The sequence below is a fragment of the Arvicola amphibius genome, chromosome 10 (assembly GCF_903992535.2).
Source record: "Arvicola amphibius chromosome 10, mArvAmp1.2, whole genome shotgun sequence".
NCBI lineage: Eukaryota > Metazoa > Chordata > Mammalia > Rodentia > Cricetidae > Arvicola > Arvicola amphibius.
The window spans coordinates 76,523,183-76,644,014 of NC_052056.1; the positions used below are offsets into that span (position 1 = coordinate 76,523,183).

The window sequence follows — 120,832 nt, forward strand, 5'->3', positions numbered from 1 at the left end:
TCCGTTGGCAGGTGTATTCACAAGGTTCTCAGTGGACTGGCAGACAGATGTGGACAGGCCAAAGGGCTGGCACGAAATAATACTCCAGGGGTTCCTCTGCCCCTCACTGAGAGTTGGGTTCCAGGACGTCCAAGCCTGTTAACCTGTGGCATGGCCAACCCAGCCTCTGAATCTGAACTGATTTTTCAGGGAAAGGATACTAAGAAATGCTTGGGATTGAGGCATGGAGACACTGACCCTGTGTCCCTCAAAATTATAAGCAGGGGTGATAAGGGAGAGCTTCTCGCAGGGTAAGAGGTAGCTAGCTGTTTAAGCAGAAACGGGGGTGAGGTGAGGTCACAACATCTTGGTGCCTCAATCCCTGCCCCTGAACATCAAGCAGGTATTCCCTATCTGGAGGCGTCATACCTCACAGCCCAGGCACAGATGAAAGCCAGTTAGAGGCTAGAGGCTATATAGCTGAGCCTAAGGTCACTGTGGCCCTGCCCATTTCTGCCAGAACCATGGACCAAGAGGAGGAACTCAATGGACAGAACACTGCCAATGAGTATTCCCAGCTATGCTAGGACAGAGGCAGCTTCCTGCCGGAAGCGGGGTAGAAGCTAGAGGTTACAAGCCTTTGTCTAGCCCTGGTAAAAACCTATTTTGACAGAAGGAGCTTCCCTGTAGGCCTGGGCCTTTGGAGAAGACTGGCAGATTCTGCAGAAGCAGCCATGAAGCCTAGGCAGAACGTGTGGTAGGGAAAATCAGAGCAGATGAGGACCACATGTTAGGTAGGTATGATGTGCAAGCCTTGATAGACTGTGATCTCAGTGGTCAGGTATCTGGATCCTCTTCGACAGAGAAAGCCCCCACCCACAAAGTGTACTCCCTCGACCTCCACCAGGGGCTGCCCCTGCCCCTCTAACACCAGAGATAGGCCCCAAGACCCAGGTTGCTCACTTGAGAACTCTACCTTGGCTGTGGTAGTACAGAGGCACTGGCTTCCTGGGGGTCCACTCCCTTCTTGGATCATGTTCTTCCCTTGCCCACTTTCTGTACAACCTTGGGCAAATCACCTAACCACAAGTCCCTAATCTAAGAAAATGGGGTTAAGAGAGCGCGCACCATTGGGCTGTGTGGCTGAAGTATGATCTCTGTAGGGAGGGAACTTGGACCTGACAACCTCACCAGAGGCTTACAATCTCCCTGGGTCCATGGTGCGTCTGAGACAAGTAAAGCCCGGCTGCTGCCCAAGAGGAGTACCTTTGCCCACTACTGTCATGGTGGCGCCATCACAGTGCTTAGAAGCCCATGCCCATGCCCTTCAAAGGAAAGGCCATGGCTATACTGGGCTTCAAGCAGGTTATATGATGACCCTTGACTGTTCCAGGATCCCTGTGCCTCAGCCCAGTCAGAAATGGTGACCAGACTACATCTAATTTCTCCAAGAATTGAATACAGGTGCCCTGGTGGACTCACCATAAGCTCCATTGTACAGGAAATCTTGTTATAGTGGTTGAGTCTAGTCGGGAGGGAGTGTCTGAAGGAACCCATTCAAAACCTCTGAGAAGTTGGGAAGGTAACTGTTTGGGAGAAAAAGGTAGGGGTCTTTAAGAGTCAAGTGCATTCAACCAGGAAGGCTGCAGAGACTGAAGACGGATGATACAGATTAGGCCTCTAGGCTAGAACAGTCTATCCGTTAGCAGTGGAGGCAGAGAAATATGTAGTCTCTGATCAAGATGTTCTGCAGAACAAACCCTACCTCTCCTTGAAACCCCAGAGACAGCTGGGAAGTGGTAGCGCATACCTTTAATCCCAGCAGTTGGGAGTCATAGACAGGCAGATCTTTGTAAGTTTGAGGCCACCTGGTCTACAGAGTGAGTTCCAGGACGGGCTCCAAAGCTACAGAGAAACCCTGTCTCAGGGGGAGCGGGGAGGAACAGACATAGCCTATGTTGGAAAGACTCTCAGGAGGTGATGAAGTTTGCACAGCAGAGGCACACAATCCTCAGAATTACGCCAGGAAGAACAATAGTCTGAGTGATGGCAGGTCTTAGCCAATTCTGAACTCTGTGAAGCTCCTCTTACATTTGGAATTTTCTACATCCCTGTGCGGGTGACGAATGGTACTCAGTTTAGTATCCAAAAAAGCCACACGGGGCGGCGGGGGGGGGGTGTCCTGCTTCTTTTTCTAATCTAAAGATAGAACCCAGAGACCCAAAGAGGCTAAGCCTGCACACAGTCTACTGGAGTCATGCCCCCAGCCCAGGGACTGTCTCATTTTAATCAAATAAAAATTCCAGCTTCAGAAATCAGTGTCAGTTTAAGGTTTCAATATTAGTTTTCTTGCTGGCTTTTAATTTCATGTTTCACAGATTTCTGGACTTATAAATTTATAGGTATACGGCCCAGAGTTAGGGTCTGAGGAACTCCTAGCTTCCTCAAGATCTGAGACCTCGAAGTCCTGACACACATAGGACTAAGGGATGGAGATGAAGACCGAGAGGAGGGTTAGCCTAAAAGGATAATGGAGAGCGTGGCCCTGAAAACTTTCCTTCTCACACTCTCTCCTGGCGAATACCCAAGAGCATTCTCACCTGGCAAACCCTGAGCTCCCAGTGTGGCCTTTAACACAGCTGTCATCTGTCTTCTCAGTGGAGGGCAGTCACAGCAATCCATCACACTTTATCCTCCACTGGCAATGCTTAACTTGGAAGCTCCGACCTAAATACCCTATACTCCAAAGGCATTGCCTTAGTGAGCCCAGAAGACAAGCCACCTCATTCCTTTGGTCCCCAGCTCTGCTGAAATGCCTACCTCATTAGCCTCACTACCAGAGAAGCGCAGCGTTGAGCGCTCCCAGGCCCCGGGGCGGTTTTCAGGCACTGACTTAGAAGAGAGTACCCCAGGCTCTCTGACTAGTCTGCGCAGCGGTCCACACAGACCTACACAGGCTGGCCTTGCGCCAGGCCCTCTTGACCACGGCAGCACCTCAGGTCACCCGCTAGCCCGGGGCTCTAATAGAAAAACTATATAATGCCTGCGACCATGATCCAAAAGCTGATCCGGACAAACAGAGCAGAACACGAGAGCGCCTCTACATGCGGCCATAGAGCCTGTATGAAGAGACTGCTCGGGCGAAGCTTTGCGGAGTTCACTTCTGGAAAAAGAGCTAGCTCTCCAAGATCTCGGAGTCAGACATCCTTTATCCAGAGCCGCAGCAAGCCAGCGCGTACGTCGCGCGGCGCTTACTGATGGCGTCACGAGGCCACACCCGTAGTCAGGGGCGGTGCGCGCACTCTGCAGGCAACCGTAGGAATTGCGTGTGTGTATTTGACTCGTTCTCCTGCTGCTTCGGTGTCGGCTGCCTGTCTAATCCGGAGGAGCCCTCGCAGGCACTCCTTTTTCTACGCTAGCTTGCCAGCACCACTCCTCTCGCTTGCTCAACCACCACAGTTCACTCTGCGGAGTGTAATGGCACCCCCTGGCAACTCCTAACCCCTTAATTTGAAGAGACCCTTCCTTCCCCAAGTCCCAGAGTTCCACCCCTTGTGATTCATTCTGTCTGGACCGCGCTTCCTGGCTCTCCATCTTTGCCCTGTGATTCTAACTGCCCATGAGGTCCTGTGTAACCCATGAGCAGGCCAGGAGCCTAATCCTTTATTCACCACTACCCTCTCACCTCCCTGTGAGCTCGTATCCAAACTCAGAGATGACAATGTGGTTTTTCCTTCTGCGGAGCCTAGGCCGGGAAGTCTTTAGTCATTACTAAATGAAGGAAGGAAAGACATCATATCGTTGCCTTCCCTGGATCTTAGTGGTTCGGTGCCGGTTGGGGCACAGGTTGGGGACCAAAGAGGGTCCACTAATTTCTTGTGCTGGCCTCCACATCCTTGGTACCCGGCTAGCTCCAGTTCAGCCACCTGTTGCAATTGTGGGTTTGTCAAAGACATAATGTTTGCATTTCCATGGAGGAAGAGACCAGGTGCAGGTGCATCTCTGAGTCCCCAGCTCTGGGCTCTCTCAGTAGCTGCAGGAGGGATCCGTGTTTCTACAGACGGTAGCAATGAGCACATCCTGCACTGCTGGACCGGCTACATGCTTATCCTGGCCTGGCCCTGCCTCCTGTGGGCCAGCCTCATTGATCAGATGAGAACACCCAAATGGAGATCCAAGACTGAGATCAGGAGTCTATAGCCAGCAAAGCCTCACCCTACTCCACTGAAGGGACTGGAGAAAAAGGGGTGGTGTCACTCAGCCTTGTCAGAGAGTCAGTCAACAAATATGTTTCATTGGTTCTTCCTTGGAAAGTAATCACAAGGGGGAAATAGGGGCGGGAGGGGGCTGCAAATGACGGCTTCTTGCTTGTCTCAGCATCTGGATCATCTGGAAAACTTGCAGCCTGCCTCCTGGCCCTACACTATGGGAAGTATGTTCACCCTCCTGAGAAACCCAAATTGGGAAAACTGGAACCTCACTATGGCGTGGGTCCATAAAGGGGCAAGGGGTGTCCTTTCTTTTGCCTGGGAAAGGACGGAGGCTCTATGCTGTATCCCCTGGTGGTCCACAGAGTAGAGTAATAGTGTACCAAAGACCAGTCAGGCTTCACACTTGGCAGCTGCCCAGATTCACCCATCCGGCACTTTGGACTCTTCTAAGGGCCTCTCTACCTTTGCCTCTGAACACACTACTGCTGGGGAAACTGAGACCTCAGGTCTCTCCAACTCAGGAATGTTCCCTGCTTGTGACAATTGAGCGGCCAAAGCAGATTAACCTGGGTGTTAATCCCCTCTAATGGTTTCAGAATCCTCGGTGCGAGGCGCTAAGCCGGCCTTTCTCCGCGGCCTGTTGAAGCCCTTCCCGAAGCTTCGCCTGCAGCGGCGCCGATGCTATCTCGGCCCCGCCTGGCAGCGAACCTACGCTAATCCCCGGTGCTCGCTTTCTTCCACTGCCTGCCTGAGATGAGGCCGATTGGCGTTTGATTACCGCGCTATCGAGGACCCTTTGTGCAATCGGCCTCAAATCCTCTAATTCCGTGATAAAGGAGGCATTAGCAGGCGTTTGCTGTAGAAAAGGCACTGGCATGAAAGAATGCAATCAGGGGAATCCTGATGGCCTGGCCCAAGCCTGCTAGCAAGTGAGGACAGCAAGGAGAGGGGGAGGCCTCTGTCCTCCCGGACAGGGGCGGGGCGGCCCAGCAGAGGGCAGCGTGGGCCCCGGCTTCTTCTGACTCTCCAATCCATCTTCCCCAGCTCTAAACACTTGGGCTGCAAGACCGTCCGCCCTCCCTCTAGCCTCACCGTCGCACTTTCAAGACCTTTGGCTTTGGCTCTATCTGCCCTGCCTGCTCAACCTCAGACTCCTGGTTCTGTCGGTGCTCGGATCCTCTCATCTGCCCTTCTCGTTGGGCAGGGACACCGCTGGAAACAGTATGCTGTCTTCAGACTGGGGAAAGGAAAGGTGACAGACAGGCGCTGTTAGAATCGCCCCCACTAGAGGAGTACTGGGTAGAGGGGTGGCATACTGATATTTGAAGACAGAGGCCTCTGTCAAGGCCACCAGAGCCCCAAGATTTGGCTTCACGGAGCCAGGCTAGGCATGAGGCCAGCACGCTGGAGGGCAGCTGGGAGCGGAGAAGAAGCAGCTGATGGAGAGGAGTAGAGTGCTGGCACTGGTGTGGGGGTTCGGAGCAAGGGAGCCTCGGGATGTGACTTGTGGGGTAGATTCATGGAGTCTACCGTGCAGAGTAGGGTTAGGACAGAGACGTGGCTGGAAGTGAGTTATGAAGCCTGGGCTGGCATATTGGTCCATGCCTCTATTTCAATACTTGAGAGGTGGAGGCAGGAGAATCCAGAAGGTATCAAACTACATAGTGAGTTCAAGATGAACCCGGACTATAGAAGACTCTGTATCAATAACAAAATAAAGCTAAACAAACAAGCAAACAAAAAAGTCATTCTTCAAAGCCAAGAGTAGATGGCAGAGACTCCTCAAATAGTACTGACAGGTCAGCACCCGGGAGGACTGGACAGGATGGGAAGTGGGTAGGGAATGAGTGTTGAGCATGAGATGGGCTGGAGGGCTCTTCACCAGGACTTGGCATGTTATTTACTGAGATGTGTAAAAGAAAAAGCAGGTCATGCCAAGGACACGTGACTGATGTGTACTGTGGCTCTGTCCAGAGCAGCCTTATCCGTCCTCTAGCTGCTGGGGGCAGCTGCTAAGCTTGGCTATTATCTGGGTAGCAGATAATAGCCAAACCCTGAACAGAACTCTGCTATGACTCTAGACCCCAAAGGCTGGCCCTGACTTCAAGGTGGATCAAAGACCTCTATCTGGAAACTGGTTCTGAGCCTGCCTTCTGCTTAGTCTTCTCCCTCCTCTCTCCTCAGCTAGCCCTGCCCTGCTTCCAGGGTGACCAACCAACTCAGTGTTCTTAGATCAAGGAAACTTCCTGAGAGAACAGGACATTGAGCACCAAAAGTGGCAGAATCTAGGGGAGCCAAGGGTGCTTGCTTGTCCCTCAAAGAGGTGTATCAAAGTACTACCCAAGACGAATGAGATTGCAAACATGGCCTTTGTAGCTGCAATTAAGATTGATTAAGGGCTGGGCGATGGTAGTGCAAGTCTTTAATCCCAGCTCTCAGGAGAGTTGAAGACCAGTCTGCTCTACAGAGTGAATTCCTGGACAGTTAGTTATATAGAGAAATCTTGTCTCGGGGAGAAAAAAAAGATTAATTAGATGAGGTCCTGCTGGGCACGCTAAGTGCTCTACCCATTGGTGTTCTCTTTCCATTTTCTATTCTTTCTCTCCACCCTAAACCCCCCATCCTTTACTTTTTTGTTTGCTTCTTTGAAACAGAGTGGCCTACTGTAATCCAGGCTTGCCTCAAGCTCCCAGTGATCAATCATCCTGCCTCAGTCTCCTGAGTTCTGAAATTACAAGTTTGAGTCACCATGCCAGGCACCTAGTTTTCTTTGACACGTTTAGTTTGTTTTTGAGACAGGGTCTGATGTAGTCCAAACTAACCTCAAACTGGCTATGAAAATAAGAATAACCTTGAACTCCTGATCCTTACAGCCTCTATTTCCCACAGTAAGAGTGCAAGTGTTTGCTACCATGTCTAGCGCACAACTGATTGGTGTGTGTGTGTGTGTGTGTGTGTGTGTGTGTTTAGTTTTTTATTCCCTTTTTTGAGGCATGTTCTCATATAGCTGACACTGGCCTTGAATTCCAGATCCTCCTGGTTCTCCCTTCCAAGTACTGAGGTAACAGACATGTACCACAATACCCAGCTTGCCCATCTTGCATGACATATTTTGTGTCAGGATAATCATGCAATAAAATATTACAACTCTTCCTTTACATTGCTTTTCATGTTTACCCATCTGTTTAGCATCTCCTTCACCAGAGAAGAACCGAGTTTGACCAATATTATTTATTTTCATTACAAGGACCATCTTTTGGTGTTTCTTGGAGCACAGGGCTGAAGATATCAGGTCATCTTAGTTTTGTTTATCTAGAGGACTTTCATTCCACTTTTGCTGTTAAAGGGCCCCTGGGTGTGTGCAGTTTCCCCATGCTGAGCACATTAAAGCTGTTAGTCTACTGGGGATGGCTTCCACCGTTCCTATTTTTTGTTTTGAGACAGGATCTCATGTATCTCAAGCTGGCCACGGAGATTCTGGGGTAGGATGACCTTGAGTCCTCCCTGGTCCTCTTCCCCACATCTCCCATGTGCTGGGGTCACAGGCCTTTACTGCCATCTTCAGTGCCTCGTCATGCTCGGCACCGGCCCTCCATCATCTTTGGTGAAAAGTTAGCTAATATTTATATCTTTTTGCAGTATGCAGCAATCCATTCTTCTTTGACTTCCTTTATTTCCTGGAGTGTTTTTTTTTTTATTTTGTTTTTACCTTGATAGGGGTATGGTGATACTGGCAAATCTGCAAGCCTATCCGAGACACAGCAAATGTGAGTTTAAACCATTATATCTAATGTATTGTTTCTACCTTATAATGGGTGAAATAATATCCCTCGAGGATGTCTCTATCCAAATGGCCAGAATTTGTGAGTATGTTGTCCTGCTTGACTCCCAGGACTCAGAGAGAGGGCATGTTCCTGAGGTGTTCCACTGGGTCCGCCATAGTCACAATGACTCTAACAAGAGGAGGAGTGAGAAGTCAAAGCGAGGCAGCCGTGAGAAAGACTCATCCCAGTCCTGCACTTGCTGAGACAGGAGGAGTACACAAGCCGTAGGCCATGGGTAATTTCTAGAATCTTGAAAAGTTCAAGACAGCCAGGCGTGATGGCACACATCTGTAATCCCAGCTCTTGGACTGAGGCAGGAAGACAGGTTTGAGCTCGAGGTCAACCCAAAGGTAGCAAGGTCAAAAACAAAAAATAAAAGAGCAAAAACTGTGTTGTTTTAAAGAAACTTTAGAACAAAATACAGCTATAGGACACCTTGATTTCAATTTAAAAAGACCTGCAAAGTTATAACTGCATGTCTATGGTGATCCGATACAAACAACAGCCATGGACACCAACATATGTCTCAACACTCCCTCTCTGTTTCTTTGGGATTCCAGTGATTTAAAAAAAAATAAATTACATCATTTTCCCTTTTCTTTTTCTCCCTCCAACCCTTCCCATGTATCCCCCTTGCCCTCTCTCAAATTTGTGGTTACATACACACTCACACATACACACACATTCCTAAATACATAAATACAACCGGCTAAGTCTGTATAACGTTACTTCTATGTGTATGATCTCAGAACTAAGAGTAAGTCTCAGGACACTTAGTAACCAATTTGGGGCATCTTACCTGAGGAAAACTGTTTCTTGTCCAGGTTTTTTTCTTTTGGGCCACCAACTAGCTCACAAATCATGACACAGTCTTCTTATTAATTATGAATGCTTGGCTTAGCTTAGGCACATTTCTGGCTATCTCTTTTAACTTAACCTATTTCTCATCTCTGCCTTTTGCCTTGGGGCTTTTTACTTTTCTCTCTTCCTGTATATCTTACTTTTACTGCTTCTCGTGTCTGGCTGGCTGATGACTGCCTGGATTCTGCCCCAGTGTGTCCCTCACTCTCTCTTCCTCCTTCTTCTCTAGTTCCTCTTTTGTTTCTCTCTCCCCCCAACCCAAGCCAAGATTTCTCCTGCTATTTATTCTCTCTGCCTGCCAGCCCGCCTATCCTTTCTCTGCCTAGCAATTGGACATTCAGCTCTTTATTAGACCAAGCAAGGTGAAACAAATGCAATACATCTTTATATAATTAAAAGCATAGTCTTGCCTCATTATATAAATGTAGCATAAACAAACGTAACACATCTTTGCCCAGTCATTACCTATAGTGGTTTTTTTTTTTAAAGCTGGACTTGAGGCCCCATGACGCTTCCCCTTCTGTATTACCTTGTCTATCTATTGATACCATCCTTGTTACAGGTCTTGTTCAGGCAGCCATGTTGATGAGATTTTGTAGGTATAGCTTCTCAGCCATTTCTAAGAGACAAAATCTCAGAGTAAACTTGCTGTTCCTATGGCCCTTTCAATCTTTCCACCCCCTCTTCTGCTATGATTCTGAGCCTTAGGCGTGAGAGTCGTGTATTACTTGTTCTTCACATTTTTGATTGGTTGTGGTTTTCTGTAATGTTTCTGTATTTTGCAAGGAAAAGTTTCTTTGATGGGGGATAAGACTTCTACTTACCTGTGAGTATAAGGATAAATATTTAGGATGTAGTTAGGAGTTATGTTGGTTTAGAAAATGATGGTGGTAGATTCTCCTCCAAGATCCAGGCCTTCATGAGCCCTTTATAGTTGGCTAGGTTTCCAGTATCTACCAAACATGGTATCCCTCTTTTTGAGTGAGTCCAAGTGAAGGGCTGTTGGTTACTTCCAAGGCATGCGTGCCACTGTTGCACCCTTAGGGATATCAAGCCATGCTGGCTGTTGATTCTGTTGATAGACGTCATAGCGGGGTGAGACTATTGGTCACTGTCCTCCCTTGGAAGTTTGCACGACACCTTCTGCTGTCATGAAAGCCAGTCTCGGGGAGGAGACTTTCAGATCAGTACCAGATTGGACCCTCTGGGTCCTGTGTCCAAAAAACATGGTTTCTTCAGCAATAGGGACTCACCTTTAACTTCTGGAACAACCTCCCTAGACAACAATGAACAATCCTCAAAAGAGTATTTTTTTAAGATTTTATTTATTATGTATACAACATTCTGCCTCAACATATGCCCGCACACCAGAGGAGGGCACCAGATCTCAGTACAGATGGTTGTGAGCCACCATGTGGTTGCTGGGAATTGAACTCAGGACCTCTGGAAGAGCAGCCAGTGCTCTTAACCTCTGAGCCATCTCTCCGGCCCCCAAAAGAGTATTTTTTATGCTTTGGAGTTTTATTAGACTGTCTATGGCTCTGGGGTGTGGGGAGCAAGCATTGTCAGTCCAGATGGGAAATTTTTTATTTAAAATTTATAGGGATACACAGATTTATATGTATTATATGTACTGTTAGGTAGATAGGTAACATGTTTCCATATGACTTTTTCAAACATCCTTACATTATTCTATTCTCCTCCCTCATTCTTCTGAACTAACCTCTCTCTCCTTCTCTAACTAAAGTACCCCTGCTGTTTGTCCCACTTCTCACTCCAAATCACTTGTACCCTGGTGACCCCTCTCTACCGCACCCCTGCCATGGTCTCTTTTTCATTTCCTGGCTTCTGCAGTTGCCCCAGGTTATATATTCACATCTGAAGATTTGGAGCTAGAAACATCAGGTGCAATGTTTGGATTACCTCACTCAATACAATTTTTTCTAGCTCCTTCCTGTAAATTTCATAGTTTCAGTTTTCTTTATAGCTAAATAGCATTCCATGGTGTATATGTACCACATTCTCATTATCCATTTGTCCATTGAAAGATGTTTAGGTTGTTTCCATTTCCTAGCTATTGTGAATAGAGCAGCAATGAACATGACTAAGCAAGTGTCTCTGGAGTAGGATGCTAAGTCCTTTGGGCATACACCCAAAGTGGTATGGCTGGGTCACATGCAGATTTATTTGTAGTGGTAGAGAAGAGTATGTAACCCAAACCCTTCCACCCAAGCAGGAAATCACCCTCACTATGGCTCTACAGCAGTCTCTGCTTTTATGGGACGCCATTAAAGGAAGCTCCAAACATACCTGTGCCTTGAGCACAGTCTCACTCATGTGGCCTGCCGCTGTTTACAGAACATCTGATCTGTACTGCTGCTTTGCTTTTCAATCATCTGTGTGCATCTTTATTTCAGTTATTTTAATTAGACGCCCAGAACCTGGAAATGCCTGGCCCAGACATTGACCACAAAAACAAAAAGAGGGCTGAGAATACAGTTCAGTGACGGAGTACCTGCCTAGCGTACTTAAGACTCTAGGTTCATCTCCAGTGCTGAAGACAACAGAGAGCATAATACTAGCATGAGAGCAAGCATCTAGGCTTGAGAGATGGACCAGCTGTTAAGAGTACTTACCGCTCTTTTAAAGGACCCAGGTTCTATTCCCAGCACCCACATGGCACCTCATGAGTGTCTGTATATCCAGTTCCAGGAGGTCCAATGTTCTCTTCTGACCTCAAACACACACACATGTGCTACATGGGCATAGATACAATGCAGGCAAACACCCACACACATAAAATAAAAATAAACCATAGCGTCTTTGCTTTAAAAAGTAGACCAATAGATCAACAAAATAGAATTCAGAATCAAAAATAAATCTTCAGTGGCTAGGGCTGTATGTTTGTAGAGGCAGATGTTTGACCAGCAAGTGTGAGGCCATTGGTTCAATTCCCTGTATGACAATAAATAAATGAATAAATCTTCACATTTGTGATCGATTAATATTTTCAGAAATTCAAAACTTAATTCGGTAAAGAAAGAATAATCTTGTTAACATATGGTGGTGAGGTGAGATGTGGGGAACACATGTGTAATCACGGTGCTCCAGAGATGGAGGAAGAAAGATTAAGAGTTCAAGACCATCCTCAGATATACAGTCAGTTTGAGACCAAGTTTGGGTACATGAGTCCCTGACCTCAAAATAACAACAAAGATCCCAAAATACAAATTATGTCCTCATACAGAAGAACAACAGTTGAATCCTGGACTGGGAGTCTGGGGTAGGTATAGGCTCAATGGGAGAGCACTTACCTAGCATGGTCAAGGCCATGAGTTCTATCCACAGTACCCACACCCAGAGATGGAGGTGGTATTGAGTCCTATCATATATCATATACAAAATTTAACTTAAATAGATCAGTAGAGCTAAAACACATGCAACTTGTAAAACTATAGGCTATATTAGGTCCCCCATCTCCCGCGCTGTGGATAGAACCTAGGGCTTTGTGTATGCTAAACAAGCACTCTCCATCTGAACTACATCCCAGCTCCTAGTAGTAAGTCTTGGATTTGACAGTGGCTTCTTAGATATGACACCGACAACATAAGCAACCAAAGACAAAATAAATTGGGTTTATTCAAATTTTAGTATATTTGTGTAGCTGCGTGGTGGTTCTGCACACCTTTAATCCCAGCACTTGGGAGGCAGAGGAAGACAGATCTCTATGAGTTCAAGGCTAGTCTGGTCAACAGAATGAGTTCCAGGACAACAAGGTCTGCTACACAGAGAAACCCTGTCTCAAAAATAAACAAAAAAGTGGGTTTTTTAATTTTCTTTTTTATTGTACAGCAGTTTCCTCCAAAGTCCTGTTGGGACCCAAGAAGTTTCAAAGGAGGAAATTCTAAAGGGACGCTTGTTAAGACTCAGAAAGGAAACAACTCAAGAGTCCCAGGAAATCCCTGAAACTAAACAGTTGCACAAGGTCTCTCCCTACCCATGGAAATAGAAGATGTAAGAACTGCTGAGAAGACACAAGATGAGCTGCCTGCAGCTTTGAAGAGCCATCATCCATGCAGGAGATGACTTTTGGTCTCTGCAGTAGTCACTTGTTATTGTAGGAGCCCTCTTGTTGGTTCCCGGCTGCTCAGCCCCAAAATAACCACACAGAAACTGCATTAATTAAGTCACTGCTTGGCCCATTAGCTCTAGCTTCTTATTGGCTAGATTTTACATCTTAATTTAACTCATTTCTATTAATCTGTGTATCACCAGGTGGTAGTGGCTTATCGGTTGTTTTTGGCTGCAGCACCATAGCTTCTCCTTCTCTCCACCTTATTCCTCCCAGCATTCAGTTTGGTGTTCCCTGCCTAGCTAAGTTCTACCCTATGAGGCCAAGCCAGTTTCTTTATTAACCAATGGTATTTACAGCATACAGAGGGGAATCCCACATCAACTTGTCCATTACTATGATAAAACATTATGATCAAAGTAACTCATATAAGAAGGGGTTTGTGTGCTTACATTTCTAGAGGGATAAGAGTTCATCCCTGGCACAGTGGGGAAGCTTGGCAGAGAGCAGGCATGATGACTGGAGCAACAAGCTGAGAACTCACATTGCAAACCACAAGCATGAAGCAGAAAGAGTGAACTGAGAACAGCATGGCTTTTTTTTACAATTAATTTAACTTTATTTTATGTGCATTGGTGTGCAGATGTCAGGTCTCAAGGAGTTATAGACAGTTATAGGAGTTATAGACAGTTGCAGGCTGCCATGTGGGTGCTGGGAATTGAACCCAGGTCCTCTGGAAGAGCAGCCAGCACTCTCAACTGCTGAGCCATCTCTACAGCATGGCTTTTAAACCCAAAAGCCCAACCCCAGTGACATACTTCCTCCAGTAGGCCTTACCTCCTAAACCCACCCAAACAGCACCACCACCTGAGGGGGGGGGGATCAAGTATTAAAACGCCTGAGCCTATGGGGCCATTCTCATTCAAACCACCACAGTGATGCAGCTGTCTTTGAGTCACTTCTGTTCCTGTAAGTAACCTCACCAAGCTAGACTCCAGCAGTATTCTTACTTTGGCTACCATTGGTTCTCTGCTTGGGGTGGGTAGGCATTTGTTCACTCTATCTCAGGAATAGTGTCACTTGACACTATGATGTGATAAAAAGTGTCATTGCCCCAATCAGCTCCAAGCAAGATCAGACGACACAAATGAGCCACACACCCGAGTGACTGCCACCTGCACGAGGCTCACTGACACCTTAAGGTGGGTCCTGAATGGCAGCACTGAGGTGGGAGAAGTCCCCAAGGACATGGCTTCCACAGAGTGCTTCTTCTTCTACATGAGGAGAAATACAAAGGAAGGGAGGCAAGGCCACAGGCAGTGAAGGAGGGAGATGCATCAGACATCACAGAGGGCTTCTTGCCCCTGGCCTCGCTGTCCCATTCTGAGCAGAACTCCAGTTTGAGTGGGAGTAGTGGCCACCTCGTGCCCCTGGGCATTGTAGTGGGTGTAGGCACAGGTGTTCTAGTTCTAGATGGTTCTACATGAAGTTCTGCTAGACAAGGTTTCTACATCCAAAGGAACACATGGGAGATTTGGAGCTGTGACAGCCATTCTATAACCATGAGGCCGACTGAAAGGTCACACACAGAGTGAGTGGTACTATCCCTGAGCCTCTCAGATGAACACACTCTGAGATTCTTGTGGCAGAAATGAGCCAGCAAGGTCCATTGCTTCAAGTCCATAGCATCCTCACTGGTACTAGAGCAGTCGGCAGAGGAACCTAAAGGAGGGCTTGGAAAGGTGAGGAAGGGTGAATGGGTAAGCTGGCTACAATGACAGCTAATGTTCCTGGGGCCTCACCCCTCTGTCCAGGGGAGTTCTGACACCTCACATCTAGCAACTGCCTAAACCCTAGAACAATACCTTTTTTTGGAAACAGTGTCTCACCATGTACCTCAAAGATCTGTCTGCCTCTGCCTCTCAAATGCTGGAGTTACAAGTACCATCATACTAGGCCTTTGGCTTTTTGAGGGAGGTTTTTTTTTAAAGACAGATCTCAGGGGCTGGAGAGATGGTTCAGTGCTTAAGAGCACTGGCTGCTCTTCCAGAGGTCCTGCGTTCATTTCCCAGCAACCATATGATGGCTCACAACCATCTGTAATGAGATCTGGTACCCTCTTCTGGCCTGCAAGCATACATACAGAACACTGTATATGTAATAAATAAATAAATAAATAAATAAATAAATAAATAAATAAATAAATCTTTTTAAAAAAGGAAGGGGGGCTGGAGAGATGGCTCAGTGGTTAAGAGCACTGGCTGCTCTTCCAGAGGTCCTGAGTTCAATTCCCAGCAACCACATGGTGGCTCACAGCCATCTATAATGAGATCTGGTGCTGTCTTCTGACCTGCAGGCACATCTGGAAGGAACACTGTATACATAGTAAATAAATAAATCTTGAAAGAAAAAAAAACACCAATGTGCATAAAATAAAAATAATTTTTAAAAAAGGCAGGTCTCACCAGACTGGTCTTCTGTTCTTGCCTCAGCCCCTGGAGCCCTGAGATCCTGCAGATGACAGAACTGCCTCACAAGTCCCAACATTTGTCCCCTTAAGAACGACTCTTGACAGTTGTTGGTCAGTATTATGACACTGGACAACCCAAGGAAGGAGCCTTTGGAATGTCACACAGCCAGGAAGAGAGTAGTAACAGTGAAGTGGTCTATTGCTCTGTCCTGTAAGATCAAAAGCAAAGTGTCTTAAGCAAAGGCCTGGAGGTCCAAAGCTTCATAATTAACAGTGGTATAAACTGGGCCAGGCACTGGTCTCTGGAGGGAAGAATGGTAGGCAGAGGTTATATTGTAAGGCAGGGCAGACCTGGCCTCGGCAAAGAGTAGAGGAGGAGCATGTGAAACAGCTCTCAGGCAGTGTGGCGTGAGGGGGGATACTGATGTTTGAGGGGATCGCGGCAAGGGTGTCAGGGGTCTTCTAACACGGGAGGTAACAAGAAGACGGGCTTTAGACAGGATTAGAAAATCCTTCTAGATCCTAGAAAGAACGCACAGAATTGGTGACTCTCCCAGCATTCGGGAGACAAGGAGTAGATGAATCTCTGTGAGTTCAAGGCCAGCCTCGACTTCCCACCCTGGAGACTACGGTATTTTGCTCCAGGAAAATCAGACCTGGCCTCCAAAGTGAGCAATAGCTGTGATGTGGGATGACCTGACTGCCAAGGGCGCTGGGCTCACCTGAAGTAGGGGAGGAAATTTGGATTCCAGGAATCTGCTCCACTTTCATGGGTGACGACAGAACCAGGCGGGGACCCTGTGAGCTCAGAGGTCTCCAGGGTCCTGGCATCCTTCCCAGCAGGCGACTGAGCCGTAGGAGACAATGTAGGCTCCTGACCACTTCCTTTCCCTCCAGCTCTGGACTGGAAAAGCACAGGGCTCCCTTTTGGCGTCGTAGCTCCCTGCACCCAGACGGAGTGGCTCTCCCTCCTCCGTGCCCGGGGATTAGCTCTCTGAGAACTAGCGACGGGATTAGCACGCGCGAAAGCGGCGCCCGGCCCGGGGATTACCGCACCTCCCACCCCCGACGTATATATTCGTTCGCTCGCGCCAGCGGCCCGCGGGCATGGCGACTGCAGGCAGCGCGACGAGCCGCAGGGACCCTGGACGACCCTGCCCTTTCTCCATCGAGCACATCCTCTCCAGCCTGCCGGAACGCAGGCCCGCGGCACGGCCACAGCAACCCGTCGGTGACTGGAACCCCGCTGAGCCCGACGAGCCCGAGGCTCCTGTGGCCGCAGCGCCCTGCACCTGCTGCTGTTGCTGCGGCCCGCGAGCAGCACCCCGCGGAGTCCCGGAGGCGGCGTCCACACCCGGTGAGTGCGAGAGCCGGGGGATCTCGCAGGGCGGCCGGTGGGGCGAGCTCGGCTCCCATCCTAACCCTAACCCTATGTTTGACCGTGCCCTCGCCCCGCCCCGCCCCGCAGGAGTGCGGCTAGCGTGGCCGCTGAGACTGGCACCAGCGGCGCCCTCGCCCCTGACAGCGCCGAGCACAGGCTCGCCGGCTCTGACCGGCACGAGCGGCCAAGGCCCGCAGCGGCGCACAAGGCGCCACCGAACCATTTTCAGCGAGGAGCAGCTGCAGGCGCTCGAGGCGCTCTTTGTACAGAATCAGTATCCCGACGTGGGCACACGCGAGCGCTTGGCTGTCCGCATCCGCCTGCGGGAGGAGCGCGTGGAGGTGGGTGTCTGCCCCGCAGCCCGGAGGCTAACTCTGGCACCACACTTCTCTTTCAAAGACCGACCAGCTGGGGGTCATCTCATAGCTCTCCACGCTGGAGGGGAAACCCCCAGGATCAGTGGATGGGAGCACAGGACCAGTTCCTGTATCAGGTTTTTGGGGTGTCGCCGAAACTGGAAGGCGTTAAGAGTCTTTTTCTCTGACTTCGTCTGTCTTCCCCGTTTTCCCTGTTGAAGAGAGACGCGTTCATTCATACCCCGATGTGGGAAAGTTAAGAAATGTGCAAAACTAGCCAGGCATGGTGGCACACGTCTGTAATCTCAACATTCGGGGAGGTGGAGACAGGAGAATCACGCGTTCATCAGAGTCATCCTTGACACATAGCAAGTTAGAAGCCAGCCTAGATTACTTAGGACTTTGAGAGAGGGAGATAGGGAGATCCTGGTTGCTACTGGGCCAAGGCTGGGGAGACTAGGAAAACTCCGTGTAGGAGGTCTTGGTTCTTTTCTTTATGTGGCTAAGGGAAGTGACGCAGGTCCATTCACCTGCACCTCTGTGGTGTCGCCTATCAGCCCTTCCGAAGTTCTTTGGGTGTGGGTCCATGGAGCCTGAGCTGTCCTGGTCCCCTTCCTCCTCAGGTCTGGTTCAAGAACCGCCGGGCCAAGTGGCGACACCAAAAGCGTGCTTCATCATCAAGGCTCCTGCCTGGAACCAAGAAACCTCCCAAGGAGAGCTGTTGATGGTGTCTGGAGTTTCTCCTGGATTTGGCAGTGACTTGGAGCGCGACAAAGTAGGAGGGAGACAGAGCTACTTGCACAGAAACTAAGAGAGGACAGCAGCCTCTTCCATGGTTTTCTTTCAGTGTCTGCCTGGCCAGTGCTGGGAGAGAGGGGGTCCAAGACCTCTTCAACTCTGACGGGAAGGGCACATGGGGCAGGAACCAGAGAGCTCCTGCAGGTAAAGTGCAGACAGAGCAGGTCACCTTCCTCGGGCATCATTACCACCTAGAGAGGCCCTAACTCCATCCAGGACCCCAAATCCCCTCCAGGAGAGCCTCCCTCGCTGTCTCCAGGACTGGCCCAGTGTCTAGGGGAGCCTCCCTCGCTGTCCCCAGGACTGGCCCAGTGTCTAGGGGAGCCTCCCTCGCTGTCCCCAGGACTGGCCCAGTGTCTAGGGGAGCCTCCCTCGCTGTCCCCAGGACTGGCCCAGTGTCTAGTCTTCTGCTTTCTGAGCAGGGCAGTGGTGTCTGCACAATCCTGGGCTTATTCTGTCCTCCAAGGTCCTACACTGGACCTGTGTCAGGCCCTGTGGAATGAGGAGGCTGCGGTTGGTATGTTCCGGATCCCCGCACCCACTCCTTCATCTCAGCCTTGTGCTGTTACCAAGAAATAAACAAGATCTACAAATATCACCAAACAGTCCAGGACCCCAAGTCCTCGTTTCAGGCTTCATTTCCACACCTATTGAGGAGCTGGCTTCCCTCCCCATTTCCAGGGAACTAGGGGATCAGCATGTCTTGGAGAGCACAGCTCGACAAGTCCTCAGTTCTAGTACCATGTTTCCCCTACCAGAATTGAAGCCAGTGGATGGTAGCAAGGCCTTCTGGGATTTGCTATGCCCTCTGGGCACTACCAACCTGCTTCCCAGATGGGAGATCTTTAGCCACTTGCCCCCAGGAGGTTTCCATACAGTGGCATCTGCCTATTGGGTGGGCAAGAGGAGATTAAATTCAGGGAACATCCCATCCCTACTACCTTGGGGAATGTTTGTCCTTCTATAATCCTGGTCACACAGAAGTGTGCAGGATACTACAGCATAAAAATGCAGCTTCCACCGCCTGCTGACCTGGGTGGGCTGGAAGCAGTTAACACCCCCTACACCTGTCCTGATCTCCTTGCTCTGTCCCCTTACAGGTTCTGAAGGGTGTGGTGGTGTCTGTGAGAGATGTGGTCCATCCATGGAAGCTAAACTGTAGAGCCAATGGTAGAAAATCTTGACGCTGTGTAAAGATGGTTGGTTTAGCCGGGCAGTGGTAGCACACACCTTTAATCTCAGCACTGGGGAGGCAGAGGCAGGAGAATCTCTGTGAGTTCAAGGCCATCCTGGTCTACAGAACAAGTTCTAGGCTCTAAAGCTACAGAGAAACCCTGTCTCGAAAAACAAAACAAACAAAAAAAAAGATGGTTGGTTTGGAGAACACTGAGCAGACACGTATCCCCAGCCAGAGCTGTCCCTAATACTGCTAGAGACCTCCAGGATGGGGACTTCCTTCCCTAGTCCCTCGGATGCACACTTGAGGCTGCCACCAGACTCTTCTTCCTGAATTTTGGCCTTGCTGTGGAAGATGGCACTGTCTAGCTTCAGACACAGTAGTCCAGGAGGTCAACTCGCCTGCAGGCTTGGGCATTCACATTGTGCTGGGTTCCAGGCCCCTGTCCTTCTTGGTTGTCCAGAACCAGAGTTTGCCTGAGTTTCTGCCCTCCTCTCACTGTTACCATCCCCTGCAGAGGCTCCTCCCACCCCTCACCTGATGCCTGGCCTTAGCAAGTGTCCAGAGACTCCATCTCAAGGCCTCTCGCATCTCCATTCTCTTCTTTAAAAAACAATCGTGTGCATGTGTGTTGCCTGAATGTATGCATGTGCGTGATATGTTTGCCTGTGCTGGCAGAGATCAGAAGAGGGCATTGGAAGCCCTAGAAGTGCAGTTGTGAGCTACCGGGTAGGTACTAGGAACTGAACCCCAATGTTCAGTTGCTGGAAGAGCAACAAGTGATTTTAAAGGATGAGCTATCTCCACACCCCTCTCCATTTTCTTCTTACAGTATCTCTGACCCTCACTTAGTCACACCAAGCCCATCCAATGTCGCCTCTAAATATGTCAATAAAACATAGGAACTAGCGTCTCTGTAGCTTCAGCTGCGCAAACCTGATGAAAACTGCTGTCACCTTGCACCACGACCATTGCAACGTTTTCTAGTTATGTTCACCTGAACCCACTCTGGTCTCCCTTTCAAAATGAACATAATGTTTCTTGCCAAGACCCCAAAGATACTGTGCAGCTCGGCTCTGCCCCTCTGCTGTCAAATCCTTCGCTGCGCTGTGTGAAAAACGCCCTACTTTGGGATTTGCCTTGCTCCATCCTAGCCTGGGCCTCTGCACACGCCTCTCCAGTGCCACTTGAATGAAGCCTGTCCATTCGTCTTGGACTATGACCACAATCTATGACCACATTCTGCCTGGGGAAAATGTCGTTTGATATGCCCTGTGTAGAAATCAAGATTCTCTGAGTACAGACTTCTTGCAAGTCACAGACATGATTTTACACATTTGCAGGATGACTTAATGTGTGTTTCTCTATTATTGTGGTCAACTCTATAGGGGCAGGGATATAGCCATAAAGTCCCCAGTGACTCCCAATGAAGGAAGAGATCATTGGAAAAGCAAAATTGTACCAAATCATTCTGGGCTAGAACTTGTTTAGCATAATTCACGATGTCCCTTGGGATGGAAGTCCCGTGAATCCTGCCTCTTTTGGGAAGCCCACCCGGCAGGCAGGGAACTAATAAATCTAACCAGAGATTTAAGTGCCCTCTCGTTCTTTCCTTTCAATTACCTTTTGTTAGATAATCTGGGAAGAATTGTCTTAGTATTCTTTTTCTGAATTTTGAAGTTATATATTATTTTTGAAGTATTTAAAAAACTCCTTTGAAACATATACAGTGGTTGTTTTTGTTTGTTGTTGTTTTTTGAGAAAAAATGGAACTTCTAACAGAAGGAAGGTGTCGTCAAATAGTCACCCCACAGCGCCCCCTAGTGACCATAGTCTAGACAGGCACGAGCAACGCGGACGGGAATCAAAGACTACAAGTCCCTTGTGATCCGGCGCTCCCAGTGACATCATTGGAGCGCCGGCTTTGTTATAAAAATACTGCTTCTGCATTGGCTGGCTGTTGGTGTTGCCTACGCCGCCCGAGCGGTTCTGGGATAGCGATGGGGACGCCCGGGGCTTCGGCGGGCTCTCTGTTTCTGCCCTCCGCGTCCGCGCCCCCGAGGAAGCGCGCGGCCGGGGAGGCCGGGGCTGCGAGAAGCAAGCAGCGGGTCCTGGATGAAGAAGAGTACATCGAGGTACCAGCTCAGTGCGAGCGCTGGAACTTTCGGGCCCCTCCCCCGATTCGCGTTCCTCCCCAGTCCTTTTTCTGGTCCTGGAACTCTCAGCCGCCTGGGGAAGCAGAACAACTGCCCTTGGGTTTGGAAAGTCTTGAGACTCAAGGAAACAGTGCAGGAGCGGGTGTCCAGTTTTCAACGAAAAGTTGGAGTTGTCTGTTGAGGGTCAAGGAAATTAAGTTTCCTGTTAAAGTATGGGTAGGATTTTGACACGTTTTTAGGGTGATGGCAAAAAGGACTTTCTGGAAGGCAGCGACATTAAGAGTAAAGGCTGGGGGGTCCTGGAAATAGACCGCGGTACTGGCCGTGTTATTGAGTGAGGGTCTCGGTTTCTCGTCGAGTTAGGGGTCCCACTGCAAACATGCTGGAAGGCAAGCTGACATAGGTCTAGTTTTAGACTGGTTAAATTTAGAACGCTTCTGGGATATGCCAGCATGTGTCGTCGCCACGCAGCTGGGTATACAGATTTGCAGCTCCACAGCAAGGTCTGGCTGGAGGCGATACCTTGTGAATTTTATCCGGTGGTGGCGGTAGTGGTAATTGGCTTTCAAGAGAAAGGTTTGGATTGAAATAAAAATTCATGGGTGGAATGAGGATGGCAACATCCACATTAGTCTGGACGGCGTTGTAGATGGAGCCAGCAAAGGAGAAGGAGAAAGACCAGTTAGTGAAGGATTTTTATGGGCATCAAGAAGTTGTTCAGTAATGTTAGGTAATCAGAGCCATATGAGATGGACCACCTTGCTAGAAAATGCTTCTAAACCATCTTGCAAACCGCAGTTATCCAGATAGGCAGAAGTGAAAAGCCCTAGGGCCTAACGTGGATACTGGTGTCAAGGCTCCAAGATGCCAGCTCTGGCCTTTGTTCTGATTGCTTATGATAGGGACTCCAGACAGTCATCCAGAGAGATTTCTTCCCTGATGTGGAGAAGCTGCAGGCACAGAAGGAATACTTGGAGGCTGAGGAAAATGGAGATTTGGAGCGTATGCGCCAGATTGCCATCAAGTTTGGCTCTGCTCTGGGCAAGATATCTCGAGAACCTCCACCACCCTGTAAGAGGATGCCACTATACAAGGGCACAGAGGGAAGTCTGTTGTCACTTTAGACTTGCTCTAATTTCTAACTTACTTCCCTCAGATGTTACTCCAGCCACCTTTGAAACTCCTGAGGTACACGCAAGCTCTGGTGTGGTGGGCAGCAAGCCCCGGTCGCAGGGCCGGGACCTAGATGATGGTGAGTGAGCACACTCTCTTGGTCTCGTGGTCGAGAGTGCTTGGGAGCCATATTGAGTTTTCTCAGGACCACATTTCATCCTTGAGGGGTCTCCTCACCTAAGTATCAACTTTTGGGATCAAAGCCTGGTGTGGGAAGCAGAAGTTCTGGCCAGCTCCCAAGTGTGGAGGAGCAGCGTTCTGTGCCTGTCTCTGGAACGAGAGCCCGTCACTGTCACCAGCCTGTTGAGTGTGCCAGCCTTTGCCTTGTTGGGTCTGTGGGCTGGGAAAACTCTTTCATTACTGACTCCTGAAGATGCCTTAGGCCCCTTCTTCCTTCTGTGTCAGTTGCTGCTTCTGTCTCTTCCTTCGGGTCCATATTCAGGTGTTACCTGTTTGGGCTTAGAGGTAGAAACTCGTGGACGTTGAGGGTCCTGACCTTTGTGTAAAGTTGGAACACCCTGGGGCTCTGTACCTCACAGCTTGCCTTGGCTTCTCTGATTTGTTGTGTTGAGACCGGAGTCTCACTGTTTGCCACACTGCTGGCTCTGTGTTTCACTGCAGGTCGTAACATTACAGAAAGTGTTTCTTGTTTGCTTCTCACCCTAACTACTAATTCAAATGCCCTCCCAGAGAGCAGGGTCGTGGTCTTGCTCCCATCAGAGGGCCCCTCATTTGGATTAGCACATGGTGTGCTGCACATCCACAGACATGTAGAACAGGTGAATGTGCTGTCTTCAACACGTTTCCTGAGCATCGAATATACATGTGGGGTATATCTTAAAGTCAGGAGGAACCCTTTATAGATCTCTTGACCATGTGCATGTTCCACATCCTAAGGGACTTGTCTGGGTTGGTTGATCTTTTATCAGTAATAGATTTATCACTAGAGGTGGGCAAGATGCTTCTGTACCAGGCTGTAGTCTGCAGCATACTGTACCAGGGCAGATGTACAACACGCTCACTCAAGCATAGCTTCTCCACAGCCCAGCTTTTTCTGCCATGAACACAGTAGTCGTTATCCTTGGAGCTTGATCCTTGATGGAAATACAGTAGTCACAGGGCAATCTGAAGATACTTTTCTTTTTACACATTTATTTTACCAGTAAAAGTTGGAGTTCTGTAATTACAATTACAGGTAAGGAAACAGGCTTCAAAAGGCCGTAACTTCTGTAGGTATCAGGAATAGTCAACAGTTGAATGCTTTTGAACTTGTAGCCACTGTGTTTGGCACTGGCTGGCACACAGATAGTGGTTCAGACTGTCAGAATGGATGAGAAACCTCGGCCCCCTTGAGATTTTCAGTGCTACCTCTACAGGATAATCACTTGCCTTGGTGGCAGGGATCAAGGTGGTATGGTTGGCTTGTGTGGCGCTCCCCGGATCACTGGGCCATATGGCTCCTGTCTTAGGAATGAACTTGATATCCTGATGCATAGTGACCATACTCACCTGTAACACCAGCCAGGAAGGGAAAAGTAGTTAGGACAAGGCAGTCCCAGGAAGGAAAGAAGAACCTTGGGGCTTTGGAGGTCAGTCCTCCGGGGTTAGTACAGCTTGGGCAGAGGAAGAGGCTGCTAAGCTGTCATCATGAGCTCTTGCTTCAGTGTTCGTCCCTGCCCCTTCACCAGCCACCCAGATCACAGACTTCTTTTGGCATCCAGCAGATGAATGGAGCTGGCCAGCAGCTATGGGTGCCACTTGGGGCTGCGTGAACACTTGGGGTTTGCTGTGTCACCTAGCAGGAGTCAGGGTCCCAGCTCTTGCAGAGTGGCGTGGTCCCCAGACTGGCTCTGTACAGTGGTGGTGATGTGAGTGATGCTGTGCTCTCTACCTGTGACCCTTGTCTGAGCAGGAGAGGCTGCAGATGAGGAGGAGAAGGAACCGCTGCCCAGCCTGGATGTCTTCTTGAGCCGCTACACAAGTGAGGACAATGCCTCCTTCCAGGAGATCATGGAGGTGGCCAAGGAAAAAAGCCATGCCCGTCATGCGTGGCTCTACCAAGCTGAGGAGGAATTTGAGAAGGTAGCCCCAGAGTTTGAAAACATGGGCACCTTCTTTGGGGATGGAGTCCCAGGGCCACAAGGTCTGAATGCCTCCCTGACCCTGTTTTTCCCCCATATCACTATAGCGACAGAAAGATAATCTTGAACTCCCATCGGCAGAGCACCAAGCCATTGAGAGCAGTCAGGCTGGAGTAGAGACCTGGAAGTATAAGGCGAAGAATTCTCTTATGTACTATCCTGAGGGTGAGTGAGTAGGACCGAGGGCCAGGACAGGAAGGCGGGCTACAGTGGTCTGTCTCGTTACCTTTGAGCCAACTTTTAAAGTCTGTGTGTGTGTGTGTGTGTGTGTGTGTGTGTGTGTTCACTTGCAGCATGGACCAGAGAGAGGTCCTGGGCCATCTTGGGGTTGGGGAATATGTAACATCTGTGGAGCATTGCCTTCCACGCCACTTTGTTAGTTTCTGTAGGTGTGGTGTTGGTTGGGGGTGACTTTCCTAAGTATGCTTCCACCCCTCAGGTTGCATGACCTCTAGAGCTGGGGTGGGGCATGGAGCATCCCACCCCTGTGATGCCTTCTACAGTACTCTTCCTTTCATAGGTGTCCCTGATGAAGAGCAGTTGTTCAAGAAACCACGTCAGGTAGTACATAAGAACACACGCTTCCTCCGGGACCCCTTCAGTCAGGCCCTGAGCAGGTCCCAGCTACAGCAGGCAGCTGCCCTGAATGCCCAGGTGAGTCAGCAGAGCCACCAGGCAGCTGGACAAATGTGATGGGCTAACTGTGGATAGGTGTGGCGTCTTTCATCTTAGTTGTCCCCTTTAAGTTAGGATTGTCCTGAGGCCAGACAAGAGCTTAATTGGCAGCAGGGAAAAATGTATAGCTCAATAAATCAATTTTAAAAAGGTTAAAAAAAAAGCTTAATTGGCAAAACTACCACAGCCCCTTTGTGGTACAACCCATGTCTCCTTTGGCCCCCTTCCAATGGGTCCAGCCCTGTACCAGCCGCTATGATATTGGTCTGAGGGAAGAGAAGCTTCTGGAAGGTAATCCAGACCCATACCTATCTACCAGGCAGGGAGGGGAATAGAGCAGTGTGTTCTGGGAAGTGCCAGGGGGAGCCTGATCAAGAGTGTGAGGACCCTCAGGGTAGCTCTGGTCATCATGGGGTTGTGGGAGGAGAGGCAGGAAATTGGGGAGATTCAGTTGCCTCTAAAGAAAAAGACAGCACCGACCCTCTGTAGTATTGCATCCCAAGAGATTCATCCTTGGGTGGAGGAAAAGGGGCACCCCTTGCTTGATGCTCGCTACTACAGTCCCTCAAAGCCCTTGTGAAGAGATGAAAATGGGGGTCTTCTGCTCTTTCCCGAAGAGCCCCAGCTCTACCCCAGAAGTGTTTCCTACATGCACCCCTGCACCTGCTGTCAGTCAGCTGTGGGGACCCCCTGACACTGGGCTCTCTCTCTTCTAGCACAAACAGGGCAAGGTTGGCCCTGATGGCAAAGAGCTTATTCCCCAGGAGTCCCCCCGAGTGGGCGGCTTTGGATTTGTTGCCACTCCTTCTCCTGCTCCTGGTAAGAAATGGGCTGTAAGCCCAGACTGGACCGGGTGATGCACAGGCTAGGCTTCTGGAATGTGCCTAAGTTTCCCCAGTGTGCCATGTCTTGTTCTGGTCTTCCCTGTGATGTGAATAGGCAGGTGTGTGTGCGTGCCTGGTGCTTACAGATCTAAATTTGGAGAGCTTTGTAGGTGGAGAGGTTCTGGACACCAGGCCTACCGTCTCTTTGCAGGGAGGCAGCTGAGATTGGGTTTGGGTGTGTCCTTGATACACAGGCTGCTCCTCTGCCTCACTGCACGCTGGCCCCCACACCCAGTGCCATCGGAGGCTGCTCCGGCAGAAATTAGCTGGGGGTTCCCTGGGAGGGGGCACTGAGGCCAAGAAAAAGTTAGATTAAGAGAACCGAAGACAGAAACATAGGCTAGACCGGGAGGACCGATGGTAAATACCAAACAACCCTGAGTTTATTTCTCAGCCAACGTATATACTAATTACAGTCAGAAGGCAGAACAAAGGGCAGTCTGGTTAGCTAACCACCTCCCTACACTGTCCTTGGGAGGAAGCTCAAACAGGTGCATTATCTTATACAGTGAAGAGGCTTCTAATCTCTAACAAGGAGTGCTTCTGGCTGGCATACACCAACCCAAATCTTAATAGAAAGATGTGCTCTTTCTACTGGGCAAAAATACTCTTTTCTATGAGTTAACACAGACATTATTCATAGCCCTCAAGGTTACTGGAAAAGGCAGAGCAGGCAAGCAAGCAAGCTTAAACTTAAATGACTTAAGTCAGAAATGACTCCAGATGGAAACTGAGTCACACATGGGCTCAAGAGGATATGAAGACACCATAGGTTTGCACTAGGATTTAGGAAGCCTTGGAAACACAAAGTGTTTTCTTCCGTTGACGCCCCCGGCCCTATGCTAGGATGGGGTCCAATAGACCCACCTTCCCCAACCTAAGTACAGCTCTCATGCCTTGAGGCTCTGATGTCTTTGAAGTTCCCCTTCAGATGGTGGGGTGCTAGCTCTGGTGTCTTTGAAGTTCCCCTTCAGATGGTGGGGTGCTGGGCTCTGGTGTCTTTGAAGTTCCCCTTCAGATGGTGGGGTGCTAGGCTCTAGTGTCTTTGAAGTTCCCCTTCAGATGGTGGGGTGCTAGGCTCTGGAGTCTCAGGGAAGAAGAGTTTGCCTGTTGGCCTTAATGTCAGCTGGGATACATGATTAAGACAGCACCCCACTAGGTCCTCTGCTCTCTGTCTGCAGGTGTGAATGAGTCCCCACTGATGACTTGGGGAGAAGTTGAGAACACCCCCCTGAGAGTGGAAGGGTCAGAGAGCCCCTATGTGGACAGGACACCAGGCCCGACTTTCAAGGTGGGTTGTGGTGAGAGGACGTGAGACTGGGACTCAGTGTGGATGACTTCATGCTGCTGCTCAAGGCCAAGCACAGGACTTCTGTGGAAGAGGGGATTGTGGTAGGACTAGCAAACCTTTGGAAGGGTGGAATCCAAGGCAAGGTAACAAAGCAAGCCTGGAGGCTAGACTGTCACAGAGTTAGCGCAGAAACTCCAGCTGCCCTGTAGGCCTGCAGACATAGTGTGTGTTTCCAGATGGACCATGTGCTTGCCTCTGATTACATAACATAGTAGGGACATAGTGTGAGCCCAGCATTGTAGGACTGGGTCAGTGGAGGTCAAGACCTAGAGCAAATCAGAAAGACTGAGTCAGATAAGGCCTGGTATACATCTTGTGGCCTCTCTCTGGTGGAACAGGAAGCTAGAGGTAGACAACATGTACAAATCAGGTGACCCCTGATGGAGTGAGTGGGTGGATGGGTGGGAAGCAGGTATGCCTGAGTGGGTGGGTGGGAGGCAGGTATGCCCGAGAACTATGGGGAAAGAAAATACAATGTCCCTGGCTTCAGGGAGTTTGTGGACAAAACAGAGAGCATCAGTGTGGTTTGGAATGTTAAGGAGGAAAGGTCCCTGATGCTTGAGAGTATACATGCTCACTGTGAGGGTGCTAGCCCACTGACTCAGGGTATTGAGTGGGCAGACCAAGAATGTGAATCTTCTTTGGAAACCCGACAAGATTAGATGTGGTGTTGATAAATATGTAGGTATGCTTTGGTGGCTGGGCCCCAGGTCATCACAAGGCTCCAGATACTAGCTGTAATCAATTTGGGCTGTGGCAGAGAGATCACGTTAGTCAGCAGTAGAGTCTGAATCCCCAGGAAGAGCATAGCTTTCATAAGGCAAACGTCAGACTTGCACTGCAGTCCTGACACTGCTCCCCTGGTCCGAGCCAGGAGGACCTCCCCGACAGGGCGCTGTGGATCCTCCAGAGCAGTCGGTAGAGTTCATGTACCACACACCTAGACAGATCATGGGTGGAGGTTTTGGAGGTCTTGACTGTAGACTGTATCTGGGATGTGAGATAACCAAGCCAAACAGGAGAACAAACAAGGTGCTACTGAACATGGAAGTGTGGATCACGGCTCTAACTGCATGGGAAGTGGCACTAGCCCTGCAGTGGCCTCTTCCAGGAAAGAGTTCTGCAGGGGGCAGGGCAGCCCGCTGTGCCTTGTGTGCCCAAGTGTCAAGCAGGGTGGAAAGCTGGGGGCAGACAGAAAATGGAGGGTTTGGGAAAGGTGGTGTTTCCGATGGTGCGAGATTGCAGGGCCTTTGAGGATAAGGTAAACTAGGTTCTGAATATTGGTACCAGCAAAGTAAGTTCCAGAAAAGTGAAAAACTTAAATATAAAACAATAATTTAAAAAACAACTAGAAGGTAATGGTATAGTTTAAACTGTTTTTGTTGGTGGTGGTGGTTGTTTTCACTTGGGTTTTTTTGGGGGGAGGGGGGTTGCTGGGGATTTAATCCAGGACCTGCTTCCTGTACATACCCTCCACCCCTTTTAGTATCTGAAGTGCTGGGACCAGCTTTTTTGTGTGTTTTGAGAGCGAGTCTCACTATGTAGCTCAGATTTGCCTGGACCTCACTGTGTTGATCCAGCTGTCCTTGAACTCAGCGAGATCTGCCTCTCAAGTGTTGAGACTGAAGGCATGTGCCACCACTCTCAGCTCCCACCCACTTATTATTTATTTGTTTGAGTATATGTATAAGCATTTATGTGCATGGCATGTGATACAGCACATGTATGGAGGTCAGAGGACAACCTGTTAGAGTGTTTCTCTCCTTCCACCCTGTGGGGTCTCGGAGGATTCAAACCAGGTCATCGGGCTTTTAAGAAACACCTTTACTCACTGAGCCGTCTTGCTTTTCTTTGTTTTAAGACCGTGTCTGGTTGTATAGGCCAGGGCGGCCTCACATTATGTAGTCTCCTGTCAATTGCTGGGCTTTCAGGAATGTAGCATGATCAGTAAAAACCCAGAGACAGATACAGCTGCAGGACCAGGCGGGACAGAAACTTCGGTCTACAACTACATCCAGCTGGGCAGGGCTTTGGACAGGCTATTGAGACAGATGAGTTGCTGGATTATAACAGTCATGGAGGAGAGGCTGGTGCCCATGCAGCTGCCCTGCTGGATAACAGACTACCTAGCTGGGTAGCAGGGCCATCACAAGTCACTCACATGCCCACTACCTTGTAGATCTTGGAACCAGGCCGCAGGGAGCGTCTGGGTCTGAAGATGGCCAATGAAGCAGCTGCCAAAAACCGGGCCAAGAAGCAGGAAGCATTGCGGAGAGTCACAGAGAACTTGGCCAGGTGAGAGGCAGCTGGACCCTTGGGTACGATGGGGTAGAGATGAGTTTGTGCCTTTCTCACTCAGCCTCCAAGACCATGTGGGTACATGACTTGCAGGACAGAGCCCAGGCTATATCCACAGGGTTCTTCTGTAAGGGCTGTGGCTGTGTATGGAGCAGACTGTGAGGTACTCTCTGTCTCTCCTCAGTATCTTCCTTGGCCTTCTCTAAGAGGTACCTTAGGCTCCTTGCCTGGCTGTGAGCTTCTGTTAGTTCTGTGGAGTCAGTGTCATTCACATTGGAGAGAGTTGGAGACTCCAGCTCCCAAAGTCCACGCTCTCTCCAGTCCCACAGGCAGAGGTAGCTGTTCCACAGTGCCTCAGGTCTGACCTGACTGCTGTGTGCCCAGTGTTGTCCTCCTCAGCTCAGAGTGACCATATCTCTTGACAGGGCTCCTCCTGAGGAACTGAGGGAGGCCTTGCCTTGAGCAGCACCTGGCCTCTAACAAGGTTGCTTTTTTTTTTTTTTTTTTGTCCCTTCTCCACAGTCTTACTCCCAAAGGCCTGAGCCCAGCCATGTCCCCAGCCCTCCAGCGCCTCGTAAGCAGGACAGCCAGCAAGTATACAGATCGTGCCCTGCGGGCAAGTTATACACCATCCCCAGCACGTTCTACCCACCTCAAGACCCCAGCTGGTGGGCCACAGACCCCCACAAGCACACCAGCCCCTGGGTCTGCCACCCGCACACCCCTCACACAGGACCCAGCCTCCATCACAGACAACCTGCTGCAGCTTCCTGCCCGGCGCAAAGCTTCAGACTTCTTTTAGAACCAGGCCTGGCCGGACCTGTGGATGCTTTGTGGGACACTTTGTAGAGCGTATACGACAGCTGTTTACTCTTCAGAGGACTCCAGGCCTTGGAGACCCAGACCACAAGCAGTTGGTTATCCCAGGAACCACAAGTATGTAGTGCTGTGCCATGGCCAGGTTGGCACGTCATGCTGACCACTCCCCTTGGGAGTTAGCTTTGGTGCTGTCCCCCAAGGCCCTGCTGAAACTGAATCCTCATTAAAGAACACCTGGCACCATCTGGCCGGGCTGCCGATCCATATCCTGGGGCCCACCTGGGTGTCTCAGGACCTCAGGACTAAGAAGCAAGGGACTCTGGGGGAGGAGATGTGTAGCTGACAGAGCTGCCTTCTATGCTGAGTTCACACCTGAGCCTTCCACTGTGAAGGGTAGCTCAGACCCCAGAAGTCATGCCATTGCACTCATTGGTTCTGGGTCCAGCTCGGCAGCTCCCAGCTAGGCCTGACTATTTGGATTGTTGGTTACAGGCCCAGGGAGGTCCTGTTTATCAGGCTAACACCAGGACAAGTCACTTTCCTGTGACTTCAGCTCTTACCTCCTAGCACCTAACTTCTAGCTCAGGTAGGCCTACAATACCTCCCCGCCCTAATCTCTGCTTATCCCAGTGTTCTTGACACTTCCTCCTGGGCTCTGCCAAGACACCGGCCTTACCTCAGTCTGCGCTGTAATATGAAAAGATGAATTTGGGTTCGCTATAAACCTGTGAATGCCATGTGCTCCAGCAGCCTGCTCTTTGCCTGTGGACTAAGGGTAACTAGCCCTCAGGTGACTAGTGGCTTACTGGGCCCATGAGCCTATGCCTTACAGAGGTGAAGAGTCCCTACTGTCTGGGCCTAACAGAGTCTGAAACTATGATCTAATTCCCCAGCCAATGGTCTGGAAGCTGCTGGTGGTGTCACAGGGCTTGCCCTCTGAGAAGCCCAGGGCTTGAGCTATTCAGGTGGCCTAAAGCACACCTGATTCTTCTCAGCCCCAGACCCAGCTTTGATTCCATGAGAGCCACCTTTCGAGTCTGCTGGCATTGGTCCACTCAGGCCTCTGCACTGGTGTTCTCTGGAAACCACCTGGGTTGGGTACTCCCTGCCTTGGCTCTTGTACTGCCTAGTGTTTGTCTGTTTGACACAGCTGGAGTTACCCTAAGAAGAAGGAACCTCAATTGAAGAATTACCTCTCATCAGATTGACCTGAGGGCATGTCTGGGGGCATTTTCCTGGTTGCTAATTGATGTAGGAGGGCAGGGCCCTGCAGCGGCATACCTGGGTGGTGGCCCTGGGTTGTGTAAGAGCCCCGGAGTATGCTAGAGAGAAGCCAAGAAGCAGCATTCCTCCATGGTCTCTGCTTTGGGTCCTACTTGGGCTCCTGCTCTGGCTTCCCTCAGTGGTGGACTGTGACCTGAAAGTGTGCACTGAAATGAAATAAACCATTTCCTCCCCTAAGTTGTTTTTGGTGAAAGTTTTTATCGTGGCAACAGAGACAAACTAGGTCAGGTCTCTGCTAACCAGATGTTCCCCCATGAGTTCCTGTGCCCTGGGAGCCTCAGTGCTGGAACTGGGATCCCAGACTAGGGATTTTGTACTTTTGTTTCTCAAGGAATTTGAGCTTTAATCCAAGGGGTTCCCCGAGTGAGTGGGAAGCAGAGACGGGAGATGGGGGCATGGGTGCTGCCTGGGTGCTAACCCCAAGCATTTGACAAGTGCGAGGGACTCTTCAGGGAGGGATGTAACCAGGAATGCTGGGGGTTGGGCCATTGCAGGTCACAGGATAGGGAAGATAGCCATAAGCTGTCAGCTGGGCCACCCCATTCCTGGGGATGGGAGGATGAGGCTTGAGCAGCAAAGCTCTCTAGTTTTGATTGCCTCTGAGGTTAATGGATACTGACCACTGGGGAGGAATAAGGCAAGGTCAGAGTAGCTTATATTGCATTAGATAAGGAAGAAGCATGGAGCTGTCCAGGCCTGGAAGCCTTGGGGGTGGGAGAAGGCCAGAGGTTGACAAGTGTGAGCCTGGCAAAGGACTATGGGAGAGGTCCCCTCTGCCACAGGCCTCACTGAGTTGGCCTGGGCCTGAGTATGCTGGACTCCTATGCTGGACATCCCCGCGCTGGATGAGTCCTAGAGAAAAAGACTCCTCACTGGGCACTCTGAATGCTTGTATACACTTTGTGATTTATTTGGTGGTCAGTAATTAATGTCTTTGCTACTAAGTGGAAAAAAGCTAATAGAACGTAATCAAAATAGTGGTTTAATTGACGGATTTTACTTGTTCCTTGCGCCTGTGCCTTCTTCAGCTCCTACCTGCCTATTTAGCTTATGTGAGTGCAAACTGCACACCATGATCCCCCAGGGCCCTCTCCACCACTAAGTACTTGCTTTCCCCACCTCAGCTCCAGAGATGTGATGGTCTTTAGCTCTGGAAGTCTCAGCCAGCCTCTCCTCCATCCTGTCTTCATTCTCGGATGACACCAGCATCCGGTGCTGGGGTTTGGTTGCCAGTTTGTGGTCAGGCCGGTGTTCGGGTCTTGAGCCCGGTCGAGTATCCAACTTGCAATCAGCTCGATACTTGCCCTCCCCCTCCCTCTTGAGGGAAGCAGAAGACATGGCTTTGGGCTTGGGAGGCTGTAGCCATGAGTGGCTGAGGATCTCATCAATGTGTAGCCTCCGGTTGACATCTGGCTGCAGGATGCGGTAGATGAGGTCCTTGCACTCACCAGTCAGGTTCTTGGAGCGTGGGAAGTCCACTCGGTGCTCCTTCTGGATGCGCAGCATCTTTTTGATGTCAGAGTCATCGTAGGGCATGGAGCCACAGACCATGATGTAGAGGATCACACCTAGGCTCCAGATGTCATATACCTTGGGCTGGTAGGGGATGCCCTGCAGCACCTCGGGGGCCGCATAAGCTGCTGACCCACAGAAGGTTTTGCTGAGGACGATGCGCCCGCTCCCGTCCCGCAGGCAGCGCTTGGAGAAACCGAAGTCAGACAGCTTGATGTTGAAGTCCTTGTCAAGCAGAAGGTTCTCGCACTTGAGGTCTCGGTGAACAACATCCAGATCGTGGCAGTACTTGACAGCTGAGGAGAGCTGGCGGAACATCTTGCGTGCCACATCCTCATGTAGGGCTCCTCTGCACTTGATGAACTCGAGGAGGTCACCCTGGACACCCAGCTCCATGACGATGTAGATACGCCCATCAGAGGTCTCAAAGATCTCATACGTCTTAATGATGGAACGGTGGTTGACGGTCGCCAGGATGTCCATCTCCCTAGGAAGGAATCTCTCCACAAAATCAGTGGGTGTTTTCTTACGGTCTATGATCTTGACTGCCACGTTGAACTTGAGGCGCTCAGAGTAGGCAGATTTGACTTTTGCATAGGAGCCCTTGCCTAGATTGATTCCCACGATGTAACCCTTCTTCCTTAAGACCGCGGCATCGTCCATGGTGTCAGGAGCGGCCGGTGCCGCCTCCCTCTACATCCCCTCCCCACACGGGCCAGCAGGCATGGTCCTCATTCCCACTGTGGGGAGGTGTCTGGTTGGGCTGGGCCTGGACTTGGAGGAGTGGAACGCTCAGCATTGTCACCAAGTGACCAGCGAATGAAGTCATAAAGCCAGGCTGCTGGGAGTAGGGACTAGGCTGTGGGGAATGGGGCCCCTGGAAGGCAGGAAGGCCTAGAAGGAGCACCCCCTCCCCACCCACTGGAATGAAGCTGGCATTCAGGCCTGTGGTAACCCTCCCTGGCCCTCTTTCTTGCTGTGGCTTTGTTGTCACCAGTGAGGCCCTAAGGGAGGTGATCCAGGTCTAGCCCCAAGCCTGCTTCCTTATCAGGCCTTGGGAACTGGCCCTGTGTTTGTCATTTCACTGGAGCCAATCCCCTGCCGCTTCTGTGGGGTTTGAAGAAACATTCCTGTAAGCTTGTGTCCCTGGAATCAATGGAAGCTTCCCAGGTTCAGTCAGTCCAGTGGTGGTTCAGTCTGCTGGATGAAAGCAGTTCCATGTTTGGGGTCAGGAGTTGGCAAGGGTCTTTGGGCAGAGTGGGCAGATGAGTCACAGACCTGGTGAACAGGAGTGGGTGGGTGGGTGGGAGGGTAGGTAGTGCTAGGGTTGTTCTGAGGAGCCAGGATAGACAGATGCATGTTCAGTGAGGTAGGGCAGGTGTGGAGGATGGGGCGGGCTTCAGCCAGGTACAAAAGCTGCTAAGATACCCAAGCAAGCAAGTGCTGAGAATGGCTAAGGTATAAGTCAGGAAAGAAGAGAATGTCATGAGCTTTTCTCTAAAGGATGGCCAAGCCATATACAACCCGAGTCCCTTTTAAGATGGTTGTTAGAGAATCCAGCTAGCTTTGGGATGTATGTGGAGGCCCAGGACCGTGGACCAGAGCAGGCCTCTGAGGGTCAAGAGTGGGGGAGTTGGGAATAGCCAGCCTGAGCCTTTTTCTAGAAGGGGACTGTGTTGGGCTTGGTGTTGGATGACCAAGGGGTTGATGGCCTTTAGCATTGTCCACAAAGAGCAAGCTTCTGAGTGGGGGGTTTGTGAGCAGTGAGCACAGATTACATGAACTGCTGTGGCATGGCTGCCCATTTGCATGTTGGACTGTCTTGTATTTTGCAAAGTGGCATCCTGCATAATCTTGGCTACTTTAGAAGTCCTGTGTTCATTTTCACATCTCACAGGAGTCTTACGCTTACAGTGAGCTACCAAGACGTGATCCAAGGATGCTGTGTTCAGAGGGAAAGCAAGAAGGCCTGTTTCTAGTAGGGGAGGCGGGCCAGAAGGCTTCAAAGAGGAAGTGACATAACCCAGGTACCGAGGAGCCACCAGGTAATCAAGAGGGAAAAGATGATACGAGGAACAAGAATGCACCGTAGAAGCCACCCTGAAGTCCTGTCCTGGTCCTAAAACTCCCGAGTACCAATACAGATGGCTAAGTCAGATTCAGCAGCTCACATGAATGGTTCTGCAGGATAAGGCCGCTTGTAGAGGACTGGGCTCAGTACTTGTGCATGGTACTCTGGGAGCTGTGCTTTCTGGTAGGAACCCACCTTCTACGAGCTATTTCTATACCTGTAATGCACATAGCAGGAGCTCTTGCATCTCCTTGCTACCCCAACTGTCTCCTACTTGAATTTCAAGCAGCCTCAGGTCCTGTTGGTGTCTTCTGTCCCCAAAATCATGGGAAGACTATAAGAGATAAGAGGGGAGAAGCCTACACACCTCTCAGGGCACCTCGCCACTACCCAGTCCCATATGTCCTACAGCCTTCTGCCCCATCCAAGTTCCTTCATAGGGCTTCTCCAGGCTCACTCTCACCAGTGTTGCTCAGGGTCAGCACCATGCCTCAACCATGGATACTTGGTCCTCACAGGCAAAATTCACAGAAGCAGGATAAGAGCGTCGCTTGGCCCTAGAAGGCTTTGAGGAGGACAGTGTCCCTTCAGAGCTGAACTGGCAAGTATGCTTAGGGCACATGTGTTGGGGTGCAGGGATAAGGGGCTGTTGATGGGCAGATTAGAAGCCAGCACTGAAATCCTTTCTGAGGGTGGTCGGGGGTAACTTAGGTGATTATAACGCTGGGAGATTATAGGTAGAACAGCAGACAGTGGGGTGAAGGTGGGCTGGATTAGGTGGGGGACATAGGAAGAACATTCAGGAACTCGCAGGATCCCACTTCTCTAGAGTAAATTGACATGGGTGTCTTCTCAAGGTAGAGACATCGGTGGGGGCAGGGTTGAGATGAGTCTAAATGTTGTTATTTTGTGTATTAAACCCTTAGATCTCCATGAGGTTGCCCAGAGTGAGGTGAAGAGAAAGGGGCCACGACAGCAAGGTGAGGACTGCTTGGGACATGGTGTAAGCAAGACAGGCAGCACGTGGTGCCAGATGCAGGCCACGCCCATGTGGAACACCAGAAGCTGCCATGTGAAATGGCAGTAGCTACCTTTCTTGCCCATAGGGTTCAGACATGCTGCCAATTTTGCTTTGTCCAGGTCAGCTTCCAGCTCTGACTGGGGGCATCTCCTCTGGAACGGATTAAGATTGGAAGAGACTGGGATGCAGTCAAAGCTAACCATGGCTGTAGGACATGCTTGGGTTAACCAGCAGAGCCCCCTACTTCTGGGCTGAAAAATGATGGTGTGGAGCAACCAAGGGCACAGTTGAGAACTGGTTGTCAGCTGGACAAGGAGGAACATGCCCCATGATGAGCAGAGCTGAAAACCAGCTGCCAAGAAAGTTGGGAACCAACCAAGGTACTTTGGGGGGTCCACCACCGTCTGTAGTCTTTCCCCAGACCCTCACAGGTGTGTGCAGCCGAGAGCCCCAGGGTAGTGATGAAACACCTGCCTGGCCCCTGAGCTCCTGATGCAGCCAGTGCAAGCCCTCCAGTGCAAGAGAGGGCTCTGCAGGCTGCCAGTGTTAAACCTTCTTGGACTGTCTTCTCCTTGCCTTTTCTCCACCCTTCTCTGCACTTTTCGGCTTCCCTCTAGAAGTTGTATCCTCCTCAGTTAGCCATCATTCCTGGCTTCTGCCCCTCCAAATGCCCCCCAACCAGCCTTTGACTGGTGCTGCTAACTCAATCATGACCTGAGGATACAGTTTAGGCTAGTGGGTGGGGAATGGATTTCCTTATGAATGAGGATTTGCAATCTGATAGAAGCCACAGGGAGCCCAGGACTAGGGTCTGCACCAATATAGTGATTTATTGCTTCTTTAGCCATGTGAGTTACCAAGTTCAAAGGGGGGAGAAGAAAGTGACGAAAATAGCAGCTCCTCCGGGACTGTCTTCCTTCTCTCTCTCTCATCCCTTGACTTCTAGGCTCAGGCTTCAAGCCAGAGCTGTGCCTCATTCCCTGCTGGCCCCCTGGGCTGCAAGGGGCTCACTAGGTATGTGTCTCTGAAGACTGTTGGGGATGCCCTTCCTCTGTCTCCCTGTTCAGTTCACTGCTGAGGCCCACAGTCTCTGACTGCCTGGCCACTTGCACAGTGTCTTCCTGGGGTTTTGTCTCAGGTTGGGTGTCGGGTCGTGCCTCTTCCCTAGGCTCCACCTTGGTGGCAGACTTCTTATCAGCACCAGTGGGTTCAGGGGTCCATAAGGGCTCAGTTGCCCGGGAGCTTTCCCCCTCTTTGTTGACGGCTCCAGAGGACAGACCTCGTGCCTTAGGCTGCACCCAGCAGTGGCTGAGGATCTCATCAATGTGCAGCCGCCGGTTAACATCTGGCTGTAACATTCGGTAGATGAGGTCCTTGCACTCACCAGTCAGGTGTTTAGAGCGTGGAAAGTTGACTCGGTGCTCCTTCTGGATGCGCAGCATCTTTTTGATGTTGGAGTCGTCATAGGGCATGGAGCCACAGACCATGATGTAGAGGATCACACCTAGGCTCCAGATGTCATATACCTTGGGCTGGTAGGGGATGCCCTGCAGCACCTCAGGGGCCGCATAAGCTGCTGACCCACAGAAGGTCTTGCTTAATGTCAGTCGGCCACTATCGTCCCGCAAGCAGCGCTTGGAGAAACCGAAGTCAGACAGCTTGATGTTGAAGTCCTTGTCAAGCAGAAGGTTCTCGCACTTGAGGTCTCGGTGAACAACATCCAGATCGTGGCAATACTTGATGGCCGAGGAGAGCTGATGGAACTTCTTTCGAGCATCATCCTCTTGCAGGGCTCCTCTGGTTTTGATGAATTCAAGGAGGTCACCCTGGACTCCAAGCTCCATGACAATGTAGACCTTGCCATCTGATGTCTCAAAGATCTCATAGGTCTTGACAATAGAGCGGTGGTTCAGCATGGCCAGAATCTCAATCTCCCGGGGAAGGAATTTCTCCAGGAAGTCCGTGGGGGCTTTCTTGCGATCGATGATCTTGACCGCCACGTTGAACTTGAGGCGCTCAGAGTAAGCGGATTTGACTTTGGCATATGAGCCCTCTCCCAAATTTATCCCCATGATGTAGCCTCGTCGTTTGAGGACGGCAGCGTCATCCATGGTTCCGGGAGTGCCCAGTGCCTCTGAGGCTGCCCTCTACATCCCTGCCAGACATGGGCCAGCAGCGTTCTCATTTACACTGTGGACAGAGAGTCCTCTGAGCTGGCCAGGCCTGCTGTCCCTGCCTCCTAAGAGGCCAAGACTCTAGCATGGAACATTCAGCACTGTCTCCGGGGTGACTTCAGTGGGTGAAGTCACAAAGGAGTACTGCCCTGGGGGAAATGAGGCTATTACCTGAGCCACTTGAACGTGGAACCTGAAAGGTCTGCCAGTGTATGGGAGCAGACTAAAAGTGAACAAAACGGCTTCATGCTTGGCCCCAGCCGGAGGTAAGAGAGGATTATGGGACACAAAGTTCTGCCCATGTTTCTAAACCTAAAGACTGAACTATGTAGAGGCATGGCTCATTATTGCAAACCAGGCCAATCCAGGGGATCTAGGGTGGGTGGTCCTGTCTCTCAAGGACCCCAACAGGAAACAGAAGATAGTCTCAATTAAGGATAATCAGAAGAAGTCTAGGTAAGGGGGTGCTTCACAAAGGTGGGAGCAAAATGTAGGGAACTCTGTAGGTAATGCAGTTTCCTAGGGTCGGGGAAGGAAATGGAGAGCACTACTCTTCCGCAGGCCAGTGATAAGGAAACCATTTGTGACCTGCACCCCTTCAGCTCTTGATGCTGTCTGCATAGGCAATCCTCAAAGGCACAAGGCAGGGCCGAGAAGGATGAGGGTTCTTCTAAAACACCTTTCATCAGATCCTTGACCTCCTCTGGCCCAGTGTTTGTCACCATTTGGGGGTAACACAGTGTTTTCATTGTGGGCTCAGTTGGACTTTACGCTTGTACTGCTCTTCTCACCCAAACCTTTCCTGGTCTCACAGAGGCACAGCAGGTGGACGGCTGGCAGGAATTGGCTGTGAGTTCCCTCCTAAGGGCCTGCCCAACCCATGGCTCTGGCTGGGCTCCAGGAGCAGATTTGGAGTGGGCTTGGTTTAGGGGGCAGAAGACTGGGCCTGGATCTTGTGCTGAGTACTGGGAATGTGCCACCAGGACCGTCCAGGTGCCAAGGGCAGTGCTGGATAGGTATCTTTGCTTCTGCCAGCAAGGGGCTCTCCCTCTGTTACAAGATTTGAGTCCAACATCTGCCCTGGGGACAAGACCTATGGAAGTTGGATTATCTGATGGTCTGACCTAATCTTGGGTTTGAATTTGGCTTTATCTACCTATTAGGAGTTAGCATCCCTCACTCCCATGGCTCCAGTTACCACAGGTTGGAATCCCAGGACTTGGTGGAGGCACTGAAGTGAGTTAGGTATGCTAAAGGTGGCTGCCTTTCCCCCTTTTCACTTCCCTTCCCGGAGCTGATTATCCACTGCCGGGGCTGTACATAGGTGGTGGTCCTTCCCCTGAACAGATCGCTGCTCCATCTGCTGTCTCTCCTTCCATGGTCATGCTGTTCATGAGGGTAGTTGTGAGGTCAGCACTTGGAACCTTGTTTCCAGACTTTAGCCTCATCTCTGCCTGAAATTTTCTCCTTCTTTGTATAGGCAAGACCTTCCCAAGATTTGATCCGGAGGATCTGGGCTTCTCTGTTATTCTCTCTGACATCCCTTAGGCCATTTCCTCCTCTGTTGAAATTGTTTTGTGTTCCTTCCCCATTTTCAGAGTCTGCCAACTCTCTAGATTTCTTCACTTTCTTCACGGAGGTTCGGCCTTTAGAAGACCGCTTTAGGGTGTATGTTGGGCACTGGGGCAGACCTGGGCCTCCAGGAGTAAAGATCATTCATGCCCTGTGCTGCCTCCTCAGTTCTCTAATCGCAGGCCCCCACTCCCACCTCCTCCAGACCTGGGGCCTACACTCTTGGTCCTTGTGATCCCCACAAGTATCAGGGACCCTTTTGGTCACCTAGCCGCCAAGGTTCAGTCCCTAAGCCCCGCTTCTTGACTCAGCCAATGGCACGCCTCATTTCCTATAAGCCCGCCCCAGACCCCGTCCACTACCGCCCAGGCCCTCGGCCTGACCTCTTTCCGGCCCGCCCTCTAGCTCACGCCCCGCCCTCGTCTGGTGCGCGCCCGTCTTGCCCTCCCTCCGCCTCCCCGCGCCCGGCTCGGCGTTCATTGGTTAGTGTGGGCTGGAGGCGGGGTCGCGCGGGCCCGAGCAGGACGGCCGCCATCTTGCGCGAGCCGGAATCCTGTCCCGCTTTTGCGGCCTAAAGTGCGCGCGGGTCGGCGGCGTTTCCTTGCAGCCGCCCAGCGTCGCCGCGGCCCAGCTGGATCCCTCGCCCGCCACCTCTCTGCCCCCGGCCGGAGTCCGGCCCTCACTCCCTCATCTGGGCCAGATCCGGCCTCCCCGCGGGGTCACGCGGCTGCCCCGGGGACGATGAACGGAGGATAAATGGTGCCCAAGGCAGACAGCGGTGCCTTCCTGCTGCTCTTCCTGCTGGTTCTCACTGTCACCGAGCCGCTGCGGCCAGGTGCGCGGCGCTGGGGGTGGGGGCGCGGTCGGGGGTGGGGCCGGGGACGTCCTTCCACCCGCCGCAGCTGGGCGTCCACTGCGCCTCAGCAAGGCACAGGGGAGGCCTGGCTGCGGGCCTCTAGTCCCCTGCCCGGGCACAAGCTGGAGTGTACCTGGGTTCGGAGCCTCGAGGATGTCGCCTTTGGACCCACGTCTGTAGAGTGTCGCGTGCTCTGGGAGCCACTGGCCGGGAGCTTCTGCAGGGCTGAGTGGAAGTCTAGGGGCTGAGAACAGCTTGTGGAGGCACCTGGTGTCCCAACTGTCCGCTCAACTGTGGCTTTGTGCCAGTGTTTCAGCTCTGGACAGCGATGCCTGATGGCTTATTGCCTATTAATGAAACGCTGCATCACAGAAGTCTAGCCCGGCCCAAAGGAGGTACTGGAAGTAAACCAAACCCCGTGTGCAAGGGGACAGAGTCCTTTCAGCGGTGCCCGGCACTTAGTGCTTTGTGTGTAATGTGATTAAATACTTTTGGTACTCCCTTGGGGTTTTGTGTGTGGTGGGGAACCTCAGATCCCCTTTTCTACCTATTTCAGACACTCCTGAACGGCACCAAGAAAACCTAACTGCTCCCCCACTCTCCAAAACAGTGTTGATTTAACCATCAGGTACAAGAGTTCCCATTACAGCCTCACTGTCCCTTTAGGGATCTGCCAAAAAGTTTTAGAACTAGCAGGGGTGTCTGAACTTACGGTGAAAGGGATGCTTTAATATATATATATGTGTGTGTCGTGTGTTGGCAGACTTACCTCTGTGCCAGTGCAGTGGCAAGTATCGTGCTTCGTGTTTTCAGTGGGGAATGGTTCCCATGAAGGAATGCCCAAGGCAAGCCTTCTGTGGGTGACATCATGACTGGGGTGTCAGAGCAGATGGGTGCACCCACAGCAGTGTCCCAGCCCAGCTCCCGTCTTGTAACATATTGCAGTGCTTGGCTTTGTACCTTTGTCACGTGTGGAAATGTCTGCCCAAGCCCCAATGACCAAGACCCCAGGCCGACACTCAGCTGAGGAGTGCAACCGGCCGCTCTACATGGTGAACTGACTGTGAAGCAGCCTGCTGGGTATGGTTCTTTTGGCGGGCTAATGGATTTGTGGTTCTTGTGATTGAAGTCTTGGTAAACATGTATATGCCTGTATAGAGTGGATTACCATTCCTTTCTGTTTCCTGGGTCCCAGTTTTGCAGACGAGGTTTCTAGGCCTTGAAATAGAGCCATGCCTGCCTGCCTGCCTGCCTTATGCCTCTTGTTCCAGGGCCAACATCTGTCTAAATTACAGAGGCAACCGATGTCCCTAAGGCCAGTTTGTACACATATCCTGCCAGCTGGCTGAGAGCAGTTCGGAAAGGATACGTGAGTTTGTGTTGCCTGCCATCACTGTAGATAATCAAGTGCAGAGAACAGCCCTCTCTTTAGAAGTACTGGAGAAGAGAGCAAATAGGAGTTCTTCAGTATAGTCCTGTGTGTTGAGTATCCCTGAGCATGGAGCCCGGAGGCTAATGACAGAGGCCATCCATCCATTTGTACATGTGCAACAAGGGAGGGTCTCCCCAGAACCCTCCTACAGTCTGAATGGGACATGTAGTGGAAGAGGCTCCAATAGAGGGAGTAATGTGCTCTCAAATCTATGGCTTTCTAGGCTGGAACTTGGCAGTAGACCCCAGAGCTGTCTTAAATTGTCTAGTACATAAGCACTCTAATGTACCCCCTGACATGGTCAGCAAAGACAGGGGTTGCTGGGCTAGTTTTGTGTGTGTGTGTGTATGTCTTGTCTGTGTGTGTGCTATTGTGTCTATTTGCATGTTTCTCCTGTCTGTTCTGGAAGTGCTGGGCAGAGTCTTTTTGCTGGGTTTTCAAGAGGTCCTTCTCTGGTCTAGATTTGCTTGCTTCCTGTCAAGATCCTAGGTCTGATCCATACATGGGTGTGAGGAGAATACAAGTTAGTTTTCTTAGGAAGGAGGCAGAGGGTTGTCCTCTTGCTTCTGCCCAGTGTTACTTGTGAGAAAGAGCCAGAGCATTGTGGGTTTCTTTTGGTGCAGGCTAGGCCTTTCAGAGATAGATTGGGAGGAGGCAGTGTGTGGAGCAGGGCTTGACTTGTCCAAACTTCTTTTTCTATTTTGTTTTTATAGTGCTGGGTAATGAAATCCAGGGCCTTGTGCATGCTAGGCAAGCACTCTGCCACTGAACTATACCTCCAGCCCCCATATTCTTTAAAATGATCTTGGTTGTTTAAAGATGTTACATGTCAGACACTGTTCTAAGCATTAATGTTTGTGTTAACTTTCGGTAGTCTCTGAAACTCTTACTAGCCCAGTTTTATAGACAGAAAAACTAGAGAATGCTCTCGTAAAGGCTAAGTGACCAGGTGAGATTTTAATCTTATGGGCCTGACTGATTTGGTCACTAGACACCTTTGTTTGGATCCTTGTCCATCTGACTGTTTATGTCTAGTCTGGGCCTCAGAAAAACCTCATGTTACTCTATTAGTTGGTTGGTTGGTTTTTCTAGACAGGGTTTCTCTGTGTAGTCCTGGCTGTCCTGGAATGCCCTCTGTAGACCAGACTGGTCTCAAACTTCGAGATCTGTCTGCCTCTGCCTTCTGAGCACAGGTTAAAGCACGTGCTACCACACTTGGCTTATAATTTTTTTTTTTAAACTCTAGATGTGAAACCTCTGACTGCCTTTGTCTTCTCATGGGTCCCAGAGGCCCTTTAGGTCCTTTAGGTGATGGTACCAAACTTCTTGCCATCTTAGTGCTTTGCTCTGATTACCTCCCCTCCCCCCCTTTTTGTGGTTGACCAAAATGCATTAAGGCCTCTCAATTTGGGGAAAGGAGGGTTGGACCTTTTAAGTAGTTATGACAAGAAGCTGGGATGGTACAGGGGGCAGGAGGGCTATGAGAGCCACTACTGGCTTTTTTTCCCCACCTGTAGGGAGTGCAGCATTAATTGCTCACCCTAATACTGTTGAAGCTCTCATTGGGAAGCAAAATCTTATCATAGTTTTGGTGGCCATAGCTTTCTCCGGGGTGATTCCAGCATTGGTAGTTAAGAAAACCTGCTTTCTCAGCAGGACTACAGTTTAAGAATCCTAGTCCCTTGCCTATTACAGGTCCCTGTAGGGAGGTAGAATTGGCAGCTGTCAGTATTCCAGCTGTGCTGTTCCCAGCTGGGTGTTACCTTAAGTCACTTGACTCTCCCTACTAGCTTTTCAGCTAGAATAGAAACTTGGGTGAGTTGGCTCCTACCTAGATCAGGGTTCTTTCACTTCTGGGGTCCAGAATATCAGGTGGAGTAGCACAAGGGCTTCCTCCATTTGAAGAAGAAATCTTTTAGAGCTGGGCTACATGAGACCTCGAAAAAAAGAATGAAAGAGAAAATTTAAAAATCATGGAAAAGATATGAAAAAAGCAAGCACCCTGCATATCCTTATGTCATAACTGTGTACTAAAGTGCGTAAGTGCTTCACCTCCTGCTGAACCATTTCAGAATAAGTTGCATCCATATGTATGGGTCATTTCAGGGAACTGGAGGTGGCTTCTGTTTAGCCCTACCCTGCTTTGCTCACTAGTACCTGCTTTGTGCCATGTCAAGGAGATAGGTTACAGGGAGCCTGTGGTTAAAGCTTAGCCGTGGTGGAGGCAAGTAGGCATCAGCATGTGTGTGAGTGCGTGCTCTGTTATCCCACCTAATGCTTCTGGAAGATGTGCTGAAGATAGGCTTTGCCTTTTCTGTTGCCTTCCCTGGCCTGGCTCATAGATCCTTTCCTCCTAGCAGTGGTGAGAGGTGTCTGGATACTAGGTAGTGTCCTAGCAGCAATGGCAGATCCTCTGTCTGCAGATGGTTCTTTTAGCCATAGGAGGTGAGCCAGCTGTACATCCTGTCTTATTGGCAGTGATGGCAGGTCCTCCTAGGGATGATAGTGATCCAGTAGTTGATTTTTTCCACTGGTGGGATAAGCCTTTGACTATGGGAGAGTTCTTTTGCTTCCTCTGGTCCTTTGGTAGGTTTTTGATTCTAAAATGTCAATGACAGTATTCAGGAGCCAGTAAAGAGCCAGTGACTAAGCATATGTCTATGTTTGTTTGTTCATCACCTGTGCTTGTGGGTGCTGAGGAAATCATGACCTTTGGTTCCCCTCCCAGCCTGCAGAGCATTTTGGTAACCTGCAAAGCCCAGTTTGGGATCCCAGACAACTGAGCAGCATGATGCTGTGATTTAAAATGTGGTTATTCTGTGGCAGCTGTGGTTTTGTTTCTGGCTTGAGTTACCAACTGTCTTGGAAAGTTTAATGGAAGCTGGTCATATTTTGCCATGGCAGGCCTTGGTAGAACAAGCCCAGGCTGGAGGTAAATAGCTCAGAGGCCTGTGGTTATGGTGTAGTGGCTATGGACATAGATGTCTTTGTACTTAGGTGGTAGAAGAGTCAAGTGTAACTGTTATTTTAGATGATCTGTCTGTCAGAAGATTAGAAGTTGACATAGTTTGTTTTCTGTTGTAAATAACCACAGTCCTAGCAACTTGGGGAAGATAGGGTTTATTTCCTTTTAGTCCATCGTGAAGGGAATGCAGGGCAGGAACCAGCTTTCTTATATAACCTAGACTCACCTGCCTTAGGGATGGCACTGTTCACAGTGGGATGGTCTCACCTGCATTAATTAGCAATCAAGAATATGCTCACAGGCCAGTTTTGATGGAGGAAATTCCCTGGTGTGCCAAGTTATCTCCTCCAGGTCAATGGCAGGTGCTTGTAGTGATTCAAAGCCACACTGCCTGGAGTCAAGGTTGTCCGTGGTGCTTTTGTGTTCTCTCTCTTTCTCTGTCTCTCTGGTTACTTTTGCGCCTCAGCTTCCTCACTTTGAATGTAAACATCATAATATGGCTTCATGGAGATGTAAGGATTAAAGTGGGTAAGGAAGTATTCCAAAAAGTGTCTGATATACAGCAGATGCTTTATACAGGTCATCTGTTGGTATGCTGCACAGGTAGATTGAAGGAGTCTAGGGAGCCCTTAGTCTGTGAATCTCATGGTTTGTGCATGTAAGGACTCGGTGCAGTGGTTTTTTGGTTTTTTTTGTTTTTGTTTTTGGGTTTTTTTTGTTGTTGTTGTTGTTGTTTTTGGTTTTTTTGTTTTTTTTTTTTGTTTTTTGCTTTTTGAGACAGGGTTTCTCTGTAGCTTTGGAGCCTGTCCTGGAACTAGCTCTTGTAGACCAGGCTGGCCTGGAACTCACAAAGATCCACCTGCCTCTGCCTCCCGAGTGCTGGGATTAAAGGCGTGCGCCACCACTACCCGACAGTGCAGTGGTTTTAAATCATGCCACACATATAGTAGCTTCCGCAGGATTTTTCTTAGCAATCACACTTTTTGTTTTCAAATTGTATTCTTTATGTTTTTACATTTATTTTCATTATTTTTGAGAATCTCATGCATGAATGCTTATTTAAATCATTTCTACCCTACTTCCTTCCAATTCCTTGTGTCCCTACTTGAAATTCATGACTCCTTTTTCTTTATTATTGTTGCATATATTACATATACACATGTATACATAAATACAACCGGCTAAGCCCATTTAGTGTTGCCTGCTGTATATGTGTATGTTTTCAGGGCTGACTGCTTGGGATTGAATAACCTGTCAGGGGTTCATCCCCTAGAAAAGAATGATTTTCTTTCTCTTAGCAGCTGTTGTTTGCCTGTAGCTCTTCTTCTAGGTGTGGAGCCTGTGAGACTTCCTTCATCCACATTGGATATTAATTGCTATTATCTTTATGCAGATCTTGCTTGGAAAATATTGTTAAGATTTCATGGGTACAGCTCCCTGTCTAGAAGATGCCTTGCAGTGAACATCTTGGTCCTCTGCCCCTTAAAGTCTTTTCTCCTCCCTCTCCTTTAGGGTCCATGATCTCTCCTGCAATGTTCCCCGAGCCTTAATTGTTGGAGTTGTATAACAGTTAGGGAGGGACCCTCCCCCCAACACTTGTTATCTGCGTTTTGACCAGTTGTAGTTTTCTGTGATTGTACTGCGAAAAGAAGCTTCTTTGATGAGAGCTGAGAGCTTCTCTTTGGATATAAGGATAGGTATTTTATGTAGGATGCATTGGAAATTAAACTGCAGTAGCAGTAGATAGAAAATGGCAGTAGATGTTTCCTCTTTAGCAGTGGTTCTCAGTCTGTGGGCCATGACCCCATAGGGTCACATGAGATAACCTGCATATCAGATGTTTACATTATGATTCATAACAGTAGCAAAATTACAGTTAGGAAGTAACAACAAAATAATTTTATGGTTGGGGTCACATGAGGAACTTAATTAAAGAGTTGCAGCGTTAGAAGGGTTGAGAATTGCTGTTCTTTAGGATCCATGAACTCGCCAACCATGGATAGTTGCCTTGGGTAACTTAAGTTTATAGAACAGTTTATAGGCATGAATTCCTTCAGTCCAGCTAAACAGCCTTTGATTACCTATAAGATACAGATGCCACTATTGCATCTTTGGGACTATCTTACCATGCTGGCCACTGCTGTGTTGCAGGCTTCATAGCTAGTTAGGACTGTTGGTTGCTTTTCTCCCTTGACAGCCCGCATAGCATCTTTGGATAGTATGAGAACTAGTCCTCAGGGAGGAGGCTTCCAGATCAGTTTTAGCTCAATTTCTTTATTGCATGTGTCTAAAACGTATGGTGTCTTCAGCAATTAGTTTTTACCTTCAAGCTCTGGGAGACAACCAATGGCAACAAAAATAGCCTGCTTTGTTTTGGGAGTCTCTCCCTGACCAACAACTTGAAAGGAGGTTTCCCATGCCTGGTACTAGGGTTTTTGTTAGTTTCTGGCTCTTGGGAAGAGCATTAGCACTCCAAGTAGTGTAAACTCATTTGATTTATATAATGTACGTATACATATGTCTAATTCTAGGGCTTCTGACATTCTCACACAGACATACATGTAGGCAAAATACAAATGAACATAAAATAAAAAATTATATATTTTTAAATATAAATGGAGCTGGAGTATTTTATCCCACCGCCCAGTCCCAAATAAACATTTAGAAGTTTATATTAATTACAGAATGCTTGGCCAGTAGCTCAGGGTGATTACCAACTAGCTCTTACATTTAAACTAACCCATTTTTATTCATGTATTGTCACGTGACTTGTGACTTTACTTGTCCTTCAGCATCTTGCTTCTTGGGTGACTTGTTGGAGTCTCCCCATACTCTGCCCTTCTTCATCCGAGTCCTCAGTTTGATAGTCCCCCCTAACTTTATCCTGCCTTGCCTAACAGCTTTATTATTAACCAATAAGAATAATACATATTCACAGTGTACAGGATTATTCCACAGCATTTAAAAAAGAAGCCCATTTATTAAACAAAAGAAATCAGTTACTGAACAAATACACAAATGACTATGTTGTAACATAAAGGACAGTAGTAGTTCCTCTAGCGAGTTTGCCATATAGCTGCCCTGGGAGGTGGAAGGAGGATGGGGTCGTTGTTGCCATTCTATAAGAATATGAGGTGGGTGAGCAAGGGGACAGCCAGCTGGCTGCCTCATGTTTGGTGGAACTTGCTCGTTGAGTATTAGCTATGCTGACAGGCAAGAGGTGAGGGCTTCTCGCCAGTGTGGATCCTTCCTAAAACTTGCCAGCCAGTCAGCCTAGGGTGGAGATGGGGTCTCCAGAAAGAGGGAGTTAGGCTTGGCTCCTGGACTGGGGAACACAGCTGACTCTACATGAGCTTTTCCTGGGCAGCTCATGTTGTAGGCTGTGATTAGGGATTGGCCAGACATGATGGCTGCACTCTTGCTCTTAGCTTTCTTCCCTCTTCTGCCTGGTGGAGCTGTTACTTGAGTTATGTTGAAGGAGCAGCGGGGCTGCGTCCCGCCACCCGGCCGCCGGCTAGCTTTACACCCGAAATAATTACACGGAAACTGTATTCTTTTAAAACACTGTCTGGCCCATTATCTGTAGCCTCTTATTGGTTAATTTTTACATCTTCCTTTAACCCATATTTAGTAATCCGTGTATAGCCAATAAGAGGCTGAAACTATGGGCCAGGCAGTGTTTTAAAAGAATACAGTTTCCATGTAATTATTTTGGGTAAAGCTAGCCGGGTGGCGGGACACAGCCCTCCATTCCTTTCTACAGAGTTATCCTGAGCTGGTCCTCCTACATCTGTGCTTCTACCCTTGCTCCCTTCTGCCTGCTTCCTGCATAGGTGACTTCTGGTTGCTGACATCCAGCCATCGTGTCACTCGGCTTGTTCTCTGTCTCCTTCAGCTAAGGGGCAGGACTAGGGGAGTTAGTTGGCTTGAGAGTGCACCCAGGCAGATCCTGCTTGTTCCCTGGAGAACCTACTTTAGGAGTTCACAGCTATACTTTTGTGTATGTGGGGTGAACAGTTTGGAAGGAGACCAGGGATCGACATCAGCTGTCATTCCTCAGGCATCGCCATCTGATGATGTGTATGTGTGTGTTCCTATGAGTTTATGTGTTCATGTGAAGAAAAAATCAATGTTGAGTATCCCTCAGTTCATTCTCCATCTTAGTTTTTAAAGCAGGGTCCCTCACTGTATTTGGAGCTCATGGATTTGGCTGGATTGGCTGACTAGCAAGCCCCACAGATCTTCCTATCTTCACTACCCTAATGCTAGGGTGGGGCACATGCTGCCACACCAATCTTTAAGTAGGTGCTGGGACCAAACTCAGGTCTTCATGTTTGCACCAAAAGTTATTTCTTGATTGAGCCATTTTCCCAGCCCCAGGCTGTTTATATTTTGGGGGGGTGGAGTGGGGGAGGGGTCACTGGCCTGGAATTTGACCTATTAGGCTAGTCAGGATCACCAGGGATCCACTCTGCCTTCCTGCACTGGGGTTACAAGCCCACACTACCAGAACTGGTTTCTCTGTGCAACCCTGGCAGCCCTGGAGCTTGTTCTGTAGACCATGCTGGCCTTGAACTCACAGAGATCCACTTGCCTCTGCCTCCCAAATCCTGGGATTAAAGGTGTGCACCACCACCACCCTGCTCACAATTGGTTTTTGTTGTTATTGTTACTTTGTTTTGTTCTGTCTGCATGCATGCCTGCCAGAAGAGGGCACTAAATAGCATTATAAATGGTTGTAAGCCACGTGGTTGCTGGGAGTCGAACTCAGGACCTCTGGAAGAGCAGCCAGGGCTCTTAACCTCTGAGCCATTTTTCCAGCCTCACAATTGGTTTTTAAAAGTAGTTTCTGGGGCTTAAACTCAGGTCCTTGCATGGCAAGCACTTTACCAACTGGGTGTTTTATTTGAGACGGTGTCTTTGCAGCCCAGGTTATCCTAGAATTTACTGCATAGCATAGGCAGGCTTTAACCCATGCTGATTCTCTTGCCTTAGCCTCCCAAGTGCTGGAATTATCATCGTGAGCCGCCACAGCCAGCCCTTTTTTTTTGCGTTGTTTTTATGTGGTTAGTTTGTTTTTAAGATTTGTTTTTGAGTGTATCTGTACATAGATATCAATGGAGACTAGAAGAGGGTGTTACTTAGATTTTAATCAGAAGTAGAAACAGGACACTCAGGACCAGCATGTTGGTGACATGCTTTGCCTCCTGCTTCACAATTCCAAAATCAGGTGACAGTACTGGGGAGTTGGGGAACCAAGTGCAGAGTCCTGTGTAAAGATAGGTGCCTTTTTTTCCTAAGGGTGGGCACTGCTGCTTTACAACTCTTCTGGCCTGGGTGGCCTGTTCAGGGCGGGGCTTCTGCCTGTGATCTCACCACACTGTCTTTGTCATCAAAGGAACGCCTGCACTGCATGTATTTCCAGAAGCTTGGGAGGCTTACTTACAATTTGAATCTTGCTGTCTACCACCTTTTGTGTGAACTTTGTGGATTTTGAACCATTTGGTTGGTTATATTACCTCTTAAGACATTTTCATGAAAGTAAAGGGTCATCTGGGTGTGGTGACACACGCTTTTAATCAGGAGGCAGAGAGGCAGGCAGATCTCTATGAGTTTGAAGTCAACCTGGTGTACAGAGTGAGTTCCAGGACAACCAAGGCTACACAGAGAAACCCTGTCTTGAAAGAGAGAGAGAGGGGGGGGGGGGGAAGGGGTTAGAAAAAGATATTTTACTTAACACCCAGAAGAGTCAGGCAGGCTCATGAGTTCCAGGCCAGCCTAGGCTACATAGCGAGTAAGACTGTCTCTGAAAACAAGGTATTTTTAGGGCTTGAGGAGATAGCTCAATTGATAAAATGCTTGCTAAGCAAGTTTGAGTTCCTGAGTTTGTTCCCTAGCAACCAGTGAAAGTCAGGAGCAGCAGCCTGTGCCTGTGAAAAGCAAAGATGAGGGATCCTGGAGCTCACTTGCCTGCTCATCTTGCTGAATTGGTGAGCTTCAGGTCAGTAGGAGTCCGTCTCAGAGGGAAAAAAGGTGAGAACAGTTGAGCAAAACACCCAGCATTGATTTCTGACCTTTGCATGACTCCACGTGTGTACACACATATACACAGTGTTGGGGGTGTTTTTAAAACACTGTACATATGTGTGGAGATCAACTTTTGGGAGTTAGTTCTCTGTCTGTCTTGTTTTGTTTTTGAAAGAGTCTAACTATATAGCCTAGGAGGCCTGGAACTCACTATGTCTCATGCTGAATGTGTGCCTCTTCTGCTTTGTTTTTGAGGGAGGGTCTCATCTCTTCTAGAGTTTCTTGTGTGATCCAGTTCTCCTGCTTCCTGTCTCTGCCTCTCATCTTGCCCCAAGAGTGCTAGGGTTACAGATGCAAGCCCCTCTATGCAGCTGTTTTCACGTGTTCCAAGGACCAAGCTCAGAATTCTGTTGTTTTTATTTTTTATTTGCTGAGCCATTCCTAAATAAAGGTATTTTAAAAGGAAATAGATCCTGTAACCAAAGGTAAAACATCATTAAAACAAGCAAAAATAAAAAGTAACTAACTATAAAGATTAGAACACAAAAATGATATCAAATTATAGCTAAATGCTGTTACATGTTAATACTTCATAGTGCAGTGTGAGGTGGGTTAACCCCATTTTACAGGCAGGCAGAGTCTAGGAGAATAAATGACTTGTTTAAGGTTACAGAACTCCAGAGCTGCAGCTTATAAAGTAGAGCTGGCATTTGGAGTCTGGGCAGCCTGACCGTAACACATGGATGTGTGCAGCCTTAGTGGGTGTCAGAGTTCTAGTGCTATAAAAAGACACCATGAATGACCATGGCAACTCTTATCAAGGAAAACTTTTAATTGGGGCTCACTTAGTATTCAGAGGTTTATAAATGTCCGTTATCATCATGGTGGCATACAGGCATAGTGATGGAGAAGGAGCTGAGAGTTCTACCTCTTGATATGCAGGCAGCAGGAAGAGACTGAGCCACTAGGCCTGGCTTGAGCCATTGAAACCTCAGAGCCCACCTCCTAGTGACATTCTTCCTCCCACAAGGCCACACCTACTATTAGTGTCACTCCCTATGGCCTATGGGAGCCTTTTTTTATTCAAACCCCCACAGTGGATTTGTTTCCCTCTGTTTCTTGTCTTCTACCTTTTTACCTTGAGTCTCAGCTCCCTACATATTTTTTTCCTAACCATGGCCACCATCACCACAATCCTATCTTTCTGTCCTTACTGCTCCCTTTTGCTACTGTGCCCAGCACTACCCTGTCAGGAACTGAGCATGTGCCTCTCCACTTGTCCTGCAGTCTATTCTGGGCCTTAGCTGCTACTGTCATTGTCCTCATACCTCTATACTGTGTTTGAGCATTTGGGGTGCACAGCCTAGATAACCTTCCTTTTCAGATGGAGATTCTGGTATGTTGAAACTTATGTTTGATCTAACATTCCAAAGGAGTATATGAAATGATGCTTTTAGGCTGTATTGCCTTCGAACCGTCCCCAGAGATATCAGAGCTCTGTGGTGATAGCAGTGCATGATAGTGTTCAGATCTATGTGGGGGTGGAGGGAGATGGGGTAAAGGTGCCCATTGCTGCTTGGCCTTAGATCATCTTTTTGCATGCCTCAGAACTATTGTTTAATATTGCCCTTAAGTGTTGCTGGGGTATATAACTCATTGGTTGAGCACTTGTCTGTCATACATAAGATCTTGATTTCCACTGTCTACTACCAGGGAAGAGGGAGAATTTTGTTGAAGGGTAATTAGCATGAGCTGCCAAGTCATACTTCCAGCTCAACAAAAACTTACCTATGGGACTTTGAAATCTTCCCATATTTTGCATGTGCTTTTGAAGGTTAGGTAACTTCTCTGCTATTCCATTTGGAAAACTGGTTCTCAAGAGGGATGTGGAAACCTCATCTTTTTTTTTTTCTCTAAATAGGAATAGTACTTAAGAAGTATTTCAGATGGTTAATTACCAGATACAGGGAAGCAAAGTGGACCAGACTTTTTCTTTGGGGCCACCAATCAGCTCCCAAATCATGACCCAGAGACTTACTAGTAGTTATAAATGTTTGGCCTAGCTTAGGCTTATTTCCGGCTAGCTCTTTTAAATTAACCAGTTTCTCTTCATCTACCCTTTGCCTTGGGTCTTTTTACCTTCTTTCTTTCTGTATATCTTACTTTCTTGCTGTCTCTATGTTTGGCTGGCTGGTGGCTGCCTGGCTTCTGGCGCCAGGCATGTCCCTCTTTCTCCTCATTTTCTTCTTCCCTTCTCTCATTCTTTTTTTTTTTTTTTTTTTTTTTTTTTTTTTTTTTTTTTGTTTTTTCGAGACAGGGTTTCTCTGTAGCATTGGAGCCTGTCCTGGAGCTAGCTCTTGTAGACCAGGCTGGTCTCGAACTCACAGAGATCCGCCTGCCTCTGCCTCCCGAGTGCTAGGATTAAAGGTGTGCGCCACCTCCGCCCGGCCCTCTCGTTCTTTTTGAGCCTAGATTTCTCCTATTTATTCTCTCTACCCACCAGCCCCACTTGTCCCCCTCCTGCCTATCTATTGTTTAGTTCTTAGACCAATCTAGGCAGGCAAAGTGAAACAAATGCAACACATCTTTACATAGTTAAACAAATGCAGCATAAACAAATGCAACACATCTTTACATAGTTAAACAAATGCAGCGTAAACAAATGCAACACATCTTTACATAGTTAAATAAATGCAGCATAAACAAATGCAACACATCTTTACATAGTTAAACAAATGCAGCATAAACAAATGCAACACATCTTTACATAGTTAAACAAATGCAGCGTAAACAAATGCAACACATCTTTACATAAACAAATGCAGCGTAAACAAATACAACACATCTTTGCCCACAACAGCAAATATATATTTCACAACAAATATTCTTCAAATATTCCACAACAGCAAATTCAGTTTTCTTTTTAATTTTATTTTTATTACATTTGTGTGTGTGTGTGTGTGTGTGTGTACACTCGTGCACTCACTCGTGTGCTCACAACTGTTTGGAGTGTGAATTAGTTCTCATCCACTGTTAGTCTTAGGAATTGAACTCAGGTCCTCCAGCTTAGTACAAAGTACCTTTACCCACTGAATCACTTTACCAGTCCTAAGGTTAAGTTTTCTTGAGATAGTCCCATGTAGCCTCAAACTCAACTATGTAGCCGTGGTGGTTTAAATGAGAATGGCTCCCATTGGCTCATATTATGGCCTTGTTGAAGGAGGTGTGTCACTGGCAGGTAAGCTTTGAGGGTTTCAAAAGTCTTTGCTACTGCCTCCCATGTTGTCTCAAAATGTAAACTCTCAGCTACTGCTCTAGCACTCTGCCTGCCTGCCTGCCTGCCACCAGCTTCCCACAGTGATGGTCAAGAGTAACTAGTCCCCCAGTAAACTGTTCTGTAAATTGAGTTGGCTGTGGTGTCTCTTCATAGCAATAGTAAGGTCACTAAGATATCTGACCAAAGGGTCTCTTAATTTATTCAGTTTCAGGTTCAGTTAGGTGCTGGCAACCCTAAACAGGGCTTTATAGTGGAGACCCAGCAGTGTGCCATGCTCTGCAAAAGCCTAGACTCCAACTCCCCGCTGCTTATGGGACCTTCTCAGAGAGTTTGCCTCTTCAGGATCATTGCTAGCAACAGAACACTTGAAACTTCAGTAAAAAGCACTGCTTGAATGGGTGGTTCTTGGGGCTCAGGACTGCCAGGGATGGTTACCTCCATGGTCTCAGAACAAGGAGTGGGGCCTAACAAGATATGGTCATCATCATGAAGTGTGGAGCAGAGGCCTGTCTTATGAGATGTTTCTGGTGTTCCTTTCTATACTAATCTCCACATACACCATTCCAAGAAGCTATAAGGGCCAGATGGTTGCACATGGCCGTGACTAGAAGGGAGCAATGTGCTATGGAGATGGAGCCTCAAGGACTGCCAAACCAGGCCTAAGAAGATGGTGGGGTTCTTGGGGGAAGGCAGCACAAATAGTGTAACACTGGAAGATGACGGGGAGTTCCAGGAATGTGCAGAAGTGACAATTATACAAAAATCTGAATGTACTTTATGCCACTCAATCACATGCTTAAAACAGTTAAGGGGCTGGAGAGATGGCTTAGTGTGTAAAGTGCTTACCCTAAAAGCATGGAGGACCTGAGTTCGAATCCCTAGAACTCATATAAAAGCTGCATGTAGTATCATGCTTCTGTAATCCTAGTGCTCCTACAGCAAAGAAAGTGGGAGGCAGAGACATGAGAATCCTGGGAGCAAACAGGCCAGCCCACCTCACATAAGTACATACAACAAAGAGACTGTCTCAAACAAGGTGGTCCTCTGACCTCCACATGCATGTCCATACTTGCACAAACTGCACACATTGTGATGCATACACACACATGCAAAACAAAACATAATTAAAGCCTGGAAACGTTGCTCAGATCATACCAGATAGAAACTGTACCAGTTAAATAATAGCTTCTCCTTTTCCCTTAGTTCCTGTCAGACACCTACCAACTCTGTCTCTATGGATTTGTCTATTCTGAACATTTTATATAAGAGGAATTATGCTGAATCTGGTCTTTTGTGGTTGCTTCTTTGAGTTAGCATATTTTCAGATTCATCCACATTGTAGAACATGTAAGTTATTATTACCAAATAATATATACCACATTTTTATCTATCCTCCAGCTGTTATAAACAAGTGCTGATGTGCACATTGATGTACAACTACCTGTTATAGTCTCTGCTCTCAGCCCTCCTGAGTATATGTCTGTGATGAAATTGCTAGTTGATACGCTCTGTTTCCCCAGATGCTGAGTCATCACACACCGCTGCAGTCCTGCTCTAAGGCTCCATCCTCTACACCCTTAAGAAATAGCTGTTCTCGTGGATGTGAGGTGCTATCTCACTGTGGCTTTGACTTGTGTTTCTCTGATGCCTGTAGTGTTGCTGAGCATTTTTTCATGTATTTATTGTTCATTTGTATTTCTTTAGAGAAATATCTACATTTTTTTTAGTTTTGAATTGAGCAGCTGTATTTTTACAATGTAGGAATTCTTTATATATTCTCAATATTAATACCTAATACTGAATTTAATATATTTTATTTCATTCAGTGGGTTATTTTTCTAGTCCTTGACAATCCTGAGATCCACAAACATTTTTTTTCATGAAGTCACCATTGTTTTTTCTTTTGCTGATTTTGCTGTTGGTTTGCATCGAGGAAATGGTTTCCAAGGCTGACATCAGGGAGTAACCCCTGTTTTCTAGATGTTTCATAGTTTTAGCTCTTACAGCAGAAGTCTTTGATGGACTTTGAGTTAGTTTCTATATTTGTGTTAAATGAAGCCCAGCTTTCTTTTCGGTTGATTGTATAGTCATCCTTCAGCACCAGTTGCTGAAGAGACTGTCATTTCCTGGGGAATAAAGTAGTGATCCTCTTTGTGTCACGGTGATGAAATACCCAAGAAAATCAACAGAAAGGAAGAAGGTTAATTTCAGTTAAAGGGGTGTGGTGGTTTGAATGAGAACGGCCCCCATCATGAACTCATATATTTGAATGCTTAGTCTCTAGCTGGTGGACCTGTTAGGAAAGGATTAGGGAATGTGGCCTTGGCAGAGGGGTTTCACTGGGGGATAGGGTAGCCTTTGAGGTTTCAGACGCACATGCCATTCCCAATTAGTGCTCTCTCTGTCTCATGGTTATGGATCAGTATGCAAGCTCTCAGCTACTGCTCCAGTGCCATGCCTGCCTGCCTGCTGCCTTGCTGCCCAGCATGATGGTCATGGACTCTAACCTTCTGAAACTATAAGCCCCAACAGTGCTTTCTTCCATTCTTGCCTTGCTCATGGTGTCTCTTCACACCAACAGAAAGAAAGGCAACTAAAGAAGGGGGAAAGGCTCAGGTTTTAGAGGCTCCAGTGTAAGATCAGGTAGCTCTGCTGCTTTGAATTAAGAGGCAAGTCAAAATATTCAGGTATATGTCATGGTAATATGTGGTAAAGGAAGACATTCGCCTTGCGGGGCAGGAAGCAGAGAGACAGGAAGGAGATGTAGAAAAAAGATGTCCTTCCCAGTGAATCGTTTATTCTAACTAGCCTTGCCTAATAACCCACTCAGAGGTGAACTCATCAGTGGATTAACCAGTCATAAGGTCAGAAACCTTATGGTTTAATACTCAGCCTTATCAGCTGAGGACCCAGCCTCTAACACATGTTCTTTTCGGGGACACACACAGCCACGTACAACAGATGTACATTTATAAGTGGAATTGCTGGATTATATTGAAAATCTGTTTAGTATTTTAGGCTCTTGTGGAGCTTTTTTCTGCTTTAATAAACAGAACAGAAAATACTGATAGATATAACCCACATAGCAAAACATTTTTTAAATCCTCAGTAATTTTAGCACATAAAGAGACCTTGGGTTAAAATGTGTTAAGGGTGGCTGGGCGGTGGTGGTGCATGCCTTTAATCCCAGCATTTGGAAGGCAGAGGCAGGCAGATCTCTGGAGTTCAAGGCCAGCCTGGTCTACAGAGTTAGTTCCAGAACAGCTAGCTAGGGCTGTTGCATAGAGAAACACTGTCTCAAAAATAAATAAATACATACACTAAGGGTGTGGGATGCTGCTTGGGAACTGCTGCCACACTGGGACTTCTTGTTTTGGTACTGAGGCCACAGACTTGTGTCATGACAGCAATAGAATGACATCAATATTGTCCTTGACTAGGAAGAGCTGAGCTGCCTCAATCGTGCCCAGCAAGGAGTCAGTCATAGGGCCTGGGTACCAGGATGTTGGCAAACCCAAATGCAAAACAGGGTGGCTCTTTTAGCAACTTCCTCTGAGGCAGAAATTGATACTAATTTCCCTTTGGAAGGACCAAAAGGATTTTCCGAAAGAAGTGAGAGGAAATGTTGATGTGCGTCTAACATATAGCTAGACCTGACAGAATCCCTGTCCCGCACACTGCAGATGATGCAGACTGCGGAAGTGCCGGAGTGCACCTGCGTGGTTCACGGCACCTTCCTCCCTAAGAACAGACACTCCAGACACTGTTGGAAGGTAGGATCCCAGGCGTCGAGGAGCTCATGTGTTGCTTTGGGGCAGCAGAGTAGGGTCAGGAAGGCCAAGAGCCTCCTGCTTGATACTTGGGCATTCACTGAATGCTTGTAGGAACACGGTTTCTCAGGTACTTGGAGTTAATGCAAGAGGTGGGAATGTGTTCAGTCTAAGAACAGCTCTAATGAGACAAGTACACATGCCTGCTCACTGAAAGGCTAGACTAAGAGACCCAGCAGACCCTGCTGGGAAGGTGAGGGAAGGCTTCCAAGAAGAGGGTGTGTCTTGCAACCTGAGATCCAAAAACTCCCAGAGGCCAGTATTATTCTGAATGAGGAAAGACAAACCACTCTGTTCAAAGCCACCTGCTCATCATGCCCTCCTTCCTCTCTCCCTCCCCCTTCTTTAAAGAAAGTTTAAAGGACCAGTTTTTGCCAAATCTTTCTGGTTACAAAAAATAACTAGGAAAAAAAAGGCCCTTTTCTCTGATCTGAGGAAGGAAGCATGGATGCTCAGGGAACTGGGGTGTTAAGGGTCCCTACCTATCCCTGGTTTTTACTCTGTCTCAGATACATACACAGCATGAACTCCCGGTATCTTAGGGTCTCTGAGTCACCTATCCTGGGACAGATGACTTGACCAGTCTATACAGGCAGTTCTTGACTGGAGAGGCTGTTGCAACTTTATGATGCTTTGCTAGAGGAGTTCATACACAAAAGTTTACACATGCCCCACCCCCAATGGCTAAGTACTGAGCAGTAAATAAAGCTGGGTGTGTGGGAATAAGGGGCTATTTGCCAGAGCAGGCATGCTGACCTCAAAATGTTTGCTTTTGAAGAAAATAATAGGGATGTTGAGAAAACCAACCTCACTGGATGACCATTTCCCAAAGGACTTTGAGGCCGCACATTGAAACTTCTCCAGGAATGGTGACTTTTTTTGTTTTTGAGAGAGGGTTTCCTCTTTGTAGGTCTGGTTGTTGAAACTTTCTGTAGACCAGACTGGCCTTGAACTCAGAGATCCTGGCTGTCTCTGCCTCCCAAGTGCTTGGATTAAAGGCGTATGCCACTACAGCCTAGTAGCGTGGTGACTTTTTAAAAAAGAAGCTATGAATGTACTTCAAACAGCATTGTGGCTTTTTTTATAGAGTGGTTAGTGTTAAAAATGTTCTTTGCTAATTTTTTTTGTCTTATTTTTTCTTATTATAGTTTAGAAATTAGTTTTTAACCAAACTGGAAGACCAAGAATGGTTTGGGAAGAATGATGTATTGCAAGCACTTAATGCTTAGGGGTGCAGACTTGAGGCCAGAAGAGACCATCCCCATTATTAGTTCCTCATCAGATAAATAGTCTTTAGTAGTGAGTCAGCCTTGGGACTGTAATTATGAAGCCTGATTCCTGCTCTGGAGTTGTGGTAGTAACTGAGCCACGCCTAGCTGATCCAGGTGAGGAAGCAAGCCATAGAGGAAGTGATTAATCTTGACTGACCTCACTGGAGAGCTGATTATATAAACTGAAATCTGTTTTAGATGTTGTGGTACAGCTACCATATAGTAAACTACACATATTTAAAATGTAAGAGTTGAGAAGTTGTCCTCCCCATGGTCTGATAATTTATTTGTTACTCTTTCATTGTTATTTTCTGTACCTCTAGACATACTGGGACTCACTATGTAGACTAAGCTGAACTGACAGAAATTTGCTTGCTTCTGCCTCCCAGGTGCTGGTATTAAAGACGTGTTCTACCACTACCGACTTGTTACTCCTAAAGACTTACCTTTCACTGGACACAGACTTAGAAGTAAATTACCACCTGGAGAGATGGCTCAGTGCTTAAGAATATATACTGTTTTTGCAAAGGACCTGAGTTCAATTCCGAGCACCAACATCAGGCAACTTAAAATTGCCTATAATGGCAGTTCCAGGAGATCTGATGCATCTGGCCTTTAGGATTATTTAGATCATATTTACATTGACATACACTGAATTAGAAATAAAATAAATCTTCAATAAAAAAAATAGAAACTCTCAGGGAGGACAGCCTGTCTCTTGGCAGTCTGCATTTCCCCTTGGCTTCCTTCATTCTCTTAGCCAAAAATTTTAACATATTCTTCAGCCTTCTCATTTTTTTTAGTGCTTTGTTTCTTCAGAGCAACATGTCTGTGTTTGTGTTGCAGGACTTGTGGAATAACAAGATGCTGAATAGTTGGTGCTTTTGGTTCTGGGCTCCTCACCATCTTTGATTAAGGGCTTCCCGACAAAATTGGAGGAGGCCATGCTCTTTAAAGAGATGGAAAGGCTTTGGAATCTGCTAGCTTTTTGGGTCCTAGTCACTGAGGCACAGTAATATAGCAGTCCAGGAATCTCCTTCCCTCCTTTTTCTAAACAGAACCAAGTTGAGAGCACTCAGATTGGCGTCCACAATGCCTTACTCAACAGCAGGTGCACTCTGCTGTGGGTAAGTACGCCTTGCTTCATAGGAAAGGTGTTCTTCTCACCGCTGATTGGGATTGGAACCAGCAGCTACTTCTGTGACCACACACATCTCACAGAAAGTACAAAACAAGTTTATTGTCTACTTGACAGCCAGTGACTGGAACTGGAAAGAAGATAATTCAACTTCATCTCAACACAGCCAAGTCCCCACAGGAAGAAGAAGAAGAGGAGGAGGAAAAGGAGGAGGAGGGGGAGGGGAGTAGTTTTGATGTGTGTGATATATCTATTTATATGCACATTTGTGTGGGTACATTTGCTCATGTGGGTGCATGTGGAGGGAGACCAGAGCCAATGTTGGAAGAATGTCTTCCTGAATCAGTTCTCCACCTACTTTCTGCAGACAGGATGTCTTGCTGAACCTGGCTGGAGCCTGCTGTTTCTACTAGACTGCCTGGCCAGTAAGCTCCTATGGTCTTCCTCTCCCACTACAGCTAAGGTAGCAAGCACACTGGTTATCACCACAGATGTTCTCCTATGCCCTTTGGTAGTCTCTCCCATCGCCCTCTCATATGACCTGTCTTCTATTGTTGCAGATGAATATGTGTTTTTAAGAAATTCAGGAACTATCTTGAGTACATATTAGTTGTTTTCACTTGGCATAATTGAAATTCATCTGGATTTTACAAGTTTTATAATTAGCCGGGTGGTGGTAGCTCACGCCTTTAATCTGTCTACAACAGCTAGTTCCAGGACAGGTACCAAATATACACAGAGAAATCCTGTTTCAAAAACCATATATATATAAAATTATTTATGTTTATGTGTCTGTGTGAATCATTATCCCTGGAATTAAAGTTACAGGCAGTTGTAACTCTCATATAGGTACTGGAAACCACATCAGGTCCTCTGAAAGAGCAGCAAGCACTCTTAGCCATCTTTCCAGCACCCATTACAACCCAGTATTTTCATTCTCTTAAGAGTTCCAGCTGGGCATGGTAGCACATTGTTCTTTTTTAAATAAAAATGTGTATGGCTTTTTTGTTTACATGTATGTCAGTGTACCACATGCATACCTGGTGCCTGTGGTGGCAAAGAGAGGGTATCAAAATTGCCCTGGGAGCTGGGCAGTGGTGGCACCTGCCTTTAATCCCTGCACTTGGGAGGCAGAGGCAGGTGGATTCCTGTGAGTTTGAGGCCAGTCTGGTCTACAAAAGCTAGTTCCAGGACAGGCTCCAAAGTTACAGAGAAAACTTGTCTCGAAAAAACAAAAACAAACAAAACAATTGCCCTGGGATTGGCGTTTACAGACAGTTGTGAGCCACCATGTGGGTACTGATTATCAAGCCTACGTCCTCTGAAAGAGCAGCCATTGCTCTTAACCTGGAACTCTCTCTCCAGCCCCTAAACATTTATTTTATTTGTTTGTATATACATGTGTGTGTGTGTCTGTCTGTCTGTCTGTGTCTATGTGTCTGTATGTGTAGCTGTGGGTATATGGATGTGCCTCTGGAGGCCATCAAAGGTCATGAGATCCCTTGGCTGTGTGTGTGTCTGGGTATATGTATGTCTGTGTCTATGTTTAGCTGTGGGTGTGCCGCTGGGGGCCAGCAAGGGTTATGAGATCCCTTGGCTGTGCTTGTCTGTGTCTGTGTATACCTGTGGATGTACCCCTGGAGGCCAGCAAGGGTCATGAGATTCCTTGGAGCTGGAGTTCCAGGTATTTTTGAGTTTCCTGATGTGAGTGCTCCTTTAAGATTTAGTTTTATAGTGGTGGCCTTTAATCCCAGCATTTAGGAGACAGAGGCAGGTGGATCTCTCTGGGTTCGAGGCCAGCCTGTTCTACAGAGCGAGTTCCAGGACAGCCAGAGATGTTACACATAGAAACCCTGTTTCAAAAAACCAGAAAGAAACAAATTTTTAGTTTTTTGTTTACTTAAATGTGTATGTAGGCCATTTAGGTATGTGTGCCCTCAGAGGCCAGAACGGGGCACCGTATTCCTGGCAGCTGGTGTCACAGTTGTGAGCCACCTCGGCGTGGATACTATGAACCAAATGTGAGTCCTGTAAAAGAGCAAAACATACTTTAACAACTGATCTGTCTCCCCAGCCCCGATATTAGTTCTTCTTTAAAGAGTTAGTGGACTTTTTCTAGTGAAAACACTTGAGCCTGGTCTTGCCCCTGTGTAAAGCAGGAGCACTGACGATTTGACATTGCCATTTGACATTGTGGTCTGCCGATGTGTTGAGCTGTGTTCACAGTTGTCCTGGGGTGCATGTGGTCTGTGGGCCTCTGTTGGATACACCTGTTTTTTTGTTTCTTTTGAGGTGCTAAGGGTCAAACTGAAAACCTCCTAAGTCCTAGGGAAATACTTCAACACTCAGCCCCATGAGTGATACCCTAGTCCTGTATAAAGGGTTTTTGCTAAATGCTGGAGTTTTATTTTCAGCTGTAAGTTTTTTATTTCCTTGCTCAGGAGACTGGGCTTCCCTTCCTCACATCTCTTTACCATGGGCTGCTTTTACTGAGGCAAGCAACAGGAAGGTGCTCACTGGGTGCAAGACCTGACCGTGGGCATTTCAGTCCCCAGAAGTGTGGCTAATTAAACTGTTGGTTTTAATATGAAAAGATATTTGTATTATTTTCCTAATAGCATGTAGTAAATATGCCAGGTTGCATTTTCTAAGTTGACAAATGAAACACAGGGCAACGTTTTCTTGATGCTCCATAGACTCAGAACATCTGGGACACTGTGAGGCCCCAGCACAGCTTAGTAAAGGACCCTCTGCTGCGTTGTTCGGGTCCATGTTCAACGACTTCTCTTTTTTCTTCAAATTTGGGTTTTGGCACTTGTTCTTGTTTTTTTTATTATTATTATGCAAAGGATTTGGTTGAGGGATAGGTTTTGTGTGTCTGTGTGGACTGTCACAGAAGGGGGTAGCACGCTGTCCTGTTGTCAGATGTCAGAGCATGCTCTGCTCTGCACTTGCAGTCTTCCGGAAGGAAAGGGTATGTAGACTTAGGACAGACAAGATAGCACCACACTTTGGACTGGAATATCTGCTTCCAGATAGTTGTGTTTGCTAGCAGCCTTTTCATTGCTGCCACAGTGGTGGATCACGATCCTCACCAAATGATATGGGAAAAGATACTGGGAAGAAAGCCTGCCTGTAAAATAAGCACACAGATTTTCATTGCTCTGTGCCGCATCTTGCCTCAGTCCCTAAACTGTTTGTAATTTACTTACTCTGTGATAAATTCTGTGATAGGAGCAGAAAATAGACATGGAAAACATACTGCATCTAGCCATCTCCACTATATATACAGTGTATATCTGTACATAAATTTGCTTATGGTAACATAGACCCTCCTTGACTTCTGATTGGATATGTCCCAGAAAAGCTGTGGTGACTTAAAAACACATAATTGGAAAGTTCATTTAATATCCCCAACCTGCCAAGCACCGTGGTTCAGCAGCATGGTGTGCTAGAACATTATCTATTGTTACATCATGACTGACTGCAAGTGGTACACACTACTATTGTTCAGTTTTGGGATCTGCCACATCCTGACTGTCCAGGATTAGCTGACTCCAAATCAGATGTGATTCCTATTGAATATAAACCACCTACTCTACTGTCCCATAATGTAAACTGGGAAGCATTTTTGCATAGTTGAGGTTTTTCTTTTTTTTAATATTTATTTATTATGTTTACAATATTCTGTCTGTGTGTATGCCTGAAGGCCAGAAGAGGGCGCCAGACTTCTTTACAGATGGTTGTGAGCCACCATGTGGTTGCTGGGAATTGAACTCAGGACCTTTGGAAGAGCAGGCAATGCTCTTAACCACTGAGCCATCTCTCCAGCCCCCTAGTTGAGGTTTTTCAAAACATTTTTGTTATCTTATGTGCATGAATGTTTTGCCTGCATGCATGTTTGTATACCACATGTATGCTGGTGCCCATGGAGACCAGAAGAGTGCATCGAATCCTCTCGAACTGGGGTTACAGATAATTTTAAGTGCTATGTGGGTATTGGGAATCACAACCAGGTCCTCTTCAAGAACACTCACTGTTTCTAATTGCTGGGGAGGCAGAAACAGGCAACCCTGGGGCTTGCTGGCTAGCCAGCCTAGCACTAATCAGTCGTCTCAGGCCAATGAGAAACTCTGTTTCCAAAAACAAAGTGGACAGCGCCTGAAGGAGGAACACACACACGAGGGTGGCCCTGGCATGTGTGTCCGAACATAAGGGGGGGAGGGAAGCTGTACATAAGCCCAAGGGTGTAGGTCAGTCATACTGTGTGTGCTTTTTGGTGCTAGGGATTTAGTCCAAATAATAAGCAAACAGCCTATATGAAAGTGAATTAGGCTAGAGACAAAGCTAGCTCTCTCAAACTTAGCTGTCTTTAAAGTGTAGAGTACTTGTCCTGAGCTCTGAGCCCAGGTCAAGGACAGATGCCAGTTTGCTGTGTGTGCCCAAAGGCTAACCCGGGCTGCACAGTGACAGTCTGTATCTAAAGTTTAAAGAAAAAAAAAAAAGATGGGGAGTAAAGCGAAAATCAACAAGGGAAGAATTTGGCACTTGGCTGTAGTGTGCAGGTTTCTAACTTCTGTTGAAACCTGTGTTTTCCTGCATTAGTTTATCTTGTCAGAAACTACTGTCAGCGTTACCTTATTTAAATATATCTTCTCTTTACTGCTTCTAGCTGTCTGCAGTATGCCAGATAAAGGTCAGAAATCTATTAGCCTTGCATCCTCCGAAGTCTGGATTTCCAATTACTTGAATGACTCCCATTCGTTCACACAGTCATCTCAGTGTGCCTTCTTGTGAGCCCTTATTTTCCTGGAGTGTGGTTGCTGTGATGTCACATGACTTACCAAAGCATCACCTTCCTAGTTCCATCTTCTTGGAAAAGTATTCCAGTATCCCCTGGCTAAAGAGATTGCCGTCCTTCACCTTGCATTGAGATACCATTTCAGTGTTCCTGGGAGGGAGATGTGCTGTATGTTCTGATGCAGGACTAACCATTCTCTACCCTCGACTTCGGGAACATGCGTTCAGATCCCCCTGAGGAAGCAGATTGGGGCATCTGGACTACTTACTTGTCCCAGGGCTACCTTGATGTGTATAGAGTTCTATCCTAGCTTTCTGCTTCTGTGCCACTTCCTCAACAGCCTCTTGCCCTTTTGTCCACAGAGCTTCGGTGCAACCCTGGGCAGTTTGCATGTCACAGTGGTGCCATCCAGTGCATACCCCTCCCCTGGCAATGTGATGGCTGGCCAACGTGTGAGGATAAGAGCGATGAAGCCGACTGTCCAGGTGAGTGTGTAGTTGACCTGTCTCTGCCCTGGCCTCCTGCAGGGAAGGAACGGAACCAGGCAATCTGTGTGGTCCGTACACATTGGAAGGGTACTGTGAGCCAACCCCACTCTTAACCTTTTTTAAAAAAAGTAAGTGTTGGACATGGGACAACTCTAGAACTCATGAGTTTACAGCACTGGGGATGTGATGTGCAAACAGCCCTGGACTCACATGACCTTGGGAGTGAGCCCTTTCTGAAGGGGAGAGTGTCAGCCTTCAGTGGCTATGGGTGTAGGTGTCTCTCAAGACTTGGCTAGTGTGCTGCTAAGTATAAACTGTGACGTAGCATTACTCTTCCTTCCCTCACCCAAGTATTCTTTAGCAACGTGGCACTTAGGGATTTCTTGTGGCCCGTTATAAGCTCCTAAAGACTTATGGAAAGGCCATAGTTTGTACATTTTTGTTTATCTGCTGATCTCTCCCTAAGCACCCTGATGAATATAAAGCTCCGTGAATAATAGCATTCATTCTATCCACAGGTCTCAACTTGAGAATAGGTGAAAGGGCAGCACCCCATGCACATGTGTTCGTGCCTGTGTGGTATTACATATTCACACTGACTCATGATCTTTCAGGCTTCTAACAAAGCCTGTCAGCAGAAGACACATCATGTCATAGAACTAATATGCTTTCTCAGTGAGAAATTACTTCGCATGCTGAGGCGAAGGAAAGCTCTACCTAAGCACCTGGTCGACTGGTCTAATGCCCAAATAGCAGTCAACTCCCAACAAAAGGTTGCATTGGCTCATAAGCACCTTAGGCTTATGCATCCTTGTACACTGCCAGGGTAAATCTCTTTTGGGTCATGGCCCCAGGTTACACTTTGAACAGTTGAAACAGAGACAGGAGGCTGCAAGTCTGGCTTAGCTTAAGGCAGATAGATTTACACAGTAAAGATATTAAGTATTACCAGCATTATTTAAGTACACCAGTGTTGCTCTTTTCAAATAAGTGTTACCCAGGGTCACCCTGCCTAACTGGCAGAGTTGTTTTTCCTGTAAGAGCACAGGGAGCTTTATGACAAACCTGGACTTAGTGATGGTCATGACCCTGTTGTGGGAATCTTTCTTGTGTAAGCACTCTGAACCCAATGAGAGTGGAAAAGAAGAGATGTCACTGGTGGAAGAAAGGCTTTTAATATCTGGTCCAACTGCGTTCTCAGTTTGTGCTCTTAAACCACAAGTTGGGGCAAACAAGCAGCCTTATACAGCAGTATAGGTGGCAGTCAGCTGTTTAAGAGCAGCAGCCTGTTGTGTTAGCTATACCTCCAGGTCATTCTGTCCCAAGTAACAAGGGAAGTCTTGGCAGACAGGCTACAAGCAGTTCTTTAAATAAATCACTAAATGAATCAATATCTAATAATTAGCCTCTTCTAGTTTAACTCTATACTGCTCCCTCCCCATAAAGCTGTCTGGTAGAGGTATGTCTTTAGCATGGGAATTGGCCTAATAGCTGGTCAACTCTGGTGAACAAACATATACATCCTAGCGCCCTAACTTTACCTTGTCTCTAACAGGCCTGTTAGCACACTACTTTTCTTGAGGTATTTTGGAGGCAGTGCTCCTTTATATCAATTACACAGTGTCTCTTGAGCAATTGTAGTAGTAAGTCCCTTAGAACAGCAGTTCTGTAATTTTATCCGTCATACTCCAACTCAAGAATCACAGCCTTGCCTTTAATCCCAGCACTCAGGAGGTAGATCTCTGTGAGTTTGAAGCCAGCCTGGTCTGCAGAGCTAGTTACAGGACAGCTAGGGTTACACAGAGAAACCCTGTCTCAAAAAACCAAAAAAAAAAAAAAAAAAAAAAAAGAGGGCAGGAAAGAAGGAAAGGAAAAGGGGGAGAAAAGAAAGAAATCATCACCTTACTATATGGTTTAATTCTTCCTTGCCAAGCTTTTTTTTATTTTAAAGATTTATTTATTTATTATGTATACAGTGTACTTCCTGCATATGTGCCTGTAGGCCAGAAGAGGTCACCAGATCTCATTACAGACGGTTTTGAGTCACCATGTAGTTGCTGGGAATTGAAGTCGGGACCTCTGGAAGAGCAGTCAGTGCTCCCAACCTCTGAGCCATCTCTCCAGTCCCTTTTATTTATACCATGTTGTTTATTTGGTTTGGTTTGGTTTTGGCTTTTCAAAACAAGGTTTCTCTGTGTAACAGCCCTGTCCTGGAACTCGCTCTGTAGATCAGGCTAGCCTCGAACTCACAGAGATCCATTTACCTCTGCCACCCGAGTGCTGGGATTAGAGGTGTGCACCACCACCGCCCGACTGACTCCCTTGCCAAACTTTTATGTCACTGTTGTTCATATCAGGTGATGTACTTCCTGTGTCATCCACCCTGTTAACTTCTTACTGCATGTATCCTGTGTTTCTTGGTGTTTTCTTGGAATTCTTTTGTTCTGTTCTTGCCTGGATCAATGTGCCTTCTTTAAGACTTGTCTCAAATGCCAGCTGCCATCATGAGAAGATACCTCTGTCCCTCTGATTGAAGCACCTGATCTCTTAGTGTGTCTAGAACTGTTAGTTAATGCTCACTGTTGAGGGGTGTGATGGCTCTTCATTGTTGTCAGCTTTTCCATATCTAGAATGAACTATAATTCCGAAATGGAGGGCACACTTGTGTCTGGATCTTGAGGCAAGAAGACAGCATGCCTTTGATCTAGATCATGGGGTGGAAGGCACAGCTTTATTCTGGGCCACACCTGCTGGAAACCTATATAAGGACAGTGGAAGAGGGAAGGGTTAGTCCTTCTTTGCCTGCTTGCCCTTGCCTTGCCAGCACATCCAGAAGGCCACTGAGACACCCAGACTTGTAGGACTGAGCAGCTACTGGATTCTTGGACTTTGCACTCACAGCTAGCCATTGTTGGACTGCAGCCTGTAAGTCATTCCAATACATTCCCTTATCTATAGAGAGAGAGGGAGAGATTCATTCCATAATTTCTGTGACTCCAGAAAACCCTAACCAAATACCAGGGGCCTGTTCTTCATTTCTTTTTGTTGTTGTTGTTGTTAATTTGTTTATTATGTATAGTGTCCTGCCTATATGTATGCCTGCAGGCCAGAAGAGGGCACCATATCTCATTACAGATGGCTGTGAGCCACCATGTGGTTGCTGGGATTTGAACTCAGGACCTCTGGAAGAGCAGCCAGTGCTCTTAACCGCTGAGCCACCTCTCTAGTCCCCTTCATTTTTTCTTCCAGAGCGCAAGCCTCAGAGTGGGAAGCCTCTCCTCTCCCTGCATGGACCCGAGCCTGAGGTAGAAAAGGTACAGCCTGGGCCATCAGCTTTGCCAGATCAGCAAGCCCCTGGTCCCAGTAAAAGACATTGCCCAAAAGACCACAATGGGTGGTTCCTCAGGCATAGTTATTTCTTAGAAAAGTTACTAGTAACTGATTAAATATAGAGCTATGTAAGTTCGTTAGTACTCTAAAGATTGTGGAAGAGAATTCTTTTAACTTTTTTTTTTTTTTTTTTGGTTTTCCAAGGCAGGGTTTCACTGTAGCTTTGGAGCCTGTCCCAGAGCAGGCTGACCTCAAACTCACAGAGATCCATCTCTGCCTCCCCAGTGCTGGGATTAAAGGCATGCACCACAACTGCCTAGCTTTCTTTTAGCAGTTTCATACTAACATCTTAGGAAACAACCAGAATGTATGTGATTACGTGATAAACTGTTTTGTGACAGTGACAGAATGGATGATGTTAGGTATAAGTATCAATATTTATGTCTGTAGGCAAAAGCAGATTTGCTGTGGGATAGTCCTTCTGTACTCTGTATGTATTGCTCTCATTGGTTAGTAATAAAGCTGATTTGGCCTGTAGAAAGGCAGAATAAGGGTAGGTGGGAAAGCCAAACTGAAAATATAGGGAGGAAAAAGAACAGAGTCAGAGAGATGGACAGCCACTGGGGAAGCAAGATGCTAGAGGACAGGTAAAGCCACAAAGCCATGTGGCAAAATGCAGATTAATAGATGTGAGAGCTAGTTAGTAATAAGCCTGAGCTATAGGCTGAACATTTTGCAATTAATATTAAGCTTCTGTGTGATTATTTGGGACCTGGTGGTCAGGACAAAAGAAAAGGTCAGTCTCCGCTTTCACAATTTGGCAGAGATACGCAAGCAGCACAGTGTAGTTATAGATGGTTCTGTGATTGAACATAGGAGGAAAGCTGAATAAAGCACAGCATTGGTACACAAAAGTCATGGCGGCTCAGTGGCAGATTGCTTCTGCAGAATTATAGCTCTTGGTTCCTCCCCGGGAAAAACAAGGACAGAGACTGGAAGGCTCAGGCAGTGTGAGTTCAGCCCTGGAGGTGAGGTTTCTGTCATTACTGCGTTTCATTGTGATGCTTGTAGCTTCCACTCTTTAGAAAGCTGGGGTGGTTTTTGTTGTTGTTTGCGGAGACAAAGTCTTGTTACATTGCCCAGACTGGTTTCAAACTCATAGGCTCTTGAGATCCTACTGTCTTAGCTCCAAGTGTTGGAATTCTAGGCACATAGAAGCAGAGTGAGAACTGACTTAGCCTAACCAGACCAGCTGCAGCATGGGTCTGCTGGAAAGACAGCAAGTAGAAATACATTTTGACCTGTGCAAGCCCTGAAAGTTTAGAGGTAACAGATTCTGGAGGGCAAAGAAGTGGGATTGGTGAGATTCTCAGTACCACTCTCTTCCTTCTCCTGTCTGCACAGTTGACTCCTCCCACCAAGAGATGATAGATAGACTTGTCTCTATTACTGTGCTGCCCAGTGGTAGCAGTGAGTCCCTGTGGCTTAGGCACCTGAAAGAAAGGACTGTTTGGAATGAAGACGCGAGGGAAGTATAAAATAAGCACCATGTAACAGCCACAGTGCAAACCCAGGATGAAAAGCATCCTTGGCGGTTCCTGTGGTGTGATGACACACTGAGATCCATCTGCTCTGTTTACTTGTTGAAGAGAGCGGTTGCATTATCTCTGTTAGCATCAGAGCCACTGGGCACCACAGAGAAGTCAGAGAGGTTGGAAATAGAATTGAGGAAGATTATCTCAGGTGACAGTAGGGCCCTCTTGCTGGCTGGATGCTTTCTGCCAGCCCTGTATTCCAGGAAGAGATCAGAAGGGTCTTTTCTGGGGATACACAGGTGTGTTCCACAAGTAGAGGAATAGCCACAGGAGAAGGCTCCCAGCATGGAACTCATTCAGGTGCTCAGTTTGTGGCTTATCTAGACCGTCTTCTCCTTAACCATGAAAAACAGTTGGTGTTTCCCAACTCTCTGGATGTTCAACAGACTTGACACAGCTTTCTAATTCAGGAGAGTTAATAAGATGACCTGAGGTAACTATAGTATGTGAAGCAGTGTTAAATTCAGGACTGAGGTCAGCATGCTGTCTACACTGCTTACTGATCGTGGTCCCTTGGACACATCACATCTGTAAAATGGGAATAAAATTCTGCTCTCTACTAGAGTTGTTGGCAAGGTTAGATAACAGGATACATGGAACATATGGGTGCTTAGAAAGAATAGCATACAGCAGTCCCTCAGTGGAGATTACCAATTACTCTTGTCTTATTAATTGAAGGAGTAAAAGAGAACTTTAAAAATATATTTTGATTTAACAAAATGGCAGTCTAGGAAATTCCAAGTCCTCACTCTGCCATAGAAACATTCCAAAGACTAGAGCCTGGATAAAGGGACTCTGTAGCAGCTCTGTCTGGGAAACTCAGAAGCCGGCCACCACACCTGGCTCAGAGACTTTTTTTTTTAAGGCAGTGTTTATTTTTACTCTTTGGCAGTCTCATTTATTTATATAATAAAGCTTAGTCCTTACCCACTGCTGTCTCACCACTCTCTTCCCAGGCCTCCCCTTTCTGTTTCCATGTTTTTATATAAGAAATACAGATTTTAAAACAATATCTTAAATGTGTTCAAGGAACTAAAAGAAAATACAGGCAAAGACCTAAAACAAACAAGAAGGTAGGGGTTGAGGCTATTGCCCAGTGGGAGAATGCTTTCCTAGCATGGGCCTCTGCCTCCTGTGGAGCTGCAAAAAAGAAATCCCAGACCAGTGTGGCTGCAACACCTGTAATCTCAGTATTTGAGGGGGACGAGACAGCCCATTACCTACTGAGTGAGACTCTCAAAACAGTGAAAATGTTTTCTCCCCAGCATGATGACAGGTGACACTCAGGCACAGTCCTGTGATCTCCAGGGATAATCTGTGACAAGCTGAAGTCAACACCGGAAGACTCATAGATAGGCACTATCCAAACACTGGAGAAGACTGCATACTGTCTGCCTGCAGAGCAGAATTGTGCGTGATGGCAATCCAAGAGCTGAAAACTGGTGGGAACCAGAATATACACAGGAGCTTTCATAGACTCCTAGCAAGTGCACAGGACACTGACAAGAGCTGCTCAGGGATGTGGCCTGCATTCCCACTCAGAGCCCAAAAGAAGTCAGAGATTCAGCCACCCTCTTGACTTCACCATCATGGAAAGGAAGACTGGAGGGGAAGATCAGTTTCAGAAGAGTAGAGGAGAAGCCTGGGAAGGAAGGCAAGAAATACTAAGAGGGAATTCACAGTCGGGCTAGTCAATTTTCATGACCTGTGTCTACCCTCTTTCTTTCATACCCAGACCAGCCAAGTCCCACTCGCTTGCTCTCTCTCTTTTTTCTTCTTTTCTCCTTTCTCTTTTTACCAGAACACAGTCTGGCTGGATTCACAGGGTCTGTGCATCTTCACTTCCTGAGCTGGGACTGTCATCTGAAAGTGTATTTCACCCCCATTTCAGTCTACCCTTGACTGAAACTCCCTCATCCCATACCTGCCTTTTTGCCCCAGTGGCTCCCCCTTCTGTTTGCCCCTCTACCTTCTCTCATCCCGGTACTGATCACTAGTCTTGTCGTCCTCGTTTTTTTAATTTTTTTCTTTGCATTCATATCCATAATGGCATGTTAGTACATACCTTATAACAGTATCCCTAAGGTGATATCATTTAAATTTATTTTTATTTTATGTGTGTCAGTGTTTTGCCATGGGTGTTGGGTCCCCTGGAACTGGAATTATAGATAGTTGTGATCTGCCTATCATGTGGTTGCTAGGAATTGATTAGTATTTAACATGTGATTATTTGGGAGGGGACTGTTGGTTAGGTTTCTTTCTAATTATTATTATTTATTGTTATTTGTTTAGCTGGTTTTTGTTGTTTGATTTGGGGGTTTTAGATAGGTTTTTTTTTTTGTATAGGGTATTTTTCAGGGCTGATTGGTTTGCAGTTGACTGCTTTCATAGAGACTGCCCTATGTGTTGACTGTTGTTGCGAATAGTATTCTACTAATGGGAAGGAATGTGGATGAAGCCTCATACTTCAAAAATGTTTGCGCTTCCACCACCTAGTCTTTCCTGAAGAAAGGTGACCAAAATAAAATAATAAAAAGTCGACCATTGATTTAACGCCTGCTACAGACTCCAACCCCCAGTTATGAGTGGCATCAAGGCTCCCAAGATGGCTCAGCAAGTAAAAGTGCAAATCTGGTGGCCTGAGTTAGGTCCCTGGCTAAAGGAGAGAACTAAACTAAGTCCTGAAGGTTGTCCTTTGACCAATACACACACACACACACACACACACACACACTAAAATTGTAAAAGAAAAACACAGGTAATATGGCTTCTCTGACGTGTCTCATCTGAAATACACAATTCCTGAATTAAGTCTCCTGGTGACAGTGACTTTACATGAATTTCCAAAAGAATTCAGAAGTATAATGAAAACTTTTCAAGAAACAAGAGGAGTAAATTTAAGGAAAACACAGATGAATGAGATAAAGAAGTCAATGCAGAATAAAAATAGAGTTAATAAAGAACAATATTGAAAAACAAGCTGCCAGGTGGTGTCTTACACTTTTAATCCCAGCACTTGGGGGCAGAGGCAGGCAGATCTCTGAGTTCAAGGTTAGTTTGGTCTACAGAGCAAATTCAGGACAGCCAGGGCTACACAGAGAAACCCTGTCTCGAAAAATCAAAAAGAAAAAAAAGAAAGAAACTGAAATGATACCAGAAAAGAAAACTTTAGTAAACTAGTCAGATGGCAAGCACATTGGAAAGCCTCACTGGTGGAATGGGCCACAAACATGGCAGAACTTTGGGGCTTGAAGATAAGGTAGAAGAATTGGTGCAACATTCAAAACCATCAGTAAGATCTTAAACACATACAAATGGAATGTCAGGGAATCCTAACAGAATGTTCTCAGGCCTGTGAAACTGGAAAGGGTATCCCAGGCCTTGGGAAGAGCTCACTCACCAGGCATTCCTGCAGAGCTGGCCCTGCTGACCATTGTAGAGCGGGAAAGGCAGACTCTTGGCTGTGCTCAGAGTACTTACAAAAGGACAAGACCTTATTTCCTAATAACAATAAAGTAAAAGTTATACTTCTCCAGAAATACACCTGTTTATGTGAACAGTGGTAGTTTTTAGATATCCAGAGAAAACCGGAATGTGACTCCTGATGCCACATGCCCACCAGGCTTTTCCAGCACTGAGCTGCCATTGGACTTGGTGCCAGCAAATCACAAGGTTGTGTTCTGGCTGCTGTAAATGGGCTCATGACATACTTCTTTTGCTTTCAGAAGTAACTGGAGAGGCCCGTCCTTATCATGGGAAGGAGACCTTGGACCTGCGACAGGGGCGGACCAGAGGAGGTGACCCCACACACTTCCACACAGTGAACATGGCTCAGCCTGTCCGCTTCAGCAGTAAGTTGCAGACCTGCCCTAAGGCAATTCCCACTAACATGTTTGTTAGCCCACCTTAAGATTGCAGCCTTGCTCAGTCCTGGCTCTTTGCAGGCCACTGATGAGACAGGTTTACTAAAGCAGCCCTGGATGATGCTGCAGGGGACGTGACTGAGGCTGCATGTGAGAGTGTATAGCTACAACATGGAAGCAGTCTCCCTCTTTGAGTGATTAGATAACCTGTGACATTAAACTTCTCAAGGGCATAGCAAGGCTGGAGAAAAGCAAAGCACAGTTTAAAATGCCCCACCCTAAACAGGCGTACTGGGGTGATGATACCCTCTTGTGTATAAGAACAGCCAGACTTGGGGCAGAAGAACTGGTGTTTAATGTGCTTGCTGTGGGGCATAGGGGTCTGTTTTCTGTGTTAAGTCTTAGCCCACAGCCTCAACATGGGAGGTGACTCAGAGGCACTTTGCAAACTCAGCTTCTGCTTGCAGCCTATACCTACCATCACCAACCAGTCCTAGGGTTTGGCCACCAAGCTACAGTGGCTGCCTGAGCCAACGCAGTCAGTGCAGTGAGGAGCCCTGGAAAGTCAACCACATGGCAGGCTCCCAGCATCCACCCTTGCATGGAGCCATAGTTCTTGGTCTGAGCGAAGATGGGAAATGTATAACCAGGTATTTGAGCTCTTGTAAGAATCTTGAAATAAATGCTGTGTCCTTTATCCTCAGGGAGTATGGTCTATGTATACCAAGCCACACTGGCTCTTCCAGGGGAGGTTCTGTCTCCCTGTGCACTCAACTGTGCCTATCTGAGGCCTGAGCAGTGAGCAGATACTGCTATCCAGCTTGCCATCCTTGTACACAGTATTGTCAACATGTCTCAGCTGTGCTCCAGCTTGCCATTTTCTTCTTGTGGCTCCATTAATAAGTCAGTCACACATACTTTAAACATGAGGATCAAGCTGGTAAGATGGCTCAGCAGTTAAGAGTTCTGTTCAAGGGACGTAGGTCTGATTACCAGCTCCCACATGGTGGCTCACAATCATCTGTAACTCCAGTCCCAAGGGGATCTGACACCCTCTTCTGACCTGTGCAGGCACTGTGGACAGATGGTACACAGCCGCATATAAGGAACCCACACACGTAAAATGAAAATAAAAACACAAGCATAAACCCCCTAATAAGTGTTACTAGCTCGATGGCATGTGGGTACATTTTTAAATAACATCTTTTGACAACTGATGTAGCTAAGCATATAAGAGGTACTCTAGCCAGGTATATTTAGAAGATAGAGTCAGGCAGATCTCTAGGAGTCCAAGGCCAGCCTGGAACAGCATAGTGAAACCCTGTCTCCAAGGGGAAGTAAGTACTTTTAATAGTGATTGTCCTGTAGAGGAACAGAATTGATAGAATGAGTCTAGAGGGGGAGGGAACTTATTAGAATGGCTTGCAGGCTGTGGTCCAGCTAGTCCAGCAATGGCTGTCTACCAGTGGAAGGTCCAAGAATCCAGTAGTTGTTTATTCCATGATGCTGGATGCCTCAGCTCAGTATACCCAAATCATGAAGAAGTAGGCTGTAATGCCAGTGAAGGAATAGACTTGTCAGCAAGAGCTAGAGCAGGCAGGCAGGTAGAGAATGGATTAAAGGTGGATCTTCTCACATCAGATTATTTCAGAAAAAAAGCCCTCAACAGGTATCCCAGCCACTTGGGTTTTAGTTAACTGCGAATGTAGTCAAGTTGACAGGCAAGATTAACATCATGGCACTCCCAATATTTGAACGCTCCAGATCTGTAGAGCACACCATTGATACCATCTTCACTAAGGTATAAGGTGCCAGCACTTCCCATGCCTGAGGGGCACATGAACCATCCAGTAGAAAGAGAAGGTGCTGGAGAGGTCGTGGAGATAGATAGGGCTCTGACTACCGCAGCCTCACCAGCTGCTCGAGTCTCCTGACTCCGGAATTAGATTTAAGAAGCTGTTAGGGGAATACTGATTGGCACCCTACTGAAAATACCTGTGTGAATAGAAAAGAGGAATTGGGCTTGCTGGCAGCAGAGGACAGACCAGCCAATCCTGGTAATTTGCTTACTCCCATTCTGCTTTGTTAACTAGTTACAACAGAGAATGAACTGTGTTAGAGAAATTTTCTCAGCAGCTGTTGTTGACTACTAAGAAGTTGAAGAACCATGGGTGATTAAGAGGACTCTGAATACATGTGTACCATGTTGAATTGTGCTTTTTAGAAAAACTAGAGCGTTTGTAGCCAGTGTGATCTCAGCTGGGAGCTTATCACTATAAGCCACAGTGGAGCTACCAACCTAGACTACTCTGTGGGTAGGAAGATCTATTGGGGATCAAACTGCCAAGGTGCATGCTCTCTCACTCGCTCTCAGGGGAGGCAAAGAGAAGATATGGAGGAAAGGCAAGCAGATTTTCCGAGTGTTGGGATGGGGGATCCTTGAACTGATAAAGGTGTGTGGATTGACTAGATGCCCTTGCCTAGGGTAGTTGACCTATTTGGGAGGATTAAGAGTGGTTCCTGGTAAACACAGACCCACCTCTCGGTCTCTGTTTACCCAGCCAAAGTCTTTCTATTTAGGACATTGTCCCCAGTACTGCTATTTTTGGGGTTCTGCTTTGACCTATTAACCATCTCAAGCTCTAGATCTCCACGGTGATTCCGAGGTGTGTCTGTTGTTGATGCAACACTTGTAATTTCAGTTTCGAAGTCATGATCCTAATTTTGGGGACAATTCCCCTTCCGTTCTTCATGCTTCCTAGGGAAATGCCCGACCGGGTGGCACCATTATGAAGGCACAGCCAGCTGCTACCGGGTCTACCTCAGTGGAGAGAACTACTGGGATGCTGCGCAGACCTGCCAGCGTGTGAATGGCTCTCTTGCTACTTTCTCCACTGACCAGGAGCTGCGCTTTGTCCTGGCCCAGGAATGGGACCAGCCAGAGCGGAGCTTTGGCTGGAAAGACCAGCGCAAGTGAGTCCCAGGGTTCCAAGTCTGTTTGCTTCTGAGCACTCGTTGGCAGCTCCTCCTTGGGGAAGGCAAAGCCCCATCAATAGCAGCACCTAGAGATCCAGAGGCTTAGTTTGGCATCAAGATGAAATTGGGGGCTTTAGAAGGCACAAGGAGTACAGGGCCCACTTCCTGCTTTGTGGGACCATGGACCAGCCCTATTCACTGGTTCCCTCTGTGGATACAGCTGTACTGGGTGATTGTGGCTAGGAAGGATTCAGTTTGAGGTTTTAGGCATGATGAGGATACCAGGTGAGTGGGAATGCCCTCTGATAAGGTGAGCCTGTCAGCTCTGCTGGCTGCTGCTTATGGCCCTGCTCAGTCTTTCCCAGATACCCCAGGCTTCCAAGTGCTTGCACATGTGACCATTGATGGGCTTAGGGGCATTGCCAAGCTTAGCTCAGGCAGTCTGCCCAGAACCTGCCTCCTGAACTCCAGGCCCTGCTCATCTAGAGGAAGCAGAAAAATAGCAGCCAACTTAAAGACTCAGTATGTGTGGGGCTTTCATTTAGGGAACAGAAATGTGCCAAAGTTCTTAGTGTGCCACCTCTAGAAGCCACACCATGTGCCCTATCTGTGTTTAGGGGTGGAAGTTGGAAATGACAGCCAATTTTCTCTTCTAGAAGGAAGGACAAAAGATGGCCAGTGTTCACTGCCAGTCAGTCACCTGCTGCCTTCTAACAATGGCACAGCTGCCATTCTTCCAGCGGAGCATGATGACCTAAGGCAAAGTGGCCCGAGGGCCGTTTCAGGATAAGCTACAATTATATCATGTGTAGCATCCAGAACCACCATGCTGCTTCTTGTCTGCAGCTGCAGTGTCGGATGAACAACCCTTCTTCCCACTAGGAAATGCCTGAAAGGGCACTGGCCTTGCTGGGGAACACCCTTTCTTCTGTGGTGGCCACGTGTGTGCATGTCCCACACTGCTCACAGCAGTGTGAGCTCAGTATGGGCTAGAGTGGCATGGTACTTCAGGTGGTAGCAGATCTGCAGGAGGGCGTTTCTAGGACTGGACCTGGAACTCTAAGGCAGCCTGGGAGGGCACAGAACTCTCAGGTGCTTGTAGCATTCAGTCACTTCCATGTACAGGTGCCTCAGTGTTTGGATGTGACAGTGTGTGTTCACAGTTCTTTGTTTCTGTAGAGTTTACTGTTTTGTGATTTTAACATACTCAAAATTGTGTTTTTATGACATATCCAAGGTCATCCTGGCTTTGAATGTGAAAAATTTCTAGAATTAGCTAAAAAGAACAGGCTTTGCAAGAGTGCCAAATGTAAAACTTTCTGACCTGCGGATTTGTTTAGAAAATGGATTCTTTTCAAACTGAGAGGAAGGAAAACTTTAATGACTTGTGTAAACGGATTTTTCTTTGGGCTGCTAGCTCACAAAAAACTACACAAAGACTTATTATTTATGAAAGCTCAGCCTATATAGTTTAGGCTTGTCCCACCAGCTCTTATAACTTAAATTAACCTATTTCTGTTTGTACTTACCTATTATCATGTGACTTTTACCTCTCCTCCCTCTGGCAATTCCTCCTCTCTTCTTCCCAGAGCTCTCTGTCCTCAGAGTCCCACCTATACCTCCTGCCTACCTATTGGCTGCTTAGCTTTTTATTGAACCAATCACAGTGTCACATCTTCACACTGTGTAAAGGAATATTCCACAACAAATTCATTTTAGAATTTTACTTTTTTAGAGGTCAGTATAACCATGAAAACACATATACAGGACTAAAGGTATAAGTCAGTGGCAGAGAATTTCCCCAGCACACATGAAACACCGGGTCCAGCTACTTAGGTGGCTGGGCCATTCGGGTCAAAGTTCAATACTAGTCTATCCAAGAATAAAGAAATAGTTAATGATGCAGGAATAGAGTGCTTGAGCTCTTGGGGAAGAGAGAGGGAGAGAGGGAGAGGGAGAGAGAGGGGGGGGAAGGGAAAGGGAGAGAGAGGAGAGGGAGAGATCCTCAGTTCTACTAAATACATATGTATGTACATAGGTAATCATCAATGGCTTTTTTACCCCTGTACTGAGGTTTCTCTTTTTGTCCTCTGCAGGCTGTGGGTTGGTTATCAGTATGTCATCACTGGGCGGAACCATTCCTTAGAAGGTCACTGGGAAGTAGCATTCAAAGGTAAGTATTCTTGTTTGTTAAGTGTGAAATGGAACCATCCTCAGAAGATATTGCTGGAGTTTGAGTTTCTCTTCCTGCTTCTTTCCACCCAGTGGTTTCTTGATTCACACAGGGGACAAGGCACATGGAAATGGGGAGTGGTTGCAGAGAGGGCACTGTGGGTCAGCATACTGCCTACCAGTCAGGCCCTGTGTGTTTCTAGGACCTCCTCTGGAGCTGTTGCAGCCTTTAGCTCTTGGCAGTCTCCAGCCCCACTGTTGATGCCCAATTGACATCAGGACCACCTTGAGGACATGTCTATCCTCACCTTTATTCTCCTCCACAGGCTCCTCGGAAGTGTTTCTGCCTCCAGATCCTATCTTTGCCTCCGCTATGTCTGAGAGTGACACTGTGTTCTGCGCCCAGCTCCAATGCTTCCACTTTCCCACGCTGAGGCACCATGACCTCCATAGCTGGCATGCTGAGAGCTGCTCTGAGAAGTCTTCATTTCTGTGTAAAAGAAGTGAGTCCCGACAGTCAGCCTCCAGTGGGCTCTGACCTCGTGGTGCTCTGAAGGGACTCCGCCCAGCTGGCCTCTAGTTCTGTGGCCTGGGAAGCCATATGTGTTCTTGACCCCCTGACCACAGTTCCTGCTTTGCTGGCTTAGTGTTCTTCAGAGATTGGGTGAGAGCAACGGTCTCAGGATTTGCCAGTCCTCTGGCAGTTCTGCAGCATCGAGGGCCTTGGTAACTTTTCAGCTGCATATTCTCTTGGCTCTGTCTGACCTGCGTGAGTTCTCTTCCCTAGTGTACGGGATCAGGAGTCTCCGCAGCCCTCTGACAGTGCATCTACTCAAATGTTACGTCATTTGTTGTCTAGACACATCCAACAGAAGTGGGACTCTCCCTCCTCCCACCCCAAGCTGGTCCTCTGGGAAGGGGCAAGGAGGAAGAATGGTCTTGATGACTGCTGAGTGGTTCAAGGGTGGTGTGTGCTCAGCTCTGGCCTTGTGAACTAGCCCTTTCTCCTTTGGTGATGTATTGGCACTCAATCCTCCTGCTTTGTCACAGGCCAGGTCGACAGGTGTCTGGGCCTGTTCTGACCCTTGCTGCTGTCTGTCAGTTTGTGTCAGCACCATGCTGCCAGGGGACAAGGGGTTAGGCTGAACCTCAACATCTGGGATGTGTTTCTCTCTCTCTCTCTCTCTCTCTCTCTCTCTCTCTCTCTCTCTCTCTCTCTCTCTCTCTCTCTCTCTCGCTATTGTTCTTCTAGGACTTTTTCTCTTCTACACAAATTTTAGAGCTTTTTATTTTTCTTATTTTTTTTTTATTTTTTTTTTTTGGAATCCTCTTAGGTATCTCTGTGGACAGTTTTGTAACTTTGAAACCTTCCACCTAGATTTCTTGAGCTCTTCTTGCTGGGGTCTCCAGTATAATGTTGATTAGGAATACCAATCATGTGTTTAATATGTCAGCATCAAGCTTAATGCTTTCTACAGAATTTTAAAATGTATCCTTGGGAGTGGTTTCCTACTTTCTCAAGAACATTCATGGCACAAAAAATACTGAGTTTTACTAGAGGATTTTTTTCCTGATTTTCAGAGTTTTCTTCTTTAATCTTACCACTTTGTTCATTTTTTGTTAGACCTTTATTTTGATCTAGGTTACTGTGTTGCCCATGCTGATTTTGAACACCTGGCACAAGTAACTGTCTTCAGCCTCCTGAGTAGCAGGGACCTCAGGCACTCGCCATCATATTTGATGTTTAGCCACCCCTGTAGGCTTGAGTATCTTACAGTGCTGAATTTCATCTGCTAATACTTGGATTCACATTTAAAAAAGAAAAAAACTCATAAGAAAAAAAATAAGAAAAAAAAACTCATAAGAAGTGATCCTGGCTGGTCAATTCCTTTTATGTACTCTCCTTGGGTCAGATGTCTGTTTTTTAAATGTAATTCAATCTTAACTATTGTTGCAACTTTTTTTTCATAATTCAGGTATCATAAAATGCAAAGAAAATTAACTTTCCACAATATGTCAGTTGTTGGCACTAAAAAATATCCCCAAGGCCCGTGAGATTGAGCCTGACACTGAGGTCAGTGTCCAGGACCCAGCTGGTGTGAAGAGAGAACCTCCTGCAAGTTGACTTTTGACTGGCACACATGCACCATGGCACCTACACACCCACCACACACATACACAAGCAAATAAGTGTAATTTGAAATTTTATAAGTTATTCAGATACAAATGACAGAGACTCAGTTTTCAAAATGAAAAGTACTCAACATATTAAAAGTTAACAGTAACTTATATAGAACATATAAAAAAGTGACATTCTGCTGGGCCTGGTGGCACACACCCATTAATCTCAGTACTGTGAAGGCAGAGGGAGGTGAATCTCTTGAGTTCTAGGTTCTAGGCCAACCAGAGTTACATTGTGAGACGAATGACAGATAGATAGATGATAGATAGATAGATAGATAGATAGATAGATAGATAGATAGATAGATAGGCATTTTGCCTTCATTAGAAAGGTGTTAGGTTTTGATTATACTAATTTTGGCAAAGAAATTGTTTTAATAAGAAATGCCATTATAGTGGTAGTCTAAAAGTGCTAGTCCAAAGCAAGAAACAGTGCAAGGAATCAAGACACATCCAGGAGGTGAGCTTCTTAGCTCCTAAAGCACTTGCAAAATATATCCTTGGGCTTGGGAAAGGGGGTGGGCAGCTAGGGAGAGGAGGGGCAACTGGAGATGACTGAGATGGAGAGTATTCATTGGCCAGGTGTGTCTGTTAATTCCTTTCATTGGCCACTTTTTATTCCTCTACTACAGTTTGTCTTTGCCTTTTTTCCCATCAAAATATGAAAAGTATGGAAGTTAGTTTTATGACATGGCGCCAAACGCTAGGTTGTGATAACATGCTAGGTCCAGATTCATTACAGACCCTTCATGGTGTGACATAGTTGATACAACCCAAGTGTGGAAGCCTGCATCAGTCCTCCAAGCAGATTGCACTGTGTGACAATTTGAACATCAGTCATTTGTAGGCTGTTGCTACTCAGTTCCTCAACCTCTGCTTTGCATCTGTAGGTCCATTCAAATCCCTAAGGAGGCAATGTTAAAGTCCCTGAGCATCTTATAGAGGGGACATCTGACCCCAGCCAGCAGTAATGAGTTATTTTACACAATCACCAACATAGGTTGTGTAAAATCAAACTCAGGATGAAAAAAGATCCACAGGGCTGAAGACATGGCTCAGTGGTTAAAAACTATGTACGATTAATTCACAGTAGCCATATTGGGCAACTCACAGCTACCTGTAGCTCCAACTCCAGGGAACCTAATGCCCTCTTCTGATCTCCATGGGCACCCACACATACAAGAACATACCTACACACATTATTAAATTATTTATTAATTATTAAATTAATTATTAAAGATACTTTTTTAAATGTTTCATGTCCTAAGAATCTCTTTCAACAAATGTCTATGGAAAGACTCTTTTTATTATTTTTAAACATACATGTGCACACATGTGGAGATCAGGATTGAGCTAGTTATTTTCTTCCACCATGTAGTTTCTAGAGATTGAACATGGGTCATCAGACTGGAAGACAGATGCCTTTCCCAAAATTTTCTTTCTTTTTTCTCTTCCTTTTTATTTTTCTAAATAAGGTTGACTCGCGTGTACTGTCTAATTCAGTCTGAACCACCTGCATCATACCGGTTAAATTCTTCCATCAGGTCTGGGCTGAAGCACTTTCTGACTGCCTTAGTGATTGACATGAACTTTTCTACAGGGCTCCTACTTCTCCATCTCTCAGTAGTTGTTGAATAAAATATGTAATCTTGTCCTATGATTAGAATGTGCTTTCAACACAGCTGCCAATTGCACACCCTTTCAGCTCTGGGATGATGTGGATGGCTCCTTCCCCACTTTAGTACAGTTCACACCAAAGTCCATTCTCCTACTTGTCTCCAGTTCTAGAATGCAGCTGAAATAAGAACATCCTGCATACGCTTGGAACATTAAGGGACTTAGCTGTTAGTTCAGCAGTATTTCCTTTTTCCTGGAGTTATCAGAGGAGATATAGCAAAAACAAAGAAATGGTCTTCAGGTTCTGCCCCTGAATATTGAAGGAGCACATAACCCTTTCCATCAAACTGAAATCTTGCTGTAACATGCATGGCAGGACAGTTACTGCGTATGTAGGTTATTTAAATCGTTTCGGTACCTTTGTTTGAGTTTTGATCATCTACTTTTGCTGTGTCCTCAGCGGCAGCACAGAAGAGACAGTGAATTGTGGCTATTTCTAGCTCTCCCTGGTGTTGTGTATCCTGTGCCTGCTGCCACCATCTGCTGTGCTGGTTGAGGCCAAAGCTTAAGAGCTCTCTGACCATCTATAGCCAGGCCACCCTCTGGGATAGGAGAGCCGGGAAGCTGAAGCAACAGCAAGAGAGCAGCAGGTTGGGCCAGCAGCTACCACTTCCACTGCCCAGGCAGGCAGACTGGCCCACTTTTATGTTAGCATTTATATTTATTTTATATATATATATATATATATATACACACACACACACACACACACACACACACATATATATATATATATATATATATATATATATAACACATAAAGTACATTGGGAAGCAGTCATATTGAAGATTACATTGTCTTTGAGTGTTTGATAGACAAGACAAAGGACCATCTACTGGGAGGGGAAAACAGGAGTAACCTTGGGTAACTTATTAGATATAATTTCACACTTAGGAAAAATTGCAAGGATGGTGTAATGTGCTTCCTCATTCCCTTTATAAGACATGCTATATAGTGTATTTACTAAGAACAAATGCATACTCTTGCATAAACAGTACATTTTTCAACTTCAGGATATTTCATTTGACAGTAATACCATACCATCATTACCAGTCCATTGTTCCAGTTTTGTTAATGGTTCCAATAATGTCCTTTTATAGCTAATTTTCTTCAGTCTGGAATCCAGTCCAGAATCACATTGTATCTGATTCCCATATCTCGTGGTCTCTTTCTGTTCTCAAGTTTGAATCAGTTCTTCTTGTTATGTCAAGCATACTTAAGATCCTGTTGAGGGACTGTTTGCTTTACTCTTTTGTCTGTGCCTTGCATTTCTAGGATTCCTGCGTGGTCTTTCCATTTCTTGCCTAACTTTTCCATCTGTGGTGGTTTGAATAAGAACAGCCCCATAGGCTCATATATTTGAATGCTTAGTCACCAGGGAGTGGAACTGTTTGAAAGGATTAGAAGAATTAGGAGGTGTGGCCTTATTGGAGGAAGTGTGTCTTTAGACCGGCTCTCTGTCTGTGTCTCACTTTGTCTCTCTCTCAGTCTCTCTGTCTGTGGATCAGGATGTAGCTCTCAGCTATTACTCCACCTCATTTGTGCCAACATAGTCTCTGCCATAATGATAATGGGCTACCCTCTGGAACACCCCTCCCCCAGTTCTTCAATGCTTTTTTTCATAAGGGCCGCCTTGGTCATAGTGTCTCTTCCCAGATAGATCAGTGAGTAAGGCACCCTCTGATCTTGTTGTTAGAACCTTTACTGTGTGGGCATTGTTGACATTTGTGGTTCTTTCATCTGTGTCACATCTGGTCTGCTGATCTTCAGCTTGAGAACATGGTGTTATTTTATTTTTCATTTAAAAGGAACACTGTCATGTATGACAGTAGCCATAGGTGCTTACTGCTTGGTCTGTTATACAGGGGATCCTTCGTCTTAGCATGCCACAGTCTTCCTATTCTAACTATCTGTTCCATCCTCCATATTTGGTCTCCCCTTTGAGCTGCCTCAGAGACTACCTGAATGAATTTCCCAATGACAATCAACAGTGCTGGTGACAGGGCTGGTGTTCTGATTCTGCATCAGCCCTCAGGGCCCTGAGTCCCTAGCAAGTGACTTTTACCAGTGCTTGTCAACTGTGCAGTAGGTTAGCTCCAGCACTGCATCTTGGGGTGCTTAGAAGGTTCCAAGAACAGGATTCTGTGGCTGGTGAGGGGCAGACTACTTAGCTAGGTGGGTGGGGAGCATGTTGGCCTTTTTTTTTTTTTTTTTTTTTTTTTTTTGCCTGATTTGGAAGTACAGGTAGAATGTATAGTTGACTGTGTTAGTCAGGGTTCTCTAAACAAACAGACCTGGTAGAATTGACACATCTGAAAGGACATTTATTAGACTGGATTACAGGATACTGTCTGAATAGTTCAACACTGGAAAGGCCAAGAATCCACAAGGCTGGGTAACTCAGCAGTCCCGTGGTGATACTGGAGTCCTGGAGGGTTCCTGGAGAGCTGCTGGTCATCAGTCTGTTGGAACCCTGGAGTAGGTTCAAATCCTGGTAAAGGAATACCTCAGCAGCTTACCTGAGAGAGTAAGGATAAACAGGCAAAGCGTTTCCTTCTTCCATGTCTTTTTATGTGGGCTGCCACCAGAATATGTGGCCCAGATTTAGGGTGGGTCTTTCTTTTTCGGGTAATTAATACAGTCAAGTTGGCAAACAAAATTGGCAATCACATTGACAATCATTGACCAGTTCCCAACTGCCCTGGCTGGTTACTGCAGAAGTAGCTGAGCCAATGGCCTGTGTTGATGCATAACCGTTTTGGGATACTTAATGGCATCCTGTGTTCTCTAAAGGTTCTGTTTCTTTTTCCTTGTTCTTTTCTCACTGCCGTAGCACAGAATGTTCTCTGTCTTTCTTCCCCTGGACATTGGTGGCCATGTGCGTGGTCCCAGCCCTAACTAAGGAGAGCTGTAAGATTTCTAAAGTCTCTTTCTAGATAACCACGTGCCACTTGGAGAGTAGAACAAGCTTTCTTTTCTGGGTTCCTTGCCTCATAGCCATCTCCTCCCCATATCACATCTGCTTACTAGCTTAAGAGACTAGTTGTAGCTCTTTTCCCTACTCAAGCCTTCTGGGTCATTTCTGTGCAGCTTTCTACCTATGTCTCAGTTTCAGGGGATCATCTTGCAGCACCTAGAGGCTCGTTAATACACATTCCAGTTTTTAAAGAGTTAATATCTATAACATCTGCATTTTAGCATTTAGAAAAATCTCATAAATGAAGTAGGTGCCTTAAAAGCAAATACTTCTTCAGGGACCTTTGCCCTATTTGTCATGGCCAGCTGTGCTTTGTCCAGCTGGTGTGTGGTGACTGCTTCAGATCCATAGCATGCCATACAGGGAGGACTTGCAGAAAAGTCCTGACCAGCTCCTCAGTAGCCCTGTTTTCTCCAAAGGGGTAGGGTAATGGTGGGGAATCTGGGCTCAGTGCTGCTGAAAACACATACATTCGTGCATATGTGCCCTTTGCAGGTCAGACATGTGTTGATATCAAAGACAATGTGGTGGATGAAGGGTTCTACTTCACTCCCAAGGGAGATGACCCATGTTTGAGCTGTACCTGCCATCGAGGGGAGCCTGAGATGTGCGTTGCTGCCCTGTGTGAGCGGCCCCAGGGATGTCAGCAGTACCGCAAGGACCCTAAGGAATGCTGCAAGTTCATGTGTCTGGACCCAGGTGAGACAGACACCCATGGCCAAAAACAGTGACAAGTATTCTCAAGAGCTGTTGTACATGACACAATGTTGGTGACAACATGTGCTTATATAGCTGGCTCAGGGCCTCAATAGGCATCTGCAAAAGCCCATTCATTAGTCTCTCCCCAACCCACATTGCCTATTTCTCACTCTAAGGTAGTGTTTACAAATCAACTTGCTAGCTTCAGACTTGTCTTTCACTTCTTAAGAATAAGACCTAAACTTGAAATTTACACATGCTTTTGAATTCTTCCTCCTTGTATTATAGTGGGATGTAGAAGGTAGTGAAATAAATAGTCTTTGCTTATAATCGGCACTGTTTTAAGGATAATGCCCTTAATGTTAGGATAAAACTTCACCACTGGGTGGCACTCTACGGTACACACTCTAGTAAAGTTTCAGAGTAGCTGTGCTCCTTTCACTTGGGACAGAAGAACATACATGGGACTTGGATGTTCTTGGTGATAGAGCACTTACTAACATGTGCAACCCTGGGTCCTATATCTACTCCTGGGGGAGAATTCAACAGATGTGAGCCCTGCTCAGGCACATCAGTACCCAGAGACACCCTGCATGGCGTTTTTCTCTGCTGTATATCTGAGCCACTGACATCTCAGCATGAACTGGAGCCTCAAGAGGAGCAGGAACTAAAAACATGAATTTCTTTTCTTGGGTGTCACAGTGTGAAAGTGATGTGGGTAGGCTCTGCAGAAAGCAGCTTGGGCAGGCATGAAGATTGTGTCCTCATTCTCCAGGAGCTTTGTGGGAGGGAGGCTAGCACTGGAGTATGAGGCCACAACTGTCAATACTGTTCCCTGAGCAGAGTGCCATCATCGTCCTTCCATAAGGGTTGCTAAGTAGGAGAGTGGAGCTGTCCTAGAGGCTACGACTGAGGCTGGACAAGCAAGGCATTCTGCACATGTACCATCAGACATGCAGAGACTGTGAAATCCACCAAGGAAATTTGGGATCAGGGAGATTGACACATGGACCTCTTCCTTCCCACAGAATAGACAAGTTTTCTCATTGTATAGATGCATCCATCTAGGGTAATGGAAATACAAAAGCCAATTGGGTATTTGTAAAGTGCCCCTAGCCACACTGCTTATAATCTTCCAGCTTAGATGTTATTTATGGGAGTCAAACTTAGAACTTTGACCAACTACATCATCTGAGTTTGTGGTTCCACTTGTTAGGAATCAGCCTTTGCCTCTCTATTTCGGCTCTATAGAAATGACCAGATTATATAGGGTGGCCCACCTGTGATATAGTTTGCCTATTAAGTCTAACCAGCCATTGGGGACTTCTCAGCAGAGCAGGCAGGCCCCGAGCTTCTGCAGGCCACTTTCCTACACAGCTGAAGGAGCTTGACCAGGACTTGCTCTGCTGTGCTGTTTCCACAGGACCCTGCCTTTCCCATAGAGGCCTTTGCTAGGGATTACTCAGTTACACCAAGGACCAACCCTGCTGTACAAGTAGAGACAACAGGAAGAGTCTCAGCGATGGCCTTCAGTAATGCCAAGGTGACACTCTGTTCAACGTTTATTCAAGGCCAGAGGCATTGCCGGGAGAAGGGGGAACAATAGGCATTTGGAGCAAGAGAGGAAACATGAGAACATCACTCTTTGAAAATGGTATAATTACAAAGAAAGGAGGATCTACAGGAAAGTTACTAAACTACTAAGTTTAGCAAGGTCTTCAGATGGAAGGTCAGTCTGCAGAAATGCATTGTATTTATGTGTACTGTCTGTAACAGTTAAACACTGAACATTAAAGTACCACTTAAGCTGGGCGGTGGTGGCGCACGCCTTTAATCCCAAAGGCAGAGGCAGGTGGATCTCTGAGTTCGAGGCCAGCCTGGTCTACAAGAGCTAGTTCCAGGACAGGCTCTAGAAACTACAGGGAACCCTGTCTCGAAAAACCAAAAAAAAAAAAAAAAAAAAAAAAAAGTACCACTTAAAATAGCACCCCAAAATAGGAAACATCTAACTGTAAACGTTGCACATTGTACATGCTGCCAGCATAAAAACACTGAGGTAAGAACGAAATCAAAGGCCTAAATAAAAAGAAAGATGCCGTGTTCATGGGTTAGAAGGCTCGGTGTCACTAGTAGGTTAATTTTCCCCAAATTTACTGTAGATGCCGGTGCTTACAAAACAGAAATCCAGCTAATGTATTTCTAATTTGACTTACTTGGACTGGTAGAAGAGCTAGAATAGCCCAGAAAGTCTTTACAGAGTAAGAGTGTATGACACCCAGTTCACAGCTTAGACTGTAACTGCAGCAGGGTTACTAATGAGAACAGTGGGGTATAGATTAAAACTAAGAAATGGAAATTAAAATTGATGAAACATTCGACAAGCAAGGAAGAGTAATTGGACAGAGAGAGCACAATCTTTGAACAAATGCATGGGGGCAGCCAGCTATCCATAAAGACCACATCTGCTACCGCGGTAAGTAGTCAAGAATTTTATAAACCAGACTAAAGAATGTTAAACTGACATTTATTTATGAAAATAAGAGGCCGGGTGGTGGTGGCGCATGTCTTTAATCCCAGCACTCAGGAGGCAGAGGCAGGCAGATCTCTGAATTCGAGGCCAGCCAGGTCTACAAGAGCTAATTCCAGGATAGCTAGTGCTATTACACAGAGAAACCCTGTCTCAAAAAAAACAAAACAAAAAAACAAACAAACAAACCGGAAGAATGAGGGGATCTATGCCATGGGATTATTGGGACAGGCAAAGATTTAAATACAAGCATGATCTTTAAAAACATTGGTTAAGTTATATTTAATAAAACTTTCAAGTTCTTCCTTAAAAAACAGAAATGAAAAGACAAACAGGCTACTTACAAAGAAAGACTATTTTCTAAAACATAAGTCAAAAAAATATAAAGAACTCTGAGGCCTGGGAACATAACAGTTCATACCGTGTTTGCCTAGCTTGCATGAGTCCTTGGGTTTGAGCCCCACCCAGCATTGCAAAATAGAGCATGGGAGCACAGGCCTAGAGACAGGAGGATCAGAAGCTCAGGGCCATCCTTGGCTACAGAACAAGTTTGAGGCCAGTTTGGTATATATGAGATTTTTGTCTCAAAAGACAGACAAACCTTCTAAAAGCTCAATAATAAGAAAATATAGCTGTATTAAAAATCATTTAAATTATACTTTGCCAAAGAAGATATATAATCACACTGTGAAGAACCTGGGGGAAATGTTGACTATCACTCATACAGGAAAGTTATCTTCATGGACCAGAAGAGAGTTAAGCTTGAGAGCACACAGACTAGCATGGAGTGGTTAGAATACCTTGTGTGTTCCCAGGACCTTCACTACCATGTGATCCCAGAACAGCCCTCTGCTCTGTACCTCCTGTAGGTGGCTTGGTCCTAGATGTGTCTTCCTGGTCCCCATGGTAGAGGGGCAGTCCTTGAACATAGTTTTAGAACTAATTAGGAATTAGTCATTTGAATGAAGTTTCTTCTTAGGCACTCACCTGGGAACTCAGTGCTCGCCCCCAGGGGACAGACCTGTCACAATCCCACAGACAGGGATCCCAGAGGGTCATCAGAGGCATCCAAACCAGCAGCTAGTTTACTGGGTGGATCTTTTCCACATACCCACTTCACAATTGAAAACATTACTTCCTGGTCTTACGAAAAGAGGGCCAAACATCTGGGCCATTTGTATTATCTAGACCAGCAGTTCTTAACCTGTGGGACCATCAGAAAACACTATTTCCAATGGTCTTAGGAACTGAGACACCACTCAGTAGCAAAATTACAGGTATGAAGTGGTAGCAGCGAAAACAGTTTTTTGGTAGGGGGGTCATCACAACATGAGGAACTGTATTTAAAAGTCACAGTGTTAGGAAGGTTTAAAACCACTCATTGGTCTAGATTAAGCTGGCTGGCAGGATTTGTTAGAGCTCTGTAGCCTGGCTGTACATGCGTGGCTCGTCAAGTATTTTTTTAGGCTAGTCTTTGGGGACCTGCCTTCTAAAACTTGTAGAGGTGGGGAGTGGACAACTCTAGATGGAGTAGGGCACTGCATATGCAGGGCCTTCCTGCTTCCAGGAGGGGCCATATCCTAACCCATCGGCCTGATACTTTATATCGAGGTTGAGAGCACATTAGAAGTGCCAGTCACACAGTGCAGCCACTTGACAATAGAAGCCACCTACTACCTTCATAGTTATACCATGTTATACCTGGTATAACACATACCATCAATCATGCACCATCAGTAGATGCACCTGAGAGTCCCCAGTGTGTACCAGGTCCAAGTTGGTGTATTGGCATACTGGACCAAGGTTGAGTAGTAAGGGGCTTCCTGGCTACCTGGTAGTCAGTGCCTCTGACCTGTACTCACTAAATGTCAGTAGCTCCTCCCTAAAGAATGGAAGGACTGAGAAGGGCTCTTCAAGTTGAACCTTTTGTTTCTTGGTCTCCAGTGCAGCAGGAAGGCAGTTTAGCATCCTCTTTCCCCAAATTCATCCAGAAAGAGGAAGCCGCTGCTGCCCTATTTCCACCTGCACCTGCATGAGTATACACAGTATAGCTGAGGATTTTTACAGAAAGTTGGCTTCAGGCATGTGCAGTGAAGGCTGTCCTGGGATCTATTGTATGTTGTAGGAGGAGGGCCTGGTTGTTTTTCCCGGCCGCCCAGCTAGCTTAGCCCCAAAATAACCACACAGAAATTGTATTAATTAAAACACTGTTTGGCCCATTATCTCTAGTTTCTTATTGGCTAATTCTTGCATTTTAATTTAACCCATTCCTATTAATCTGTGTATCTCCATGTGGCAGTGGCTTACCAGGAAAGATTCTAATCAGTGTCCGTCTCAGGCGGAGGATCCATGGCTTCTCTCCAACTCTGCTTTCTTCCTCCCAGCATTCAGTTCTGTTTTCCCCGCCTACCTAAGTTCTGCCCTATCAAAAGGCCAAGGCAGTTTCTTTATTCATTAACCAATAAAAGCAACACATAATACAGAAGGACCTCCACACCATTTTCCCTTTTCTGTTTAAACAAAAATGAAGGCTTTAACATAGTAAAATTACATATAGCCAAACAGTTATCAAGCAACGATTACAGTTACAGTATTTATATCTACTTTATATTTTATCATAACTAAGGAAAACTATATTCTTCAACTCCATCAAAGACTCCAGAAGGATATAATATTGCCTAAGTAAACAGGAAGTACATTGTAAGCAACTTCCAAAACTCTAGAATTGACAGAGACATCTTGTTGCCTGGACAGTTACCCAGAGTTCTTCTGTACTGTTGGGGCATTCATCTTCAGCCTACTGACCCATAGTATCCAGCAGACTTTTCCATGAAACAGGGAATTTTATTTTTTTTTAAAGATTTATTTATTTATTATGTACACAGTGTTCAGCCTCCATGTATACCCACCCGCCAGAAGAGGGCGCCAGATCTCATTACAGATGGTTGTGAACCACCATGTGGTTGCTGGGAATTGAACTCTGGACCTTTCTCTCCAGCCCGAAGCAGGGAATTTCAAAGACAGTTCAGTCACTTTCTTCTGTGTCCTGCAGAATGTCTCACAGACTCTTTCATGAAGTAGGAACCCCAAAGGATGGTCTCACCTTTAGGCAAGTTGAGCAATCATCTCTGTGGGTACTGCATGTCCAGTAAAGCAGTCCAGGCAAGAGCAGTTTCTTGCCCAAATGGCTCCATAAGGAGCCTCTTTGATGCCAGTCTTCCTCTCGAAGTAGCTGGTGCTGCCAGAAGCAGATGTGTCTCACTGTAATGAAAAACCCGAAATTCTTAAACATTTTAAATGCCATATTCTGAAGGTCTCTGAAAGATTTGAAGAATACCTGTCTAACTGAAATGTATCTCTGTGCATGTAGAAAATATAACTAACATGACCACAAACTTGACTATTATAGATTATCTATTAATCTATATTTCTTATACATTACATTGTTAAATGAACTATACAATCACAATACCTTAATCAAAATCAGAAATGCATATACATATTAAAAATGACCATAAATTTGTATCAATAAATCAAGATTCATACCAATGGAAATTATTCATATCTATATCATATCCCCCTTTAAATGTAAATAAACATTTATAGACAATATTTGGGAATATGGGTGCAGTTCTTTCCATACTGCTTCCTGCTGACTGGGGGCACTGTTAATCGGGTCTTTCATGGTGTATTCTGTATGCTAGGTTCATCTCAGTCAGTAGTTAGGCAGAGTAATTTTTTTGAGGGTGTTCATGGCACCTTTCAGGGGGTGTGGTCTGTCAAACCATATTGGTCTAGAAACAATCCATAGGTTCTTGTCTTCTGTGAAAACAAAAGAGAAACCTCTTTCCCAAAGCACCATATCCTTTTAGACCAAAATTCTGAAGTTAAGATAACTTTATAATATACATGCTGGTTTAGCTTGGCAGCCCATACAATGAAATGTCTCTCTGTACTTAGCTCATTCACAGTCCAAAAATTCAAAGAAAACACAATAATATATATAATCCAGACTCTGTAAATTTTCCATCTTTATGTGGCTTGTTTCTACTCTATTACTTTTTAATATTTATTTTACTATTTTTACTTCTTTAATCTATGACTGTACTCTCTTTAAAGACTTTACCCTTTTTTTAAGCATTAACTTTATTTTATGACTTTTTATACTCTTTTTCTTCTCTCTCCCAAGCCTACATACATTTATCCAACACTATGGCCCATTTATAGGTCTTTTATGTCTGAATCTGTCCTACTGTGTATCTAATTGTTTACTGTCCAGGAGCACTTCTTAAAATGCTAAGCACAACTTAAGTTGTGCCATTAGTAGGGGTAATATGGTACCACTGTTTGCCTGCCCAGTCTAAAACTTAAGCTGTGCTACTATTATGATAAATATAGTAGTTCCTGCTAGCTCTGCACAGTCCAGCATGGTGGAGCTGCTTGAGTCTCTAAGCCGCTTGTAGTGCCTCACTTCCAGGCACACGGTAAGTCCATGTTGCCATCAAGCAAGCTGCAGCAATCTACTCACAAACTCCATTCAGATGTTCTGACTCCCACAGGAGCCAGAGGTCACTCTAGCAGCATAGCCCAGAAAGCCAGCATTTTAAAGCCGCCACTTTTTTCCTGCTACGGCTGCTGAGTCAGGAAAATCTCTCTTAAAGGAGCTATGGCACGCCGCCAGCAAAAAGCTGTGTTAAACTCTCTTTATATTTTTTTCTTCTAGAATTCCTTTTTCAAGCCCTCTCAGGTTTTACATGAATTTAGTTGACCACATTGGGTGCCGATTGTTGTAGGAGGAGGGCCCAGTTGTTCTTCCTGGCCGCTCAGCTAGCCTAGCCTCAAAATAACCACACAGAAATTGTATTAAAACACTGTTTGGCCCATTAGCTCTAGTTTCTTATTGGCTAATTCTTGTATCTTAATTTTATCCATTTCTATTAATCTGTGTATTGCCACATGGCAGTGGCTTACCAGGAAAGATTCTAATCAGCGTCTGTCTCAGGCAGAGGATCCATGGCTTCTCTCCAACTCTGCTTTTTTTTCCTCCCAGCATTCAGTTCTGTTTTCCCCGCCTACCTAAGTTCTGCCCTATCAAAAGGCCAAGGCAGTTTATTTATTAACCAGTGAAAGCAACACATAAACAGAAAGACCTCCTATACCATTTGCATACATGCCACAGTGAGATTGTGATTTCGCTGCTGTAGCTTGAGGACTCAGAGCTGCAGTGGAAATTGTGGGCATGTCCAAGTTAATTCTCCTTTGTGTCTTGGCCCAGACAGTTGTTGGAAGGCACAGTGCAGCAGTGTTCTCTTCCATGCCGTCCTCCAGTGAGCTCAGGCTTAGTCTTACCTGTATTGTCATTCTGTCGCTGTTAGACACCCACAACCTTGGTAAGGCACCTGGCCCCCAAGTTATATCACAGTCCAGCTAGTTCAAACCAGTGCTAGAGCAGAAGTCTCTGCTCCCTTGCTCAGTGGCAGTGGCAGCGGCCTTTCACATGGTGGCCAGACAGCCAGTGTGTCCTAGAACAGAGAAACAGCGCCCAGTGTGCAGTGTGCCTTTGGAAACTTCGGAGCGGCTTCCCCTTTCTTGCTATTTCAGTGTTGTCACAACAGTCTCAATTTTGAGCATTTTTTGGTTTTTTTTTGGGGGGGGGGTTGTTTTTCTTGTTTGTTTGTTTTTTGAGACAGGATTTCTTTGAGCTTTGGAGCCTGTCCTGGAACTAGCTCTTGTAGACCAGGCTGGCCTCGAATTCACAGAGATCCGCCTGCCTCTTCCTCCGAGTGCTGGGATTAAAGACGTGTGCCGTCATCACCCAACCTGAGCAGTTTTCTTTTACTCTCTGTTCTAAAAAAAAAAAAAAAATTGTCAGAAACAGTATAAACAACTATTGGGGTGGAGGGGAGAAGCCTCAGCCATGCTGGCATTTGTTCTAGCCCACCCCTAGCCCTGCAAGTTCCTTTTCTCAGCACAGCTGCTTTTCTTCCTCCTCACCCTTCATAGATGGCAGCAGCCTGTTTGACTCCATGGCAAGTGGGATGCGCCTGGTCGTCAGCTGTATCTCCTCCTTCCTCATCCTCTCGCTGCTGCTTTTCATGGTCCACCGACTGCGTCAGCGGCGCCGGGAGCGCATTGAGTCCCTGATTGGAGCAAACTGTGAGTGCCCTCCAAGGGCCACAATAGTGACCCCTCTCCAGCCCTCCTAGCTCTTCCAAGTCCCCCCAGCCCTAAGTTGTATCTCTCCAAGATAGAACCTGGTAAGTAGGAGAGAGTGGTGTCCCTATGCACCTATATACCTGCTTGCTTTGGGGCTGAACACACTTTGGAGAGCCAGAGACATGGGATGCCTGAGGAAGTGTTTGTGGACTAAAGTTCAAGGCAGGCTTTCTGCCCTCTCTGCTCTTTATTAGGAGCAGCATCTCTAAACATTAAGAGCTTTCTCGTCATGAGCTTTGGGTATGAGCTACCTGCAGCAGAGACTTAAATACCTATAACCACAGCAGGAAGCTGACTTAATGTCTTAGCCAGAGTTCTCCAGCTCCTGGCCAGAAGGCCTCTCCTCAACAACAGGAGGCTTAGGAGCAAGTTGTCCACAGCTACAAGGGATCTCACCTGTTCTGTGAAAGGGTCCCCAGTGTTTCCTAAGGCGGGGTGAAGCTCGCCAACTAGGACCCTGACTTGTCAGCAGTTGGCGGCAGTATCCTCCTAATCTGCCTTAGTGCTCATCTAAGTTTCTAAATAGGTGGACCAGAAGTGAATTGGAGCTGGAGCTACAGCGATGCCAAGGGTGCTCCTGTAGTCAGGTGACAGGGTAGGAATAGGTTGCATGTAGGTGGGGTGAGAACACCTTGGAGGTTCTCATGTGACCTGTTGGTGTGTGGCTGGCAAGTGGGTAGATGGTTACAGGAATGTGATACTGGGGTGGCAGGGTCAGCCTTGGGAAGGAGGCTCAGGAGCCTGCCTCCAAATCACACAGCTTCCCTCCTTTTTCTCTGTTTTGACGGCTCAGTGCACCATTTCAACCTTGGCCGGAGGATCCCTGGCTTTGACTATGGCCCAGATGGGTTTGGCACAGGCCTCACCCCACTACATCTTTCTGACGACGGGGAAGGTGGGACTTTCCATTTCCACGACCCTCCGCCTCCTTATACAGCTTTCAAGTACCCGGACATGGACCAGCCAGATGATCCACCACCGCCCTATGAGGCTTCTATCAACCAGGACAGTGTCTTCTACGACCCTGCAGGTGCCTGTCCACCCTAGGGAGAGGGAATATGGAGTTGTCAAGCGGTCAGGAGTGCAGGGGTAGAACTGTAGGGTTTCCTGGGATCTGGGGACCTGCTTTTCCTTCTGGCTGCTTTCTCAGTCTTACTTTAGGGCCATTCTCAAGATTGTCCCCTCAGAAGGCTCTTGGACCCAGCCTCCTTCAGGGTGTGGAGAGTTCTGAGGATCCATAGGCAGCATCCTTCTCTTCTCCTATTAGTGGCTAGGCAGCTCTCAGGGCCTCCGCTCTTTTCTGTAAAGCAGTGGGGGCCTGGGCAGCAGGGATTACATGGACAGATCTCGTCCTGTCCCAGCTCTGGGACATAAACCATAAAGACACCACTATAGCAGCTCCTTGTGTTATATCAAAAAGTCTCCCGTTCCCACCTGACCTGAGTTGTTCTTCCTAGACTACATAGCTCAGGAGGAGTGTCCAGTGTGCTGCTTTCATTCCTGGCCCAATAGGCAGGAGTGCTCTCCTGTTCCCTGCATTCTGCAGCCGAGTGGGACTTTTAACACTGTTGAGGTCTGGGGCTAGGAGAATTTGATTCCTGCCTTCAGAGCAGATTGTCAGAGACTGTTGTCAGAGCTTGGGACATAGCTCAGTTGGTAGAACGTTTGCCTAGCATGCTAGAGGCCTTCGGTTGGATCTTCAGCACTGCAGAAGTGTTGAGAAAAGATGAGTTTCCACCAAGTCTGCACTAGGTAAATGCCAATTTTCCTCTCGAGGCTACAGAGCAGGAAGTGGGGATGGAAATAGCTCCTAGCCTTGGCCTCTGGTCACCGATCGGTATTCAGAACCAGCCCAGAGTACTAACTAAGCAGGGTGGTAGGTTGGTGCTGACACAATGGCTCCTGCCCAGCCCCTTTGCTGTAGTTGCCATAGTTCTGCAGCCCAGGGGTTTCTGTCCAGAAGCTCCTTGTGTGTCCCTCTTGTCTCCCTTTGTTCTGAGGAATTGGTCACTGCATCTCACCTACCACAAACAGTGGTGACAAGATGAACTGTGTCTGCCAGAACACTAGGCTAGGAGCTCCCTTAGGTCCTGTGTCCCACTCAGCAGTCAGAAAGAGGATCCTTGGTCCCACCAAACCATCCCTTACTTCTGACATCCCTCTGCTCTCCCACAGATGACGATGCCTTTGAACCCATGGAGACCAGCCTGCCAACCCCAAGGGAAGGTGGTATTGAAGGTGCATTGCCCAGGCACTTGGATCATCCACTGCCTCCTGCAGAGACCTCCTTGGCAGATCTGGAAGACTCCACAGACAGTAGCAGTGCCCTGCTGGTGCCCCCTGATCCTGCCCAGAGCGGGAGCACCCCGGCTACAGAAACACCACCAGGTGGTGGGCGCCACCCCCGTAGCTCCCTCAATACTGTGGTGTAGGTGGCTCAGCTCATGGCCCCAGCGGACTAGGGGTATCTGTTTCCTGTTCAGAAGACACCTATCCCAGTGGGAGACTTGAAGGGGTCCTGTCATAGCCTGGACCCACTCCACTGCCACATCCCCACCAGCAGCAGGTGTGTACATAGAAACTGAAGCCAGGCACCCCAAGAGAGAAGCAAGTGCCTGTGCCATCTTTATCTGAGGGCTTCTCAGTCTCATTTTTAAATGGCAGAATGACACAGGTGTTTATACCACACTTTTCCAAGAGGACAGAGGCAGTGGGCTGCACTCACACCAAATATATCTTTGGATGGGCTTGCTTACTGCACTGTGTCACCCCCAGAAGCCAGTCACCAACCAGTGAGCACACCAGTATAGACAGAGCAGGGCTACCACTGTATGTAACATTAGTGGCTACCTAGAGGCAGAGCATCTGTGAACTTCCAGGGAAAGCATTCACAGCTGCTGCACTGGCCCTCTGGGGGCATTTTGTCTGGCCCCAAATGCAAATATTGAGGTGCCAGTCCCTGGGAGAAAGTTGAACTTGCTGCCCCATTTCTAGCTTTGTTTTGCGGCCAGCACTGTGGCAGCACTCTCCATGGCACAGCTCTGCATGGCTCCCCAGGAGGAGACTCGAGACCCCTCGGAGGGTTGGGCATGCTGGCTTTTTTCTGCCACCCACTGGATCCCTGTGCTCTGCTTGCTGGTGAATGACCATTGGGTCTGGCCAAACCCCTTCACCTTGTCTGTGCCATAAAGGGTTATTCATTTGGGAAGAGAGTTGGCTCAGTAGACACCCTGTGGTTGTGTCGTATGAGTCCACTTCACCCCATGACCACCGCTGGAGCCCAGCAGCATCTGCTGACCACACACATGCCTCCCAGTCCCTCCGCAGCACTGGATACCTGGGGCTTTTTGCCCAAAGGACCCTGTTGCCAACTCCATGCCATGGTCTTGTCTCCTGACACAGGCTTTCAGCATTTCTAAGGTTTGGAGATTAAGCAAGGTTCTGTGCAATTTTTAGCACATTCGTATCTTTTCTATGTTGAATGTCTGGATCTTTCTGTATCTATGTGTGTCCTCACGTGGCCAAATGTTTGCAGGTGATGGCGGGTGATTCACGGGCGCTCAGGATGGTCCACTGCCCCATGTGAGTTCTTGGGCTGCTCTTAGACCACTGTGTCTGAGCTGCTACCTAGGCCATGGTCAGTGGGACTGGGACTCCTGTCTAAGAACATGAGCAGGAGAAATGACTACGACCTCCAGCTCTTTGGTGCTTGATCAGACCTGCACAGTTCTAGGCATATCCTTACACTGCTTGGAAACCTGTTTCCCCCTCCCATGTGGAGCATCTTCAGACTGAATCCCCAGGGATGGCTGGAGGTTTAAGATTTGTCCCTGGGTAGTCTGTCCCAAGGCTGAGCCCACAGGCTAGCTGCTGCAGACATCCCTCTGCCAAAGGGCTTGTGCCTCCTCCACTCATAGCTTAGAAGAGCAGGAAGTTCATCATGCCTCCAGCAAGTATTGAATGCTGGGCACTGGGAAACCACACTCCAGAGCAACAGTGGGGAATTGTCTTGGTGCCAGGCTACCCAGAAGAGTCCTAAGGACCACACAGCAGTGCCTCAGAAGGCCATATGTACAGACTGAAATTCTCTGGGGACCAAATGACAGTTGGGGTTGGGGCCTGATTCTAGGAGGCAGAGGTGAAGAGGGTAACTTAAAGTGGACCATGGTGCTGCTGAGGTGGGCCTGCGGGACTGCCAGGGTCTGTCCAGCAAGCATTCAGGGTGCATGTGTCCGTGTTCGGGGCTGTTTGAACTGTTGCTATTGTAGTTCCAAGCACTGGGATCTGACACCCTCTCCAGATCTTACTGCTGAGTAATCCCAGGTCCAGGATTTGCTAAGGTTTGTGTTTCCTTGCCCATCCCACAAGGCCCCAGAGGGACAGGCCAACCTCCTGGGACGTCCCGTTCCCAGGACTGCCTTGCCACTCTTGTGAGAGGCTGGTGCCCTCTGACCTGCCTTGAGGTGGAATTTGATTCTGTACATTGTCTCAATGCCTGTTTTTACATACTCCTTTCACTAAAGGTTTTAGTTTGGGTGTATTTTTGGTCGGGTTGGCATTAATCCTTTCTTAAGATGCTGTGAGAACCATTTCATCCAATGCCAAATAAACTTGTGTTATGGAAAAGGCATGGTCAGTCCTTGTTGCGACCCAGCCGTATAGCCAAAGCTACTCCTAAGTTTTTAGCCCTTATAGGCATCTAACTGGCTTCTGACACCCTTTTGTTAAGAACCAGACAGCTAGGCCTGGAACGTCTGTACACCCTGTGCTCCCTCTGAAATGTTACTAAAGTGACAGGCATGCTGGTTCCCTCTGGTTACTGGTGACCAGTGTGAGTTAGGCTGAGCGGAGGACATGGGACTTGGTCCCTTAGCTGTTTAGATGGAGTAGGCAGAGCCGCTCTAGGTTCTCAGAGGGTTGGGCTGGCTACCTACACCCAGGTGTGGCTGGACCCTGCCTCCCTTCAGGGGCTGGAGAGGTTCGGGTCCTCTGGGAAGATTGTCATCTATAAAATTATTGGATGGTCTTGTCTTTCCAGAAGTCCAAAGGTGCTAAAGACTAGCAGGGCCTGTTGACTTGAGCTGGGCTCCCTCCTGAAAGTGGGGAGTGGTTTGCACTCATCCATTCTGGCACTCAGCCTACTCACAGGGGTAGGGTATGGGGTGGGAACAGAGAAAGCATGGCAGGCTCCAGGTGGCTGTGTTTACTACTGTCATTTCTGTGGTACACCAGGGTTCTTGTTAGTAATTTCTGGAAGGAATCCTTAAGCTTACCTTCCTTTTAAAAAAAATAATAATTTAGTTGGCTTTCTCTTATTTTTTTGCGGGGGTTGTTTTGTTGTTTTTGAAACTCTCTGCATAGCCTTGGCTGTCTTGGAATTCACTATTGTAGACCAGGCTGATTTCAAACTCAGAGATCCACCTGCCTCTGCCTCCTGAGTGCTGGGATTAAAGGCTGCGCCACCATGCCTGACATCGTATTTTCGTTTTTATACTTTGTGTGAGTGTGTGTGCGCGTGCTCTTGTGCCTGAATATATTTATGTGCACCATGTGCATACAGGAGCCCTCAGTGATCAGAACCCAAGGACGAGAGTTACAGTTGTAATCAAACTTGCTGTCCTAACAGCCTTTCCCACTAGCTTGGAAGGGCAATGACAGAACAGGCTCTCACAAAGCCTGACAAGAGGTCAGGGTTAGGTAGGAACTGCCGAGTCCTTTGATTGGAATTGGGAGCTTCAGTCCCTCAACACATCTGGGAAGAATCTGGTCCTCCAGCAATTGCTGTCTTTGTTTTTGCAGCGCTAAGGATAAATCCAGGGACACATGCTAAGCAAGTGCTCTTCCACTGCACTACCTGTTGCGATGGCAAAGAGATGAATACTGGCATACCCAGAGGGACAGGCCTCCAGCCTGCCCCCTGGTAATCATGAGTAGGACAAATCTCATACCTACAGACACATGGTGTCCCAGTGCAGGACTGTCACATGATCATTTGGCACATCAGGAAGCCAAAGAGTCAGAGACCCCGCTCCAGAGTGCCTGAGACTTGGGCAAGGGGACTTGAGCTACTGCGATGTCCCCACCACAGAAGGGCTGCAGCTTCTCCCAAGACTTTTAGCAGAGTGGTCCTTAGACAGGAGCATCAGCAGGAAGGCAGCTGTGGACCTGGACTTGGGACGGGTTGGAGTCTTGAGTTTGTAATAAGGCATGAAACATTCATGCCTTCTTTCCCTAGCCTCTTAGTCTTGGTCACTTGTCTCCAAAGTGCCCTTAGTGGCTTTGGCATGTCACCCCGGGTCCCTGTCTCCCATTGCTTCTCCTGTAAGTGAGAAAAATAATCAGACAACCTTCAGAATTAATGCTATTACACTGGCTGCTGCAACCCTAGACCAGCTCCCACCCACCTCTGTTCCTAGTGGCCCTACCTGGGCCCTGCCCACTCTGGCCCTCTACAGCCCCGCCTCAGCATGAATGAGCAGCCTTTCAAGTAGCCTGGGCACAGGTTTCTTGTTCAGTTTTCAGTTCTCCAGAGTCACGGCCACTGCTGCATCATGTGGGCACTGGGCTTCCTGCTCTGCTTTCTCGCCTTGCAACCTCTGGCACAGGTGGACACCGAGGGTGAGCACCAAGGCTCTGCCTGTGTGGGCTTAGATCTACCTGGCACCATGTAGGAAATGCCTAGACAGGGGAATAACCTCTCCTGGCTAGCCTGACCCCATTCCTGATCTCAGGCCAAAACTGAACTTTAAAGGGCCACGTGGACTAAATAGCTCAGTCCTTGCCTCCTACCTGCAGGTACCTGGTGCTACGACTCCCAAGACCCAAAGTGCGGTGAGGATAGTTGTGACAGGCTATGTGGATCTCTGTGGTCTCTGCCAGCTCCTATGCTCCAAAGGACTGGGCACTAAACAGCAGGCACACCGTCATCATGTGTGTCTGCTGTAATCCATGGTCAGGGTCTGTGAGCCTGTGGGTGTGGCCAGGGGGGTCCCCAACATGAGTCATATCCCACATCCGTCTACTCTGTGTATGGGGCAGTCTGCCTGCAGACTCGCTCGGTAGCTAAGTCAAATGGTCTAGAGAGCCACTGTGACCACTTGTGGAGGGAGGGTGGAGAGAAGACAGTCCTCAGCTGGGAATGTTTGGGTTATGGGATGCACCCTCAGTGCATTCCCAGACAGCTTCCTTAGTCCTGCTGCAGATCTCAGTCCTTGTCTCCTCAGGCCCTACCCACTGGAAGGAGCTAGCACCTGCTTGTGGGGGCCCAGCTCAGTCTCCTATCAACATTGACCTTCACTTGGTTCAGCGGGACTACACTCTTGAGCCCTTCATCTTTAAAGGCTATGATTCAGCACCTCTAGACCCATGGACCCTGGAGAACGATGGCCATACAGGTCAGCATCATAAGGTCAGGACCAAATACACAGAGCCAAGAAGTTAGCAGCTTACAGGAATCTTACCCATACACAGGGATCAAGACACACAGAGGAGCTGAGAAAGCAGCTTCTCCAAAGATCTCACCACCCCACCTCCTCCCAACACACACAAATGGACAGACCTAAGAAGCTATGAGCCTGTGACACACATGAGAATCCAGATCCTCATAAACAAAGCAGAGGAGACTCTACACACACTGTAGAGAGGTGGCAAGAACCTCCCTATAAATGAAACTTGCCATGGCCAGTTTCACACCTAGATGTCAAGATGCTGGAAAGAAATCAAGACCCTCATAACTGCACTGCTGGGGGCAGTTTGATTTCCACAGCAGGGGAGTCTGCTGGGGAAGGATAGACTCTCATATGCTCCTCCACCTTCAGTGATACTGCGAGTAAGTTCCTGTCAGCAGAGCTGCCCGGTGATCCGAGGGGCTGGGCTGCCATCACCAGGGTACCGGCTGCTGCAGCTGCATTTCCACTGGGGCAGCCCAGGGCGCAGAGGCTCAGAGCACAGCCTGGATGAGAAGCACTGCTCTATGGAGGTGGGTTCAAGATGACCAGAAGGAAGGTGGGCTTAGGGAGCAGAGGGCAGCCGGACACCACCTGTGGTCTGTATTTCCTAGATGCACATGCTCCACATGAACACGAAGTACCAAGACTTGAGGGAGGCACGAAGCCACCAGGATGGGCTCGCTGTGCTGGCTGTGCTGTTGGTGGTGAGGAAGGGGCTGTGTGATTCTGTGCATGTTTCCCGAAAGAGGGTCTTGGAGACCAGGGATCTGTTTGAAGTCTGTGGGCATCATTGGGCTTAGGGAATTTTCAGGGGGTGGGGGCCAATGGAGTGTTGATGGACATCGTGGGAAGAGACCTTCCTCACTCCACCCCAAGATCTCCCGGACCTTCCATCTGGGCCCTTCCCACTGGTGTCCCAACTATCCTGTCTCATCTTTGGAAACACATACACACAACTTCAAAGCCCTTCTCACTGGAATTCTCCCCAGGAGGAGGACAAGGACAATACCAATTTCTCTGCCATTGTGTCTGCCCTAAAAAATGTATCTTCACCTGGTAAGGAGCTGCGGAGTCCCATCTGGGCTGGAAGGTAGGTGGGTGAGGAACAAAGGCGGGGTGAGGGGAGTTCCAGCTTCTCTCCCGCCACACAGGGGTAACTGTGAACCTGACATCCTTCCCCCTGGCCTCCCTGTTGCCAAGTGCCGTGGGGCTCTTGCGCTACTACCGATACTCCGGGTCTCTGACCACGCCAGGCTGCCAGCCAGCCGTGCTCTGGACAGTCTTTGAAAACCCCGTACCCATTGGGCACGCGCAGGTGGGAGCCACTACCCCTACCCAATGCCAGGCTCCTTCCCACAGCCTCAGTTGCCACCCCATGGCGTCTTGACCTATCTTTACCCACCCTTAGGTAGCCCAGTTCCAGACCATGCCCCAGACTGGGCCACCAGGTTTGCACCCCAGACCGCTCATGGATAATTTCCGCCCCCAGCAACCTCTTGGAGGGCGCAGGGTATTGGCCTCTCCTGGAGCATCCGTCCGGTCCTCAGTCCCTATCCTGCCCTGTTTGCGCCTGGCTCTTTTGGGCTTGGGAGTCGGCCTCGGGCTCTGGCAGGGCCCCTAGGATCCAGGGGAGACTCCTGCTTCCACAATAAATGATACAGAGAGACTTTGGCCTAATGTGGCTGGGAAGAGGTGTGTCAAGGGGACAGTGGAGAGAGAATCCAACCCCAACCTCACTGCAACCAAGAGGCTCCTGAGTGACCGCCCTCTTGCCCATCTCAATCATGGAAACTTCTTCCAAAACTGAGACCCACTCAGCTACCCAACTCTGACACCTACCTGCATCAACATGTTATTTTGAATCTCACAGTCATAGGGAAGGGAGAAAATTAGTACATCTCAAAAATGCCACCTATACCAGAAATTACATTTTATTTTAAAAACAAGCTGGGTAACCAAAAAAGGGGTTTGCATTAAAATGATCCTCATTACAACCCCAAGCCAGTCTAAAGCAGGCTCCAGCAGAAGGCACTAAGTTGGTTGCGTTTGGTGACAAAGTGCTATGAAGCCATTCCTGGTGACACTCTGGGGAAATTAGTACCCTGTGGAATGTTTTCTAGAGAGAAGCTGGTGCTGGGTGACTGTTGGGAGGGCTGAGTGAAGGGCTGTGTCCTTATCACGGTCCGAGGCTGAGTCCAAAGGATACTGACAACATGACGCTACGGTGGCAGGGTGGCCCCATTATCAGTAGAGAAGTGGTGGCTAGCAAACTGATGTCCAGGTCATGCCATGTAGAGGTGTATACTGAAGTGGCGCTGTGTCAGCTACTTTAGTCCCTAAAGTCTGTTACTCAGTGCTGTTCTAGTGCATGGAGGTCCTGCCTGCCCCTAGGACTTGAAAGAGAAAAAAAAAAGTGCAACCATTTGCTTCCAGGCTGCAGATCCCTTGGCTCTGCCAACTCCTCCATAGCAGTCACATTCTGGTCCAGATAATTCCCCAGCTTCAAGACTAAAGCGGGCTCTACAGAGCAGCCTCAGTCCGGGGCAGCGCAAAGCCATCTACACTCTGCCGCCAGCCCTTTAAATAATGGAGCATCATTGGCGGCATAGTCCCTAGGAGGACGGGACATCAGCCAGTTTGCTCCCTTCTGGGGCCACAAGAGCCCCTCAATCTCCTCCGCCTTGGGCAGCCGTTGGAGGCACTGGGGTTTTCTTGTGGTTCTTCCGGGCCACGACTCGGTTTGCCAGGCCGTCGGCTGGGGCGTCCGGACCGTTCTCCGTGGCCCTCGAGGCCGAAACCAACGCGTTCACGGTGCCGAGCGCCCGCAGCAGGGCGGGACCGCGGGGCTCGCGGCGAGCGGGCGGCGGCGGCGGCGGCGGTGGCAGCAGGGCTCGCAGAGCGTCTAGCTCGGTCCGCAGCTCCGCGCGCAGCGCCTCGAGCCCCGCGCCCAGCTCCGCACGCACGGCCGCCAGCCCCTCCTGCAGCCGCCGCTCGCTCACCTCCAGGACGCCAGCGGGATAGGTGGCACCGCCGCGCGGCTCCCCGCACACCGAGCACACCGAGCCTCCGCTGCGCGCCTCGCTCCTCTCGCTGGTCCCCGACGCCCCGGCTCGCGCGCTCGCGCGTTCCACCAACCGCAGCAGCCGCGGCGCCTCGGCTCGCCCCGTCGCCTCGGCCCGCAGCTGGCCACGCAGGCGAGCCAGGCGGCCCGGGGCGCGGATATCTTCGGGGACCGGCCCGTTGGGTTGCGTGCTGAGGTCTTGCCGGCGGCCCACGCCTCTCCTCAGCGCCTCTTTAGCGCCATACACAGTGCGAGCCTGAGTCCACGAGCGCCCGGGCTCTGCCGCCATGCGCTGCCACTTACACCACACTCTGACAACCCAGCTGAGAGGACCTGGGCCCCAGCCTGCAGCCTAGCGACCGTGGGACCCGCGGGAACGAGCTCCTGGGACGTCTGCGGGAACGACCAGGCCTGGGGGAATCCCTGCAGGGCCAGCTCCTCCAGGGAGGCCGCGGGTTGGAGTAGAGCTGTGCCAGTAGGCAGGGGTATCGAAACTTGGCCCTAGAGACCATGTTGTCGGCTGGGGCCCCTATATGGGACTTAGGTTGGTCTCTAGATGCGGCAATAGCAATGGTGCAATGGCTGCTAAAGCCCTAGGCACCTTAAGGCCAGAATCAAAATCTGCCTCACCTCCTATGGTGCTGTCCTGGCCACAGCAGGGCAAGGCTGGGCTGGACAAGGATCAGCCTCCTCCTTCAACTCACAGTCCAGGTGGGGTGTGTGTGTATGTGTGTGTGTGTGAGAGAGAGAGAGAGAGACAGAGAGACAGAGAGAGAGAGAGAGAGACAGAGAGAGGGAGACAGAGAGAGGGAGGGAGAGAGAGAGACAGAGAGAGAGAGAGAGAAAGAGAGAGAGACAGAGAGAGGGAGGGAGGGAGAGAGAGAGACAGAGAGACAGAGACAGAGAGGGAGACAAAGAGAGGGAGGGAGAGAGAGAGAGACAGAGAGAGGGAGACAGAGAGAGAGAGAGAGAGAGACCTAAGCTAGCCAAACACGCTGCCTGCTCTACGTCCCCAGCCCTAACTACTCTATGTCTGTGTCGTGTCTCCCACAGTCCGCACCCAGCCACAAGACTCCATCCTTGTCAGTGGTGTCTCCAACCCCAAACTCTTGCCGCTTTCCCCAGCCTGAGGGGCGTCCTCACTCTAGCATGTGCCTATTCCTAGAGACTGCTGCGCCCCGGCCCATCTCATTCTGTGTCCTCCCACATTCTGTTTAACATAACAACAACCTAGCCAGCCCTCTGGGCCTCTGGGCCCTCTGGGCCTTCACATAGAAAAACCCGGTGCCCCTACCCTCTGCTGAGATTCTCCTTATCCCACTCTACACAGAGCCTTCCTTGACCACCTAAGAGCCGCAACTAGTAACAGGAGCCTCGACCACAAGCATCAACATTGTGGAGTGGGGGCTGGATGGTGGAACAGGGTTTCTCTGTGTAACAGCTCTGACTGTCCTGAAACTGACTTTGTAGACCAGGCTGGACTCAAACTCACAGAGATCCTCCTGCCTCTGCTTCCCAAGTGCTAGGAGTAAAGGTGTGCACCATCATCACTTGGCAGACATTTTGTCTTTTAAACGTGGTCTCCTATAGCTAAAACTGGTCTCAAACTCTGTATGTAGCCAAGAATAACTTTGGATTCCTGATCCTCCTGCCCCTTGAATGCTAGGATTACAGGTGTGTGTCACTATGTCCAGTTTATACCGTCAGTGCTAGGGACAAACCCAGGACTTCATTCCTGCTCAGGAGCTGCTCAACTGAGATACATCCCCAGCTGACTTGGGCTTTTTTAAGATTTGTTTTTTATTTCATGTGTATGAGTGTTTTGCCTGCATGTGCATCTCTGTACCACATATATGCTCGCAACCAGAGGAGGCAGTGAGTCTCCAAGTGGATGTTGGGAACCGGGCACCAAATCCTGGTCTTTCACAAGTGCCTTTAACCACAGAGCCAACTCACCAGCATGTTGTTGTTTAGTTTGGAGACAAAGACTTGCTATGTTGCCTGGATTGGTCTGGAACTCCTGTCCTCAGGTGTCTCCTGTGTCAGCCTCCAGAGCAGCTGGGACTGTAGGCACGTACCATTACACTGATGTTAGATGACTCTCTGCCCCTCCTCCACAGTGAGGTGTCTGAGCCCACGGCTGGCTCTTCTGGGTTGAGTCTGGCACTGGGCTAGGTCCTTAGTGTTGCTAAACGTGCTGAATGTTTGGAGAGGGAGTAAATGTGTGGCTGCTCAGGCTTGAGCATAGGAGCCCATCTGACCGCTCCTACTCACCCTGGCCACGTTCTTGCCCTTGCTAACCTTTCATCTCCTGTCTTTATTACCTTTTCGCTTTCTGTGGAGCCTCTCACTACTGCCCTGGTTCATTGCCACCTCTGTACAAATTGAGCTGTGCTTGTGTGTAGCACAGTGGGTTATACATCCCTCTAGAGGGCAGCATCTCCCTGCCTAGCGTTCTTATTGTACCCCTGGGACCTTGTTAGCACTCTGGGTGCTCCCGTGCCCTGGGACCTCCCAAGAAAATTATAAGGAGAAAGGGCGCTACATGGATCCAGCAGTGCTGGGAGGGAGCCCCACTCTGAATGCCCAGGTGCGGAGAGGCTAGCCTCTGCACCTCTCCCTGCACATGTGCATATATGCAGGGGAGTCAGGGGTGCTGTCTACTGTCTGTGGGCAGCTGGGTAGAGGGCCACACGTCTCCCCCTAGTTCATTCGTTTCACTCCGTCATTCTCTAGAGCCAGGAGATGAGAATGTGGCACTTGGCCTCTCAGACTCACCCTGTTCTCACTGAGTTCCCTGTGTCCCTGGGACCACCTGTATTTGTCCCAGATGAACTCTAGAGCCCATTAACCATGCCCCTCCCCAAACTCATAGTTAAAATGCTGCTTACTAAAAAGTCCTGAACTCCTGTCCCAGGCCTGCTTTCCAGCCTGTGTGGCCAGAGGGGCTCTACCTTCTCTTAACCAAGTCTGCACCAGGAAGCCTAGCAACTGGGAGAGGGGCTGAGGGTGACAGGGCTCTGAAGCTTGCAGCCCAACGGTGACAATGTTAGAGGCGGAGGGGCCTTGCAGAGAGGCGAACAATTTAGTGTTTCTGTATTTTAGTCGGGGTGTTGTGAATTAGTCGAGTTACACACTCAGCCTCTGCGGCGGGTCCCAGGTTGTCCCTTGATAAGACTGCAGATGCGGGCTCTGAGGCTTGTGGCAGGGGATTCAGAAGACATGGGGTGCATAGGAAGGCTTGGAGAGTGGGGTCCAGAGTGGGTTTGTAGCTGTGAGAGCCAAAAGACAAGTGTGAGCACACGGCCCCGAGCCTCCGAGCTCAAGCAGAGCTCAAGAAGTAGGTGGCACGGCCTGGGGCTGTTGCTTTTGTCTCACACAGGACCGGGCCCTGGGATCATGCCCAGTACCACACAGGGGGAGGGATAAGCCTAGCCTAGGTCTGGTAGGAGGGGCGAGGCTACAACAAATGCTGAGGTCTGGAGGTAGAAGCTGTGGGAGAACAGACAACCCTGGCCCGATGGTTACTCAGAGGTGTGCCTTCAAAAGAAAAAAAATGGGTGAAATTCAGGGGCAAAATTGGACACAGAAGAAGGAAAGAGAGCAGGCTGGCCTCTGACCCTCCTGGGGGCTTCTCAGAGCCTGTCAGCCCTGAGCTCCCAGCATAGAGGGGCTGACTTAGACTAGGCCTAGGTTAAGCACTGTGGCACCGGGAGCCTGGCTGCAGGACTGTCCCCATCTGGCCCTGTTCTAGCCCTGTGCATCCAGGCGGGACCTCCTGAAAGGGCAGTCAGTGACCCTACCGCTCATTAATTCCTGAACGAGGCGGGTAGAGTGGGAACACCTGGCGTTCCGGGCAGGGATCAAGATAGGGCAATCTCTTTGTATGACTTAAATGTCACCACTGTTGCTGTTAAACCCTGGTCGTCACCAAGGATTTATTTCCCAGAGCTGGAGAGCAATTGGGAGCCAGGAGAGCGTTCAGCCATGTTAGAGGGGCTCTGGTGTCTTCAGAGGGAAGGGAGTTTGGGGAACTCCCGGAGAATGGGGGGGCTCACTTCACAGTCCTCAGGAGGAATGTCAGGGCACAAGTACCCCCAAGCCCCGGCCTTGTGATGTGGAACTCTGCCTTCTCCAGGTATCCTGCCAACTTCAAGCTGGTCTAGTTCTTGAAGCCACTTTGCGCAGAGTCCTTGAAGCCGCCTGGCTAGCCTTGCTGCGGCAGACAGGAGGTGGCCGTCTGTGCGGCCCCAGAACCCTGGCACTGCTTCGTGAACGTGGTGGGAGAACCAGAGGGAGTGACAAGAGCTGGAGGCAGCAGGATCAGGGCACAGCTGGTAGGTCTTAGCCTGGCTCAGGACCCCAGCTCCTACACCGACCTCGGGTGGCCCTCTTTCTCGGGAATGAACTGGACCTTGGCGGTCCCAACAAACTCATTCTCAACAAAGCGATATGTAATACCGAAAAGCAGAGACACACGATACATCAAGCGTGGTGATGTGTGAAGAAAAGGAACAATTAGAGACACACACACACCCAGGCCATCTCTGGAGAGCATGCAGAATGCACAGCTAAGCCACCCTGGCTAATGTGGCCCTGGGCATTACTGCCCTGTGACTGTGCTGCTCCTCACGTCCACAGGGTCATCTGACGAGCCGTCAGCACTTTCTGCAATCTCTTTCTGGAAGAGAAGTTCCCTGCTGGCTGGCACCAGACTTTCCCTTCCTCCAGCATAAAATTTCTGGGAAATTTTGAATTCCCTGTTCAAACAGTCTGGCCAAGCAGGGGTGCAGGCACCTCTTAGAATGTCTGAGCTCCTGCCAGGGCAGATATAGTTCCTGTCACCCTACCTCAGTTTCCTCACCTGTTAGAGCTGGGGGGAGGGTGTCTGTGCTGCCAGGGATGAGGTGAGGGTCGCAGGGGTGAGGGGCAAGGACATGTCTGTGCTCACACAGAAGCCAGACCTGAGATCTCTGGACTTGGGGAATCTGTTTCCAAACTGAGTGGAAGAGGCCAGTCCTGCCTGAGTGTCCCTGCCTGAAGTCCTGCATGGTCCAGGGCTTCTTTCTATGAAGCTGGACTTGGCCATATCTTTCCCTGAACATCCTGGGTACTGGACACACAGAGGTTTTCAGGGAACTTTACTGAGACAAGTGACTTTGCAGGGGGCAGATTCATTACCTTGTCTGACCCTCTAATGAGCTCATTACCTGGTAATGGCTTTGTTTGCCCAGCCATGGCGTCACCAGCCTCCCAGCCCCTGGGATATCTGGCCTGAAGTGGCTCTGACCAGTCTAGGACCTTAATCCCTGTGACCTGTCTGGGGCAGAAGTGGGAATGGACCCACCAACAAGTGTGGCTCAGAAGCCTCAGCTTCTACCGCCTGTCCCCTCCCCAGTGAAGAGCCTGGGTGGAAAAGGCCTTTAGCCCATGCTGCTTCAAGTAGTAACAATCCTTCAGCTAGCCAAATTTTCCTCAGGCCCTGAACCTCCCTACCTGCGTCTATGAGCTTCCTCCTGGGTTCAGCTTTACCATGAACTCTGAGCCTAGCACGTGACTCGTTGTCTGTAATCCAAACATTTGGGAAGTTGAAATTGGAGGACTGCTGTGGGTTCAAAACCAGCCTGTGCTATATAGTGAGTTCTAGGACAACCTGGACTAGAGTAAGACCCTGTCTCTGAAAACGCAAACCCAAAATGAATTCTGCTAAGTCAGTCTAGCAAGGGCCAGTATCTACCCACCCCAGCCTCCACTATGTCCCAGATGATCTGGTGGCCTGGCACACAGCAAGAATCCCCCTTGTTTCCTCTCTGTAATGTCTCATCATGGCTCCTCCCTGTGGCTCGACCACAAAGTCCCATTTGTCATTCTGTGTTTAGAGCTGAATTCCATCTCTTTCTCCCGTAGCAGAACCTACACCACCATAGTGCCTGGCTCTACCCAGACAGTCCTCAATAAAGACCTATAGAATTACAGTATGTGACCAAATCACTTGTGATGTCACCATGGATATGAAAGAGGGCCAGCATGTGGAGCTGCTGTCTCAGGACAGAGTGTGGCTGTCTACCTAGGAAGGCTGTGTTCAGTTGTCTGAAAGTCCTCCTTCCCCTGCCTGCTGAGGTGTCTCTGTCATGGTCATCTTCCAGACCATGAGAGGGACCTTTTCCATTGTTCCTGGTGAAGGGAGCCTGGGAGAAGAAGCCATAAGCCTGGCTGAGGCCCTGGCAGAGCCACTGAGTGGGACCTCCTCTCTCCTGCCCGCTTTCCAGCCAGTACCTGTTCTGTGCCTGAAATAGTGTTGTGTAAACTTTCCCCTGCTTGGCCTCAGGACGGTTTACACATCACCATTACAGCAGCCTTCCCTGCCCCTCGTGCTTCTCCAAACTGCCCCCCTTTTCTGCCTGAACCCACTTCTCTATGTAAACTCCTCTAGTCTTACTCCCCTTTTGGTCTGCCGACACGCTCAGATGCTGAGAGGAGTGCCAGCATAGAGCAGGCACACCGGGAGCACTCAGGCTATGCTGCCAGAGAGAGGTGAGGGTCGCAGGGGTGAGGGGCAAGGACATGTCTGTGCTCACACGGAAGCCAGACCTGAGGTCTCTGGACTTGGGGAATCTGTTTCCAAACTGAGTGGAAGAGGCCAGTCCTGCCTGAGTGTCCCTGCCTGAAGTCCTGCATGGTCCAGGGCTTCTTTCTATGAAGCTGGACTTGGCCATATCTTTCCCTGAACATCCTGGGTACTGGACACACAGAGGTTTTCAGGGAACTTTACTGAGGCAAGTGACTTTGCAGGGGACAGATTCATGACCTTGTCTGACCCTCTAATGAGCTCATTACCTGGTAATGGCTTTGTTTGCCCAGCCATGGCGTCAGCTGGGAAGATCACTAGGGAAATAGCTTAGTTGGTAAAGCACGTACTACATAACTGGGAGGACCTGAGTTCAAATACCCAGAACCCACATAAAGTCACCTGTAGCCCCAACACAACTCATCCCTCCAAAGATGGGGGGCAGAGATGAGAATCCCCAGATTTCACAGGTCAGCTAGCCTGGCCCAAGAAACCTCAAAGTGGGAGGCAAGGAACTTGACCCCAGGTTGTACTCCGAACTCACACTCACACACAGGAACATGTACAAACATACACACACGAACACACACAGGAAAATGTTACACACACACACAAACATGCACACAAGCTCATTCACACACAGGAGCATGCTCACATTCACTCACAGAAACATCCACACATGCACACACATGAGCATGCACATGGACACACAGGAACAAGCACACACATAGGAACATATATATATATATATATATATATATATATATATATATATATATATATTCAACCACAGGAGCATGTACAAAGTCACACAGGAATACATGCACACACAGGAACACTCACACATGCACAGGAATATGTACACACACACACACAGACCAATGAATAAATTAATGTTCTTTGTCAATACAGTGTCAATACTGTGAGCCTGGGGCATGGCATTCAGTAGGTATTAAGTAAGTGATTGCTGCTGGTGCTGGCTCCCTCTTCACATCTCCCGGCCAGCCAGAGCCCAGGGCACTGTGATCTTGCCTTCTTTCATGGAGAGACTGAGGTCTGCCCACCTGTATATCTTGGGAGGGGGACAAGAGAAAGTGTGGCCCTTGGGCTACTAATGCTGTCCTCTAGTAGGAAGGAATCAGTAAGGAGACCTTAGCAGTAGGCATCATCCAAGTGCTCACTGCACCACCACCTGTGGGAGTCCACGTGTGACTCAGTTTCCATCTGGAGTCATTTCTGACTTAAAGAAGTCATTTGAGCTCAAGCTTGCCTGCTCTACTTTTTCCTATAACCTTGAGAGCTGTGAGAGACTTCTGATTTAGCCCGTGAGAAGAGAACACTCTATCCAGTAGACAGTATACTGCTGACACAAACCTGAGGAACATCAAGATAGAAAATAAGGCTGCTTGTGAGCAGCAAGCACATGTTGGAGAGGAGGCTGCTTACTCAAGGACAGGAATGGTCTTGTGGTTAGATACTGACTGACCATCTGTGCTGTGCTTTGTTCTATTTCTGTATATAAGCAAGTCCTGAAATAAACTCTGGGCTGTTTGGCTGCTTCGGCATGACCAGACAGACCCCCTGATTCTATCCTGTCTTCTGCTTTTTTTTTCTGACTTGTCTTTGGCCTCGAGGATCCCCTATCCAGGAACCATAGCTGACCTTGTAGGAGTGGGCTCCCCCAGGTAGCACCCAATGTGAGGCCTTCTGGGGAGGGGTGTCTTTGTAGGGACACTGCAAATTCCAAGGGTGCTCGAAGGTGCGGTAAGTATATCCCAGAAATATCAGCAGTCACATGATATAAATATAAAAATCTAAGTATTCATGCAGTATAAATACAAAAAACTAAGCAGTCACGCAATGTAAATACAAAAAAGAGGTTAGCTGCACAGCATAAAATACAAGTAAAAAGTAACTCGAGTATAATTGTAAAATAAGTAATTGTAAAATAAAAAGTAACTTAAAAAATGACTTGTACATAAGTGTAAACAAAGTAAATATGGGCCAAGAAAACAGCAAACAGCTGTTTGTACGTTTACTTATAGATACTTTAAAGGTTAGGGGTACTAAGGAAGGTCAACAGAAACTGCTTCAGTTTTTAAAATATGTAAAGTATGTGTGTCCCTAGTTCCCTACAGAAGGGAGTATAAATCTAGAGATTTTAAAAGGTGTATGTAAATAAATGAGCGGCTTTGTCTTGGTCTGTGTTTTGACTGTTACTATGTTGCTGTTTTATGTGATCTTTATGTCTTAAAAAGTTTAAGCGGTACCTGTCTGTCAGTCATTACTGTCCATTGTTGTCTGTTGACCTTCTTTGTTGTCCTAGAAGAGAGGAGGCAGGCAGCCTCTGCCTCTAGCCTCCTGTGCATTTTTATTGGATCAGTTCCAGGACTTTGGGTCCCGAAAGAAAAACTTCTCTAAGGAGAGGCAAGGCAAGGGCCACCTCCCTTCGTTGTTCTCTGGCCCACAGCCAGGCAGCAGCTCCTACAGCGGGCAAGGCGTGCATGCGCATGCTCAGATGGGCAGGGACGCTACAGGGAGACAAGCGCATGTGTATGGGGCGGCAGAGAATTGACAGCTTGCAGTTAAAAAACTTCACAGATGTAAAACAAAAAACTTTGATTATGGTTGTAGAAGTTAACAATTTTTTTTTTTCAGAATTACTGGTAGTCAAGGACACTCTGTGCCAACCAGCGCTGCTCCCCATATTTCTTTCCTAAGTCAAGTTCTTCTCTGTGATAACATTCAAGTCTCTCCTGCTGGCCAGCGGTTTCTCATCTTAACCCTTCTGTCTTGATACTGCTTTAAAAAATGTTGAGTTATTTTATGTGCATTGGTGTTTTTTGCCTGTGTATATGTCTGTGTGAGGGTGTCAGATCCCCTGGAAATATAGTTATAGACAACTGTGAGCTGCCACATGGGTGCTGGAAATTGAACCTGGGTCCTCTGGAAGAGCTACCCGTGTTCTTAACCACTGAGCCGTCACTCCAGCACCCACGTGCTTATGTTATGAGTCTATATTAATTCTGAGGGTTGAAAAAAATAAAGAATTGAGAACATAAATACAGGTTGTAAGGATTTAAAGGCATAAAGTTTGGAGATTATATGGGTCTGAAAGGATATTCTGAAAATATAGATAAAATTTAAAAGAAAAATGGCTTAAAATGTATAGAAAAATTTACAAGATTTCTTTCCCCTTTCATAATATTATTATACTAGGATTTCAAAGGTTCAGAGTTTAGCATTAATAGAGTTCTGACAAGCTAATAGAGCAATCATTGCTTACTGTTTGGGTCACAAGCTCAAGATTTTAAGTTTCTTTTGGTTGTCTTCTGAATATAGGCTTATATGCTGATTAATCCAAATCATAGTTTTTGTTAGAACTCAAGGATATGAGTCTACTCTGTTGTTTTACAGGTACCTGTTACCTGCTTTTCCTACAATATGGATTTCAGTACAGACTAATAATGCTAATATATCTAAAACTTTTATATCCTTTTATAAAATGGAGATTCATACAAACTTTGAAAAATTTAAAAAATTATATACTTAGCCGGGCGGTGGTGGTGCACGCCTTTAATCCCAGCACTCAGGAGGCAGAGGCAGACGGATCTCTGTGAGTTCCAGGCCAGCCTGGTCTATAAGAGGTAGTTCCAGGACAGGCTCCAAAGCCACAGAGAAACTCTGTCTCAAAAAACAAACAAAAAAAATTATATACTTTAAATCCACTTCTCACAAGTCAAAATGATTATGGTATTTTTTCTCTCTCCTTTTCTTGGGACTCTTCCCCTTCCTTAATTATTGAGAATATGAGTCTACAAGTTTCAAATGAGTCCATAAATTTAACTTCTGTTCCCAGTCTGTATCTGTTTCACCGGGTTTCCATTTGGCTGACAAACACATCCAAGCATCAACTGCTGATAACAACCTGCTCCAAATGAGTCCTGACCTTGCTGAAACCTGATGTGGACCAATCCAGCCAATGTGACTGCTGTCTTTTCAGCTCGTCAATGAACCAGATGCTTCTAAATTCCCCCATTGCTTTTGACTAACATTCTAGCCTTCCAGGGCCCCGAGAACAATGTCCTAATGTCAGCAGGAAGTAATTATAAAAATGAATACATCATCCCTGTTCCCCCCTAAAATGTTAGATTAAAAAAAATTCTCTGTCAGTCATCACAGGGATTTTGGTCATTGATGCCTTCAATAAATAATAATTCCTATCTGAATGCCATTAAACTAATAATGCTAAAATCTCAATATCAGTCTCTAAAACTCATCTCAAGGATTTGAGATGATATACTATACAGGAGCAAAAAATTTTAAAAGGGCACTTGGGAGTCTTAATTAAAAATATAAAAAATGGGGGGATTAGGGTTATACCCATGGTCACTATATATGTATTTTATTTTAAAAATTTAAAATTTTAAAATTGGATGTCTATGAACTATCTGCCATAAATAGATTTGGCATAAAAACACCACCAACATAAAAACACCACCTCATAATTTGCTCAAGTTTAATGAAAAATCCATCTACTTGTTTATGAAAGGGTCCTGACAATGTTTTGGTATAGGGAAAAGGCATGTTTGTGTTTTTTAACAGGATAAAATTAAAGTTCAATTGGTATAGTGTATAAAACAAAAGATGCTGATTCTGATGTTCTTGATAATAATCCAAAAAGCCAAAATGAGGCTATTGGACCTCTGTTCCTAATCCACCTATTCTACATCCTGCTGTTTGGGAAGGAAAGGAAATTGTAGTCACAGTCAATGACATGCATCTTTTAGATCAACCTTCCATACAAGAGTTCTTGATTACCTGAAAATTTTCTCATGTTGGATATGGTAAAACAACTCCTGTATGTTTAGCAAAGAATATTGCTTTGGAGGGATGTCTTGGAGTGTTGCCAAAATTAATTATGAGACATGATAAACAATGTACTTATTTTACAAAGTGGTTGCTTCATCAAGGTAATTGGGTAAATGATACTTCACCCCTTCAAAGATTTCCTCCATGCACAAAGACACTGCAAGGGTCTAATAAAACTCTGCTGTGGACACAATGCACTGGTATTGTCCCACTAAAATCAACATCACAGGGAGGGACGTCACAGTACGTTCTTTTTTGTTGTTGTTTTTGTTTGTTTGTTTGTTTTCGAGACAGGGTTTCTCTGTAGCTTTGGAGCCTGTCCTGGAACTAGCTCTTGTAGATCAGGCTGGCCTCGAACTCACAGAGATCCACCTGCCTCTGCCTCCCGAGTGCTGGGATTAAAGGCGTGCACCACCACCGCCCGGCCACAGTACATTCTTGACTGGTCTGGAAATCAAGAAGACTGTAGCGACTCTTATCCTTTGTCTACAGCATGATCTTGGGGTCAAGGACTGGCAGCTGGAAATAGGTATTCCAGTACAAACTTTCCACAAACTTATATTTGGAAACTTGCTGCTGCCATGGGAACAGTGGTGGGACCAGTTCTTCAAAACCTGTTTGCCCCCTGAAAGGAACTGTCTTGGCTTGTGTCAAAACGCCTTAGGTTGTTTTGGTGGGAGAGATAAAATATCCATAAATGGCATTATGTTTAATGTACCATGCCCTGATTGTATTTTGACTAATTGTATTTCTCAAGTGGATGAACATACCCATGTATTGGTGTTAAAACAACCTTCTTTTGTAATGTTGCCTATGCATGCAAATGATCCATTTGATGACAAAGAGGCACAAGTAATTGAAGAAATTAAGAAAGCTTTAGGTAGACAGAAACATGTTATAGGATTAGCTGTAGCAGGAATTTTTGCTCCTGATGTTATTCTGACTACTACTGTGGTTGCTTCGGTGGCTTTGTCTATTCAAAACACTGGAATTGTTAATCAATTGTCTAAGACTGTTTCTATGACACTGGAGACACAAGAAGACATCGATGTAAAAATGGAACATAAATTGAATGCCTTGTATGATGTGGTACAATCTTTAGGGGACAAGCTCCAAAGCTTAAAATCCAGAGTCCAGTTAAAATGTCATGCTAACTATAAATGGATTTGTGTTACATCTTTTGTGTATAATGAAAGTGTTACCAGGTGGGAAAGAGTTAAAAAAACACATTGTAGGGGAATCTGGCATGATTCTAATGAATCTTTAGATTTGGCTAAATTACATCAAAAGATTTTGGAATTAAAAATGCTAAAATGGGGCTGGAGAGATGGCTCAGAGGTTAAGAGCACTGACTGCTCTTCCAGAGGTCCTGAATTCAATTCCCAGCAACCACATGGTGGCTCACAACCATTTGTAATGAGATCTGGTGCCCTCTTCTGGCCTGCAGGCATGGAGGTTGAACACTGTGTACATAATAAATAAATAAATAAATTTTTAAAAAATACTAAAAAATAATAAAAATGCTAAAATGGATTTTGTTGCATCAAAAGATATTCTGAAAGAATTTTAAAAGACTGTTCCATCATGGTCAGCATTGACTTCACTTCTTAGTGGTACTGCAGTTGTTGGAGCTTGTGCTCTTTGGGGCATCATTTGCTCACCTATAGTTTTCAAACTGATTATAAACTCACTGTGAAAAGTGGGCTCGGAACTTCACGGAGTAAAACTCCGAATACTTCCCTAAAAGCTTGACACCGGAGACTTACAGTCAGAGATGGGTGAGTTTCCTTTGCCTCTTTTCACCCTAAGACAGGAGATGGATCTCTAAGGTCCATTTTCCCATGACAGGCAAGACTAGGGTGTAGTAAGGAACCCCCAAGGCAGACGCAGTCTTCTGAGGAACTCTGAGAGGTCCTTAAAATATAATTAAAAAGGGGGGAATTGTGGGAGACCACGTGTGACTCAGTTTCCAGCTGGAGTCAATTCTGACTTAAAGAAGTCATTTGAGCTCAAGCTTGCCTGCTCTCCTTTTTCCTGTAACCTTGAGAGCTATGAGAGACTTCTGACTTAGCCCATGAGAAGAGAACACTCTATCCAGTAGACAGTATACTGCTGACACAAACCTCAGGAACATCAAGATAGAAAGTGAAGCTGCTTCCAAGCAGCAAGCACTTATTGGAAAGGAGGCTGTTCACTCAAGGACAGGAATGGTCTTGTGGTTAGATACTGACTGACCATCTGTGCTGTGCTTTGTTCTGTTTTTGTATATAAGCAAGTCCTGAAATAAACTCTGGGTTGTCTGGCTGCTTCGGCATAACCAGACA

The 120,832-nt window shown here is 47.5% G+C and overlaps 7 protein-coding genes across 9 annotated transcripts; 4 read left to right on the forward strand and 3 right to left on the reverse strand.

The window, feature by feature from the left end:
• The first annotated feature begins 16,512 nt into the window (after positions 1-16,512).
• On the forward strand, positions 16,513-17,879 carry Gsc2 (goosecoid homeobox 2). Its single transcript, XM_038344329.1, has 3 exons — positions 16,513-16,774; positions 16,886-17,139; positions 17,778-17,879. Exons 1-3 carry the CDS (start codon positions 16,525-16,527, stop codon positions 17,877-17,879), a joined length of 606 nt encoding a protein of 201 aa, XP_038200257.1. The 5' UTR covers positions 16,513-16,524.
• A 3,225-nt stretch (positions 17,880-21,104) lies between these two features.
• Ess2 (ess-2 splicing factor homolog) lies at positions 21,105-32,074 on the forward strand. Its single transcript, XM_038346562.1, has 10 exons — positions 21,105-21,264; positions 22,188-22,356; positions 22,442-22,537; positions 24,371-24,540; positions 24,647-24,764; positions 25,120-25,253; positions 25,991-26,093; positions 27,340-27,449; positions 29,689-29,804; positions 30,330-32,074. The coding sequence occupies exons 1-10, from the start codon at positions 21,130-21,132 to the stop codon at positions 30,607-30,609; spliced, it is 1,431 nt and encodes a 476-aa protein (XP_038202490.1). The 5' UTR covers positions 21,105-21,129; the 3' UTR covers positions 30,610-32,074.
• Positions 32,075-32,885: 811 nt separating this feature from the next.
• Tssk2 (testis specific serine kinase 2) lies at positions 32,886-34,578 on the reverse strand. Its single transcript, XM_038346371.1, has one exon. It carries the CDS (start codon positions 34,083-34,085, stop codon positions 33,009-33,011), a length of 1,077 nt encoding a protein of 358 aa, XP_038202299.1. The 5' UTR covers positions 34,086-34,578; the 3' UTR covers positions 32,886-33,008.
• Positions 34,579-37,319: 2,741 nt separating this feature from the next.
• On the reverse strand, positions 37,320-40,578 carry Tssk1b (testis specific serine kinase 1B). Its single transcript, XM_038345818.1, has one exon. It carries the CDS (start codon positions 38,623-38,625, stop codon positions 37,525-37,527), a length of 1,101 nt encoding a protein of 366 aa, XP_038201746.1. The 5' UTR covers positions 38,626-40,578; the 3' UTR covers positions 37,320-37,524.
• Positions 40,579-40,759: 181 nt separating this feature from the next.
• On the forward strand, positions 40,760-101,185 carry Dgcr2 (DiGeorge syndrome critical region gene 2). Of its 3 annotated transcripts, none has more exons than XM_038345185.2 (10): positions 40,760-41,095; positions 66,220-66,342; positions 74,996-75,121; positions 77,887-78,106; positions 80,206-80,282; positions 80,608-80,784; positions 87,613-87,816; positions 96,347-96,499; positions 97,353-97,589; positions 98,735-101,185. In XM_038345185.2, the coding sequence occupies exons 1-10, from the start codon at positions 41,017-41,019 to the stop codon at positions 98,989-98,991; spliced, it is 1,653 nt and encodes a 550-aa protein (XP_038201113.1). In that variant the 5' UTR covers positions 40,760-41,016; the 3' UTR covers positions 98,992-101,185. The 3 variants fall into 3 exon arrangements, with proteins under 3 accessions (XP_038201113.1, XP_038201114.1, XP_038201115.1); XM_038345186.2 differs by having other exon boundaries at positions 77,896-78,106; XM_038345187.2 differs by lacking the exon at positions 40,760-41,095 and adding an exon at positions 41,176-41,511.
• Positions 101,186-103,110: 1,925 nt separating this feature from the next.
• LOC119824205 (carbonic anhydrase 15-like) lies at positions 103,111-105,628 on the forward strand. Its single transcript, XM_038344365.1, has 8 exons — positions 103,111-103,177; positions 103,355-103,390; positions 103,783-103,953; positions 104,377-104,537; positions 104,619-104,711; positions 104,997-105,063; positions 105,159-105,322; positions 105,416-105,628. Exons 1-8 carry the CDS (start codon positions 103,111-103,113, stop codon positions 105,626-105,628), a joined length of 972 nt encoding a protein of 323 aa, XP_038200293.1.
• A 1,045-nt stretch (positions 105,629-106,673) lies between these two features.
• On the reverse strand, positions 106,674-107,357 carry LOC119824313 (protein FAM246A-like). The gene has a single exon (XM_038344439.1). The coding sequence runs from the start codon at positions 107,355-107,357 to the stop codon at positions 106,674-106,676; it is 684 nt and encodes a 227-aa protein (XP_038200367.1).
• Between the last annotated feature and the right edge of the window lie 13,475 nt (positions 107,358-120,832).

What these genes read in the sequence shown, in the direction of transcription:
- Gsc2 (XM_038344329.1), top strand. Translation starts at nt 16,525, where the DNA reads ATGGCGACTGCAGGCAGCGCGACGAGCCGCAGGGACCCTGGACGACCC. An exon ending in GGAGGCGGCGTCCACACCCG is followed by an intron (nt 16,775 to 16,885) that starts GTGAGTGCGAGA and finishes CCCGCCCCGCAG; the next exon opens with GAGTGCGGCTAGCGTGGCCG. An exon ending in TGCGGGAGGAGCGCGTGGAG is followed by an intron (nt 17,140 to 17,777) that starts GTGGGTGTCTGC and finishes CTTCCTCCTCAG; the next exon opens with GTCTGGTTCAAGAACCGCCG.
- LOC119824205 (XM_038344365.1), top strand. Translation starts at nt 103,111, where the DNA reads ATGTGGGCACTGGGCTTCCTGCTCTGCTTTCTCGCCTTGCAACCTCTG. An exon ending in CTCCCAAGACCCAAAGTGCG is followed by an intron (nt 103,391 to 103,782) that starts GTGAGGATAGTT and finishes TTGTCTCCTCAG; the next exon opens with GCCCTACCCACTGGAAGGAG. An exon ending in AGAAGCACTGCTCTATGGAG is followed by an intron (nt 104,538 to 104,618) that starts GTGGGTTCAAGA and finishes TGTATTTCCTAG; the next exon opens with ATGCACATGCTCCACATGAA.
- Dgcr2 (XM_038345185.2), top strand. Translation starts at nt 41,017, where the DNA reads ATGGTGCCCAAGGCAGACAGCGGTGCCTTCCTGCTGCTCTTCCTGCTG. An exon ending in CACCGAGCCGCTGCGGCCAG is followed by an intron (nt 41,096 to 66,219) that starts GTGCGCGGCGCT and finishes TTTTGTCCACAG; the next exon opens with AGCTTCGGTGCAACCCTGGG. An exon ending in GTCCCTGATTGGAGCAAACT is followed by an intron (nt 96,500 to 97,352) that starts GTGAGTGCCCTC and finishes TTGACGGCTCAG; the next exon opens with TGCACCATTTCAACCTTGGC.
- LOC119824313 (XM_038344439.1), bottom strand. Translation starts at nt 107,357, where the DNA reads ATGGCGGCAGAGCCCGGGCGCTCGTGGACTCAGGCTCGCACTGTGTAT.
- Tssk2 (XM_038346371.1), bottom strand. Translation starts at nt 34,085, where the DNA reads ATGGACGATGCCGCGGTCTTAAGGAAGAAGGGTTACATCGTGGGAATC.
- Ess2 (XM_038346562.1), top strand. Translation starts at nt 21,130, where the DNA reads ATGGGGACGCCCGGGGCTTCGGCGGGCTCTCTGTTTCTGCCCTCCGCG. An exon ending in TCGAGAACCTCCACCACCCT is followed by an intron (nt 22,357 to 22,441) that starts GTAAGAGGATGC and finishes TACTTCCCTCAG; the next exon opens with ATGTTACTCCAGCCACCTTT. An exon ending in CTGAGGAGGAATTTGAGAAG is followed by an intron (nt 24,541 to 24,646) that starts GTAGCCCCAGAG and finishes ATATCACTATAG; the next exon opens with CGACAGAAAGATAATCTTGA.
- Tssk1b (XM_038345818.1), bottom strand. Translation starts at nt 38,625, where the DNA reads ATGGATGACGCTGCCGTCCTCAAACGACGAGGCTACATCATGGGGATA.